At 33.7% G+C, this 144,179-nt stretch overlaps 2 protein-coding genes and 3 non-coding genes across 5 annotated transcripts; 1 reads left to right on the top strand and 4 right to left on the bottom strand.

The window, feature by feature from the left end:
* Positions 1-6,436: 6,436 nt before the first annotated feature.
* Positions 6,437-12,878, bottom strand: LOC107941868 (succinate dehydrogenase [ubiquinone] iron-sulfur subunit 3, mitochondrial). Its single transcript, XM_041107982.1, has 5 exons — positions 12,818-12,878; positions 7,584-7,900; positions 7,250-7,488; positions 6,951-7,160; positions 6,437-6,852 (listed from the first exon to the last, which is right to left on the bottom strand). The coding sequence occupies exons 1-5, from the start codon at positions 12,876-12,878 to the stop codon at positions 6,666-6,668; spliced, it is 1,014 nt and encodes a 337-aa protein (XP_040963916.1). The 3' UTR covers positions 6,437-6,665.
* A 16,298-nt stretch (positions 12,879-29,176) lies between these two features.
* On the bottom strand, positions 29,177-29,283 carry LOC121224728 (small nucleolar RNA R71). The gene has a single exon (XR_005922473.1). It is a non-coding gene; the product is annotated as a small nucleolar RNA R71 (small nucleolar RNA).
* A 48,263-nt stretch (positions 29,284-77,546) lies between these two features.
* Positions 77,547-81,871, bottom strand: LOC107947464 (type I inositol polyphosphate 5-phosphatase 5). The gene is made up of 10 exons (XM_016882111.2): positions 81,537-81,871; positions 81,341-81,437; positions 81,176-81,250; positions 80,703-80,799; positions 80,473-80,577; positions 79,825-80,380; positions 79,539-79,732; positions 79,026-79,134; positions 77,930-78,078; positions 77,547-77,859 (listed from the first exon to the last, which is right to left on the bottom strand). Exons 1-10 carry the CDS (start codon positions 81,648-81,650, stop codon positions 77,637-77,639), a joined length of 1,719 nt encoding a protein of 572 aa, XP_016737600.1. The 5' UTR covers positions 81,651-81,871; the 3' UTR covers positions 77,547-77,636.
* Positions 81,872-107,725: 25,854 nt separating this feature from the next.
* On the bottom strand, positions 107,726-107,831 carry LOC121224798 (small nucleolar RNA R71). Its single transcript, XR_005922542.1, has one exon. It is a non-coding gene; the product is annotated as a small nucleolar RNA R71 (small nucleolar RNA).
* A 12,194-nt stretch (positions 107,832-120,025) lies between these two features.
* Positions 120,026-120,132, top strand: LOC121224877 (small nucleolar RNA R71). Its single transcript, XR_005922619.1, has one exon. It is a non-coding gene; the product is annotated as a small nucleolar RNA R71 (small nucleolar RNA).
* Positions 120,133-144,179: the final 24,047 nt, after the last annotated feature.

Below are 144,179 nucleotides of genomic sequence, written 5' to 3'. Positions count from 1 at the left end.
GTATTCTAGATTTTCTTAGAAGAGTAATCATGTAATCTATCTAATACTCTACCATGCAGATTTGGTGGAATCAGGTGCCAACTCCAAAGTTTAATCCCCTGAGAGGCGTTCGACAGGGTTGCCCATTATCCCTATACTTGTTTGCGCTTTGTATGGAATGGTTAAGACATAAGATTCAGTCGGCAATTTCTAGTAGCAAGTGGAATCTTATCAGATTATCTCGACCGTGGCCTGATTTATCTCACTTGTTCTTTGTAGATGACTTGGTTATCTTCTCTGAGGCAAACTTGAAGCATGTTGAGGTCCTTAAGGTAATACTTGATAATTGTTGCACTATTTCAGGTCATCGGGTTAATGTTTGGAAAACTATTATGTTTTTCTCTAGAGGAGTGGAAGATGATCATAGAGATAATTTGAGTATGTTTCTTGGCTATCAGAAGGTCACCCCTATCCATATTGTCCTTCTTTCTATCCCAAATTATTTTATGCACTCTATGCTAATTCCTAAAGGTCTCTATGATGAAATTGAGTGTTTGGCAATACAATTCATTTGGGGTTCTTCTAATGGGACAAGGAAGATATTCTTTGTTGATTGGGGGTTCTATTTGTCAACCTCGCTCTCATAGAGGTCTCAGATTTTGTCATTTAGAGGATCGAACTTCTACTTTCTTGCTGAAGTTAAAGTTTTATCTTGTTTCTAAAAATGACATCTTTTGAGTTCATGTTCTACGAACAAAGTATAGGATGAAGGATAAAATACCCGAAAGCATAACATGAGGAAATTGTTAAGCTGTTTGGAGAGCCCTTGCTAAGGTATGGCCTCTTCTGCGCAAAACTGATGTTGGTCTGTGGGAATAGGAAATTCCATTCGATGTTGGAAGGATCCTTAGATTCCTAATGTAGGTTATTTGATGAATTAATTTACCTTTTCATAGCTTTGCGTCAGAAAGTTTTTTGTGTGACATGATTTCCAATTAAGGGGCTTAGAATTTTGACTTGTTTAGAGTCTGGTTATCGGAAGATATTATTAAAAGAATTGTTAGCATCCCTCCTCCAAATCCTTCTGTAGGGAATGACAGAATTAATTGGATTGACACCTTTACTAAATCATTTTCTGTGAAAAGTGCTTATAAGTCACTTCGTGAAAGTTCTTGGCACTCTAAAGATAGATGGTGGAACGTTACTTCAAACTTTCTAGGACCTCAATAAGTTTGGTTATTCTTGTGGCTTGTTTTCAAGCAACGCCTCCGAATGAATATGGAACGGGTCAGACGGGGTAGTGGCTAAAATGATTCGTGTTCTCTATGTGGGCATCAATATGATGGTTTAATTCATGCCCTTAGGGATTGTTCGACAGCTAGAGAAGTTTAGTTATGTGTTACTCCTTCGAAACTTCAAAGTAGATTTTTCTCCAATTATTTGTTCAAGTGGATGGATATATATTTTCTCTTGTATATAGATGCTTAATGTGCAAAGCCTTTAGTCAAGCCTCTTTGGTTTAATTATTTAGCGCTTATGGAAGAACATGAACCTTCCTATTTTCCAAGGAATATCTTAGAGCTTTATTGAAACTATTAAGTCTTCTATGTGTTGGGCAAAACAATATTTTTCTACTCATAAGAGGGACCTGTCTAATCACATTGAAGCGGTTCATGATTCTTCTATGATAGGTAATTGGATCCATTTGTTCATTGATGGAGTTGTTAAGTTGGATGCAGGATTTGGAACTTTTGGAGAGATAGCATGTAAGCAAGAAGGGGAATGGATCATTGGATTCAATCACTATTTGAGATTATGCTCAGTCTTCGATGCTAAACTTTGGGGTGTTCTACATGGTTTTACCCTCACCCATGAAAGGGGATGTCAAAAAGTTGTGATTCATATGGATAATTTGGAAGTAGTCAAAGCTATTCAAATTGCTCATTTGGCAGATTCATTTTCAGCATTGTTACGAAGAATCCACATGAGTCTACAAGCTATACAACATTGGAAGATAAAGCACGTTCCAAGAGAGTGGAATGAATTCGTTGATCGTATTGTAAAGTTAGCTACAGTAAGGAGTACAAATATGCAGATCTTTGAAGACATTCGTGAAGAGCTAATACTTATTTTTGAGATTAATAGAATAACAAACTCTCGATTATGTTAGTTTAATTTAGATAGATGTTTACTTTACAAAAAATAGGTTTTATGTTTTAATCGTGTGGGAAAAGAATTTGTGAAAAATTAAATAATAATTAAAAATACCGTAGATGACTAAAATTTTTAAAATTGGAAGTTTTTGTTATGAATATCTTATTAAGTGGATGTCCATCAAGATCAAGATAAGTTTTGATGTACTTTAAATTCTAATAGTGATTAGAAGTAGATCTCTACTTCATTTATACTTCTTATGCATATAAATAGAGACTTTGGAGAAGCTTTGTAAATATTTCGATTGATCAATAAAATACGTTCTCTCTTTGATCTCTCATTCTCTTTGTTCTTTACTTTCTATGTTTTTATTTTATAACACATTATCAGCATGGTTCTCTTTTATTTTATAATACGGTCACTCCAAATCTGCTGCTCAAGTTGTTGTCGATTTTCTTCTAGAGCTATTGCAATTTCAGACTTCAATTGAGGCCTGCGCATTATGGGTAATCATTAAACCCTTTAACCACTCAGATCTTCAGGTATATTTTACTATTATTTATTTATTTCATCATGTTTATTATAATTGGAGACTAATCATGACAACATGAATAGATAGATTTTTATTTGAAATCTACGCATGTTTGCGATGGTGATTATGAAAGAAAGAATTTTTTGGGATGTTTATAAGTTTGTCCTAGTAAATCTTTGCATTCCTCGAAGTGAACACAAAAGAAAATATAAACCAATATTATTTAAATATTTGGCAGTACAAAATTAGTCGAAATCTCCAAAAGAGCTAATATATTAATATCTCTTGCTGGTTAATCTATTGGTTTTAAAAGATATTTATAGTGGTCTCATATTGAGATTGTAAATGAGGAAAATATTATATTTCATATGAATCAAAAGAGGATTAGTTTATTAATTTGTATTTATTACTCTTGTTATAAATTGAATTGATCCTGGCTATCTTTGTGATATTCTTTTGTCATCATCCCCATTAAGGGTTTGAAAGAAAAAATATTTGACTGTGAAAGATCTACTTAAATTATGGAATAATTTAAAAGAAAAAAATGTGAGCAATTAAATATGGTAATCCTATCTAAAGCTCGTTATGGTTGGATGCACCTTAAGTTGCAATTTTTTAAAACTATGAGTATAACTCTATAGTATTCAAAATAAGTTCTCAATTAAAATTACGTGGAAAATATTACTGATGAGAATTTGCAAGAGAGAAAACTTTTGTATGAAAAGTCATTGGTTATGTACCTGTTCTACACCTGGAAAATAAGATCCACTCTCAAAGTTTGCTATTAATGGATTTTGATTGGATTCAAAGTCTATTACCGAAGTTTAATTTTCTTACTTCTTGATAAAATCGTCAAGACTCAACGCAGAAAAAAAGATTTTGGCATATTCCCTGAAGCGAATATTGCATATAATTGTTTGGAATTTATATTTATTTTGTTAACTTAGTGACATTATAGGCTTCACATTGATTTAGACATTTTCAGTAGTAAATGTCACAATAATACTTATATGTGGATACAAAGTAAAAGGAATGACAGTAAGATAATGAATTTGTTACAATTTATATTGACATTATTAGTACAATTGAAATGCATGTTAAAGTAACCAAGAAGTTTACTGATGCAAATGCATTTACTACTTGGCCTGACCAGTTAGACCATCCTGGATCATATATGATGCGGAAATTAATTGAGAATTCATATGAACATTCATTAAAGAATTAGAAGATTCTTTAATTTAATGAATTCTCATTTGTTGCTTGTTCCTAATGAAAATTGCTTATTAGAAACTCACTAGCTAAAGTTGAAATTTAATGTGTTACATTTTTGAAATGAATATGAGCGCATTCATCCACCATGTGGATGGTTTTGATATTATATGATTTTGGTAAATGCATCTACAAAATAATTACATATGTGTTATCAACTTGTAACCTGTTGTTTGCAAGATTGCTTGTTTAAATAATTAATTTCAGATTATGCAATTAAGACAATTCATCTTGCTGATGCTGATGAGTTTATATCTCAGTCATTTATTGATTGTTGTATATGAGTTGAACTTTTTTTGTAAAAGCTTGTTATTTATAGGCATAATGATGTAGAGAAATTATTGATTGAACATATCTGATTAATATCTAAAGCATTACTTATGAGAACTAAACTTCCTATTTCAACATGAGTTTAGGTTGATTTACGTGTTATATGCATCAAGCCAATAAGTTATAAATACTCCCCATTACAATTGGTTTTTCGTCAAGAGCTAAATATTTCTCATCTTTGAATTTTTGTATGTGCATATATGTTCCAATTACTCCACCACAACGCACAAAGATGAGTGAATCCTCAAAGAAAGTTGAGAATATATATTAATTACAAGCCTCATTATATTATTAGATGTTTTGAATGTATTGGAGATTCAATTATGACATGATTTGTGATTACTATTTTGATTCGATAGTTTTATCGAGATTAGGGGGAGAGAAATAATAACTTGTAATGAATTAGGAGAGAGTAATTTGAACTAGAAATTCAACAAGGATAACTCATTACAAGTTCCAAATATGAGAATTCACATAAAAGAAAACAATAAATCTAGATGGTCATATAGTGAAGGCGGGTGCTCCAGAAGAGACCCAAGACATAACTAATAAGTAAAACTCCAAAATATCGAAGTACCTGAAACTAAAGATTAAAGTAGTGAAAATAATGAGATCTCGATAAGTTATGTCAATTTGAGAAAACATGGAACCAATAATAAAAGTGATCGACAATGGTTCTGCATGCAATATTATTGTTGAAATGAAAGGAGAATCTTGAATAAATCTATTGCGAAATATAGATATGGAATAGATTGGTCAAAATAGAAAGATGCAGCTCAAATTTGTAGAGTTTTTGGACCAGTAGTCAAAATATCTAAAGGTATAAAGCCAGTGAAGGTGCAAATGAAATAGTTTTGCAAAAGCGGAATAAAAAATATGATGTTTTTCGCTAAGTCCTAACATTTATTATGAAAAGATAATATTTTTGTGGTGGATGTAATAACCTTTAGATATATTATTTTGACAATTCATAAAAGATTTAACTTACGTCTAATGGTTGTTGTTACAACCTTTTATGAATCATTATATAGTAAAGTTTATATTAATATCCTTAAAAGATTTAGAATGCTAGAAGCATATTGAAATTCTCGGGGAATTGTTTATTATATGAATTGAAATAATGTGAACATATATGATAAATTTGACTAAACGAATAGTCATTGAGGGAGGATTTTAAAATGATCCAAAATACCTATTTGTGTTTTTATATAAGAACCATAATTAGAGTTTACTATGATTACTGTTGAAACTCTTGAAGAGATCAAAATATATTTCCCCCAAATTTTTCCTCTCTCATGACTTTCAAATGAATGGTGATATAAATGATTAGCAAATGCATTCAAATAGTCATTTGAAAAACTAGTATTCAAGATTGTACAAAGAATATGAGAAAGTATGTGATGTTTTCATGAGAGGAGTAAATATACACTGTACTCTTTTTCCCTTAATCGAGATTTTATTTGGTAAGGTTTTTAATGAGTCATCATATTATGCGTATTATATGTGTGTTCTCTTTTTCCTTCACTAGGAATTTTTCTTCTCACATGGTTTTTATCTTAATAAGATTTTAACGAGACAAATTATCTACCAATAAACATCTAAAGGAAAGTGTTACGAAAATCTTTGTTCTTTATTTTCTGTCTTTTATTTTATAAAATTTTATAAAATTTTAAAATTAAAAAATTTAAAATAAAATAAACTACACTAATAATCACTCAACTATTAAATTCTCTTCTCTTTACCCAGTTAAAAAAATTATAAAATAACTATTAATTTAGAAATCAATTTACAAATCGATCACCAACAATTTACCAAACGATCACCGACTAATGATAATAGCGTTTAAAATTAACTTAATAACAATAAGTTAAAAAATTATCAACTAAATTTTATTAAAAATAAAAAAATAAATTACAAAAATCTCAAGATAATAATTAAAAATAAATAAATTACACAATTAACATAATCTATAAATATTAAATTCAAAACTAAATTGTCATAATTAAAATTATAATTATGTCAATTTAAAATTAACACCATTAGGAAAAAAAACAAAATCAAATAATTGAATATCTATTTAGTACCTATGAAAAATATAATAAAAAATTACCAATAGTTAAAATAATTAAATTAAAAAAAATTATAAATTGAGTCATTACTAGTTTATTGTCCTTTAAAATGAAAGTATATTTTATTATATTTCTCAATTCAAAGAAGCAGATTATGATTCTAATCTATGGTCTTCAGTTTTCAATGTTTTAAGTGAGATGTCATAACATGTACCAGAAGTAGAAATAACTATGTAACACAAACGTGTGTATACTGTATTATGGAGCAATATCAACTAACCCCATTTCCACTTCTAATTTTATTTTTATATATATATAATATTGTTTGTAAGCTACGTGCTTCCAACCTTCTCCACTAGTTGAGAAATCACATGCTTAATCTTCATCTTATGAATTGCATCAGCTGGGTTCAGGCTTTTGGGGCAGGCTGCTGCGCAATTTTTTATCGTCCTACATCTATACAATCTTTTGTGATCTTCCGTCAAAGCCTGAAGCCTTTCCTGAGTGAAACCATCCCGGCTGACAACAAAATTTAATCCCAGCTCAGTACTTAGCAAACACCAAAACAAAGTCAGCCTATTCGTCAGCATTTTCACCTGCAAATTAAAACCCATTACCTGTCGGAGATCCATCGAAAAGCATGAAGCAATGGCGTCGGGCCAAGAAATTCCTCGGGGTTCCACCAGTAAGATGGGCAGGCTGTGCTACAGCAAGCACAGAGTATGCACTCGTATAACCCATCTAACTTCTTCCTCTCTGCCGGTGATTGCCTGTATTCTCTCCCTTCTTCGGGTGCTCTTTTGGTCTTCAGCCATGGCTCAATTGACCTTTTTCATCACAAATGAAAAAACATATTTGTAATTGAACTCACTAAATTCTCAATCTACTCCTTTTAAATGGTTATGTATCTGATTACCTGTACTGATGGTAGAAATTGGTGAGGTCCACAACCAGATCTTTGATCACAAACATGTGAGGCAAGGGAGTAAGAACAGTGGGCTTTCTTGTGTCCACATCAATGGGCTTGAGGCAGGCCACTGTATTGGTTCCATCAACGTTCATGGCACAAGACCCACATATCCCTTCCCTGCAAGACCTCCTATAGCTCAAGCTTGAATCATCCTCACCTTTTATCTTTTGCAATGCATCCAAAACCTGAAAACAGATACCCAAAGTATGAGAACTAATTGGGTTTTTCTTTTTTTTTTTTGCCAATTAAATGTTGGAGGTTGAAAAAGAAAAATTATTACCATGGGCCCACAGTTGGAAAGATCTACATAGGAAGACTGGAGGAAGGGCTTGTTGTTGGTGGGGTGGTCAGGGTTCCACCTATATATCTTGAACTCCTTGTGAAGCTTCTTCACTCTGTCGTGAATTTCCCCACTTCTTTCAACTGCTATTTCTGCATGTTGCTGAGCAGCTGGGTGGCCTTCAAGCACTGGAAAATTTTGCTTCTGTTTTCGGTCTTTACCTAAAATCCGAGCTACATTATTGTAGCCGTTGCGCAACAAGCTCTTTGACTTCTCTCTTGGTTTTGTTTTTTCCCTTTTTATTTCTGTATAAATTTCTTGAAGCGTAACATTTGCTTATTTAAGGGCTTAGTATTCCTAAAGACACGTAGTTGCATGGCTGAAACGTGTCGAGGCTACATAATTGCGGCACAAACAGCTGTTCAACTAATTAATAAGAATATCAAGAGGTGGGCTATGATTTTTCTCAAGTACAAGAGAATTAAATACAAATAAAAATACACATTTAGAATTAGTAAAATCAAAGGTATATTATAAAAATAATCATCAATTATGCGTGCATTCTTATTTTAGTCACTCAATTTTAAAATTTTTTAATTTAGACATTAATGTTTGAATTTGTTTTTATTTTAATCATTACTTGTTGAATTGATAACGAATAGACTTTTTCTACCTAGTATAATACATTTAATTCTCAATAATTACATTTTCTATCAGTTTGATTCTCAAACTTCCTTAAAGTAGACTAAATAACTATTTTGTAATTTTTTATACCTAAGTAAAAATTTCACACTTGGTTCCTTTTGAGTACGAAAATTAAGAAATAATTAATGGGTTAAATTCAAAGAAGCCATAAGCTAGTGGCCTTTATTGAAAATTTAGGAAACTTAGTGACTGAATTGGACATGGTTAAGATCAAATTCTGATTCGGTTGGATTAAAATCAACTAGTTTTTTAGTAGGAGACAAAATGATTACCAATGGATGGTTTCTATACAGTTGAAAACCATGCGAGAGGGCTATAAATAGTTGAAAAGTGAAATCACAGGTGGATTCCTCTCAATTTTGTTTCATTTTCTCCTCTTCTTCATCTTCCTTAGTTCCTTTAAAGAAGAGAGTGTAACATTTCGAGATAGGGCCTAGAAGCTTGGACTTGGCAAGTAGGGGGTTCGCCAATTGGTTTGGTGAGCCAATTGGTTGGGGGAGCTGGGGTTCGTCAGTTGGTTTGACGAGTTGGGGTTCACCTGTTTGTTTAGCGAACTGGAGTTCGTCGATTAAGACAAGTTACACTTAAATTATGAAGTTGACTTACTTTCCAGTTAAGACATTATCCGTGCATATAACATTTTCCTAAGTCAAGTAGGGTATAGCAAGAGTACTAAAACACCTAGCGCCTATAAATTAAGCCTTTCTCATAGGGAGTTCTGTTAAGTTCAATTTTGAGCTTAACTTACTCCATTAATTACCTTAATTATTGATGCATTCTTGATTAATTAGTTTCTAATTAGCTCAATTTGCATTAAGAATATACTATACTCTGTTAATTTATTTTTGCTTCAAGCCGATGATTTAACAATATTTTAAGCCATGTTGCAAGGTAGGTTCATCGGATAGTTAGAATGAACCCAAATGAAGAAGCTATTGGAGAAGGCTGGGCGAATGCTTATTCTCTAAGTTGACGGGGTCAAAAATTCAAAGAAATTAATTTGGCCACAAAAGACCTTGACAGCAAAGGCGAGGCTCGGTCCACCATAAGGCGCAATAGACCGACATCATGAAACCAGTCGGCAAGGGAATTATTTTTAATTCTCTAATTCTCCTTCTTGCTAGCGGTGGCCGACTCTAATCAAATCAAGGGAAACCAATCAACCCTTGATAAGTTGAGTTTAAGTAAAACTCTAGTAGGCTGGAGCTATTTTTATGCGACGGGTTGAGCTAATATCAAGGGATAAGAACAGATTTTGTTTTAAATTATTGGAGGTTAATTTTATTCTATAAAAGGAGGGGAAGAAGCAATATCAAGGGGAGAGATTTTTCGTAGGCATAATTCGGGTTACTCAGTCCAGGAATTTGTGAACCAGCACGCACCGATCAAGCAGCTGGAAAGCAGTCCAAAAATTTAGCTCGTCGAGAGGAGGAAGGCTCGACACTTAAGAGCAATTTTCCATACGAGATTGGCTCGAAATTCATGTTGTCTTCAATTAATTTCTGTTCTGTTCTCCTTGCTATGAGTGGCTGAATTATTTCCGCTTAGTTAGGCACTCATGAAGCCAAGTACAAGTTGATTCAAAGACATGCTTTGTTCTAATTCCAAGTTTGGTATTCTTTAATTGTTTATTTCTATCGTTCAAAGAAATTTTCTAAATTAATTTGATTGATCACCTATTTAATTTAGGAATTTTCTTATAATCATCTAAGTGCAAATTGAGTAATCAAATTTCTTAATTAAACTTAGAATTGGTGATGATTAATTGGCCTGTAGCTAATTTAAACAACTATGGATTTAATTTTAGAAGCCGTTGGTGGATTTTCTATGGTTAATGCTAGGTGAAGTCTCTAAAATACTAAATGCACCTTTAATAAGTCGACGAAGAGATAATTAAAGGTAGGTTTTTAGTTATGAATGTTCTCTAATTGAATAAAAATTTACTGGGGATAGGAAGTCGCTTCGTAAGTGATTTTTCAGCCTTGCTGTCGAATTAGTCTACTAGGATAATTTAAGGTCGCAAAGGACTTGTGCTTGGCAGATTAAGGAGTCAATAACTAAGCATTCTTTCTCTTTATTTTGATAATTTTTAGCATTCATAATTGAAATTTAAACTTGTTCGTTACTTAGGTTATTTTTAGCAAACATAGAAGCACAATTCCCCCTTTTTCTTTCTTGCATGCGTTTCACATTACCTTAATTTCAATTCTCTTCAAATAGGTTTAATGCGAGCTTCTTCGTGGGATGATTCCCTATTTACTCTATATTACCAGTTAATATTGGTTGAATAGCGGATTTAATTCGGTAGTCAAGTAGGGTATACCAAGAGTACTAAAACACCTAGCTCCTATAAATTAAGCCCTTCTCATAGGGAGTTCTCTCATTGATTATTCTTCTTGTTAAGTCTCTGTTATGAACCAAAGTTCTTAGAAACCAAGGTAAGCATATATTCTACAAGGGTTAATTGTCCAGGAAGCTAGGTTCGCTTGTATGTCTAAATTTTGTGTGTTTTGTTTTGTTACGTAATTTGTGTATGTTTATGTATGTTGCGAACTAGCCAAACCATCTGTTAGTAAGGAAAAAGGATTTTTTTTTTAAAAATTCTTATCTAATCGATGAGTATTTAGAGATCGCCATTTGTGTACGAACCATTGTATTTTCAGGAGCTTAGGGTTTTTCTTTAAAAAAAACTAAGTTCTAATAGTAAGCTTTTCTATAAACTCTGTTTCCAAAATATGTGACTATGTTTTTAAAGATATGTTTTAAAAGCTTGATTTTACAAACTATGTTTTTTACGAGCTTTCTATGCGAGCTCCTCATATGAGCCCTATGTTGGATATATTGGCATGTCAAAAGATTGTGAGTACTCACCTATAAGTTCTATGATTTGGGCGTTGAGGCCCTGTGACATGTGGAGAGATAAGCGACTATCGAGCTATGCTCCATTCAAAGTGGCATGTTAGTGTACAGGTGAGTGTTTGACTTTATGCTACACTTATTGGACATGTTAAGGACTCTGTAAGTCACAAGTGAGGCGTTATAAGGAGATTCACTTATCCAACTATATAGATATGACAAGTATAAGAACATGTTTTATGATCAGTATAAGAACAAAAAAAAGAACAAGCTCAAAGACATGTCAAGTACATGACTATGCTTTATTCTTTCTTACAAAAACAAGCCAAGTTTTTAAGTATGATTTGTAACTAGTACATGTGAAACTAATTTACAAACTTATATGTTTTTTTCTAACAAGCAGGTAATTGCAAACTAGGTCTCTCACCTTCACGGCGAGCACAACTCACAAAACGATTTTCTAACTAAGTTTTGTTTTAACTCTATATTTTAAGCATACTTTGATGTTTCTTGTATATTCACTAAGTTCTCAATGAGCTCACCCAATCTTTTTTTAATTCACAGGTAAGTAGTTCGCGAAAGGCAGTGGCAAGGTGATTAATCCAAGTAAGGCTAATTAGGATGGGTACCAGCGAGCACTGAAAAAAGGCGATGTGGTTATATTGCTTAGAATTAGTGATACTGTGTCTAATGACTTTGCTATTTTGTTAGACCAAAATTTTCCTTAAGTTTATTTATTTTTGTTTTCGTGAACCATGGAGTTAAATACTTGTTTGTTTGATTTTGTTGAATTCCTTCACTATGTATAAAGAACTAAAGATTATTTATCCATCCTTTTGTGCGTGTCATATTGTGTTCTTTAAATTTAGACTAAGTATGACTTAATCATGTTATATGATCCGGAATTGATGTGAGGTATCCATGCATATGACCCCTATGAATTTTACGACCTCAATTTTGTAAGCGAACCCTTATTAGCAAAAATCTTACTTGTTAAAAACCCAGTTAAAGTATGTAAACCCTTGAATGTATGACCTTTTTGTTGCGAAGCCCATATTACATGTGAACCCAATATGCAAACCTATGTTGTTATGCAAACCTATATTATATGAATTATGTGAACCTATGTTGTAGAGTGTGCATTAATATTGAGTTCTAAGTACTTGTGTTCTTTTTTTTCAAATATGTGAACCATGAATATCTTTGTTTATTACTTCATGCGAATCCTAAGCCTTTTCTGTTTGTTGACATGCAAACCCTTCCTCTTACACAGATTTTATGGTCTCGCATATCTTATGTTTCGTGCATGTTATTATGACATTACCGCTACATTGTGATAACTTAACACATTTTCATGTTGTAAATCCGTGGTATGTTTGAGGCAAGGTTGGGAGATAATGGAGAGTCACTCTGGTGGCTAATGTGACATACCAGATTCGAGTTAAACAAACTTGGCGAGTTTAGGGTGTTACATTTGTTAGTATTAGATCTACCCAGGTTTACTAGGCTAATTATTAGGCAGGTAAGTTTGCCAAAATGGCGAGGTATGTATGCCATAATTGGCATAGTAGGCTCGCCAAAGTTGATAAGGTAAACTCACCGAGTTATGAATGGATTTGAAGTCTTATAGAAGTGTGGTTGCTTGACTGGGGTAGGACTGGGTACAACATTGCCTTGGTTCAACTGTAACTTTTGCAGGTCTATGCTTTCGATTATCTCTCTACTACTCGCCATCCCAATAAGTAGTGTTGTTTTGGCGAATTCTGATCGCAAGTAAGTTTATTAAACGCAAACTATGTTTGCAAGATTGTTTGTTATGTTTGGGATACCCAGTTTTGTATGTTTAATATCTTACCTAAACTAGTGTCTTGTGTACGTTTAGAGTTAGTGAGAATGCCTCCTAAGAGAGTTAATGCGAACCGTGTGAATGAAATTGCCAACCCCTCTGAAGGTGAACGGACTTCGAACGGAACATGAACTACCTTATAGGGAAAATGTTTTGGAGGATGGTATGATATAGGATTTTTAGCAAGGTGCTAGTGCCAACACTACTCCCACGAGAAAAGGATTGCCATTGGAGCATCTGTGAACTCTGGGTGGTAAAGAGTTCAGTGATGTTATAGGGTTTGATCTTACAAAGGCAGAGTATTGGCTTGAGGGTGTTGAGAAAATCCTTGAGCTTATGGCCTGTATTGATGAAGAAAATTTGGGATGCACTATGTCCTTACTCACCGATGAAACATACAGCTGATGGAACACTGTGAAACAAGGGACTACTACGAACTATCTAATGTGGGATTTCTTCTTGAGAACCTTTAAAAAGAAATTCATGGGCCACCAAGAGTTTATCAATTTTCTGCAAGGTGAGCTATCTGTGGCTGAGTACAAGACAGAGTTCGTGTGACTGAGCTAGTACATAGTTAAGATGGTTTAGCAGGAAAATGATCCCTGTTAGAGGTTTCACTTTGGGTTGCATCGTGACATACAGATCTATCTGGTAACTCATGATACAATGAGCTTTGACGAGCTGGTGGATAAGGCAAAAGCTGTTAAGGAGATAAAGGGTCATCGAGCTGAAAAAGTAGTAGGAAAGCAAGTGTTTGGGAGAGCATCCAAGTGGGATCGCAACTCGCGAAATACCAGCAGGAATGTCAACTGAAGCTTTAAAACAAATCACTTGCGACAGCGGAACAATACTCAAGATGGAAAAGAAAGTTTGCACAAGTCTACAAGATGGCCACTTTGTGAACACTGTGAGCGAAGACATCCTGGTGAATTTTGTAGGAAGACTGGGAAATGTTTCAGGTGCAGATCCATGGACCATTTGATAAAGCTTGCCCAAAAAGACAAGAGAGATCACAAGTACAGAATGCGACCCCCACCCAAGTGCGAGCTGGTGCTCATGTACGAGGTTGAGGCAGAGGAAGCGATACAGGGTAAGTTGGGCGGCAAACTTTAGCGTACACCATTGCTACCGATGATGAGTCAGGAAGCCTCGCATGAATGTATACTGTAAGGGAACCGTGGGAATAGGCTTCGACCAATGTTATCATAGGTACATTTACTGTATGAATTATACCATTATTTTACTTGATTGCTTCTAGTTCCACGCGCTCATATGTTTTAAACGAACTAGTATGTCAGTTGGGAATTCCACTAGAAACCATAGATAAGGGCGTGGTTGTCACTAGTTTGTTTGGTGAGAGTATATTAGTCAATAGGGTGTACTGTAGGAGTCTGTTAGTGATCCAAGGCCAGGTTTTCTATGCAAACTTGATAGTGTTGGCATTCTATGGATTTGACGTAATCTTGGGGATAGATTGGTTGCCTGAGCATAAAGCCAAGATTGACTTCGAATTGAGAAGAGTCACTTTGCAAAGTAGCGAAGGCATGGAAATATGTTAGGTAAGTGATAACTCTTAAAAAGAGTTATATTTAAGGCCTGTAAATGGAATTAATTGTTTGTAATTAAGTGAAGACATTTACATTTTTAGGATGTTTTTAGAACATTGCATAACAAAGCTTGGATTGCGCTACACTGGTTATTATTTGTTACTTTTGACACTTTGGGAGAAAAGGTGTGGTTTTGTTTGAACACAGGTGTAGGAAGAAGAAGAACATGAAGAAGGAAAATAAGGAAAATGAAACATTTTCGTGGCAAATGGTAAGATTGATTGCCAACAGAATTGCCATGACAATTCCGGAAAGATGACTCAGCACTCTATCTATGTCACTCGCAACTAGCTGTGTACCAGAAATACCAACCTGAAAAGAGGAATGAAAAATGTTTGCTGAGGTGGGATGGATCTACCCAAAAAAAGAAAGATAGAGAAGAAGAAAAAATGAGAGGAGAATTTGTGTGAGATAGAGACTGGTGACAGTAATTCTCTCTCTACACAGAGAAAAAACTCCATTGGAGAATTTCAGAGAAAGAACCGGTAGTAGCTACTGAGAGCAGAATACATACGTGAAAAAGGGAAAATGACATATATCCTGGATTCACGTATGATTAAAAGATCAAAGAGAAGCTGGAGTGTGCCGAGGAATTCTGTAGTTCTGCCTTTAGTTTTCATGATTTATGTGATTCAAACTTATTATAATTATAACACCCCAAACCCGGTCTAAACGTTATGACCGAATTTGGCGATGTCACATTGTAACACCCCTTACCCGTATTCGGCACCGGAATAGGGTACGAGGCATTACTAGAAGACATACATTTGCATACGTATTAAACCGAGTTACAAAATTTCATCCAAATTAAAACTTTCAAAATTTTAACGTGCTTTTGGAAATCTTTACAACATATCCTCGAAATATTATATTCATAACAAATAGGGCTTACGAGGCCCGATATTTACTCATATAATTCAAAGCTTCATTTCGATTTCATTCATTTCACAATTTCTCATGTTCACAATTCAAATCAATTTCTCAATCCAATATATATATTTCAATCATCTAAGAATATAATTCAAGTTACACGAACTTACCAGGCTAAATTGCAGAAATACCAAAATTTAGGGACATTTTGATAATTTTTCATTTTCCTCGAATTTCCACCAAATCTTGATATAAATTAATATTTCATTCAATTTATTAATTTAAATAATAAAACAATTCATTTCATGCAATTTCGTCACTTTTTGACATTTTTACAAAATTACCCTTAAAATTTTACTTTTATTCAATTTAGTCCATGAACCTAAAACATGTAAATTAGCTATTTTAAAATAAACTCATATTAGCTTAATATTCACATATATTTTTGCTCCTCCTCCACTTCATTCCACATCCTTGATATATACATAATACCACATTAACTTGTTTACTCATAACAAGTTGTTCACTTGATTCATAGTCACTAAATTAATTATATATTAAGCCACAGAACCCCGAATTGAGATCCGTGAATTTTTTCTGAAACTAGACTCACATATATTTTGACCATAAAATTTTCAGAATTTTTTGGTTTAGCTAATAAGTACAGTTTATTCTTTAATATTTCCCCTGTTTCACTGTTTGACAGTTCCGACCCCTCTTCACTAAAAATTAATTATCTCTTTGTACAGAATTCAGATGATGTTCCCATTTGTTTCTTTTGAAAATAGACTCATTAAGGATTTTAAAAATATAAATTATAACCCATTATTATTTTTGTACAATGTTTAATGATTTTTCCAAGTCTGAACAAGGGAACCCGAATTCATTCTGACCTTGTCTCACAAAATTTATTATATCTCATGATTTACAATTCCATTACTTACATCGTTTCTTCTATGAGAAACTAGACTCAATAAGATTTATTTCCATATTTTATTCATACTCTAATTCTATTTCCACAATTTATGGAGATTTTTCAAATTTTTTGTATTTACATAACATTTTCGTATTTACACTTTAATCCTCAAATTTTGAGTATTTACTCTTGGGCAACAAAACTTTTCTAACTTTTGGGATTTAATCATTTCTTGAATTAATATGTCATAATCTAATTACCAATGTTGCCATAACTCAAAATTTTCCTTTTTGTCACTTTATTTCCTTATTTTACTAACAAGGATACCTACTTTCTTACTGTAGTAATTTTCGGGGTATTATATTTCTCCCCCTTAAAATAAATTTCGTCCTCGAAATTTCCTTGTTTTGTTTTGATCATGAACTTCATCATTTATATATCCTTTCAATTATCCTTTTTCTATCCATTCTTATCACTAACATTTCTAGTTTTTATATCATTTTGTACCTCTTTTTCAATAATATTCTTCTTTTTACTTAATCGAGCTCTTATTTCCTCTCTTTCCACTTAACCAAAAGTCCTTTCTTCATTTAGTTTTCTTAAAATCATCTCTATAATTCTATAGTTCCCTTCTGCACATATTTACCGAGCTTAAAATCATCATTTATTTTTAATTCAATATTTCAAACATGAATCAGAGGTAAACCTTTACCTTGTAGCGAAAATTATTTATCTTTTTTTTAGCGGATTAGATAGAACACTTAGGATATACGAAACTGATACGGAAGTGCATTATTATGCATTATTAAACAGAAAGCACTAAAGTGTTATATAGAGAACATAAATGTGCTAATAATCGGAGAGCACTAGCGTGCTATTAATCAGAGAGTGTGCTAGGGTCCTTTAATGATATACCACTAATATCCTAGTATTTCTAATCTCATCTACTTGGGCAAATTATATCATGCATGCATATCACTTTTACACTTTTCACATAATGCTTTTACATCATTTACAATTTAATCCTTGTACCAATAATCTGTATATTTATATCTTCTCTATCTTTAATATATGTATTATATTTCAAAATTCATTATTCATCCGTAATTTACTAATAATCCATATCATGTACTTCACATATCACGTTTACATGTTTTGCAATTTAGTCATCAGCACAATATTTCTTTTAGCAAAACAATACACTTTCTAAGTATGCATGCAAAACAGAACAATAACCAGTCAAAACCCGATCAGACCAACAGGGCTTTCATCTAACATTATAATTAGCTAACATTCTCAAAACATAAGAACTCTATCAGAACTGAACAATTACACATACATAACTCTGAGGATAAAAGAATATATATAATATCCAGAAAAGAGCATCATGTTCATTCGACTGTAACCTTCACACACAGACATCTTTACCACTTAATTATCATTTCTCTGACTAATTCTGTTATCACGAACCTCACTTTATTCCACTCAGTAAAAAAAAACTTCCAGTTAATACATACATTCTTTTAGGTATCATACCTGAATATTTTGTCTCATCAAATTTAACTTCTTCTTTATTTACTCTCTTACTTGTTTACTTACTTGCTTGCATAAACAACTCATGATTATAACTTACTCCTTCCTTGTTCAAATTATTTTGTCAACTGATAACTGAATTATTCTTAATCCTTATACTTACCTGAATCTGTTTATTATACTTTTACCTGAACATTCATGTAACATAATTTCTTTACTAGCCCGTTGAATCACTTGGAATACTAAGGATACTTCCTGTCTGATAATAACATGCCAAAGCTATGTCCTAGACATAGTCTTACATGGGATGTTTTCTGTACTGCCATTGCCATATCCCAGATATAGTCTTACTGGGAGTTCTCATATCGGTGCCCATGCCATGTCCCAGACATGCTCTTACGGGGGACCTCTCATCTTGGTGCCAACGCCATGTCCCAAAAATTGTCTTACATGGGACCTCCTATCACATATATATATACACTTTCACATTCATCACATCGGCCATTAGGCCCTATCACATATATATATACACTTTCACATTCATCACATCGGCCATTAGGCCTTATCACATATATACACTTTCACATTCATCACATCGGCCATTAGGCCTTATCACATATATACACTTTCACATTCATCACATCGGCCATTAGGCATTATCACATATATACACTTTCACATTCATCACATCGGCCATTAGGCCTTATCACATATATACACTTTCACATTCATCACATCGGCCATTAGGCATTATCACATATATACACTTTCACATTCATCACATCGGCCATTAGGCCTTATCACATATATACACTTTCACATTCATCACATCGGCCATTAGGCCATACTATCATTTCATATTCGAATACTCATAAACTTACAATATCATGATTTAGAATTCAAGTATGGGTTTAATCAATAGCTTGTTAGCAACTAAAACAAGTTTATCAAGGTTCACAACATAATCTCAAATTCAGCACAAGCTGTTTTTCCTGAGCAATAGTCACTAAATTATTTATGACTAGAGCTACAAAACTCCAAATCACTTTCCGTTAATTTTTCCTGAATATAGACTTGTATATCTTCCATCCATAAAATTTCCAGAATTTTAGGTTTGGCCAATAAATACCAGATTTTTCTTAAAGTTTCCCCTGTTTCACGGTTTGACTAATCTGACCACTCTTCACTACGAATCAAATTTCTCATTTTACTGAATTCAAAATGTGTTGTATTTGATTTCATTTAAAACTAGACTCATTAAGGAGTCTAAGCATATAAATTTTATCTTATAAACATTTTTGTACAATTTATAATGATTTTCTAAAAACAGAACAGAGGATTACAGTGTCATTCTGCGCTGTCTCACACAACTTTAAGTATCTCATTATCGGAAATTCCTTTGCTTATACGGTTTCTTTTATAAGAAACTAGACTCATTAAGCTTTAATTTCATGTCTCATTCAGCCTCTAATTCAAATCCATAAATTTATGGTGATTTTCTAAAGTCACGTTACTGCTGCTGTCCTAAGCAGACTATTTCAAATTACCCTTGAATTCCCAAGCTCAAACACTTAAGAACTTACCATTTGAGCTTAGAACATATCATGGCCACATCATATCTTATTAAATCAACTCATCATGTCCTATTATAATTGAATTTACTCAACGTTTAATCACTTAAAACTTACCTCGGATATGGTCGAACAATTTCGGCGGCTATTCGATCACTTTTTCCTTTCCCTTGTTGGACGCCTCTCCTTTAGATTCTTGAGCTTAAACAAATAAATTAACTCATTTAACTGCTTTGCTACATATATTGGTGTCCACATTTTAATGATTTTATGACATACGAAACGACATGGTAAAATTTTCATCTTGCTACTTTATGTTCTTAGCTATTCGGCTAATAACCTCATGCAATTACCATACTATCAATAATCTAATCACACATGCATATGCATACTTGGACATTCGGTAATCACCTTTGCTAATTTTAAACTCAACATCACATAAGCTCCCAAGTGATGGCCGAATGCTTCATTTGTTACCCAACTAACCATTCAACAACCTCAACCTCATTACCACCCTTTTATGGCTAATTATCTAAGTCAAGATAAGATCATCAACATGCCTAACTATAGCCGAATGTGCAACATTAATCTATCATTTCTATCTCATTTAACACTTAACATTTACCACATATCGATTCACCAAACTCTCCATCTATTCATGCTCTCATATTCGGTGACCCATACCCATACTAACCATATAACTAATTAATCCTAGGGTTAAACACAAGTGCAATATTGAAGCACCATGGCCGAACCTTCATGAAGTTGCTAAGACCCCTCATTTCTACTCCTCACACACTCTCACATCCAAACCTTTTTATTAAACACTCAAGCTCAATCATCTTCATGCCTCATCACCACAACATCAAAACACCAACCAAGAAAGACAACACCCATGGCCGAATATCATCTCCATCACATAGCAAGATTTAGACCATGGGCTAGGTAGAACTCAAACTAACAACTAAAACATGCATGCATCTCATGGAACATCATCAAACATACCTTAGTCTAGTTACATGCATGGCCGAATCTCTTCAACCTTTCTTCTTCCTTCCTCCTTCAAATTTTCGGCCAAGGTGTTAAAGGATGAACACCCTTTCTCTTTTTTTTTCTTTTCTTTGTCTAGTTACGGCAAATGGAGGGGGGGATGGATGAGACAACTTTGTTTTCATCACCCCTCCCTTTTCATTACTTAATTACTAACCCTTTATTTATTCTTTCTAACATAACACACTAGGCCAACATGTTCCCAACATGTTTCCACCCATAGCATGGCCGGCCACTAGCTCAAATTTTGGGTAATTTGACATGCAGACCCATCATTTTCATAACATGCATTAATAGGCCACTTCACATTTGCCTAGCACATTTCTAATTTTTCTCACATAAGTCCTATTTAATAAAATTCACTTACAATTAACAAAATTCAAACATGAAATTTTCACACATGCATATATACATATAATAGACATAAAATATTATATTCAATTATTTCTGCAACTCGGTTTAGCAGTCCCGAAACCACTTCCCGACTAGGGTCAAATTAGGGGTATCACAACTCTTCCCCCCTTTAGGGATTTTCGTCCTCGAAAATTTCTACCGATGCATAGTTTAGGATAACGTCCTCTTATTGAATTATATCCATATAAACATTAGCTCATCGATAGCAATTGTAATTCATTACTGATTTCGCATCGATCCATAAAATCATTTTCTTATCTTAAAACAAATACATAAACATTTCTACAAGTATGCACATATATCTCATTTTCTTGATTTCATAAGCAATAATCACTTAACTTAATTCACAAATGCATTTCAAACACATATTGAGCACATATTAACATGTATAATTCACATCATCAACCCACATATTTGTAACCCACATTTTCATTCATGAATAAGCTGTAACCTAACCGAAAGTACACATATACTCAAACATCCCAATAAATATCCTTTATAACTTTATCACATCTCAATATTCAACTAAACTCATTTCCAAAAGAAAAGTCAACTTCCACGTACCTGAACATTTAGTTCATTTAGCACATTCAATCATAGTTAGCGTTACCCGTATACAGTAGAATAGGCATAAAGCCTAATATAATACATTGGCATGAGATTTATTCTAGCGCATAACTCGTATATCCAAAATTATCAACATTCATCAAAAATTCTTTCAAACTTTCGAATGTCGAAACTTAATCAAAATAATTTCTTGAACAAGATTAACAAAATAGTGTCCATTCAGCAATAGCACATATAGCTCTTACAATGCCATATCCTAGATATGGTCTTACATATTCTCACATATCGAGCCGATGCCATGTCCCAGACATGGTCTTACACACTATCTCAAATCAATGCCTTCGTCCCAAACGAGGTCTTACATGAACTCCACTTCACACACTTAGTGCCCACTGACCGATCTCGCACTCATAGTGCTCGGTTAAAGGAATTCGCACACACACAGTGCCTCTAATCATTCACATACATAGTGCTCTTATTCATTCGTTAATACACATTGAAATGACTTAACCAAGTCTATAAACATCATGTATGTACACTTTTAAACATATCATCTCATTTAAATTTGAATTCGTATAGTAATGAGCACTTAAACTTTGCTCAAATTACCGGCACGAAGCCTACTAGGCACGAAGGCCCGAATACACGTCACCAGCATGATTACTCTTCGGGACCTAGCCCGGATATAACACCAGCACGAATGCTCTTTGGGGTTTAGCACGGATATATCACTAGCACGAATGCTCTTCGGAACTTAGCCCGGATACATCACTAGCACGAATGCTCCTCGGGACTTAGCCCGGATATATCACTAGCATGAATGCTCTTCGGAACTTAGCCCGGATACATCACTAGCATGAATGCTCTTCGGGACTTAACCCGGATTTAGTAACTCGCACCAATGCCTTCGGATCTTAGTCTGGATATGGTCACTTAGCCACAAAGCCTTCGGGACTTAGCCCGGACATCATTCGAATAACCATGCACATTTAAAAATAAATCATGACACATTCGTATTTCATTTTCATTAGCAAAACTCAAACACAAGACACTTATCATTCCTGCAATTTCGGCTCAATAGCCACACACAAAGAGCATGATTTTGATTTGCTTAAAGCATGATCTAATCAAATCATAATTTAAGCTCTATTACTCAAGAACTTACCCCTTTCCGCTGTCCGAAATCGACTTGGTAAGGTCGCACCCTTAATATAAATAATTGATAGAAAATATATATATAGTGGGTTCACACACATAGTGCTTAATAATCAACCACGCACACTTAGTGCCATGTACTTTAAACTCGCACACTTAGTGCCATGCATTTCAAGCCCGCACACTTAGTGCCAATCTCACAACCGTGAACACTTATTGCCCGCACACTTAGTGCCAATCTTACAACCGTGAACACTTCTTGCCCGCACACTTAGTGCTGAAAACCAACCACTCTATACACTTCACTGCCTTTTTACATTCGACAATTTCGTCTCTACATACATATACACATATAGCAATACACATTAGTATATCATTTACATTACTTGAATACAAACACAACATGCTTATCGACCATTCAACTTCCAGTTCCATAGCCACATACAAAAATCACATTTATAGTCATAACACTCCTTCAAAATTGCATCACTTATACCCTTATAATTCAATCCAAATCAAAATTCAAATACGAGTACATGATACGTACCTGATCAACTTAATAATTTAGGCATATCTAAACGAAGTTATATCGCAAATTCTCATAGTCAGAAGCTTGCTACAGCTCGATCGGGATCAAGATTCATTACAATACAGCAAACACATTTTAATAGCCAAAAATCATCACACTATCATTTTATCACTTTATGGCATGTATAAATAGACTCACGCGTGCTACGTTAGTCCTAGAATCGACTAAACCGTAGCTCTGATACCAATCAAATGTAACACCCCGAACCCGAGGCCGTCGTCGGAGTCGAACACGAGGTGTTAACAGATAATAATCAAATTATAACATAGTTGTTCGTATTTTTATTTCCCTCTTCCTTCGGGCATACCATCCCTTTATCGAATATGCACATCTCATCGTATACAATAGGCAGATAAACTTTCACATAATAGTGAGCTCATGTGACATAGATATATCGTATGATTTCACATAACCTCTCACTCTGATCCGATGTCACATAATCATAGGAATAGTCTCATAGATTGCTCTCGTATGCGTCACATAACTACCTTATGATTTAGTGCAAATCAAGCTCACATATAAACTTAGAGTACATACCTGTTTAACCTTTCGCATTGAATATATTTATAAGCAATTCTTATTACGAAGTCTTACCCGGACATAATCTCCACACGAAGTTATCGGGTCTTACCCGGACAAAATCCCCACACGTAGTCATCGGGTCTTTAGAGCTCGGATATAGTACGAGCACGAAGCTTACAGACATTAATCAGTGATAATATTCTCGCATAAAGCCTACGGGGTTTTAACCCGGATATAGTACTGACACAAATGCCCTTCGGGACTTATCACATTCATCACATCGGCCATTAGGCCCTATCACATATATATACACTTTCACATTCATAACATCGGCCATTAGGCCCTATCACATATATATACACTTTCACATTCATCACATCGGCCATTAGGCCTTATCACATATATACACTTTCACATCCATCACATCGGCCATTAGGCATTATCACATTTATACACTTTCACATTCATCACATCGGCCATTAGGCATTATCACATATATACACTTTCACATTCATCACATCGGCCATTAGGCCTTATCACATATATACACTTTCACATTCATCACATCGGCCATTAGGCCATACTATCATTTCATATTCGAATACTCATAAACTTACAATATCACGATTTAGAATTCAAGTATGGGTTTAATCAATAGCTTGTGAGCAACTAAAACAAGTTTATCAAGGTTCACAACATAATCTCAAATTCAGCACAAGTTGTTTTTCCTAAGCAATAGTCACTAAATTATTTATGACTGGAGCTACAAAACTCCAAATCACTTTCCGTTAATTTTTCCTGAATATAGACTCGTACATCTTCCATCCATAAATTTCCAGAATTTTAGGTTTGGCCAATAAATACCATATTTTTCTTAAAGTTTCCCCTGTTTCACTGTTTGACTAATCTGACCACTCTTCACTACGAATCAAATTTCTCATTTTACTGAATTCAAAATGTGTTGTATTTGATTTCATTTGAAACTAGACTCATTAAGGAGTCTAAGCATATAAATTTTATCTTATAACCATTTTTGTACAATTTATAATGATTTTCTAAAAACAGAACAGAGGATTACAGTGTCATTCTGCGCTGTCTCACACAACTTTAAGTATCTCATTATCGGAAATTCCTTTGCTTACACGGTTTCTTTTATAAGAAACTAGACTCATTAAGCTTTAATTTCATGTCTCATTCAGCCTCTAATTCAAATCCATAAATTTATGGTGATTTTCTAAAGTCACGTTACTGCTGCTGTCCTAAGCAGACTATTTCAAATTACTCTTGAATTCCCAAGCTCAAACACTTAAGAACTTACCATTTGAGCTTAGAACATATCATGGCCACATCATATCTTATTAAATCAACTCATCATGTCCTATTATAATTGAATTTACTCAACGTTTAGTCACTTAAAACTTACCTCGGATGTGGTCGAACAATTTCGGCGGCTATTCGATCACTTTTTCCTTTCCCTTGTTGGACACCTCTCCTTTAGAGTCTTGAGCTTAAACAAATAAATTAACTCATTTAACCGCTTTGCTACATATATTGGTATCCACATTTTAATGATTTTATGACATACGAAACGACATGGTAAAATTTTCATCTTGCTACTTTATGTTCTTAGCTATTCGGCTAATAACCTCATGCAATTACCATACTATCAATAATCTAATCACACATGCATATGCATACTTGGACATTCGGTAATCACCTTTGCTAATTTTAAACTCAACATCACATAAGCTCCCAAGTGATGGCTGAATGCTTCATTTGTTACCCAACTAACCATTCAACAACCTCAACCTCATTACCACCCTTTTATGGCTAATTATCTAAGTCAAGATAGGATCATCAACATGCCTAACTATAGCCGAATGTGCAACATTAATCTATCATTTCTATCTCATTTAACACTTAACATTTACCACATATCGATTCACCAAACTCTCCATCTATTCATGCTCTCATATTCGGTGACCCATACCCATACTAACCATATAACTAATTAATCCTAGGGTTAAACACAAGTGCAATATTGAAGCACCATGGCCGAACCTTCATGAAGTTGCTAAGACCCCTCGTTTCTACGCCTCACACACTCTTACATCCAAACCTTTTTATTAAACACTCAAGCTCAATCATCTTCATGCCTTATCACCACAACATCAAAACACCAACCAAGAAAGACAACACCCATGGCCGAATATCATCTCCATCACATAGCAAGATTTAGACCATGGGCTAGGTAGAACTCAAACTAACAACTAAAACATGCATGCATCTCATGGAACATCATCAAACATACCTTAGTCTAGTTACATGCATGGCCGAGTCTCTTCAACCTTTCTTCTTCCTTCCTCCTTCAAATTTTCGGCCAAGGTGTTAAAGGATAAACACCCTTTCTCTTTTTTTTTTCTTTTCTTTGTCTAGTTACGGCAAATGGAGGGGGGGATGGATGAGACAACTTTGTTTTCATCACCCCTCCCTTTTCATTACTTAATTACTAACCCTTTATTTATTCTTTCTAACATACCACACTAGGCCAACATGTTCCCAACATGTTTCCACCCATAGCATGGCCGGCCTCTAGCTCAAATTTTGGGTAATTTGACATGCAAACCCATAATTTTCATAACATGCAATAATAGGCCACTTCACATTTGCCTAGCACATTTCTAATTTTTCTCACATAAGTCCTATTTAATAAAATTCACTTACAATTAACAAAATTCAAACATGAAATTTATTATATCTAATGATTTACTATTCCATTACTTACACCGTTTCTTATATGAGAAACTAGACTCAATAATATTTATTTCCATATTTTATTCATACTATAGTTATATTTCCAAAATTGATGGTGATTTTTCAAAGTTAACCTACTGCTGCTGTCCAAAACTATTTTAGTGAAAATGTTGATTACTAGGTGTATAACTCCCTTATTCCCTTTCTCTATAATATTTCCCATCACTTTCACTTATTTCTTCACTAAAATATCAAGAACATAAGACCTTATATAAGAAAACTCTACTATAACATTATTTCCATACTTTTTCAATAATATCAAACTTAAAAATATATTGAAATGTTGATGTTCTTACCTTGTGCTATTGATTTCAATCGTTAACTTGATTTTTTCTCTCCTCTAGCTTCTATTTCTTGAATCTAACTTGATATTCTAGCTCCCCATTGTCTCCTTGTTATTCTTCTCTCTTGGAAGCTATGGAAATTCTTTTGATTTCTAGGTGAAAATATTAAATTTTTTGTGGAAGGACTAAATTGTAAAGAAAGCAAAACTTTCTTTCTTCTCCTCTCTTCTCACATTAGTTGCATGGAAATATGGTGGAATGAATGATTCTTCATCTTCCTTTCTTATATATACTAAATAAAATACTAATAAAATAATAAAATATCATTTAAAAATCAAATTAAAATATTACAAACTAATATTTATTTAATTAATATAAAATATCTCCAACATCATCATTATCTTCTAGATTTCTTTCTCTTCTAATTGACCATTTGCCCTTTATAATCTTTAAAAGTTTCATCCTTGAGTCATCACTTAATTTGGTAAAATTATGATTTAGTCCCTCAAAATTCTTTACCTTTTCAATTTGGTCATAATTCATCCATTTTCCTTAGTTTCTAGATTATTCCACCCTTAAAATATTTACACTATTGGTCCTTCAAATTTCTTGTATTTACATTTTAATCCATCAAATTTTGAGTATTTACTCTTGGGCAACAAAACTTTTCTCACTTTTGCGATTTAATCATTTCTAGAATTAATATGTCATAATATAATTCCCAATGTTGCCATAACTCAAAATTTCCCTTTTTGTCACTTTATTTCCTTATTTTACTCTCAAGGATACCTACTTTCTTACTGTAGTAATTTTTGGGGTATTACATAAATGTTGATGAATGATTTAAATTTGGTGTTTACTTTTTCACCCATGAACTAAATCTTTTCAAAATTAGAGTTATTTGGGTGAATTTTCTATCATCTTTAATGTTCACGACTTGAGATTGTCTATGCCACTGTTTCATTTGATTTTTTCTTATTCTAAACACATGCATGCAAGCTCTAGACATAGTTAATTGTGTGTTGTGTTCTTTGATATATATTTAATTTTTTAAAGATTAAATAAACTGGATCTAGAATTGTTTGAGGCAATCGAACATTTGAAAAAATATTTGTAGCACTCTAAACATAGATGTTGGGAGTTGTGTAGAGAAGAACGTTTATTGCAGTTATTAATCCGAAGTTCTGTAGACGTACAATAACATAGATTTTTAGCTTAAAATCTAGCTATCGAAAGAGGCAGGTTACAGTAGTGACTCTCTGAGCTGTTGATTAGACAATATTTTTCCATGACATTATTTTGATATGAGCATTTTAGCTAAATAATTCCAGCCCTATTCATTCAGTTACAGAATTACTCTTGATTTTCTCTGTAATTTGCCACTACATTTTATTTGCCATATTAACTTTTTATTTTTAGCATTAAATTTCATTAATTCATTATACCAACATCTCATTCAATTTAAGAATATTTTCTATTATTTAGTATAGTTAATAGGATTAAAATAAGTTAATAAATCTCTTACCAATTTTTTATCCCTATTGAGACGATACTTACTTATCACTTTATTACTTGAATGACGTGTACACTTGCACAATTGCTTTAGTTATTTACTCGCAACAAGTTTTTGGCTCTGTTGTCGGGGATCGACAGCATTGGTGAAAAGTTTATTTGTTATTATTCTTGTTATTTTTGTTAGAACGATTAATTAGTATTTGATTTGATTTTTTAGGTTTGGACTAGTTCATAAGAAGAAGTATTCAAGTGGATACAAAATACTATTTTGATCTTGAGATTGAAAGGACATTAAGGCGAAGAAGGAAAGCATTAAGAGAAATGGAAAGGGTTACAAATGAGGCAATCAAGGGAGATCAGGTGCTCCGGAATAAAAGTAATGTTGATATTCCTCAAATCTTAGATGACAGAGATAGACCCATTAGAGAACGTGTAGTGCCTACTTTGGGTTATCTAAGTCCAGGAATTGTTACGCCACATATTCAAGCTCAACATTTTGAATTAAAATCAGTAATGTTTCAAATATTGCAGATGATAAGGCAGTTTAGTGGTTTACTAACTGAAGATCCCAGATTGCACTTGAGACTTTTTCTTGAAGTCTGTGACTTATGAGGCAGCAGGGTGTTCCTGAAGATGCCCTTAGATTAAAATTTTTTTCTTATTCATTGCGAGATCGTGTCAGATCATAGTTGAATGCATTACCATCAGGTACAGTGGCATCATGGAATAAATTGTGTTAGAGATTTCTGCTTAGGTACAATCCTCCCAACATGAATGCCAAGCTGAGTTATCACATTACATCGTTCAAACAGTCTGAAGATAAGACATTATATGAAGCATGAGAGTGTTTTAAAGAATTAATTAGAAAATGTCCGATGCATGGTTTTCAGCATTGGACAAAAATGGAAATGTTCTACAATGTTTTAAATGCTCATACGCGAATAGTGGTGGATGCATCTGCTAATGGGACGTTGCTTGACAATTTCAATAATGAAGCATATGAAATTCTAAAAAGAATAGCAAATAATGATTATCAGTACCCCACTACCAGAGTTAGTACTGGTAGAAGAGTTGCTAGAGCAATGGAACTTGATGCATTTACATCGTTAACAGCTCAAGTATCATCCTTATCAAATATGATTAAAACTCTGGAAAGCCCTCTACAATGCAAGAGATGAAGGTTGCAGAACTAGCATGGATATACTGTGGAGAATATCATGTTTTTGATGAATGCCCATCCAATCCAGCCTCTGCGTATTACATGGGAAACTTTAATCGTAGCAATAACAATCCCTACTCCAACACTTACAATCTAGGGTGAAAGCAACATCCAAATTTCAACTAGAGTAATCAGGGGATGGGAAATGCCAGCAATTTGAATAGACAGAATGTGGCTGGTGTACCATCTTGATACAATCAACCAATGCCACGAAAAAATCTACAACAAAGTTCGTCATCTTCAACATCAACTATGGAAGCTTTATTAAAGGAGTATATGCTAAGAATGATGCGATTATTCAGAGCCAGACAGCTTCCTTAAGAGCTCTGGAGAATCAAGTGGGACAAATTGCCACTACATTAAGTTCCAGATAACAAGGAGCATTGCCGAGTGACACTGAGAGTTCTCGATCTCAAGGGAAGGAACAGTGCAAAGCCATTATACTTCAAAGTGGTACTCAACTATCAATAGTTGCAAATGACGCCATTATTGAAGAAAAAATTTTAACTTCTACAAATGAAACAAATTTAGAATCAGTAAGGGAGCAAGGTACAAAGAAAAAGAGCAACCAGAAAAATGTTGACGCAGGTGAAACTTGTATTTCTAATAAAGATACCACGGTAGAAGAGGACGACTCAAGAATCAATCATGAAAAGATCTCAAAACCAACTAAAAAGCATACAACACCTAAAAATGGTCAGTAGAAAAATGTTGTGGTAGAATCAGATCATGTTGTCAACACAAATGTCACGAAAAAAAGTATCAACAGTCAGAAAGACGACCACCTCCACCATTTCCTCAACTAATTGATGTCTAGAAATGCAAACTGACTATAAGGGTGAATGATTAGTAGGTTACATTAAACATATTCGATGCCCTGAAATGTGTTGATGAGAGTTAATGATTGCCAGACCATTGGTTTGCTAAAAATGGAAGTGAAAGAAAAGTTTGCAAGATGTTTGCCTTAGAAAAATCTTCTATATCCAATTATCTGTTTGAGCAGCAAATGCTCAACTCACTCGGCCAGTTGCAGAAGTAACTCAATCTCTTTGAGACTTAGCAACTCTAAATTGCTACAAAATTGGAAAAAAGCGTAAAAAAATAAAATATTTTCTATCTTTCTATTCTTTAATTTCTTCACTTTAATTTCATTCTTATTATTCTTATTACTTAACTTTATTTTCATTTCTGATTTATCACCTTATTAATGAGATGACAAAGTTTGATAAAGAAAGGGAGGGTTTGCACCCAATGAAAAGAAGTTACTATCGGATGAAAATGAAGGGGACGAGGATGAAGCTGAAGCTGATGAGCCTAGACCTACCACACACATTGCCACTTAGGAGAAGGAACAAACAAGACTAGAGGGTGATGAAGAGAAGATAGAATCGGTAAACATTGAATATGATCAGGAAAGAGAAGAAGTGAACCATATTCCTACACCAACTGAACCTGCTATTGCACCCATATCGAAGCAAGATCGTGAGATTAATTAACTAATTGATCTTACAAAATTAGATGATAATGATGAATAAGAGGTGCCAATCAATATGCTGAAAAGGAAGCAACAATACAAGCGCGTTGCTTAGAAAAACAACTGGCCCGAATTAAAGTAACACCAAAATTTTCATTTGCATATTTTTCATTATATACCATGTGTTTTTCATGCATTCATGATTTTTTTCATTGCATTATATATATATGGTTGTTTTTTCATTTCGGAATTTTAAATTGTTCATGCATTGAGGACAATGTATTCCTTTGGTTTGGGGGTGTGTTGTGTTGTGCATATAGTCTGCATTAGATATGTGTTTTAATATTTGTTCATTTTTTCATGACATAAAAATTCCAAATAACTGTCAAACCATGACAAGTATAGTGTTATCTATGATGTTCGATGAGGATAATAACTCTTCGATAAATTTAGAAAATTGTGATAGTTGATTAGGTATGTTTAGCTTACAATAGTTGTTTGAAAATTGATCTCTAAAAGTAGAATGCCCTAATTATAATTGAAATTAGTCTATAGTAGGTTTCTTTTAATACACTTAGAAATTCTTGAGCCTAAGATTAATAAATTAGCATTGTGTAATAATAAATACTACGACAAAACTGAGGGTAAATAAGTAAGAAAATTAAAAAGATGTTATGAAGCACTCCAATGTTTGAAATTGTTGAGTAGGTTAGTAATGCTTTGTTTGTTCCATTGTATTATTGATAAAAAAATCAAGATCAAATAAGAGTAAGTAAAAAAAGGAAAAGAAAAAAAAGGAGATATTAGTTTAGGGGCACTCTATTGTAGTAGTAGGCTGAGTAGCTAAGGGGCTAGTTGTTTGCTCCATCTATCTTTTCAGTCAAAAGCCTTAGCTTCATGAGTGATAGCTTCATGAGTGAATTACATTCAAATTGTCGCGTGATGTAATATATGGAAATCTAGTGTATGCTCCATTGAGATTGTCAAGTAAAGAAATCATGTGACAAAATGAATTCCCTAGAAAAAAATATAATTAAAGTATGCAATGACATAATAATTATGAGAAAAGACACTAAATTTTAGTGGAAAGATAAACTAAGTACATTAGGGAGTGCTCGTTATAGCCAGACTTGCATGAATATTTAGGAAATTTTATTTTTAGGTAATATTTTATGCAATTCGTATGTTAAACAAACCTATAAAATTTGAACCAATTTTCTGAGATAAAAGGCTATTGAGAATGGAGGTATAAAATATACTTTAGATGATTTATGAATATAATTGGTGACTGATTATTTTGGCAATTCCATACATTCATGCATATTCATACATCATTTACTTGAGGACAAGTAATAATTCAGGTTTGGAAGTGTGATAACTCTTGAAAAGAGTTAAATTTAAGGCCTCTAAATCGAATTAATTGTTTCTAATTAAGTGAATACATTTACATTTTAAGGATTTTTTTAGCACATTGCATAACAAAGCTTAGATTGCGCTACACTGGTCATTATTTGTTACTTTTATCACATGGGAGGAAAGGTGTGGTTTTGTGTGAACACAGGTGTATGAAGAAGAAGATGATGAAGAAGGAAAATAAGGAAAATGAAACATTGTCGTGGAAAATGGTAAGATTGATTGCCAACAGAATTGCCATGACAATTCTAGGAATATGAGTCAACACTTTATCCATGTCACTCTCAACAAGCTATGCATGTACTAGAAAAACCAACCTAAAAAGAGGAATGAAAAATGTGTGCTACGGTGGGGCAGATCTACCCAATAAAATAATGAGAGAAAAGAAGAAAAAAGGAGAGGAGAATTCATGTGAGAGAGAGACTGGTGACAACAACCCTCTCTTTGCACAAAGAAAAACCTCCATTGGAGAATTTCAGAGGAAGAAAGGGTAGCAACTATTGAGAGCAGAATACAAACGTTAAGAAGTGGAAGAGACATTTATCCTGGATTCATGTACGATAGAAAGATAAAAGAGAAGCTAGAGTGTAGCGAGAAATCCTGTAGTTCTACCTTTATTTTTCCTGATTTCTGTGATTCAAATTTCTTTAAATGTTGATGAATGATATAAATTTGGTGTTTACTTTTCCACCAATGAACTAAATTTTTTCTAGGTTGGAGTTATTTTGGTGAATTTTCTATCATCTTTAATGTTCATGACTTGAGATTGTCTATGCCACTATTTCATTCAATTTTTGCTTATTCTAAATACACGCATGCAAGCTTTAGACATAGTTGATTGTGTGTTGTGTTCTTTGATGTATTTCTAGTTCTGAAAAGGTTAAATATACTGGATCTAGAATCATTTGAGGCAAGAAAATATTCAACAAAATTTTGTAGCACTCTAGAGATAAATGTTGAGAGTTGTGTAGAGAAGAACGCTCATTGCAATTATTAATCCAGAGTTCTGTAGACGTACAATAACTTAAATTTTTACCTTAAAATATAGCTATTGAAAGAGGAAAGTTATAGTGGTGACTCTTTTGAGTAGTTGATTAGACAATATTTTGCCATGACATTATTTTTATATGAGCATTTAATTTGAATAATTCTAGCCCTATTCATTTAGCAACAAAATTACTCTTGCTTTTCTCTGTAATTTGCAACTACATTTTATTTGGCATATCAATTTTATGTTTTTAACATTAAATTACATTAATTCATTATACCAACATCTCATTCAATTTAATAATATTTCCTGTTATTTAGTAGTATAGTTAATAGGATTAAAATAACTTAATCAATCTCTTACCAATTTTCGATCCCTATGGAGACAATACTTACTTATCACTGTATTACTTGAATGGCGTGTACACTTGCACTATTGAATTAGTTATTTACATGCAACAGTAAGGTCTGCAAAGCCCATCTTGCATTTCTGATGGGTTCACAAGATACGTACTATGAGGGACTTGATGTGTTTCCAAACAAGCTACCTAGTTTACCTCTAGATCACAAAGTGGAGTTCACCATTGAGTTGTACGTGATAGTTCACTAGTGTTTATTACACCATATTGCATGACACCAAAAGAGTTGAAGGAACTAAATATACAACTTCAATAGTTGTTTGACAGAGGTTTCATTCTACTAAGCATATGGTCATGGGGATCGCCAGTTCTATTTGTGAAGAGGAAATATAGAAGCCTAATACTGTGCATTGACTATAGGTAGATGAACAAATTGACTATCAAAAATATATACCATTTGCCAAGAATTGATGACCTATTTGACTAGTTGCAAGTTGCCACAGTATTTTCAAAGATAGATCTGTGATCTGGTTACTACCAACTTAAAGTAAATGAGTTAGATGTGTTGAAGACAACATTTAGAATGAGGTATGGGCACGATGAGTTTTTGGTTAGCCTGTTGGGTTGAAAAATGCACCTGATGAATTCGTGGACTTGATGAATCAAGTGTTCCATGAATACTTGGATCGGTGTGTGGTGGTTTCTACAGACGATATTGGAATGATGAAAATGTGTAAGTGTACATAATCACAACAAGTAATAAAGTGACAATTAAATGTCGAGTTATCATATCCATAGGGATTGTGAAAGAAAAATATTTATGAAATGTAAATCAAACACTTTGGTGATGGGAAAAGTATGTTGTTTTGAAGAGGCGATTTAAAAAAAATAATTAAGTAATAAAAAATAAAAAGTACAAATTCCGATGCATGATTTCAAAAAAGATGAGTTTTAATGAATATGACATAATTGTGTTAGATCAATTACATTCCTTAACTTAGAATTACTAAACCCATGTTCATGTTGTTACAAATATTTTCACGGCAACTTGGTAATTTGTTAACTACTGCACATACATACTTACTAAATTAACCAATCTCTTGAACATTTCTCAATGCCAATTCAAAAAATTAATCAATCTTCATAAGCACAAGTAAGATTAAGTGAGGTAACAATATATTTCTATACTGTAACAATTTTATCACATTAATCTTGTAAGTTATGCAAGGCTAATGTATCATTTAATATCGTCGCTAATTTAACCTTCAACTACCTTAGAAGATTAAACGTGCACCAATTAAATAATTTGTCAATTAATTACAATTTAAATACGCTTAATAATTAATTAATTTGTTACCTTACATTTTATAATACAAGTATAAATAAGTATGGTTTTATTTAATTGAACAACTTACGAAGGCCTATAACAACAGACACATGATTTAATAATTTAATAGGATAGAATGCAATCAATCTAACATGAATTAAATTTAGGCCATTTTAATTAGAATAATAAAAACAACACAACAATTATTCATATTCATAACCACAACCTAAACAAGAAAATTAAAGAGAATGGAACTAGGAAGCAAATCTAGGATTTCTCTGAAGCTTGACTAGTGCGCTCCTCTTCTTCTCTACTCGTTCTATTGAGCCGAGGCCTCTATGAACAGTTGAATGCTACTATTCTAAGGTGGAAGAAGGATCTTTTTTAAGAGGGAAATCGACAAGGGAAATGGGGAAACAAGAAAGGGAATAGAAGAGAGAAAGTGAGTGAAAGAGAGAGAGATGTGTGGGAATGAATGGTGTGTTGAATGAGGAAACAAAGGGGGTATTTATAGGTGGGAGTGGCTTCTAAAAATAGCAAATAGTTAGCAGCCATACACTCCTCCTTGGCCAGCCACAAAAGGAGCAAGTTTGAATAATTCAAACTTTGCTATTAGCTTGGGAAAATATTCAAAGGCACGAAAAGTGGAGGGGTTTGAATGGAGTTTAAATAAAATTTGAGGTTTGTTTTGCAATTAATAAAATCAGCTAAAACCTAATTAGGTCAACTTATTGGACGATTTTGGGCTACCATTTCTCTTCTTGGGTCAATCTTATTTTATTAGCACAATTGGGCCTCCTTTTTTTAATTCATGTTATAATTAATAATTTTAACCCAACATGAAGTGAATAAAAATTAATTATAACATGTCTTATGCTCATTATTGGATAGTCTATTTTTCAAAAAATTAATTAGCCTCTTTCTTGTCCATTTGATGAAAAGAATCACCCCAATGGTTTAAGCCTTCCAAAGTGTTTACCGAGCCAATTTTTATCTTTTGTGCAAAACTGTAAAAAAGAAGCAAAATTTTTGTAAATTTATTATAAAAATAATTACAATTCAATAAGTTAATAAATTAAGTGAAAATTAATTATTTTATAATTAAAGTATGAATTTCGATAAAATTTACTACAAAATTGAATGAATTAGAGATCAAAAGGTGTTGAAAAAGTCTATATATTTTAGTGTTTCCGAATATCTTGTTGTATTTGCGAACTGAAGGAGAGCATGATGCTCATGTGAAATGTGTTGCAAATTCTGTGAGAAAAAAGACAAGTGTTTGCGAAGTTTAAGAAGTGCAAATTTTGGCTCAAGGAAATTGCCTTTTTGGAGCATGTCGTTTTAGGAGAAGGGGTTTGCGTAGGCCCAAAAAAGATCGAAACAATTGTGGAGTAGAGATCCTCAAAGAGTGTTACTGAAGTACGAAGCTTTTTGGGCCTCGTAGGGTACTATCACAGGTTTGTTGAGGGGTTCCCACCATAGAATCACCTTAACAAACTTACTCTAGAAAAATGAAGAGTTTAAATGGACAGAAGAAATGTAGCAAAGCTTCAACAAACTTACGGTGATACTCACCAAAACACTTGTGTTAATTCAACCAGAATTAGGAAAGTTTTTGTGGTCTACAGTGATGCCTCACACATATGGCTAGGATGCGTCCTGATGCAGGAAAGGAAGGTGGTAGCTTATGCTTCCATGCAATTAATGATCCATAAGCAAAACTATCCAACCTACGATACGGAGTTAGCAACTACGGTGTTTGCACTCAAGATTTGACGACACTAATTGTACGTCAAGAGATGTAATATTCATACAGATCATAAAAGACTCAAGTATTTGCTCATGCAAAAGGAACTAAATTTGCGATAGAGAAGGTGGATAGAGTTTTTGAAGGACTACGACTCTGTGATAGAGTATTAGCCTAGTAAGGTGAACGTGGTAGCTGATACACTAAGTAGGAAGTCAGTATGCAAGTTGCGAGCTCTGTTTGCGCAACTGAGTGTAATGAGTGATGGAGAATTAACACCCCTTACTCGTATTCGATGCTGGAATAAGGTACGAGGCATTACTAGAACACATACACTTGTAACGTATTATATCAATTGTAAAATTTCATCCAAATTAAAACTTTCAAATTATTATCTTTGAGTTGCTAAAAAGGGCTTACGAGGTCCAATACATAATCATTCAACCAAGTCTTATAGCTTTCACTATTTTTTCATTTCATAGTCATTTCAATAATCATCATGTTCTTGTTTTTCAGATAACTGTATACATATAATCATACATAAACGTGCAATTCACTACTTCTTCCTGTCAATCATAGTTTCAAATGACAGATTCATGTAAATGAACTCAATTTCATAGTTTAATATGTTTTATCACATAAAATTCGTTTAACCTTTACCAAAATTTTTTAGATTAGAGAACGTCATACGGAATTGAGTACTTCGTTTTCTCGATGCCATAGTCCAATTATGGTCTTACACGTAATCACATAACACATAGCAATGACATAGTCCAGCTATGGTCTTACACGGAATCACGTATCACTTACTGATGCCGTAGCCCAGCTATGGTCTTACACGCAATCACACTGATGCCATATCCCAGATATGGTTTTACACAGTAGCACATATCACACCAATGCCATATCCCAGATATGGTTTTATACGGAACTCATAATCACATCACACCGATGCCATAGCCCAGCTATGGTCTTATACGGAAATCACATATCACATGTTGCCATGGTCTAACCATGGTCTTTCCCGTTAATTCGTTGTGGCCTCTGAACGAAAGTACTCAAATCCATTATTCCGACTACTTTGTATTTTTTTAAGCATTATTTTACAATAATCAAAATTTTATAACATTCATTTACAATAATATACCATAATATTCGAGAAATTTTCATAACAAAATAATGAATTTATTCATATGAACTTATAATCTTTCACTTTCTCGTCATATGAATTTATCAATTATCACTTACTATTTACTAATCAAGTTTTCGAATCAAGCTATCATACACCAATAATACATTACATGTGCTTCATAAATTCAATGTTCAAACCTTATTACCATCAAATCCATGTCATTCAAATACTTAGAACTTATTCAAGCGTATATTATTACACTTCATATACCGAGCATATGTCAAAATTACGAATGCGCAACCAATTCATTTCTCATTTATTTGACTAGTAAATTAGCCTCAAAATTCATACCATTCCATCACATAAAATATGCCATGAAACATACCTTTAACATAAACTAGCATCCTGGCCGAATTTGCATTATGCTATTTATTACCCTTTTTTCCGAATCACATAACAAAACATCACAAATATTTATTTTTGTATACTATAACTAAGTATCAACTTGCCAACATGAATTAATTCATAAGCCATTCATGACATTACTTCATGCCAAATCATATACCAAACATACCACACACACATATGCTATGAAACTTTATTTCCCCACATGAGCTTAAACCATAACCAATAATGTACAAATATAAACATCATTTCTATTTCAACTTTTGTCGATTATAATCAAACATATGATCAATTATACACAATTCATTCATATATTTTTTCTCCTCCTCCTCTCCATTCCACATCATTATTGCATATAACACGCTCAATTGCCATTATCCAAAATTTCACTATTTGCTTATATGTAAATTCAAAGCTATCTATCTAAGTCAAAGTCACTAAATTATTTATATCTCGAGCTACGAAACTCCAAATTAAGATTTGTTAATTTTCCACAAAACTAGACTCACATATCTTATCACCATAAAATTTTAGAATTTTTGGTTTAGCCAAATAGTACAGTTTATTCATTAATGTATCCCATGTTTCACTATTCAACAATTCTAACCACTCTTTACTAAAAATTAATTATCTCATTGTAAAGAATTTGTATAATGTTATCGTTTGTTTCTTTTCAAAATAGACTCATTAAGGATTCTAAACATATAAATTTTAGCCCAAAGTTATTTTTTGAAATTTTTAACAATTTTCCAAAGTTAGGACAAGAGATTCCAAAATCATTCTAACCCTGTCTCACTAAAATTTAAATATCTCATAATATAAAAATCATTTGCTTGCTCTGTCTTTTTTATGTGAAAATAGACTCAATAATATTTAATTTCATATATTATTCAACCACTAATTAAATTTCCACAATTTTTTTATGATTTTTCAAAATCACACAACTGTTGCTATCTAAAATTGTTTTGTTGCTAAATTTACTCTTTCATAATTTCACATAGTCAGTTTCCGCTTGAACTCATCGAAATATTACTGGATAAATCGAAAGTTTGCACATAAGTGTCACACTTGTAGCCAAAGCTACTTCACATCACTTTTCACATAGAGGCTCGTTCTCGAGCTATTAACTTTCACGGGTCTGCTAACAAAAGATGTCAGTCATTTGTTACAACTCAGTGCTACTCACACAAGCTGTTAGGTATTCGTAACACATGCCAGTATGCCCAGCCACTGGTAGAACGTAACAGTAGCACCTAGATTGTAACACCCCAAACCCGGTCTAAACGTTATGACCGAATCTGGCAATGTCACATTGTAACAACCCTTACCCGTATTCAACGCCGGAATAGGGTACAAGGCATTACTAGAAGACATACATTTGCATACGTATTAAACCGAGTTACAAAATTTCATCTAAATTAAAAATTTTAAATTATTAACGTTCTTTTATAATTCTTTACAACATATCCTCAAAATATTGTATTCATAACAAATAGGGCCTACGACACCTGATATTTACACATGTAATTCAAAGCTTCATTTCCATTTCATTCAATTCACAATTTCTCATGTTCACAATTCAAATTAATGTCTCAATCCAATATATATATTTCAATCATCTAAGAATAAAATTCAACTCACACGAACTTACCAGGCTAAATTGTAGAAATACCAAAATTCAGGGACATTTTTGTAATTTTCTATTTTCCTCGAATTTCTACTCAATCTTGATATAAATTAATATTTCATTCAATTTATTAATTTAAATAATAAAAAAATTTCATTTCATCCAATTTGGTCACTTTTTGACATTTTTACAAATTTGCCCTTAAAATATTTCTTTTATTCAATTTAGTCCCTAAACCTAAAACATGCAAATTAGTCATTTTTAATGAAAACTCATGCTAGTTGAATAATCATATATTTCCTTCCTCCTCCTCTCCATTCCATATCCTAAATGTATATAACATGCTTATATGTAACTTTATTTATAATTTCACTATTTATTTATTTGTTCATTCAAAGCTATCCACTTGCGTCATTGTCACAAAATTATTTATATCACGAGCTACAGAACTCAGAATTAATATCCGAAAATTTTCTCTAAAACTAGACTCAGATATATTCTTATCATAAAATTTTTAGAGTTTTTGGTTTAGCCAATAAGTACAGTTTATTCTTTAAATTCATCTCTATTCTGCTGTCTGACAGTTTTGACCCTTCTTCACTAAAAATTAATTATCTCCTCGTACAAGATTTGGACAATGTTCCCGTCTATTTATAATGAAAATATAATCATTAAATATTTTAAACATATAAATTTAAGCCCCGAATCATTTTTCTAAATTTTTTTTATGATTTTTCAAAGTCAGAACAGGGGAACCCGAAATCATTCTAACCTTATCTCACAAAATTTATTATAACTCATGATTTACAAGTCCATTGCTTACACCGTTTCTTCTATGAGAAACTAGACTCAATAAGATTTAATTCCATATTTTTTTCATTCTCTAATTAAATTTTCATGATTTATGGTGATTTTTCAAAGTTAGACTACTGCTGCTGTCCAAAACTGTTTTAGCGCAAAATGTTGATTACTAGGTGTATAACTCCCTTATTCCCTTTCTCTATAATATTTCCCATCACTTTCACTTATTTTTATTCACTAATATATCAAGAACATAAGACCTTATATAAGAAAACTCTACTATAACATTATTTCCATGCTTTTTCAATAATATAAAACTTAAAAGTATATTGAAATCTTGATGTTCTTACCTTGTGCTATTGATTTCAATCTTTAACTTGATTTTCTCTCTCCTCCAGCTTCTATTTCTTGAATCTAACTTGATATTCAAGCTCCCTATTGCCTCCTTGTTATTTTTATCTCTTGGAAGCTATGGAAATTCTTTTGATTTCTAAGTGAAAATGGTAAATTTTTGGTGGAAGGACCAAATTGTAAAGAAAGCAAAACTTTCTTTCTGTTCCTCTCTTCTCACATTGGTTGCATGGAAGAAGATGAAGATTCTTCATCTTTCCTTCCATATATATACTAAATAGAATAATAATAAAATAATAAAATATCATTTAAAAATCAAATTAAAATATTAATAAACTAATATTTATTTAATTTATTAATCTAAAATATCACCAACATATCTTTGCCTTCTAGATCTCTCTCTTCTAATTGACCATTTTTCCCTTCATAATCTTTAAAAATTCCATCCTTGAGTTATCACTTAATTTGGTAAAATTGTGATTTAGTCCTTCAAAATTCTTCACCTTTTCAATTTGGTCCTAATTTATCCATTTTTCGTAGTTTCTAGATTATTCCACCCTTAAAATATTTACACTATTGGTCCTTCAAATTTTTTATTTACACTTTAACCCCTCAAATTTTGAGTATTTACTCTTGGGTAACAAAACTTTTCTCACTTTTGTGATTTAATCCTTTCTTGAATTAATATGTCATAATATAATTCCTAATGTTGCCATAACTCAAAATTCCCTTTTTGTCACTTTATTTCCTTATTTTACTATCAAGGATACCTACTTTCTTACTGTAGTAATTTTCGGGGTATTACAGTAGTAATTTTTGGGATATTACATTTCTCTCCCCCTTAAAATAAATTTCGTCCTCGAAATTTCGTTGTTTTGTTTTGATCATGAATTTCATCATTTCTATTTTCTTTCAATTATCCTTTCCTATCCATTCTTATCACTAACATTTCTAGTTTTTATATAATTTTGTACTTCCTTTTCGATAATATTCTTCTTTTTACTTAATCAAGCTCTTATTTCTTCTCTTTCCACTTAACCAGAAGTCCTTTGTTCATTTAGTTTTCTTAAAATCATCTCTATAATTCTATAGTTCCCTTCTGCACATATTTACCTAGCTTAGTATTTGTATTCATTCTCTATCCTTTCATTCCACAATTTATTTTTAATTCAATATTTCAAACATGAATCAGAGGTAAACCTTTACCTTGTAGCGAAAATTATTTATCTTTTTTTAGCAGAGGCCCAGTAGATTAGACAGAACACTTAGGATATACGAAACTGATACGAATGTGCATTATTATTTTGCATTATCAAATAGAAAGCACTAAAGTGTTATATAAAGATCATAAATGTGCTAATAATCAAATAGCACTAGCGTGCTATTAATCAGAGAGTGTGCTAGGGCCTTTTAATGACATACCACTAATATCCTAGTAGTTCTAATCTCATCTACTTGGGCAAATTATATCATGCATGCATATCACTTTTATACTTTTCGCATAATGCTTTCACATCCTTTACAATTTAATCCTTGTACCAATAATCCGTATATTTATATATACAAATTATTATCCGTATAGTATTTCGCATAATGCTTTTACATTCTTTTACATGTATTATATTTCAAAATTCATTATTCATCTGTAATTTACTAATATCCATATCATTTACTTCACATATCACATTTACATGTTTTGCAATTTAGTCATCAACACAATATTTCTTTTAGCAAAACAATACACTTTCTAAATATGCATGCAAAATAGAACAATAACCAGTCATAAACTGACCAGACCAACAGGGCTTTCGTCTAACATTATAATTAGCTAACATTCTCACAACATAAGAACTCTATCAAAACTGAACAATTACACATACATATTTCTGAGGATAAAAGAATATATATAATATCCAGAAAAGATCATCATGTTCATTTTGACTGTTACCTTCACACACATACATCTTTACCACTTAATTATCATTTCTCTGACTAATTTTGTTATCAGAAACTTCACTTTACTCCACTCAGTAAAAAAAATTCCAGTTAATACATACATTCTTTTAGGTATCATACCTGAATATTTTGTCTCGTCAAATTTAACTTCTTCTTTATTTACTCTCTTAGTTGTTTACTTACTTGCTTGCTTAAACAACTCATGATTATAACTTACTCCTTCCTTGTTGAAATTATTTTCTCAACTGATAACTGAAATATTCTTAATCCTTATACTTACCTGGATCTATTTATTGTACTTTTACCTGAACATTCATGTAACATAATTTCTTTACTAGCCTGTTGAATCACTTGGAATACTAAGGATACTCGGGTCTCCTGTCTGATAATAACAAGCCAAAGCCATATCCCAGACATGGTCTTACATGAGATGTTTCCTGTACTACCAATGCCATATCCCAGATATGGTCTTACATGGGAGATCTTATATCGGTGCCCATGTCATGTCCCAGACATGGTCTTACAGGGGACCTATCATCCCGGTGCCAACGCCATGTCCTAGACATGGTTTTACGTGGTACCTCTCATCTTGGTGCCAACGCAATGTCCCAGAGATGGTCTTACATGAGACCTCTCATCTCGGTGCCAATGCCATGTCCCAAGCATGGTCTTACATGGGACTTCTCATCTCTGTGGCAACGCCATGTCCCAGACATGGTCTTGCACTGGCTCACATATCGATGTCGATGCCATGTCCCAGACATGGTCTTATATGAGATCGCACGCCGATGCCATATCTCAGATATGGTCTTATACGGAAATCATATATTACATGTTGTCATGGTCCAACCATGGTCTTTTCTATCAATTCATCACATATCACTGAACGAAAGTACTCATTCCTGTGTTCTACTCAATTTGATATTTCAATTCAATTTTCATACTATTATAATATACATGGTTCAATAGCAAAGACATAAAACAAACATCATATTATTTCTAATTTAACAATTAAACATCAGATTCTATCATATAAAGATATTGTACACTTATTCAAGCAAGTCTACATAAACATACATTCCAACTATTTGTGTATATTTACTTACCACATTTACTTAATCAAATATGTTCAGCACATAACATCATATGCGCGCCAAGCAAAACGCGGATGAGCATATCACCATATAAACTTTCATTTTATTCTACGTTTCTATATTTCTCAACTTATGGTTGTCTTACTTCATATGTTAACACATACTTATCATGAATTTTCTATTCATACCTTTCTAAATTTCGTTTCATCATAAACACATTTCAATCACTTCAACATAACTTTTTTTAGCATTATTGGAAACAACTCGGTTAGAAGTCATCTGTCTTACAAAACAATTTCATTGGAGTCGGAAGATATTACATTATCACGAGTAATAATATGGCATGTATAGCTAACTCACATACGCTATGTTAGTCCGAGAATCGACTAAACCATAGCTCTGATACCACTAAATGTAACACCCCAAACCCGGTCTAAATGTTATGATCAAATCTGGCGATGTCACATTGTAACACCCCTTACCCGTATTCGACACTGGAATAGGGTATAAGGCATTACTAGAAGACATACATTTTCATACGTATTAAACCAAGTTACAAAATTTCATCTGAATTAAAACTTTTAAATTATTAACATTCTTTTATAATTTTTTACAACATATCCTCAAAATATTATATTCATAACAAATAGGGCCTACGAGACCCGATATTTACACATGTAATTCAAAGATTCATTTCCATTTCATTCAATTCACAATTTCTAATACACACAATTCAAATCAATTTCTCAATCCAATATATATATTTCAATCATCTAAGAATATAATTCAAGTTACACGAACTTACTAGGCTAAATTACAGAAATACCAAAATTCAGTGACATTTTAGTAATTTTCTATTTTCCTCGAATTTCCACTCAATCTTGATAGAAATTAATATTTCATTCAATTTATTGATTTAAATAATAAAACAATTCATTTCATGCAATTTGGTCACTTTTTGGCATTTTTACCAATTTACCCTTAAAATATTACTTTTATTTAATTTAGTCCCTGAACCTAAAACATGCAAATTAGCCAATTTTATTGAAAACTCATGACTAGTTAAATAATCATATATTTTCCTCCTCCTCTCCATTCCACATTCTTAATGTATATAACATGCTTATATGTAACATTATCTATAATTTCACTATTTATTTATTTGTTCATTCAAAGCTGTCCACTTGAGTCTTTGTCACAAAATTATTTATATCATGCGCTACAGAACTCCGAATTAATATCCGAAAAGTTTCTCTGAAACTAGACTCAGATATATTCTTACCATAAAATTTTCAGAATTTTTGGTTTAGCCAATAAGTACAGTTTATTCTTTAAATTCATCCCTATTCTGTTGTCTGACACTTTTGACCCTTCTTCACTAAAAATTAATTATCTCCTCGTACAAGATTCGGATAATGTTCCTGTCTATTTCTATTGAAAATATACTCATTCAATATTTTAAACATATAAATTTAAGCCCCGAATCATTTTTCTAAATTTTTTATGATTTTTCAAGGTCAGAACAAGGGAACCCGAAATCATTCTGACCTTATCTCACAAAATTCATTATAACTCATGATTTACAAGTCCATTGCTAACACCTTTTCTTTTATGAGAAACTAGACTCAATAAGATTTAATTCCATATTTTTTTCACCCTCTAATTCAATTTTCACGATTTATGGCGATTTTTCAAAGTTAGACTACTCCTGTTATCCAAAACTGTTTTAGTGCAAAATGTTGATTACCAAAACTTAATTTGGTAAAATTATGATTTAGTCCCTCAAAATTCTTCACCTTTTCAATTTGGTCCTAATTCATCCATTTTCCTTAGTTTCTAGATTATTCCACCCTTAAAATATTTACACTATTGGTCCTTCAAATTTTTTGTATTTACACTTTAACCCCTCAAATTTTGAGTATTTACTCTTGGGCAACAAAACTTTTCTTACTTTTGCGATTTAATCCTTTCTTGAATTAATATGTCATAATATAATTCCCAATGTTGCCACAACTCAAAATTTCCCTTTTTGTCACTTTATTTCCTTATTTTACTATAAAGGATACCTACTTTTTTACTGTAGTAATTTTTGGGGTATTACAGTAGTAATTTTCGAGATATTACATAGATTTATTTTGTTTCAATTTCACATGGGTCCCTACTGACATGTCAGTTGTATCCTATTTTATTCCTAAGGTTCAACCGGGAAATTTCTCACTTTTTCTCACTTTTGTTTTTCACTGATCAAGGTCAATTTCTCGTCTTTCTTAATTTATAATAACATATTTAACTTAGTCAATGCTCACATTATTCAATTTCGTCCAAAATCACACTATGGAAAAAACTACAATTTTGCCCCTAAAGTTTCATGAAGTTATGATTTTGCCCCTAGGCTCATAAAATAATTTTTTATTCAATTTACTTGCATTTTAGACTTAGCCGAACCACTTTAATACCTATAGCAGTCCACAATTCTCACTTAATCACATATTTACACACACTTTTACAACTTTTACAAACTAGTCCTTTTTTAACAATTTCGTTGAAAATCACTTAGTAAAAGTAGTTTATTATACTCCGAACATTCATATTCTACCATTAGACATCAAAACACAAACATTTCACCTATGGGTAAATTTTTAAATCTCAACCCTAGCTCAAAATAATGGTAGAAATAGAGAAATCGTGTTACAGGAATTTCAAAAATGTAAAAATATAAAAAATGGGGTTAGAACGGACTTACAATCGAGCTTGGAAGCTTGAAAAACCCTAGTCATGGTTTCCCCTTGTGAAATTCAGCCATAGCTTGAAGATGGATAAGAATTTAGCTTGTTTTGTCTTTTTAATTCATTTTAGTTACCAAATTACCAAAAAGCCCTTCATTTAAAAAATCCTATTTCACTTATCTCATGTCCATTTTTGTCCAGCAATTGAACCAATGGTCTAATTACCATTTAAGGACCTCCAATTTAAAAATTCATAGCAATTTGACACCTCTAGCTTCTGGAACTCAAGTTTTGCACTTTTTACAATTTAGTTCTTTTGACTAAATTGAGTGCCCAAACGTCGAAATTTTTGAACAAAATTTTCACGAAATCATTCCATGAAATTGTAGACCATAAAAATATAATAAAAATAAAATTTTCCTAGTCAAATTCATGGTCCTGAAACCATTATTCCAACTACGCCCAAAATTAGGCTGTTACAGAATTGCTCACAGAACTACAAGTAAGGCCAACCTTGTCACAACTAATCAAATAGAAACAACCTATAGACAAGGAATTGGCGAAGAGCGTTCACTAAGTGGAACAAGGAGTGCGAGGGGACTTCGCACTAAATAATGAAGGAGTATTCTATTTTCGTGGAAGATTTTGTATACCAAATGACAAGGAGCTTCAACATATGATCCTTAGTGAGGCTCACAATAGTCCCTATGCAATGCACCCTGGAAGTTACAAGATGTATCGAGACTAGTGCAAGTTGTATTGGTGGCTTAGATTGAAGTGAGTTGTTACAAAATTTGTGGTGAAGTGCTTAATTTGTCAAAAAGCGAAACCAGAGCGTCAGTATCCATCAGGACTACTACAACAACTAAAAATTGAAGAGCAGAAGTCGGAGAGGATCACCATGGATTTTGTGTCAAGATTGCCACTAACTTCGACAAAGAAAGATGTTATTTGGGTGATTGTGGATCGCCTTACCAAGAGTGCACATTTCTTAGCTATTCGCACAAGCTACACTTTGCAAAGGCTCGTAGAGATATACATCACTGAGATAGTGAGACTTCACGATGTACCAATTTCCATTATTTCGATCAAGATCCTCGATTCACCTTGAGATTTTGGAAGAGTTTACAAGAAGCTTTAGGATCAAAGTTTAAATTCAGTACTGCGTATCATCTTCAAACAGATGGCCAATTCAAGAGAGTGATACATGTGTTAGAAGATATTTTTGAAAGCTATGTGTTAGAGTTTGCAGAGACCTGGGAACCTTACTTGCCTTTGGCAGAATTCCTGTACAAATATAGTTATCAAGCAAGCATTCAAATGGCACCCTTCGAAGCTCTGTATGGAAGTCAAACACCTTTGTATAGGGCCGAGATGGGTGAGAAGTGAATGATTGGACCTAAGTTGGTTCGCGGGACATAGGACAAGGTGAAGATGATATGTTAAAAGTTGAAGGTTGCATCAGACATACAAAAGTCTTATACTAATTTGAAACGGTGAGATGTTGAGTACCAAGCAGGTGAACATGTGTTTCTTAAGGTCTCACTATGGACAAAAGTCCTAAATTTTGGGCATAAAGGAAAGCTAAGTCTGAGGTTCATTGGTCCTTTCGAAGTGGCTAAAAGGATTAGTCTAGTAGCTTATTTTCTTAAGTTTCCCCGCGAACTTGATCAAATTCACGACGTATTGCATGTGTCTATATTAATAAAGTATCATGTAGATCCATCCCATATTGTTTCAGTAGTTGAAATTGAGGTGTGACTTGATCTAACATATGATGAGGAGCCAATAAAGGTTGTGGCTCACAAGGAAAAAGTTCTGTGAAACAAAAAGATTCCTTTGGTTAATGTTTTGTGGTGAAACCACAAGACTAGTGAAGCTACATGGGAAATAGAAGAAGCAACAAATAGCAGTATCTTTATTGTTTAGCAGGAAACATTTCCAAGATGAAATGCCTTAAGTAGAGGAAAGTTGTAACATCTCAAGATAGAGCCTGGAAGTTTTGACTTCACGAGCAAGGGGTTCGCAAGTTCGTTTTGTGAGTTGGGGTTCGCCAGTTAGTTTAGAGAACTAGGGTTCACCAGTTAAGATGAGTTATACTTAACTTAAAAAGTTGACTTGTTTTCCAGTTAAGACACTATCGATGCACATAAGCTTTTCCTAAGTCAAGTAGGGTACACAAAGAGTACTAAAACATTTAGCTTCAACAAATTAAGCCCTTATCATAAAGAATTCTCTCATCGATTATTCTTTTTGTTAAGTCTCTATTCTGAACCAAAATTCAGAGAAGCGAAGGTAATCCTTTGTTCTGCTAGGGTTAAGTATAGGAAACTAGGTTCGCTCGTATGTTTGAATTTTGTGTGTTTTGTTTGTTAAGTAATTTGTGTATGTTTATGTATGTTGCAAACCAGTCGAACCATCTGTCAGTAAGGATAAAGGAAAAGCAAAACTTGTTTAAATTCTCAGCTAATCGATGAGTATTTAGGGATCATCATTGTGAACGAACCATTGTGTGTTTATGAGCTTAGGCTTTTTTTTTAAAAAAAACTAAGTTCCAAGAGTAAGCTTTTTTATAAACTCTATTTCCAAAACATATGGCTATGTTTTTAAAGATATGTTTTATGTGTGTTTCTACGTGAGCTTATCTTTTAAATATTTTAAAGATATGTTTTAAAAGCTTGATTTTACAAACTGTGTTTTTACGAGCTCCTTGGCTGAGCCCTACATTGGATATATTGGTATGCCAAAAGATTGTGAGTACTCACCTATAAGTTTTGTGATTTGGGCGTTAAGGCCATAGGAATGTCGAGCTATGGTCCATTCAAAGGGACATGTTGGTGTACATGAGAGTGTTTGACTTTATGCTACATTCAAATAAATATGACTTGTAAATCCTTTACAAAATTGAAGATAAATAAGGTTATACATTTCCAAGGAACGTGAAAAACATAAAAGCTCCACTAAAGACTTAAAACCATATTTGGCGGAAACCTATATTTAACTATAGTGTTGTATACAAATACATATAATTAGACAAATATTAATCATTCAAGATAAATAATTCGATACTTTGCAAGAAAAAACATAATCATTTTACTGAGGTATCATTGAATTAACGATTTTAAAAGAATAACTTTAAATTACAAAATTCATTCTTCGAAATGACACTATCAAGACATCACCCCCATGCCATGCATAATACAAAATACTTAGAAATCTCATGGAATAGATGTCCATTGGCGTTGTCTTTGAAAAGTCCTTTACTTCATCAGCTATCCTGAGAAGGAAAGGTAACTAAATAAGTTCAAAGAATTTAGTGAGTTCCAGAGCAAACATCTCAATAGCTATCTATAATACCAATAAACCTTTCCAACTCAACAAGTCATACAATTCGCTCGTTGGCAAATACCATGCACAAATAGACTTTACTACAGACACTAATCCTTGAACGCATGCACTAGGCCCATGCAACCATCCAGACAAACTTCTTCGTGCTAACCACACCCAAGTCCATGATCAAACCTTAGCATTCATTTCATTCATTTCATCATGATTTGCCAATCTGGTTTGCAATAACTCTTGCCCTGCCAGAGGCTACATAATTCCTTTTCATGTATTGGGATCTGCCAGTTGAATGCTCATTTTATTGAAGGCATTCCCATGATTTCGTTTTCATAAATCAGTTCATATTGTTCATTCCAGAAACAATGGGTGATGACTTAAGCACGAAGAAAACCCCTTACTCCATTTACATAGACAAGTAACTCAAACTTATAACCACGAACCTTTATTACTCATACACAAACATATCATATTATAGGATAAAAGTGCTTACCTTAATCAAACATAAATGAGAACATTATACACATACATGGAAGCAAGAGGAAACTCAATAGAACATGCATGAATGTTCAAATAGAAGGGACCTTTGCCCTTTTCACGAGAGCCCTTAGGAGTATATTGAGCTATAGTATAAATAGTTAAAGTTATCAATTCATTGCACTAGAAAACTAAACAAGTACACAAAAAACATGAATTAGAAAACCCGAAATCTGAATATTTCCTCCCTTACTCCTTAAACTGACACTTAAGCATGAAACCTTAAGGCACTATAAGTAACTATGAAAATACTTGATTTTCATCAATATTTACTAGGTACTAAGATACAATGGAGTTGGCTGAGTACAGCGAACCCAAAATCTTCAATAATGTCTTAGGTCTATGATTTTTTAAGACAAAATTTTAGAGAAAGTTTGGGAAGAAAATATGATTGCCAAAAAAAGCATAAAATTTGCTTAGAAAGCCAAAGCTTGTTTTATACAAATATACACAAAAGGAAAAACTTAGTGAATAAATCTAATTTCCCTCCAAACCTTTTATTCCTTATAATTAAGCATTTTTCTCTCTTCACAAATGCGAGTACGACAAGTTACAAAACCTTAGTTTCTATACTAACCGAATTCTTATTCGTCTAATTAGATTGTTAAACCAAGATAATAAAATAATAATAAATCATACGGTTCTTTTCAAATTAAGGTCTTAACACTAAAGGCTTAATGTTTCGTCTAATAGCTAGGGTGGTGTATACTCTCTAAAAGAGTTCGCCAAACCACCAAGCTCACCTAATACAAACTTCGCCTGAAGGTACAACCATAGACTCATATACTTAGTCAAATTCCATACATACTTTCTCATAACTTACTATATATGCCTTAATTCTATGAACAATATTTGAACACTAGAGCTTCATCGGGCGAGATGCTACAAGTATAAGAACAAGAATAATAACAAGCTCAAGGACATTACAAGTACATGAATATGTTTTATGCTTTCTTACAAAAACAAGCCAAGTTTTCAAGTATAATTTCTAATTAGTACATGTAAAATTGTTTTGCAAACTTATATGTTTTTCTGACAAGTAGGTAACTGCGAACTAGGTCTTACACATTCACGGCAAGCCCAGCTCACGAAAAAATTTTTAGACTAAGTTTTGTTTTAACTCTGTATTTTAAGCATACTTTGATGTTTACTATATATTCACTGAGATCTCAATGATCTCATCCACTCCTCTCTTACTTCAGAGGTAAGTAGTTTGCGAAAGGCAATTGCGAGGTGATTGATTCAAGCAAGGCTAATCAGGATGGGTACCAACAAACCCTAGAAAAAGACAATGTGGTTATTTTTCTTTGGATTAGTGATATTTTGTCCAATGACTTTGCTATTTTTGTTAGACCCAAATTTTTCGTAAGTTTATTTATTTTTTATTTTCATTTTCATGAACCATAGAGTTAAAAACTTGTTTGTTTGATTTTTTCAAATTCCTTCAGTATGAATAAAGAGCTAAAGTTTTTTATCCTTCCCTTTATTCAGGCCCTGTTGTGTTCTTTAAATTCAGACTAAGTATGAATTGACACCATTATGCGAGCCAAAATTTATGCAAAATATTTATGCATGTGACCCTTATGAGTTTGCGACCTCGATTTTCATGTGAACCCTTATTATTGAAAACCTTACTTGTTAGCGAACCCAACTAAAGTATGCGAATGCTTGAATGTATGACCTTTATTATTGCAAAGCCCATATTACATGCAAACCTATGCTATATGAAGTATGTGAACCTATGTTTTTGAGTGTGCCTTAATATTGAGTTATAAGTACTTGTGTATTTTTGTTCGAATATGTGAACCCTAAAAATATGTACTCATTACTTCATTCGAACCTTGAAGCCTTTGTCGTTTGTTGACATGTGAACTCTTTCTCTTTGCACAGATTTTATATGCTCACATGTCTTATGTTTCGTGCATGTTATTATGACATTGGCACTACATTGTGATAACTTAGCACATTTTCATTATGTAAATCTGTGGTGCGTTAAAGGTTAGGTTGGGAGTAAATGGAGAGTCACTCTGGTGGCTAATGTGACATGTCAAATTCAGGTTGAACCAACTCTGTTGATTTGGGGTATTAAAGATATAACTATGGAAGCTCTGTATGAGGTGATGATTAAGAGGTTTAAGTTGAAAAAGTGGAAAATCCCGTATGGTAAGGTACTTAGTCCTTCTGTATATATAAAATTGAGAGAATGAAGTTAAGGATTTCTAGAAACCACTATAGGGGTTTTTCATGTTTCAAGAAAAATAAGTTTTAAGTTGAAAATACAAAAGTTTAACTCATGAGAAGGGAAACTTTGGCATTCGAAAATGCTAAGCTGAAAAAGGAAAGAAGCATCAGATGAGTTTTTATACTCCATAACTACAATGTCGTATGATTGGCATGAATCTAATTTGAATCCAGAATTAGTTTTTTGATGATGCATGATCTTTGTTATTTGTGAGTGATATGTTTGCACATGGTCAAGTAGGTAATTGAGTATCCGTAAGCATGGCGGTATGCATAGAATGGTTGTGGTCACACATATTTAAGTCTAGGGTACTCCATGTTATTAAGTCTTTCTGCTCATATGCATGTGCTTATAAATTGTGGCGTACGAAGGGAAAATATTGACGGGATAGATGAAGCTAGGATTTGGAAAGTGAATTTCTATTAGATACCGCCAAACAATATTGCTGTGTGCAAACCATGATGTGCGAAGCTCCAGGCCCTGCGGAGGGGACACTATAGTGTTTGATCATCAAGGTTACAAATGGTGAAACAAAGGAATGGGCAGCGGAATAGGGAAAAAGGAATTCCTTATAGATACCGCCATACAGTGTTGCTAAATGCAAATTGTGATGTACAAAGCTCCGGGCCTTGTGCGGGGGGAGAGGGAGGGGCTTAAGTGATTACGCATCAAGGTATCTATGTGATGAATCGATATTGATGGTTATAAGGTTCCATAGAGGAACACCGCGATGGTGGTTAATAAGCTCTATGGGGCAACACCACAATAGCGATAAAGTCTTATGGGGCAACACCTCAAAATAGGTGTAACATGTAAGACCATAGCTCGAATATGACCACCTATATAATCTACTAGGGTAGTAAACACAGGGTGGTCCATTGATAGAGTAAATACGAGGTAGTCTACCGAGACAATAAACGTGGGGTAGTCCGCCAGGATAGTAAAAATGGGATAGTTCACTAGGATGGTAATTGGGGGTAATCACATGGATAAAGGAAAAAGGGAAGTGAAAGAAAAGTGTAAGTGTTAACAAAATGATGGTTAGCTAGCGGATTAGTGATGAATCTACCGAACAAGGAAAAATAAATAGGAAAGGAAGTAGTCCGCCAAAACAGTAATCATGAAAGATAGTAAGGCATATGGGTGGTAATCTTGCAAGACTCGGTCATGGGAAATGGTGTGCCCATGGTTCCTAGTTTTTAGACAAACAAAAGAAGGTTTATCCTAGAATTTCAGATAGGGATCTACCATTAAGAAATGCTAGAGGGCACTCAAAGAAACCTTATAGGCTAAAGAATTATCATAAGTACACTGGATAGTTTATAAAGAAAAGAGGGGTTAGTTAGAACAATTAAGAGAGAGAGAGTTATGAAAAGGGATACATCGAGTGATAGATATGTCTGTTAAGATTATTCCTTTTTAAGGGGAAACTATTGAAGAGGTACTAGCCAAATGGCTAGTTCCGTAGGGAACCAACATACAAGAGAAATCGTGAACACATATGACAAATTGTTGGGTATTGTAGGTCAAAGTGTTCCACAACTCACGGGCATGTTACAGTTGAAGGCAAGGTATCGTAAACAAGGCGGGTTACAAGGATGTAATCCAACCACTAGTCAAACCAAGTACGATTTAGTCCACCAGAGTGTCGAGGGTCTCATTAAATAACCAGCAGATGGAATATCAGCAAGTCCTCCAGGAGTACGGTAAGAAAAGAAGTCCACCAAGGACTAATCAGCCATGGAATTTTTGCCAAGGTGGTCAAAACTGAAGCGGTCATTAGGAGGGTAGGCCTGAGGACTACCTAGTGAGTAAGTGGTGGAAAGAAGAATCCACACCTGGAATAAATGAAAGAACGAATATATGTCAAGTAAGGATAGAGTCAAAAGATATGATGAGACACCTAAGAAATGACACAAGCTAGTCAAATGCTGCTACGATTGATCGGGGGAAGATCGCTTAATGATCTATTCACCCATAGATAAGTTTGAGGAAAGAATTAAAGACCTCCACTTCGTGATTTTCCTGAAATGATTAGGGAGTTAATTATATTTCGTTTATTTTCGTTTACCACCCCAACAAATTGGGACTATTTTTGGAGTAGTTTAGTGAAGAAACGCACTAAGTTCTCTTAAACTTATAGAACTTTGGCTTGTACTTGCAAGACTCGCGAGTGATTAAGGAACTTGAGGAGGGACCAAGCCAGATCGTGTTGGGTTGAAAATCAAAGTTAATATGGTTTCATGCACATAAGAAAGGGGTACCTTTAGAGACTTTGCCTAGGGCTCGAATGTATTGTAACTAATTAGTTCCCTTAGAATCCGAAGTTGAGACAGTGAACTTTCATTTTAAATTATTGTCTCTGTTGCGAAAGTTTTTAAGTAAATAGGTAATACCATCTAATTTAAAAATAGTGAGTTCTAAACTTGTACACCAACCCAATTCAGTTTTGGCACTCTATACCCGAATCTGATGATTAGGTCAGGTTAGGGTGTTAAAAACTTAGTGGTATTAGAGCACGATTTAGTCGATCCTATGGATGTAGAAATTGGAAGGAGTACCCTTTATGTGCATGATGTTGATCTGGCTAAGTCCCTCAAGTCCTTATTTTTAATTAAGTTATTATGTGCTAGGTGTAGATATATTCGCCTAAATGGGCAGGTAGAAACAAGAATAAACGAAACCAAATAGGGAAAAAGATATATAAGGAAGGATAAGTAGATGCATTGATTGAAAGTACAAGTGCTAGAGAAAAAAAAATATTAAAGAAGAGATAAAACAAAAGTAAAGTATTGCATTCACTGAGTGAGTTGCTTCCTTAAAGGTGTCTATGCCTTCTTTTGGTTAGTCTTTCAAAAGGAATAGAAATGACCCCGCTTGATTCTTGAAAGTGTGGAACTCTAGGATGGCATTATTAAGTCTACAAATGGAGATCGAGGTTTGCATCGGAAGAACCCACAGCAGTGGTTATACTATGCCGCAAGTCCAAAGTGTGCGAGGAAGGCTTTTGTGTCTGTCATAAGTAAAGATTAACTGAGAAAGGTGAGGAGGAAAGTACACTTGGATGCTAGATTTGGTATTAGTTGCATATGCTATGCAAATTGTGCAAGTATACACGTCGAATCAAGTAATAAAGTGATAAGTGACATCGTCTCCACATGGATTGGATTAGGTATAGAAGTGATCAAGTTATGATAATGATTAATGTTATGACAAAGTCGAGTTAAGTACGCAGTGGTAAATTAAAATAATAAAGATGAGTGTGAAATATATACCGACTAACATTAGAAAATGTTAAGGCAAAGCAAGATTAAAAATGCAATGGCAATTACAAGACCATTTACGTGAATAAAACGCGAGTGAATAAATAAATAACTAAGACTGTTATGGCAAAGATGCTGCGACAATGGACTAAGACTGCTATGACAAAGATGTTGTGGCAAAGGTTTGAAGGTCAACAATGTTGATTTGGCAAGTTGGGATTACTAAGAATCTACCTTTACTTTCAGTAATGCCTCACCATAATCGTACTCAATCTACTGCTCAGAAGAGACCTAAAGTGACCTGCTTCTTTCGAGAGCTAGACCTTAAGTTACCTAGTGGAACGATCGAAATGTGCAAGTGTACACAATCACAACAAGTAATAAAGAGAGAAGTAAATGTCGAGTTATCGTACTTAGAGGGACTGTGAAAGAAAATATTTATGAAATGCATTTAAAAATAGTTTCGTCAAGAAAAATCTATTGTTCTGAAAAAAGGTTTTATAAAACTAGATTTAAACTAAGAAAATAAAAAAGCTAAAAGTTCCAAAGCACGATTTTTGAAATAGTTTAATCAAATGACATAATTGTGTTAGACCAATTACATTTCTTAACTTAATATCACTAAAGCAATGTTCATGTTGTTACGAATAAATTCACAACAACTTGGTAATTTGTTAACTATAGCACATACAGACTTACAAAATTAACTAATCTCTTGAACATATTACTATTCCAATTCCAATAGTTACTCAATTTTAATAAGCAAGTAAGAGATTAAGTGAAGTAACAATATATTCTTACATTGAAGCAGTTTAATCACAATAATCTTGCAAGTTATGCAAGGCTGATGTACCATTTAATATCGTCGCTAATTTAACCCTCAGCTACCTTAGAAGATTAAACAAGCATTGATTAAGTATTGTGTCAATTAATTACAATTTCAATACGATTAATAATTAATTCGTTAGTTACCTTACAGTTGCAATGCAAGAATAACATAATCATGGTTTTACTTAATCAAACAATTTACCAAGACTTATAACAACATAAACATAATTTTATTAACTTAAGTGGATCAAATGCAATCAACCTAACACCAATTAAATTTAAGCCATGTTAATTAAATATAGAATAAAAACATTACAAATATTAATAGACATGTTCATAACAACAACAAGAAAAGTTAAAAGATAGGGAACTAGAATTAAATCCTGTGTTTCTCCGGAGCTTGATTAGCTTGCTCCACTCCTCCTTTTCCATTGGTTCTTTTTGAATCGAGGCTTCTACAAGCACTTGAATGCTGCTACCCAAGGTGGTTGAAGGGCTCTTTTCCAAGAGGGAAATTGGCAAGGAAGGGAGAAGAAAGAAAAATGGAAAACAAAAGAGAATAGTGAGTGAAAGTGAGAGAGAAGTTAGGAATGAAGGTGTGTTGAAATGAATAGGTGAAGGGGGTATTTATAGGTGGGATTGGCTACTAAAAAAAGAAAAAGATCAGCAACCATATACCCCCCTTGGCCAGCCACACATGTGGCAAGTTTGAATGTTTCAAACTTGCTAAATTTAACTTGGGGTTAATCTTTAAAAGCAAAAAAATAGAGAGCTTTGAATGCAATTTCAAGGAAACTTCAAGGGCTGATTTGCAAGTCAAATAATCAGCTAATTTGAGCTAATTGGGTCAGTATGTTGGACGGCTTTAGGCAGCCCATTTCCTCAGTTAGATCAGGCTTTCAGTTTTAGCACAACTGGGCCTCGTTTCATAATATAATTAATAATAATGTTTTACCCAAAATAAATTGGATATAATTAAAATTAATTATATTATAATATTCATCATTTGGACCATCTTAGGCTGATGAATTAATTTGCCTCAATGCTTCAGAAATCATTTCACGGTTTTGTGCTTCTAGCATCATCTACCGAGCCTATTTTCACCCTTTGTGCAAATCTATCGAAAACAAATCAAAATTTATGAAAATATATTATAAAATTAATTAAAATTAAATATGTTAATAATTTTAGTGCAATTTAATTATTTTATAATTATTATATATTTTTCGACAAGAATTACTACGAAACTACATGAATTTGAGTTTAAAAGGGCATGAAAAAGTCTATATATTTTTGTTTTCCCACCTGACATGTGTCTATAGGCCTTAGCACGGTACCATGCAATATTTTGTCTTCATTCTATACAAAATTTTCTTTATGTCTAGAGTTTGCTGCAAATATTCGATTGAATACTCACTTGCATCATTCAATTTTGATCCAACAGCAAACCTTTTTAGAATTAGATTCAGTTTAGGGGCATACTGCACACTCATTCATGTCTGAGGAATGTATGCATCCAATTGGGAAATAAAAAAAATTGAATGAAACAGTAGATTAAATCAAATATATGTTTCAATGATTAAAGAGAATAAAAGTATTCATCGTATAATCCAAACCCCATGAGATTTTGCTCATGGCTTGGTGATTCAAATTCAAGTTCAAAATAACATCCAACATCGTTTCAATCAATTCAATTTATGGGAGAACATATTAAGAAATAATGGAAGAACTTAGGAAGATGGTTGTTGCCAAACCAATCCGTAATCCAGCAGCACAGTGTCCTGTGGTGGTTGAAAGGGAGTGCCTTCGGTCTCCTCTTTCTGTCTCTACTCAGCCGCTACCCTCTATTGTTGCCTCCGGATCTCCACACCCAGGGCTTCCTCCTTTGGCTTTCTATAAGCATTTATGTCAACATATGAAGGCATAAATTACTAAGTCAATTCTAGAGACTTAAACTTTCATGCATGCCTAGCTTTCCTAAGGAGCTAAAAATTTTATGGTATGATTTACTTACTTCATTAAGAGCACATTTATGTCATAATTTAGCTAACATACAACTATTGAAATAATATAACTTTATTCATACTGAAGTTTAGCATACTTAATAAAATTTCAAATTCTCGAACAAACTATAGCCTAATCATAATTAAAAGAAAAAATTATTCTGAGAGGAGATAATTTCAATTTTTCGGTCCTCTACTTAAGATGAACAATGTCCTCATTGTTAGAAGTGAGTAGATACTATACACTAAGTAGGATTCTAGAAAAGAGGAGGTGAGTCAATTTGACTACTTAAGTACCCAGCTCTCTCTAGATCCAATCCTGGACATGTATATATCTATTCCCACACTTCATACTTTGCAACTTGTTCATTTTTATTTATGATTTCAACCTCTTTCTTTATTGTGCGAGAAAAAAAACTAATAGAACCTAATCGTAAAACATTAAATAACCTAAGAAAGAAAATAAAGTAAAGTAAAGATCCTACCTTTTTATTTATTTGCAAATCCCTCAGAATCTGACTCATCTTTTGCTCCATCTTCTTTATTTTTTTGCATGAATCGCTTCGGTCCCTCTTCGATATTGAACTCCATGGTTCAAATATAAAATCTAGAAAGTAAGGCACAAAAATAAATGGTTCATTGGATATTTTTGGAAGAGCACTTCTCATTGAGTCATCCCATATTTTTTAATATCTCCAGTAAGCTTGTTGCTGCCACTGCATATGTTGCATTATGTCCATCAACTTTGACAGCTCATCTCGAAGATCTAGGTGAGGTAGTTGAGTTGAGGTTGCCATGTCAGGTTCGATTATTGGTTCCATTGGTTCTGTTTTATCAGGAATTTCAACTAACTGCATTGGTTTGATCTCTATGGGATCTTCTTCTTTTTCTTCGGGATCGTCACTCTCTTCTACCCTTTGCTGCAGAACAGAATCTCCAGCTATTCGGTAGATGTCCCAATTTTCTTTTATGCTCTGGCTATAACATGTCTTCTGTACATTTGCAGGAATTTTAGCTTTCAAGCACAAAATTGTTATCATAAAGGGTAAGTAAGTTGGACCAGAACATCTAGCAGCATAGTTTCGCATTTCTCTCAGAATGATTTTTCCCACATCAATGGTCTTTGCAGTTAAGATCGAGTATAAAATGACCATTCGCTCTGACGAAATTGTAGTCTTATGTGAAATAGGCATAAGGCTGAATCGAATGAAATAGAACCATACCTTCGCTAGTGGTGTCAAATATTCTCTGCGACAAGTGCGAGTTCCATATTTTGACATAGCCCAGTTAGAACCCAGAATTGCAATTTCCTCGAGAATTTCTTATAGATTTTCAGCCTCAATATATCTCATCAAGGAAGAATATTCGTTGTCTTCAAAATTAGGTAATTCAAAGAATTCATTAATAGCGTTTGAGCTTATTGGTACCTTGATTCCTCGGACAGAAACTTTCGTCAATTCACTTGAGGTCAAATTTGCATAAATTTCATGAACTAATTCCTCATCTACACTAGGTATTTTCTCACAAAACAACTCCCAATTGAGAGCTTCAGCAATTTGTCAAATGTGCGCCATGAAATCGGTATAGTTGTTTTCTTTCCTTGTAAAGCCTTTTTCAGGGTGCATTTGTTAATTCTTGAAAATGCTATCGTATCTCGCTTTAGCTTCTTCACAGTGAAATTTGTTTTGTGATTCGTCAATTTGGACAGTGCCACGAGTTCTCTTACGAGGCATGATTAACCTAAACATAAGATGGAAACAAAGTTTTCTCAAAAATTCAATTTGCATAAAATATTAATAATTTAATAAATTGAAAATTAAATAATCATATAAAATTGAAATTTAAGATAAAATTAGAAGCAAAATATTTTAATTGAGGGTTGGTTGGAAGGGTGAGCGGGTGGTGGCTAAATGTAATAGAAGTGTGGTGCACAAGTGATAAGGGCGTGCGGCTTGTGCAAGAGTGCACACAGGCTTGAAGCAAAGAACAGTAGCAGTGCACGGCCTTGGTGTGAGTAGTTGCGTCAACTGAGCAGCAAACAGTAGTAGCATGGTGCGATGGAGCCAGGTGCGTGTGTGAGCAGCTTTGGAGCTAGGTGTACGAGCAAGTGCAGCAAGAGGAAGCAGTTGCTAGGATGGTGCGCAGGTAAGGCCAGCAACTGATAGCTTGGTGTGCATGATGGTAGCTGTTGGGTGATAAAGCTGCTGAGGGTTCCTTCAACAGTTGCAAATGGGAGTTGCGGCACTAGATAGGTTGGAGGTTGGAAGGTTTTAAGACGATGTGAATGGTGGACAAGGTTGGTAGAATTTATAGTGAAGGGAGGAAGGAATTTTAATTAGAAATCTTAGAACAATTTAATAGTCTATGTCCTAATTCCACATAAAGTTAATAACAATTAACAATTAATATGATGTATATTAAAATATTATTTATTATTACTTTATTTATTAAAATAAATTTTACTAAGATATGATAAAGTTTAAACTAATCTTAATTCTATACAAAGTTGATAATAATTAATGTATGTTATAATAAATATAATTGTATATTAATTATTATCACCTTATTTATTAAAAACTAAATTAAAAACTTTTATTTTAGATGCCTTTGAAAATATTTACAAAAAGAGACATCTAATTTTTAATATTTACAAAAAGAACAACCAAATTTTGCAAATAATTCAATTAAGTACCTAAACGTAAAGAAAATTCAAAAATTGTGCTGCAATAAAAATTTGGATCAAAATTGACCTTTCAGGGAATAATTTCTCTGAAGATTATGTTAAAATCAATTCCCAATAAAGATTAGAGGGGTCACAAGCGGTCTTGCTTAAGTTCCAATCTCTTAGATAGAATTTATTTGAACATACTAATCCTAAAAATATACCCTAAATCATTTTTTAAAAGAAAGCAAGAAAAATTAAATATCTGATAAAATGAATGACACTTTATCCCGCTCAATTTTATCCCCCCAGTAATGTTTTAAGCGCTGAGCATTGACTCAAAAATTACCTCCCTTAGCTTGATGTTCGACAACTCCATATGAAAAACTTGGTGAATCGTAAATGGACTGGACTAACGTGATTTTAACTTACCTGGAAGAACCTTAATCTGGAATTAAATATCAAGACTTGCTGACCTGCTTCAAATTCTCAAACTCGCATGTGCTTGTCATGCCATCTTTTAAGTCTTTCCTTGAATAGTTCTGCATCCTCGTATGAGAACATTCAGAACCCTTCTAACTCATTGAGTGGAACCATCCGTTTCTCTTTAGCAAGCTTAAGATCCAAGTTCAATTGTTGGAGAACCCAGAAAGCTTTATGTTCTAACTCTAAGGATAGATGACATGTTTTCCCAAAGACCAACCTATAGGGTGACATCCCTAAAGGTGTCTTGTATGTTGTCTTGTAGGCCCATAAAGCATTGCCTAGTCTTTTGGACCAGTCTCATCGGTTCGGACAGACTACCTTCACGAGTATGCCTTTTATTTCTTTGTTCACCAGTTCAACTTGCCCATTCGTCTGCGAATGGTAAGCTATGGCAACTTTATGCTGCACTCTATGTTTGTCGAGTAACCATTTCAACCATTTGTTCATAAAATGGGACCCCTCATCACTAATGATGGCCCTAGTAGTACCAACCTTGTGAACACATGTTTCTGCAAAAACTTCATCACAACCTTGGCATCGTTCGTCGAATATGCCTCGGCCTCAACCTACTTAGATGCGTAGTCTACTGCTACCAATATATACTTGTGACCAAAAAATGGAGGGAAAGGACCGAGAAAGTCAATTCCCCAAACATCGAATAATTCTACCTCAATGATGTTTGTCCGGGCCATCTCATTTCTATTGGTAATGTTTCCAACCCTCTGGCATCGATCACAGCCCTTTACGTAGGCATATGCATCTTTGAATAGTGTTGGCCAAAAGAATCCAGCTTGCAATACTTTGGCTATAGTGTACCTCCAAAGTGTCCCCCACTCGGAGTTGTGTGGTAATGATATAAAATCTCATGTACTTCATCTTCTGCCATACATGTAACACCCCTAACCCGTATCCGTCACCAAAATAGGGTTATAGAGTATTACCATATAAACTTAACTTAAAAAAAATTCAATTCCAAACATTATAATAACCACAGCATAATCCATTCATACACATGCATATTGTCCCTTAATCGAGCCCTCGAGGCCATAGAAACACTTTAAAAATAGTTCGGGACTAAATCAGAAACAATTGGAATATTGAGGAAAAAGTTAGAAAAATTTAAACTGCTGGGGTCACACGGCTGTGTGACTCACACGGCTGAGACACATGCCCGTGTCTCAAGCCATGTAACATTCAAAATAGAGACACACGGCCATGTCTTAGCCCGTGTCTGTGCCCGTGTATCTCTCTAACTTGGGTCACACGACCAAGCCACACACTTGTGTGCCAGGCCGTGTGCTAGTCCATGTAACTATCTGACTTGTAACCTTTAAAACCTAAAGGGGACACATGGCCGTGTCGCATGGCCGTGTGTCACACACGGTTGAGATAGACGCTCGTGTCTTAGGCTGTGTGGACAAGAAGTAGGTCAAAATCAAGCCATTTCTTTCACTCATTCAAGCATGAATCTACAAGAAACTTGCACATATAATCAAGACCTTAAAACATGCCCAAATCATGCATAATAAGACCAATTCAATAAGCCATTTAACCATGCAACCAATATGCCATATAGGCACCTCAAACACAAATTTTCAAATATACCTAATCATAAGCATAATTGAACATATTCATACCAATACATATAGCTCATAACCATCTCAAAACATAACCAAACTTAGCCACATTATAAGCATACTATCACATACCAAATTGGTCATCCCATCATGCATCAACTTAACCATTATAACACCAACCACCAAGGTATCAAAATGCCAAAAGCATATCAACCATAATACCATTTATACATACCAAAACAACAACTAGATCATTTATACACAAGTCCACCTATACATGCCATTATAACCAAGACCAAAACATCAAAATCTACCGATATAATCGCTGGATAGTGTGATAAATCTTTGACGAGCTTCCAAATCAATCCAGCTTCAGATAATCTATAAAACATAGGAAAGAAACACAATGAAAGCATATAATACATAGTAAGTTCGTAAAACATGAACATAGCTTACCATTCCAATGCAAAATCTTATAAAATAGACATGAATCAATCCAACATAGCTTGGCACAAGCCTAAGCATCATCAACAACAGAAGTTAGTGCTTAAACACATAACTTAACCAAAATCATCATATGGTAAGATAGATTTCATGAGTATAACACATTTGAATTCATACTTTCTATAACATTGTTATACATACTTTGATCAACATCAATTCTTACCTTTCCATAGGTTCACAATATAGTGGATTGGAACACTTATCGTTCCTTCCCTTGACATGCTTGTGGAACCACTTAGAATAATATCGGATACGCGGAAACCTCACACAAAGCGTGCTAATATATGGTCGAAACCATTCCTTTTCCTTTTCCTTTTCCTTTTCCTTTTCCTTTACATCATCACTCGAGCCATAAATGGGTCTACTCACACAAGTTGATGGTCGGAATGTAGCTACACGATGCCACTCACATAAGCTGATGAGTATCCATAGAAAATGTCGAAACTTAGCCATCAGTAAAACATTCAAGACCAGTACCCGAAACATGGTAACCCTAATGACATGTCATTTGTATCCTATATATTCCTAACGTTCAAACGGGACTGGATGTCGTCACAACGTCGTTGGATTTTTGTCATAACATGATATGATAAATAGCATAATAGCATATAAATCAAATAACATTAAAATGTTATTTAAACATACGAACTTACCTCGAACACAAAGACGTCGAAATAGGATCACTAATCCGAGACTTTATCTTTTCCTCGATCTAGATCCATACGAGGCTTAACTTGATCTAAATAAGCAAATTCAATCTATTTAATAAACATACTATTCAATTTAATCCAAAATACACAATTCTTCAAAATTACAATTTCCCCTATTACTTTAACTTCTTTACAATTTAGTTCTTAAGCTCGTAAATTAACATTCATGCAATTTCATTCACATACCACGCTAACCAATTTACATAGGGACTTATATCAACCCAAAAAAATCATTAATTTACAATTTCACCATGACATTTTAATACTTTTACAAATAAGTCCATAAATGATTATTTCATCAAAAATCACTTTATAAAAGTTGTTTATTTTTAAAAAATGACTCATAATCTTACATCAAAATTCATAAATAAAAAAAACATTCATGGTAAAACCATAATTGTTTAACAGTTTTGGAATTTAATCCCTGGGCTAGCTAGATTGGCTACAATAACTTCAAAAACATAGAAATCATTAAAAAAGGGATGAAATTACACTTACATGAAATGATAGATAATGGCCGAATGAAATAACCCTAAAATGGCTTCTCCTTCTATTAAGTTTTGGTGAAGAAAAACTTTAAAGAAGATGGACACTTATTTTTCTTTTAATTGATTTATGTTGAATTTATTCATTTACTTAATTAACCTTTGTTTTTAACTTCAAAAATCACTTAAGTTATGCCCATATATTTCCATAACTCTATGAATGGTCTAATTACCATTTAAGTCACTCATATTAAAAATTCACATAATTTAACATCTTTAACTAATAGAATTCCACTTTTACACCTTTTACAATTTAGTTCTTTTTGTTTAATTAGCATGGAAACATCAAAATTTCTTAACAAAAATTTTATACGACGCTACTAACATATCGTAGACATTTAAATAATAAAATAATTATTTACTCATCAAATTTGTGGTCCCAAAACCACTGTTCCAATTTCACTGAAAACGAGTTGTTACAACTCTCCCCCTAAAGGAATTTTCGTCCCCAAAAATCTTACCAGAAAAGAGGTTCAAGTATTGTACTTTCATAGCTTCTTTCGATTCTTAGGTAGCTTCTTCTATGCAAGCCTAGTGATTTTTTCTTAGTTAATATGACCAAGTCTCAAATGACAAAGTTATGACTTATTAGTGAGAATTTTTAAGTTTTTATTCGAAATTTCAGTCTCAAGCAATGTGTACATCTTTGGTTTGATAAAGTAGAGATTATTTGACATTCATCCATTACAAGTAAGTTTGCGATTTCTAAATATTGCAATATTATTATTAAAAGTCACGGTCAAGTCGTCTTTATATAAACATGCAACAGAAATCAAGTTTCTTTTGAAACTTGGTACATAGAACACGTATTTTATAATAATATTCTTAAAATTATCAAAATAAATTGTGTACATATCCCACTACTTTCGCTACCAAAATAGTCCCATTTTTGGCCGACAACGATAGACTCTTGTCTCTAAGATATTTCTTCTCCTCAAAGCCCTATAGAGAAACACACACATGATTTTTGACCAAACTTAATGACCCAATGGTCTATTGAATCTTCCACTAAACAAGTTTCTATCATAAAGAATGTCATACATTTGCCTTTAGTGGCAAGGTATTCCTTCCACTCTTTGTAGTTTGCCTTGAAGGTCGTTTCTTGCTACAAAAGAAACACTTAGACTTAGATAAGTCTTTAGGTTTCTTGCTTCTCTTCCTTTCCACTTAATGTAACACCCGCACTCAACCCGATCGTTGAATCCGAGTATGGAGTGCCACAAATGGGCCGATTTAAACTAAATATCAAATTGTAATCTTGATAATTTTAGGACAATATTTATTAAATAATAACTACTTCCTATAATAGAAACCTTAAAATCTAAAATAAAAGTTTACTATTCCTAAACTTCAACTATAAGTAACCCTTTTACCTTCAACATGTTCAACCCTGAGGCAAAGCCTCTAAAGGTACCCCCTTCCTATGTGCATGACACTTTACTAACAATGATCATTCATCCAACATGGTCTAACTTGGTCCCTCCTTGAGTTCCTTATCCCGTAGATCGTACAACTATAGGTCAAAACCCTTGTAAGTTCGAATGAACTTAGTGAGTTTCTTTACCGCATCACATGAAAATAGGGCCCATATTGTAGGGGGTTTCGAATAGGAAGAAACCAAACACACTAGTCCTTGTTTCATTTAGACGATCTCAGTTTGCCTGGGGTGTTCGACATCTATTCAAAGTTTGTCTATCTTTAATGACAGAATGACCGTTGAGTGAACTTTACCTAGTCGACTTATGACCTTTTGACTACCTATGGTGGGTTCTAGTCGATTTATCATCCTTGCGGATTCCCACCCTTCTTTTCATAATTCTCCTTCTGTATTCTTTCTCCTCCCAAATTCTTAGATGCACATCCTTTTTGAATCCATCCATGCACGCTAACACACCATAATTCTGGCAGAGGTATTGACATCCTACTCATATGGCCTTCTAGAAAAAGAACATCCTACACACAAGTAGTTTTATCTTTGTCTCATTCCTTCTACGCTTACCCTAAACTCAGGTTGAAATGTTGTTTGGATTACTTGTAATCTACCCTATATACGAGTCTTACTTTTGAATATGTGAAGGATCCAATAGCAGATCCTTAATTTGATCCACACGTAACCCTCCTTTCATTTACCTATGCACCAAGAACTACTAGCTTATCAGTTCCCATGACTGATTTCTGTTGAGTTACCACCCTTATGCCTTACTGGCTTCCATGATTACTAGTTTGGCTGACCGTTTCATTTATATTTCTTTGTTCGATGGATTCATCACTAATCCGCTGGCTAACTATCATTTTGCTAAGACTTACACTTTTCTTTCAACCTCTATTTCTAAGATTTTGTAACTCTTCCATGATTTCTATCTTTACTATCCACCTCGTGTTTTCTGTCTCAACGGGCTACCATACTCTTCCATAGAGTTGCAATCCTTTGCGATGTAACCCCATATTTAACGTCCTGGTAAACTACCACATATTTAATGTCCCAATAGACTACCTCGTGTTTACTGTCTTAGCGAACTACCCCATGTTTACTGTATCAGTGAATTACCCCGCGTTTATTGTATCGATGAGCTACCCCATGTTTACTGTCCTAGTGGACTACCCCACATTTACTGTCCCAATGGATTGTATTGGTTTCCATAGCTAAGCTATGGTCTTACACGTTAGACCTCTTTTGAGGTGTTGCTCGGTAGAACCTTACCGCTATTGCGGTGTCTCCCCATAAAGTCTACTAACCGCCGTCGTGGTGTTGCTTTATGGAACATTATAATTGTCAACATCAATTCATTTCATATCTACTTTGAAGCTCGAACATAGAAGTATCCCCCCACAAGGCCTAGAGTTTTGCACATCACGGTTTGCATTTAGCAACACCGTATTACAGTATCTAACAAGAATTCCATTTTCCCTATTCATTCGTCCGTTCCCCCATTTCGTCATTCCTAACCTTGATGATTGAACACTGTAGTGTCCCCTCCGCAAGGCTCGGAGGCTCACACATCATAGTTTGCACACAGTAATATTGTATGACGATATCTAACAAAATTACCCTTATTCTCATCTTAATGTCATCTATCTCATTGGTAATTTCCCTTTTATATTCCATAATAAATAAATAGACATTACATAAAATTCATAAAAATCTTTTCATAATAACACACTAGTGAACACTCATAAACCTATTCAGCCTCATGCAAGCAAGCATTCTCAAGCAAAAGAGATTATGCATCATCATGGAACTCATTCAAGAATTTAGCACATAATCATGCCAACACACAACATCATAAAGATGGAGTATAGAAACTCAACTAATGACTCTTGCCTCCCAAGCATATCTTTTCCAAATTCCAAAGCTTCCATTTTTCCTGGAAGCTAAGCATTATAACCAAAATTATGAGTTAAGCTCAAAATTTCTAGCTTAAAACTCAATTTTCCAGAAACCTACAAAACCTCTAAAATGGTTTCTGGAAATTCTTATCTTTATTTTCTTAACCTTACGTATACAGAAGGGTTAATAACCTTACCAACTTGTTGGGTTCTCTACCTTTTCTACTCAAACCTCTTCATCATCGCTCCATGCAGATTTTTCCATAACTATCTCCATCTCGAAGCAACTGGAAACTCAAAAATATAGTCTTTTTCAGCACTTTCTGACTGGCAATTCTTACAAATTTCGAGTTGTTTTTAGCATATTTTTGTAATTTTATTACAAAAATATCTAAGTTGGACAAATAAAATGAAAATTTCTATTTTCAACTACTTCTATGCTAAACTTGCAAATTTCTATCAATTTTAAGCAGCTTTACGCAATTGAAGAAAAAATCAGTCATGGAGTCACCTTGGGAAGATTAAATTGCTGAAGCAACTTTCAGAGCATTTTTCATACAAGAGATAGCTGATTATTAAACAATTATGGACACCTAAATTAACATTCTTGGTCTCTCTAAAAATTCATTTGATCAAATTAAAACTTGGGTTGATGAAATTGGATAGCCTAATGCAAAAGAAGAGGCCTAAAGTGTCTAATTGAGAAGGAAAGGATCATAAGCCCAGGAGCAGCCCAAACCATTCATTCCCTTTCCCAAATCAACATCCAATGTTGATTAAAAATATTTATAAAACAACTCATAAACTTCTTTACAAAACCATTCTAGCCCCTACACTTTTCAAGCCTTCCATTTTCAAGCACCTAGCTAAATTTAACAAATCATTCAACCCCTTATACATTTATTAAAGGTCAACCATGTAACACCCCTAACCCGTATCCATCTCCATAATAGGGTTATAGAGCATTACCAGAGTTTACAAATTAATTTACAAAAATTTCATTTCATCAAGCATTCATATTTAAAATAAATCAAAATCAAAATATTAATGAGCTAACGTTGGCCAATTTAACTCATACATGTCATTATAACCAGAATCAAAACATCCAAAATTACCGATAGAATTAATGGATAGTGTGATAAACATTCATACATCCATTCAATGCATTATTCCCCTTTTTATCAAATATATTAATGTTTCATCAATTTTCATACAATGAACATTCAAATCATATTCACATCAATAACATACATTTCAAGCATTTAAGAATATAATTCAAGTTACACGAACTTACCAGACTAAATTACAGAAATACAAAAAATTTAGGGACATTTTGGTAATTTTCTATTTTCCTCGAATTTCCACCCAATCATGATATAAATTAATATTTTATTCAATTTATTAATTTAAAAATAAAACAATTCATTTCATACAATTTGGTCACTTTTTGACATTTTTACCAATTTATCCTTAAAATTTACTTTTATTCAATTTAGTCCTTAAACCTAAGACATGCAAATTGACCATTTTTAATGAAAACTCATGCTAGTTGAATAATAATTTATTTTCCTCCTCCTCCTCTCCATTCCACATCCTTAATGTATAATATGCTTATATGTAACATTATCTATAATTCCATCATTTATTTATATATTAATTCAAAGCTGTCCACTTGAGTCATAGTCACTAAATTATTTATATCTTGAGCTATGGAACTCAGAATTAAGATCCGATAAATTCATATGAAACTAGACTCACAAATATTTTTACCATAAAATTTTCAGAATTTTAGGTTTAGCCAATAAGTACAGTTTATTCTTTAAATGTTCCCCTGTTTCACTATTTTACAGTTCTGACCCCTCTTCACTAAAAATTAATTATCTCTTTATACAAAATTTAAATGATGTTTCCGTTTATTTCTATTGAAAATAGACTCATTTATTATTTTAAACATATGAATTTAAGCCTCTAATTATTTTTATTCAAGTTTTAATGATTTTCCAAAGTCAGAATAGGGGAACCCGAATTCATTCTGACCTTGTCTCACAAAATCTATTATATCTCATGATTTACAATTCCATTGCTTACACCGTTTCTTCTACAAGAAACTAGACTTAATAGATTTAATTCCATATTCTTGTCATCCTCTAATTCAATTTCTACAATTTATGGTGATTTTTCAAAGTTAACCTACTGTTGCTGTCCAAAACTATTTTTGTGCAAGATGTTGATTACTAAATTTATAACTCTGTTATTCCCTTTCTCTATAATATTTCCCATCATTTTCACTTATTTCCCTTCACTAATATATCAAGAACATAAGAATTTATTTAAGAAAACTCTACTATAACATCATTTCCATACTTTTTCAACAATAACAAACTTAAAAATATATTGAAATCTTGATGTTCTTACCTTATGCTATTGATTTCAATCTTTAACTTGATTTTCTTTCTCCTCCAGCTTCTATTTCTTAAATCTAACTTGACATTCTAGCTCCTCATTGTCTCCTTATTATTTTTCTCTCTTTGAAGCTATGGAAATTCTTTTGATTTCTAGGTGAAAATAGTAAATTTTTGGTGAAAGGACCAAATTGTAAAGAAAGTAAAACTTTCTTTCTTCTCTTCTCTTCTAACGTTGGTTGCTTAATCATTTAATAATAAAATAATACTAAAAATCTTAATAAAATCTTAATTAAATAACATTTATCTAATTAATTAATTAAAAATATCACAAACATCATTATTACCTTCTAGAATTCTCTCTCTATTTGACCATTTTGCCTTTTATAATCTTTTGAAATTTCATCCTTGAGTCATCACTTAATTTGGTAAAATTATAATTTAGTCCCTCAAAATTCTTCACCTTTTCAATTTGGTCCTAATTCATCCATTTTCCTTAGTTTCTAGATTATTCCACCCTTAAATATTTACACTAATGGTCCTTCAACTTTTTCGTATTTACATTTTAACCCCTCAAATTTTGAGTATTTACTCTTGGGAAACAGAACTTTTCTCACTTTTACAATTTAATCCTTTCTTGAATTAATATGTCATAATATACTTCCCAATGTTGACATAACTCAATATTACCTTTTTTTATCACTTTATTTCCTTATTTTACTATATCAAGGATATTATCTTACTTTCTTACTGTAGTAATTTTCGGGGTATTACAAACCATTTGAGGGTGAAAGTTAAGGATCTCCCATGCTATTTTTAGTCATCCTATACTAGTGTAAATAGGACCCCAATTTGCCTTTCAAAATCATTCCATTAATTCTTCATTCTTTCTTCTGCATTTGCTCTTTATTTTCTCTTTTTTCCATTCCCTATTTCTTCCTCTTGAAAAAGATCTTTGCAAATCCTTGAGAGCAACCCTATTTGGCTACATTTAGAACATCTTAGCTTAATTGTAACAACAAGAAAGAAGAACAAAAGAAGGAGCAAGCAGTTTATGCCTCAGGGATCTTCTAGAATTGGCTAGAGTTTCTTATTCCATTTTGATCTTTTGTTTTTGTTCAATTCATAAACATGATTTCAACTGATTTTTTTATTTTCAATCTAACCATGATTGCTTAAATTTGTTGGTGTTAAAATGATCTTATTTCCATAGCTTGCTTTATTCAATTCTGTTAAAAGATGTTTTGTGCTTTTGATCTATTTATTCATGCAAATAAAATCATGATTAAGTTTCTTGTGCATGTTTAATGTGAAGAAATGCATGAATTAATTAATTAATCTAAACAAAGTTTTAATCAATTAACACAATACTTGCATGGTATATGTTTAATCATGTAGGATTAAATCTATAATAATACCAAAACTATTATTACCTTACATAACCTTGTAATATGTTTTACTTCTGAAATTTTAAGTCTATTAAACATTGAAATATGTGAGGTAAGTTTAGTAATTAAATAAGTTTAATATTTTTACTCAATTTGAATAGGGCTAGTAAATGATCCATTTTCCACGGAATCTCCATAACATCTTTTAACAGTGTGAATAATTCTAAGCTAGGAAGAATGATTATTCTAACACAAGCATGCTATTGTGATAACTCATAAGACTTGCATAACTTTTCGTGTTCATTTTAATTTACATACTTAGGCAATTAGTAGTTAATTAAATTAGTAATCCACTCTTATTTGTTTGCACCACATTTTTAAATCATATTATTTTTCCATCACCAAGTTGTTTAAGTTTTAATTTTTTAGAAATAATTGCTTAACAGTTTCTGTGGAGACGACATTCGATACTTATCACTTTATTACTTGTCAACGACTGTATACACTATAACATTTTCGTCGTTCCAACAACCAAGGAAGAAGATGAAGAAGCGAAGAAAATGAAACATATTTAACAAGAAATCTCCCCGGGAAGTCATTTCCCGGGTATTTATAGCCCTTCATGCTCAGTTATTGATCGTTGCTGGACGTGCAAACGTCTGGACTGGAAATACTGTAGAAAAATAAATAAATAATTAAATAGTAGTGTCCACAAATATACGGGTCAAATTGTAATATAGAAGAATGTTACAACGAAACACTTCCGGAAGTATTCCAAATATCGTACCCAAGGGAGGTTGAATTAAACCGAAATTAATTCTCTACACTAATAAGTCTAAATAGTACCGATTTAAAATTATATTACGAAAAATTAAATAAACATCAATTCATCTAATTAACCTAAAAATTAATTAAACTAAAAATCAACCAATTTAACAATTGAAAATAATCCAATAAAACAAGCTAGAGTTTAACTCACTTTGGTGATCCTAATTAACTTCAGAACTTAGGTTTTATCGAGTTAGCTATTAATTAGTTAATTATTACCTCTAAGCCTCTAACTAATTAACTAATCGACTAATACATGCTTACTCTTAACCTCACTTTCTAGATTGGAATAAATTATGAGGTGTTTTGTAAACTTATATCTCGATCACATTTATCCGAAATTACTTCCTACGGGTGTCACTCCCTAGGGTTTAATTGCACATAATTTAAACCAACTAACCCAGATTTCAACCCCCATTCATTCGTTAATAATTCACATATTCGTTCATTAAACTCCCTATAGAAATTAGCTACTCATGGATCGAAATACAATAATTCCTAAACTCATATTTAGCATGCAAAATACCAAATTAAATAAAATTAAGGAGCGTAGAAAGAAATTTTTTTCGATATCGATTGAAGCTCAAAAGCAAAATCTCCTGTAACATTTGCGAAGCTCACCTTGATTGCGATTGGAATCAACAACAAAATAATGAAAAACTAATATATTGAAGCCTTGGATCAAAATCAAATCCAAGTTAAAATTGTAAAAAAAGTATAAAAATGACTAAACTAAAAAGAAAATAAAACTAAACTAAACTAAAAACCTAAATATACTAAAACAGCTCATTCGGCCAAGCCTCCTCAAATGAGACTTAACATGCCTATTTATAGATTTTATGCTCAAACTTAATTAAGGTTGCTAAACAGCCAAAAATTATGATTAAGATACATTTTGAGGAAAAAAATACCCCTAATTAATTTTTCCTGTTCGTCACTCGGTGTCGCGACACCACAAGATCGATGTCGCGAAACTACCTTCATTTCCTAGGATTTTGGCTTCGAAGTCTAATGTTGCAACATTGAAAACTCTCAAAAAGAGTTATATTTCATTACTTTAGACCCAGCTAATTGCTTGTACTTGGGTATATTTAGTGGCATATTAGGACATTTTATTAGTATTTATCATTTTCATTAGGAGCTTGGATGGTGTTTACATGTTAGATACTTTTAATTGTGTGTGGAAGGGTTGTGTTTGGTGGGTTGGCAGGTGCAAGCTGTGGAGAAAGAAATAAAGGAGTGAAAGTTTTTAGAGGCAAAAGGTTGGATAGTTTTCCATCTTGTATGTCATGGCAATTTAGAAAGATGACCAAGTCAACATCCAGCGCATACCAGTCTCAACCCAACTCTACTTGTACCAAAAAAATATGCTTAAAAAAGAGAAGATATCATGGGCTGTTGGAGTTACCCAAGGATGAAAAGCTTATAAAAAGCCAAAGGCGGAAGCCCTAAGTGTGGAGATCCGGAGGCAACAATAGAAGGTGGCGACTGAGTAGAGACGAAAAGAGGAGATCGAAGGCAGTCCCTCTCAGCCACCACAGGACATTGTGCTATTGGATTACGAATTGGTTTGGCGATAGCCATCTTCCTAAATTCTTCCATTATTTCTTAATCTGTTCTCCCTTGAATTGAATTAATTGAAACAATATTGGATGTTATTTTGAACTTGAATTTTAATCACCAACCCATGAGTTAAATCTCATAAGGTTGGGATTACAATATGAAAACTTTTATTCTCTTTAATGATTGAAGCATATATTTTATTTAATCTACTATTTCATTCAATTGTTTTTATTTCTCAATTGTATGCATACATTCCCTAGAGATAGATGAGTGTTCAGTATAGCCCTAAACTAAATTTAATTCTAAAAAGGTTAAATTAGTTGGACCGAAATTGAATGATGCAAGTGAGTATTTGATCGAATACTTGCAGCAAACTCTAGACATAAAGCATCATTTGTATAGAATGAAGACAAAATATTGCAAGGTACCATGCTAAAGCCTATAGACACAGGCCAGGTAACTTGAGATGTAGCTCTCGAAAGAAACAGGTCACTTTAGGTCTCTTTTGAGAAGTAGATTAAGTACGATTATGCTAAGGCATTACTAAAAGTAAGGGCAGATTCTTAGTAATCTCAACTTGCCAAATCAACATCGTAGACCTTCAAACCATTGCCGCAACATCTTTTCAATAGCATTCTTAGTTATTTATTTATTCACTCGCGTTTTATTCACTTAAATATTCTCGTAATTGCCATTGCATTTTTACTCTTGCTTTGCCTTAGCATTTTCCAATATTAGTCAGTATATATTTCACACTCATCTTTATTATTTTAATTTACCACTGCGTAGTTAACTCATCTTTGCCATAACATTAATCATTATCATCACCTAACCATTTCTATACCTAACCTGATCCCTGTACAGACGATCTCACTTATCACTTTATTACTTGGTTCGACGTGTATACTTGCACAATTCGTATATCATATTCACATGCGACAGACACCACTCCTCGGTGCCCCGATGTTGAAGTTGTTCATCACCTTCTAAGCCTTAAAACAGTGTCCTATACACTACTAGATAGAGCCCTTAGATTATTCGTAGGCCCATAGTGGCCCATTAGGTCGTCACATAACTCAAAATTGCATAGAAACACCTATATTGCATTAATTAAACACAAAGTAATAAAAACTAAAAAACAAGATAATAACACATAAAACCGTTATAAAAAAAGCTTGTTAAGTGTCGGAAATACTTTAATTTTCCACAAAAAATTGTGGTAGATCAAATCCCCTACACTTAATTCATTGCTTGTCCTCAAGCAACAAGATAAAAAGAAATAAAATAAAACATTCATAAAATCAAATAGTGCTTGAGCATGTCATGTACAAGGACTAGATTGGAACTATGTGCATAGGACAATGTGAACGAATATGTAACTCTAACAGGATATACAATTGACTCTGAACCTTCAATATCACACACATTAGTTCATAAAATTACAAAACAAACAAATTCAAGAGTGTTAAGTATATTCATCCATCAGAACATGTACACAAAAAATACATTTATGCTAGAAAAAAACAAGTATTTAGAAACGTCAAAATTTAGTCAATTTTCATCCATAAATCGTATCACTTAGGTCACATAGGTCTTTTGACTTGTAATGTTATACGGCTTAGGTTGGTTCAAAATCAAGAAATCGACACACAAAACTGTTAAAGCACGAAAATAGTTGGCACATTATATTGACCCCAATACTTCCCCGATTTAACCCTTAAGCTTACCACCTTATATCCCCTTCTCCCACCTAGCTTTTATCTCCAGTTCTTAACGTATAGTAAAGTATTAGTGAATATAATCATCTAGCAAGACTAATGAGCAAGAATGATGAATGTTTATTTTTTAGATTTATAATATTTATACTTATTAAGAATATACTTTATTCCAAAATTTTAATATGTATAAAATGTTATTTAGGAATTGAACTTTGTTTAAAATAATATTAAATGTTTAAAATGTAAGAAAACAAATGTAAAATAAAAACTTTCATAATTTAAAATTTAAACTTCTCAGACAGTTTAATTATATTCGGTGCTTAATTTTAAGTAACATACCAAATAGATTTTATAATTCAAATTCAACATTTAATTTTTTAGCACTTAATTTTCAGTTTATCAAGTAATACTTAAGTTAATATATTTTATTTATGTTCTACAATTCAAATAATAAATATTACTTTATATTAATACAATAATTAAAAATTCATTATTTAAAATATAATTAAAAATTAAACGCGAAAAGTCATGCCTAATATATGTAAGTTTTTTCCTTGTTGCCAACATAGTTAGTATAAATACCTCAGATTTATTAAGCCCGTAAAGAGAAACTAAAATAAAATAATTTCAAAGGAAAATAAATACAGGTGAAATAAACTTGATAATGACCTAAACGAAATAAACTGAAGCTTTTAGTTACAAATCATAAAAACTATGTCGTTTTGGTATCGAATCTTCATATTTCGACATCTTTAACGCACATGAATAGCCCTTCCTGAATTTATTATCAGACTTTCTCGCTACTTCCACCTCCACCAAAAACATCGACAACACAGGTCGGTGATCAGAAAATCGTGACTCACCACGATCGTAACATAATTGTTCAATGCCAGAACCATGCCAGAGTATCCGATCGCACCTGAAATGTTTTCGATGTGAAAATATATTTGAACTCAATGTCAATGGAGTTAAAAAGAGAGAAAGTGTACCATGCAGGGGTTCGACGTTTCTTCTTAGATTTAACAGTTTCACCAGCGTATGTATCTGAATTGTCAGAGTACTTGTATGTAGGAGCAAAGTGTATTTGTCCCTCTTTGAAACCACTGAACACTCTTCCCGCATCTCTCTCAATGTTTAACTGCACCAGTATATTAGAAAACAATATATATGTAAAGTCACAAAAACATCTTTAAAATAACACAATTTATTTTGTAAATCTTTTCTCATTTAAATTTGTATCTGAGTAACTGTGATACCAACTTAATCAAAGACTTTATAATAAATATAGATATAATTTGTCATTTTTTATGCTGATAATATTATTAACAAAATTCAATACTCGTTTCCACTCCTATATTTTTGCTATTATAAAATAGTTGATTGGATAAAAGAAAAGTTTATTACAATAAAGAATAATATTTAAATTTTATTAAGTGTTTTTTTAAATGATTTGTATGAAAATAGTTAATTTCATTATTTAAAACAAGTGTAGCATATTTTATTTTATTATTTCATTATGCAAAATGTCGAACTCAAAATTAATAATTACGATCGTTTACATAATTTGAGTATAAAGTTATAATGTTGCCCATTCATTGAGGTCATGAATTATGAGTATAGCACAAAGAGTGCAAAGCTTATCCATGCAATCATATTATATGGAAAGAGTGAAACAAGATTAAAATTTTTTGGTTAGTGGGATTCAAATGTGTCAATCCCATATTATTAAGATATTAATATTTTAGAAAAATAATATTGGAGGGGAATTTAAAAACCTTTTTGGTATAATTAAACTATATATTTTTATAATAAAAAATAATTTTATTATTTTAATAATTTATATTTTTATAATTTTTAAAAAATTAAATCAAATTTTTATAAAAGAAAAAAAGTTTTATTTTAGCGGCGTGCTAATCTTTCCCACTGCTTTTCCTTGATTCTAAAAATATTTTATATATTCGTTCATAAGAAAAGAATAAAAGTATATAATATATTAATGAATGGACAGTTAAGTGATAGTTGAAGAGAATTATTACCCTTTTACAATCTAACAATGTTTTTTTATTTAATTGTGAGGAGTTTTACCTGATCTTTCTCGAGGAGGATGTCCCAATTATTATCCTCCAAAAGAGTCCTGGTTTTTTCATAGCTCAAGGCTACCCGATAGTTCAAATCTCCAAGCCACAATACTCGGCTGCAATATTTATAATAAGAATAATAGTAAAATACAAATCATGGCTAAAAGTATTATGAAGGTAAACTAGTTTCTGTATATATTAAATTAAAAAATAAATTTATCATTTTTATTAAAAATTGTATTCATTGGTATTGTTAAAAATCAACTTAATTGATAAAATAACCAGATAATAATATGTACTTATCATGTGTATCTCATGCTGATGTATAAAAGTCAAATTTTTACCACAAAAATAAATTTTAACACTAAAATTAAATTATTCTTTAATTTAATATATAAAAATTAATTAATTTATTTTTTAAATAGAGCAGATAAAAAGCAATGTAATACGTAATACATAATTTCTACCGTACTTTTACCCAACAAAATGTTGAAAAATGGTTATATGAAAGCAAACATACTCGTGCTCAATAATTTTGTCTGGGGCTCGAGGATTTGAAGCTTTGCAAATCTTAGGGAACTGTGTGCTTTTGAGTATCTCATTAACATCAGCATTCCGCTTCAGCTCATCGCCTTCCTTCTCGCCTGAAGCTAAGTGACTGCAAACGAAGCAGAAGCTGGTCTGGTGCAATGTCATGCTTACTGCTATACATCCCTGCAGTGGCATGACTAACATTTCAATGCATGGGATGCCTCATTGTTTTATGAATGAAAGTCACCCTGTTCAAGGAACATTCATTTACTAACCTTGTTACCAAGGCGTCCCAATATTCCTGTTCCTATGCAGGAAACTCGTAGATGAGCAATGTATGGCACTAACTCAGTTCGAGCCCATATTGAGAGGAAAATCCCAACCATCTGCTTACTAGCTACGAGCCGGTAACCCATCTGGCCACTTGAAAAATTGGGGGGCATACCAGAAAGGTCAACCAACTCATCAACTGCACCATCACGACGCGCAGGAAGGGGACCAAGGTCTAGTTTGCTTGCTAAATCCCTAAGCTTTTTTTGGCCTCGCTTCTCCCCATGTGTGGATTCAACGGGACAGTTGCAGGTCTTGAGAAGGCTGCTTTCAGCCCTGAAATTCCTACTCAGGACTTTGAGTGACGGTTTATAGAAGAAGTGATCCTTCAATAGCGTATTGAAATGTTTCGAACTTTGGCTAGCGTCGGGAGATGGGTGCGTTAAATCGTAATCTGGCTTGTTAAGTGCGTGGTTTATAAGGGCTAGCCATTTTGCAGCAGGTTCATTGTCTTCAATTACTAGAACATTCCCGGCATTGAGTGGCACAATTTCCTGAAACCTGGGGAAACAATATCCTATGTAAAAACAAGTTCCAACATCTTCTCATTGCAGAATCAAATAAATGAAAACTGAAGGCTGAGTGAATCATACCCACACACATAAATATCTGCAGAGTCTTCCATTATTAAGAAATCTTCCAGGTTCATGTCAAGATTGGGTGCCTTCCCTCCCACATTCCAAGTGGCAACAAATATCCTGCAAATCCCAACAATCCCATATTTTACTGCTATAACATATAACCATATAGGCCTGAAAGAAACTAAAACGTAAAATTCACTGAACTCATAAAATCATATCAAAGTGTATGTATAAATGGATACCGAAAATCCCGAATTTCCGTCTTTGCTGATGCCATGGAACACCCAAAATCGGAGAGATTCAGCCCCTCGATTAACCCTCCACTACTTTCCTCTCTTTCTGGGATCAAATAACAAATTAGCATCATGGTGTACATTTCTTTTTTATTTTTTTTTATTTTTTGGCTCTATCATTTCTTGATTCTAATACCAACAAATTTGTCAATGATAAAAGCCAAGGGCTTCCCCTTCAATCATAAATAACTACATTGTAAATTTAACTATTTTCTTGTTAGGTTAGCTACCAAAGCTCTATGGCAGATGAGAAGAAATTAATTAGTCTCCCTGCGAACGGGATACGTGGCGGTAACCTTTATACATAAAATTAAATCACGATGGCGGGCCTGTTTGTTCATATTTATATAAGATAACTATATATAATATAAAAAGGAAAGGAAATTATGGCTCATTGCACCTATTACACTCATCATATATACCTGAAAAACATTTTTTCATGAAAGGAGCGGCTTCCATGAATTCTTTGGTGTTTGATGTAATCTTCTTCTCCAACTCTACCAAACATATCACGTATAGGACTTGAATATTTAAAATAAATAAATAAGATGTGATTCAAATAGCATGAGAGAGAGGATACGTAATACCAGAAGAAACTCCTTCACAATCTGGTGATCCAAAATCCTCGTCTGATGAGCCACCTCTAGCTCGTCTCTTGTAAGAAAAAATCTTTGGGATAAAGGACTTGACCCCCCCCCCAACAGCAATCCAATAAACCAATCAAATATATATATATAACTACAACAAATTGTCTATAAAATCAAGAAATATACTATTATATACCTTCTTTTTCTTGTCATTCTTGACAGAGTTTTCAGGAGAGGTAGCAGTGGGGGTAGGGCTGGAGGGGCGGTTGATGTATTGGCCTTCATCGTCCCCGAGTTGGCTTTCATTCATTAGGTTACTTAGAAAAAAGTATTGCAAGAAAATTACGTGTCCAATTTTCCAATAGTCTAGGGTATCAATCAACAAAGATTTTTAACCAAACAATGCTTCTTAGGGGAAAAAAATTCTGGGTCTTTTGAGTTTATGAATTATAAAGGTATTTTTCTACTAATTCTGTTATTCACTTCATTATTTTGTTAGGGTAAAAAATAATAAAAATGAATATTTTATGTGATCTGTTTGATAGGATGAGATATTGACGCCAATTCTTTCGGGGAGTTTAAGATTGAATCATAATATTATAAAAAGGCAAGGAAAGAAACCGTTGAGACACAGTTCATAAATACAATAACAACAAATTTTGATTATGGCTGCTTCTCTGTCTGTCTAAGAACATTGCAACACCTCATCCTCATTTTTATCCATCCGATTCTTTGTTCTGTTCTTCTACAGATCTCCATTTTTATATATAGAGCAGACCAAAAACAATTCTATTTTATATTATTAGAAACTTGAAAATTAATTAAATCTGGGGTTGATCAACGAAATATATATAAAAAATATTTTTTATGGCATTACTATTATATTTTTTTTAAGTTGGATTTACATTTAGGGTCCATTTGTTTGACCGAAAATGGTTTTTGAAAAATGATTTTTGGAAAATTGTTTCTTTTTCTAGAAAATCTAATATTTTTTGGTGTTTGAATGAATCTGTGTAAAATATTTTCTAGTATTTGACAGATTTTCTGAAAATATTTTATAAAAATTGTTTTAAATGAAACAAACATACATTTAAGAATTTATTGTCTTTTAATTATTTAACTGAGTTTATTTTATATCTATTAAATTTATATTTTATATGGTTTTTGCATGTATTATAATGATTTATTTATAAATGAATACATCAAATTAAATATTAAGAACCAGTGCCAAAGAAAATATTCAAAGAGAAAAAAATAAATTACAAAAAGAAATTCCCCTGATCTAAGAAAGTAGATTACACAAGAATATGTATATCAGGTTTTAATGGATCCTTTTGCATCAGTTGAAATAACCATGTTGGCTGTCAACCATAGTTTTGACCTCAACATGATTGAATAGCCAATGAATGATCATGGCACAAATATAAACACTAGGACTGCCATTGTTATGCCAGTTGCAACTTCTTGCAAGGACTAACCAACCGTTTACGAGATTTATACGAGCTTACAAAAGCTCCAAGAATAAATTTGAGGTTGAATAGGGATCAAACATCCATCATATGATATCAAATTCAACAGGAGCATTCACCTAAAAACAAACCAAACTAGACTCAACTAGGTACATGTCAACTTAAAATAAAAATATAATATAAAAACGTTGATGAGTTCGGGATTATTAACTGGATGCTGAAGTCGTAGTTTAAATATATTGTATTATGCCTAACCTGTGCACGAAAAACAAACCTTATGTTGAGCAAGTGGAAAACCAATTCATTTAGCATTGCAATAGAAGTGATTGTTTCCAGTTATATGCCAACACCTATCGTAAAGCCATTTTAAAATCCAATACTAATCACGAATCAAACATTTATATCCTTAACATTATAACCATCAATTCCATGTTCATTCCACAACAATAAACTATTAAAGTCTCTTTCTGAAGTCAATTGACTCATTCATATTCATTTCAGCCTCCCCCAATACTCATTTCCAATTTATTCACACAGAAGTTCACGTATTTCCTTTATCATGATCCACACACATATATATATGGACAATTGATGCAATAACATTATACTATTTCATTTCGATATGTTTTATCAAGTCGTAAACTCATACCAATTTCGCATAACTCATTTCATTACATTTTCTTATTGTCAATCTATTACATTTCATTTTCAAGTTTCCATTTCCAATTATAATATCACGCCCGATAGAACCATTCATTTTTCACATATCATATCCTGTAATTATTTTCAATTACATATCACACCCTGAATTTGGCCATATTTGCATACTCATATCCTATACACTGTTCTTATTGCATGACAATGATTTCATTATAATTTAATCCAATATATATTCACATTCAATTTCAGAATCACAATTCAATTCATCATTAACACACAATATCTCATGATAAAGTGTCTTATGAATCATCTTAAAGATGAACAAATAACTAGTTAGGAATTTATCATATTAACATGCCATTTCCCAAATTGAACCGTTGAATTCGTCACAATTTTATACCAACCTTCCAGACTTATAAATCCAGTTTACAAATTTCTTTCACATTAACAATTCTTTTCATTATCATTATAGATTTTTACATATTAAATCTTTATTAACTTGACTCGGACATGAACAGATACACAAATCCAATCAATACCCCAATTTGGCACCCAGTGCCTCATCAGACAATTTTTGAAGAAAATAGATTGTGCCCAGCGTAAAAATTGTGCCCAACACTCATCGACACGTAGTCGAAGTAACCATTTATCACCCAATGCCTCACCGGGACGTCTGAAGTAATTAGTTTGTGCCCAGCACTCATCAACATATAGTCAAAATAGCTTCGTCTGAGCAGTTAATAGTATAATCATTTATCCAATTCCATTATAAGTTCAATTCTCATTCTATCAATCTCAACATCATCAATTCATCACTCATAATATCATTTCATACATAACATAGCATATCGTCTCAATCCCAAACCAATTTCACCATTTCATTTAGTTTTAATAATTTCACTTTTATTCAATTTAATCCTCTATCTCAATAATCAATTAAATTCACACCAATATGATTCGATCAACCATAGTCAACTATTGATTCATTTATAATTCATTTATTATTTTTCCTCCTCCTCCTCCTCCTCTCCATTCCACTTCTTTTATTTACAAGTATTTATACAAGAATCTTTAGCCTTAGTATGACATGTTTTTATATAACAGGAAATATCCTTTCATTATTTATACATGTATTGTTAACAAAGTTGTCTTCTTGAGTAGTATTCACTAAATTATTCATATCCGGACCTACAGAATTCAAAATTAAGATCCGCTTTTTGTTTTTGAAACTAGACTCAATGAATTTTTTTACCATAAAATTTCAGAATTTATTTCAAAGTAGATTAATACCATTTTTTTTAAAACCTCCCCTGTTCTGCTTCTAGGTAGCTTCAAATCTTCTTCACTAAAAATTAAATATCTTTTAGTACAAGTCTCATATTATGTTTTCGTTTGTTTCCTTTGAAAGTAGACTCATTGGTATTTTAGGAATATAAATATCATCTCCTAAAATTTTTTGTACAATTTATAATGATTTTTCAAAGTTGGAACAAGTGGACCCGAAATCATTCTGATATTATCTCATAAAAAGTATTATATCTCATAATCTAAAATTCCATTACTTTCATCGATGATTTTATGCGAAACTAGACTCAATAATATTTAATTTCATATTTATTCAACCTCTAACTCAATTTCTACAATTTGTGGTGAATTTTCAAAGTCATACTACCACTGTTGTCCATAAAGTGTTTAGTGAAACATTTTGCTCTTCCATGATTTGATTAAGTAATTTTTTCTCATTTCATTATATAACATACTACATTCCAACCAAATTCAATGTCAAAATATATAACCGCTAAGTTACACAAATTCTTATTTTTGTTCAAATTAGTCCTCTAGTTCGATCATCAACCTCAAACATAGCATTTTAAACTCAAATAATCATTTTCAATTTACCTCGGTGTCATGCTTTGCAAAACAAAATAAATATGTAACAAATATAATGATTCAATTTATAGAAATACAAACACAACATGAATTAACTTAGTTACATGTGAACTTACCTCGCAAAACAACAACCAAAAGAGCTTTTAAGGACTATTTGACAACTTTTGCTTTTTCACGACTAGCCTGGATTTGGTTCAATTATTGATCTTGGAAGTAGCCGAACCTTTGAATCTTAACAATGGCTACCTCAGTTTCTTTTGTTTGAAAACGTGAAGAAGAATATTAAAATGGATGACAACATCCTTTCTCTTATTTATTAATTCTCATTCCATAATTTATTATTATTTTTGTAACACCTCAAACCTGGCCCAACCGTTATGGCCGAATCTAGCGTGTCACATCAAAGCGTCGATCAAAAATTGAGTTTGTCGTTAAAGGTTCATTCCTATGTTGAAATCCTTTTGCTCGAGTTTAGCAAATCATCTCGTCAAAAAGGTTTACTTAATGTCTGGCATTGATACTTTAGGTTATTCCAATCGCGTAAGCTACTAAAGTCTGAAATGTAAATACATCTGTTTTTAAGTGTTTTTGGAAAATAGTTGTTAATTTTGAAAATTGGTGTTTAGCAGTTTTAAATAAGGAAATCTAAAGCCCTTTTTAAAAAAATTAATCCTTCAAAGGCCTAATAAAAGAATTAAAACCCAGAATATAAAATTCAAATGAAAAGTCTACAGTAGAGCGTCAGCGGTCGTGTGGCCACCTCCAAGTCTCTTGCGGCTCCAAATCGCCTAAGGCTGGGGGTTACCTGCACAGTTAGACAGAAGGGTGAGTTTGAGAAAACTAAGTGTGTAATCCCTTATAATACAAACAGTCAGAAATACGATATGCAAAAACAGACTAGGCCTGAGCCCACCACAGGCATTGTATCAGGAGAGCCTTAGCCCATTAATAGAACCAGGTGGACCTAAGCCCATTACAGAATCAATATCATATGTAGATATGTAGACGGAAATCCAGCCCAATCAAACCAATACACCACCCATACCAACCAACACACCATGTGGGGATAAAATTGACCCACCCAGCTAACACAGCCATAAGTATTGCAGCAACCCTACTAGATAACAGAACGGCTAAAAGCCATAAGCAAAAAGGCAGTAAGCCTTGAATAGAACGACTACAAGTCATACAGTTCCTCCGTCAATATTAACCCAACCCCATGCAGGATTGACATGCTATAGTAACATACGTGAATGCAGGATGTCATGCTTAGAATCAGTCATATCATTCACAGTTAAGTCAATTAAACCATAGAGCAAATTAGTCATTTACCCTCGAGGGGAAAAATAGTCATTTACCCTCTAGGGGCGTTACGGTCATTTTACCTTACTGGGGTATTACGAACATTTTACCCTACAATGGCATTACGATCATTTACCCTACAGGGGTATTTCAGTCATTTTACCTTATGGGGGTATTACTGTCATTTAACAACCTTTCCGAAGGTCTACAGTCGCCTCGAGCGACATAGATAACTTAAATGGTCATAACGGTGTAAATGGGCCCAAGACCCATATTCAGCCCAAGTGGGCCCACGCACTCGTGTGGCCTATTTAGCCCAAATTCAGACACGACTATGCGAACTACATAGCCCAGTCCAGTATTTGTCACTTAACGAAAATTTTATCCGTATGGGGCCCACGAGCCCATTGGGCCCACACGACCCATTTCAGCCAAACGAGGCTCATAACGGCCCAAGAGCATGAGAATGCTCGTGGTGACCTCAACAGTCTGTCGCCCATTATTGTGGGCTCGATTTACCACACGAGTGTTCGTACGCTCATGTGGCCGCAACAACCGTATTTCCGGCTTTTTAGCTTTTGCTGTGTTACAGTTAGATCAGGGTGTGTACACACATATTTCGGCTTACGACAGTAATGATTTACGGTGTACAGATACACACACTTTTTCAGAATAGTGCAGAAACCCCCAAATGTCAAACCTGAGCCTTGCTTGATCGAATACCCCTAGCCTTCTTAGGCTACTAACAAAATCGATCACCCGCTTAACCGTGTACATGTCTGTCCACGGATAAAAGATTGAAAACATGAAAAGATTTAGGAACCCAACACTAGAATAATCGGCTAGCATCTTACAATATTAGCCCAAATGATTACCTTAGATTGCGAGATAAGAAAAGGATTGACTACCACTGCAATCCTTGAGATACCCCTTCACCCCTTGTAATGATCTAAAAACCGAAAGTGCCACCACCATCATCGGGGAAAAAAAAGAATTCGGCCACATGTGAACAACCTAAGGAAACATTTATTAAAGAAAGAGAAAGCGCTTAGCATCCAACAACACAAGAAAGAATAAGAGCTTACTGAAAGTCTAGGTGACCTCCAAACCGCGACCGACCACCGCAAAAGAAGAACAAGTTGCTATCTAGTTCAAGGCTATGAGTCGAAGGGAAATAGAAAGAGAAACAACGATTCGGCTTAGTATCAAAATAATATGGAAAAAGATGAACTATTCAGCCCTAAAGAAATCGAGAAGAAAAACAACAACATAAGAGTGGAAAGGGGTTGAATTGGGTTGAGAGAAAATAGAAGTAGAGAGATGTTAAGTTCGACCAAAGAAGAATGAGAGAAAAAGACTTTAAAAAGAAATAATTAGAATTAGGCATTTGATGTCTAATGTTTCCAGCAGAGTGACGAAAAGCCAAACAAGAAATAATGTTGAAAGAAAAGAGGACCCGAATGGTAAAAAATATGCCAAGATAAGAAAACAAAACCCGAAAATACCAGAAGAAATCAACACCTACTCACTCTCACATTGCCAAAATGCACCAAATGGGTCCCCCTAGTCGAATTTGCACATAGAAGTTGCGCAATTCGGCTACAACACTTCTCTCCTCCAAATCCTTTGAAAATCTCCTCAAATCTCTCCCCTTAATAACCTCTAAGACCCATTCAAACTCTCACCCAACAGAGTTTAAAACCACCTCAAACTCCTACTACCTCATGCTAGCAATATAAATATCATTTTTGCTTGCAATGGGATTTGAACCCAAGCCCCCCTCAATAACTCAACACGCCATTTAACTCCTTATCACAAGCTCTTTTGTGTCACATTTTGTCTTCAATTAACTTAAAGGTCTAAAGGCCAAAGTCCAGGTTCCTTTTAAAAGAAAAAACCAAAATAAAATGTAAGAGCCAAGACTTGAACCCAGACTCCCTTGCAACCTTAATGACGCCACAACCACTAGACTACATGCTTCCTTATGTCATTTTTTTAACATAATAATTGAAAAGGCCTACATCCAAGCATCCAGGGCTTTATCCATTTAAAACCAAATTTTTGCTAAAGCTCAGGTTTGAACCTAGGACTTTTCCAACTCCTTTCAGGACCCTTAACCACTAAAGCAGACATACTTTTATGCACAGTTTCCTAACCGCTCCCTTGCTCAAGGCCCAATACTTCTAGGCCCAAATTTAGGGCGTTACAATTTTAATTATAAAAGTAATATAGTTTATAAACAAAACTCTTACCTAATCGTCCACTACAATTCCAAAATGGTCTAATTGCCATTTTAACCTTGGTTTAATAACTATTTAATTCTTTTAGAAACTAAAATCAATAGGAATTAATTCTTTTACCACTTTTATTATTTAATCCTTGTACCTTGATTAGTCACTAATTTCGTAAAATTACGTATCCAAAATTCAATTCATCTATACAATAACATCGTAAATATTTAATAAAAATTTTACGGGCTCAGTTTACAAAAAGGGTTCAATTTCATTTGTATCAAAATATTCTCTATGATTGTAGTAGTTAATAAAAGTTATACGGTGGACACTTGAAATGAACATAACAATGATCGAAGTCGATGGCAACTCACCATCGTTTGCAGCGATTCAAAAGTTTGAATAGAACTGTTAATCATGGTACCACATACTGCAACTTGATCCATACACCTCCCATCCTCCCTTATTTCTAGTTGTGGTTCTAAATATCATTAGCTAAGTATCCAAACAATTGTTGTAGTTAGTTCTACTTATATCCTTAGTGCATTGAGCCATGCCATACCTCTTTCCAAATTGTCCTGCATCCAACATTACTGCATGAAATATCGACCTAAATTATAATAAGAATGATAACAAACCATTCAACTAAAGAAAATCATAAAATGGTAAAAAGAATTAAGGAACAGAAGTAACAACTTAGGAGCAACTGACATCTAACAAAGATATGTTTATCCCATTATTACAACAAGCGAATTGATAGCACCAGAAGATGTTAAAACTGCAAATCAAGTTCAACTATGAAAGATTATATTCAACACTTCAAAGCAGAATATCCAATGATCAAGCACAAGATATAGAGAGATTGTTTTAACTACCAAAATGATTAGTATATTTTCCTTGAAATACCAGCATAAGTCTTGCAAACCAAATATTAAGTTTCATTTCAAAAACATAGAAAATTAACATTACTAAATTGATAATGATAGTTTAAAATCATCTCGATTTTCATGCATAAACCACCATTCAGGAAAATTGTGCAACCAAATTAACAATAGCAATGTAACTTCTTAAGCACTTTTAAACATTGTTGATATGATGGGACACAGTAACAACAACCCAAATTGTGCAATTTTATATCATGATCCTTAAAGCAAATAAAAGCATAAATTTTTCATTATGCGGGGGACCGATTTGGTTAAAAGGAATTAAAAAGAAACAAAATGTCACAAGGAATTAAAATGAGATATCATTACTATTCAGAAACATGCACAGACACACATTAATGGATTAATAATGTAATACTACCAGATAAACTCTACATGCGTCAAAAGTCCTAGCAGGTTCCTAAAACTCAAATCAAGTCAATACAGATGCAATAACCAATTTACATACTAATGCTTTGCCTGTGCAGCAAAACAAAAATGAACCACCAATGTAAAAGTGATGTTGATGACAAAGTTGACTAGACACTTGAATGTGCAATAAAAGAATCAAAATTTATCTTTGATAAATCTAATCTAAGAAGTGTACATCTTATATAATAAGGAAATACATCAATCCATAAGATTAATAAAGCTTAAAAAATCACAATACTAGTAAAACTTAGGAAAGCACGAATGAGTAAATGATAATGTCTCTTTTAAAGGCCTTATTATATTAATATATAATTCTAGGACACCTAAGCTTCCTTAATCTATTTTTAAAGGTAGAAGAGATCTTTACTGATAAAAAAAGAGGCTCAAATACTACATAAGCAACAACAAGAACCATAATACCACTACTAGTGAACTCAATAATGGCATTACTTAGAATAGCCATGTAGCTAAAAAGAAAAAACCATCTCAACAAATCACAAATGCAAACACAGAGGGAGAAATACAAAAGTTACAACACCCAAAACATTAATTCCTTTTTCAAAATTAAAATAATAAAAATAACAAAGCAATGTTCATGTCCAAAATACCTTAAGAGAAGACTAACCACAGGGTTGCTTCTACACTTTCAATAAAGTAATCCTTACCATTACATCACCTAATTATCACAAAAAAATTAGTAATAATTAAAATTAAAAACAAATAGAAAAAAATTAAATAGAATCATGCAACCAAATCATATAATTCCAAAATGGTTCTCAATTTCTCATTAATTCCCATAGTTAATTGCCTCAACGTCCATTTTGACAATTGAGTTTCGAACTTGAATCGGATGATTTCGCTTGAAGTGGCAAGTCACTAAAGGGAAATAAAAGAAGAAATTGAATACAAAAAATCACCCAATTTTTGAGAGTTCCAATTCTCAAAAGACTAGAAATGGCTAGGGCTTTTTTTTGTCAACAAAACTACTGGTTGTTTTCGGTACAGAGATGAATCTTGGGTCGAGGTCGCAAGAAAGGGGAAAATGGAAGGAGAAGAGCGTTTGGCAAGTGCTAGGATGCTGGGATGTGAAGAGGAAATTGATTGGAAAATATCTTACTGAAAAATAGGGTAGGACATTTTCTTAAAAACAGGAATAATTTTCTCATGTTTTGGAGAAGGTTTTACAGTCAGAATTCATTTTCCACCAAACAAATATTGGAAAAGACTGAAATTATTTTTCGTAAAAGCTTTTACAAGTAAACAAATGGTCCTTTAGTTTAAAAATTGGTATAATAATAAATTTAGCCCAAGTTTTAGTAAACAAAGGTGATAGTTTTTTCTATTTACATCAGGAATCTTCCTCCAAGAATGCATTAGATATGGCTCAAACAACTTTTTGGGTATCATGGATGATTTCATTCCTAGGAAAAGGATTTTTAAGGGTAAAAGGTTTGGTTTTGTTCGATTTGCCAAAAGAGAGGATGCAGTCCCAGTAGTTGAGAGATTGAACGGTTTTATAATGATGTATTAATGGTTGAGTGTTAATCTGGTGAGATTTAATGAAAGATCATCTATTCGGAGGGAAAAACTTTTGGATGATAGGAAACAAGGAGGCATTTCAGAAGGTGAAGCGTCCAAAAAAGGTAAGAATACACATATATTTCAAGCAAATAGGAATGAAGTTGAAGAGGCTTTGGTTTCGAGATATGTGTTGATAAACAAAAGGTGGTTGCCGTTGGAATGGTGGATGATGTAAAGTTAGGTTTTCTTAAGAGTAGTAAAGTCGGGTGGTGTAAAAGTTGCATTAGGCTTGGAGAACCTACGATGCGTATGGAAGAAGATGGTCTTGGTGGTTTTACTATCATTAGAATTTCTGGGTCTATACTTCTATTAGTTTTTTATACTAAAGAACTGTTTGATTTTGGCAAGTTGAATAAGTGGAAGGCCTTTGATAAATGGTTTGTTAAGAAACAAGTTTGTTTTTAATCGATTAATCTTGAGAATCTTAGAATCTAGATTTCTTGCTCAGTTTTCCCTATTCATGTTTGGACTGAATAAACCTTTAGGAATATTGCTGAAAATTGGAGGAAGTTGGTGTATGTTGATGAAGAGACAATCAAACCTTGACCATTTGATAGAGGTTTTGTCCAGATTATTACACTACATCTCAATTGTATCAATGAAATTATTAGCTTAAGAGTTGGTGATGACCTTTTTTTATTTTTTTCAGGTCTTTGAAGTTAATTCTAAGGTGATGAAACAGTGTTGTAGTTGTGATTTCGATTCAAGTGGGTCAAGCTTGAGTACTTGTAATGCCCTGAATAATTTAAGTCTATTTTTGTAAAATTTGATATAAATATGTATCTGTTTCAGTGGTTAAGTGTTCAAGGTGTGTGTATGAGGTTTTGGGTTCAAGTCTCCCTTTTCAAAAATTTTGTTATTTTAGATCTAAGTCTTATCCTTGTTAAGTGGGCTTATATAAAATTTTCTGCTAATCCATATTAGAATGTGCCTACGTGTTCGAGTGGTAAGGAGTCCGTGCGTTGGAGGTTCTGTGGTTGAATCCCTGCGTGAGTGTGGGCGATAATATTTGCTTCGGTTGTCTGTTAGAGGTTCGATGGAGTTGGAAGTTTGAAGTAGTTGGATGTGGTTAGTGGGGAGGATTTTATGGGATGTGACTATTGTGGGGAGTTGGGATATTTTTATCTCTCATTTTCCTAAAAATTTCTAACGGTATACTATTCTTTCCCCACCAAAAACTTTTTTTTCTTTTCCCTTATTCCTGTTAAAATTTCCCTTTCAAAATTTCGATGATACGAACCTTTAATTGCATTACGCGTTTAGGTAAGTGAAAATGGCGAGTTTCTTCTTAGATTAGGGCATTGGTTAAATTTTATTTCAATTGATTTTACTTTTCGTTAGTTTGATTTTTGGATTTGGTAGTAGTGAATCGCGAGGAACGTGGTTCTCCTCTTACAAAATTGTAGTCGAAATCATTTATGAAAAGCGGGTAAGTGATGACCACTTGTATTTCGCCTATTTTTGGTTTGTGAGTTCTGTAGTTGGGGTTTTAGACAGATTTTTAGGAGTTTGTGTTATCGATTTTTAGGTTCTAGTGGTCTCAGGAGTGTTTTCGAATAAAAAATGAACCAGGTGTGTACCCTAAACACAAAAAATTAAGGTTCGGCAAAAGCCGAAAAAGGGCACTGTCGATGCCACACGGGTGTGTCCTTGGCCATATGGTTGGCCGTGTGCGAGACACGACTGTGTGTTTGACGAAGGCATGGCCAAGTGTAGGACACGACCATGTGATGGTGCTAATGTGGTCATGTAGGCCACACGGGCTAGGATAGATTGGGCGTGTGGGTTTGGGCCAGGCCGTGTGGGCTACACGAGCAAGGCCAATTTAGGTGTGTGGGCCACACGGGCATGTAGGCCTATAATTTTTAAAATTTTCCCTAGGGTCACACGGGTCGTTCCGATCGACTGTGGGCCTACCGTAGGGTCGGTAAGGGCTAACCAAACCCTATTCTGTGTGATATGATATTATGATAGACTGATCTGAGTAGGATAGTAAATGTATGTCTAACTGTACTGTCTAAGTATGTATGTTATATGTATACAAGCATGTTAAGCATTTTAAATCTATTATTTCTGTATTTGTATTTTGTAACTGTGTTTGTGGTGGGACTTGTATATGTGGAGGAAGTGATTTGTATGACGACATTTTGCCTATATTCTGGCAGCTTGACTGCATATTATCTGTGATGTGTTGCATCAACACTATATGATGTGTAGGGATGGGTGGGTGTTTTTAACTCCATATGGTGTAATGGGATGGTTGGAGATGGTGTGTAGAGGATGGGGGTAGGACTTACTATATTTGTTCTGTTTATCTGATTCTAATAACTGTATCTATTAAGGACTTAGGTCTGAATCTGTATCTGATTGATCATGAAACTCTGTGTATGATGCATGTCTATTTTTGTTGGATTACACACTGAGTTTACAAAAACTCACATCTGTTTGTCTGTTTTTTTCAGGTAGTCCTTAGGCACACGAGTTCCTGAAGTATTTTAAATAATGGTTTATTTGATTTAAAGATTATTTTTTGAGAGTTTTGTGATTATTGGACTCACCGGACCGTTTGATTTTTATTTTGGTTTTGGATGCATTTTAACTCTTATTGCGGCATTTGACGAAAATCAAGGTTTTACGAAAATAAAGGTTTTTCCAAAAATGTGAACTGGATTTCCAAAATATAACGGTTTCTTTAACTTTCACCATAATTTATGTTTTGGGAAATGAATTAATTAAATAATGCTTTTAGTAATAGTTATATAAAACTTGGATGATTTATCGATCGACTATACAAAGCTTTATTGAAATAATATTGTTTTCAAAACTCTTCCTCTTAACACTCCCGAATTTGGCAATAATGTCTAGGCCGAGTTTGGGTGTTGCATTTAGTGGTATCAGAGCCAGGTTGCAAAACTCAGACTGTGAATTTTGGGTTCCAAAATTGTGTTTCAAAAAGGACTGGTTTTGAAATAATTTTGATAATTTTAAGTATGTGGTACACCGAGTCTCTGATGCTGATCCCGTAAGTATTTCTGAACTTAGATCGAACTTCTTGAAAACACTATAGTTAGGCACTTTCTGACACTATACTGAGGTAGTTAGGGACTAAAACCTCTGAAATACTTCTAAACTTCTAATAAATTAAGCATAAAATATTTGCTAGTAAACACTGGAACTGATGCATAAAATTTTATAATGTAGATAAATTTTGAAATATATGATGAGCGCTCATGGAATTCACAGTCGTGGTATGTGTGGGTGCTGCGAGGGGCGTAGGGGGCTCGAGCTGAGTTTTTCTTTAGGGAAGTATGACAAATTTAGACACGAGTGAGACACTGGTCTCTCCTGCTACTAAGACTGGGGCTCAAAGCCGCTTGGCTGGGAATGACACACTGTCCCAAGTCATGTTGAGTGTGTTGGAGAGTGTCACTGGACCCCATTCTGGATTTGGGGGTCATGGGTTGGTAACTGAACGACTTCGGTCCAATGGAACTGAGCTGTTTAGGGGTGTCGCTGGAGTCGCCCCTACTGTGGCTGAGTATTGGTTTGAGGCCACTGAAAGGATTATGAACGACATCGACTGTACTCCTAAACAGAAATTAAACGGTATAGTCTATTTGCTTCGCGATGAGTCATATCAGTGGTGGTTGTCGGTGGAGGAGGGTAGTCAACCGGATCATCTAAAATGGGATTATTTTAAGACTGCCTTCCAGGGGAAGTATATGGGCGCGAGCTATGTTGATGCTCGTAGATGTGAGTTCATGAATCTCACGTAAGGTGATAGATCTTTGGCCGAGTATAAGGCCGAGTTTCTGAGGTTGAGCCACTACGCTCGGGGCATGGTTACATATGAGTATGAGAAATGTGTTCATTTTGAGGATGGTTTGAGGGACAGTCTGAGGGTTTTGATTGCTCCACCGAAGGAGCAAGAGTTTGCAGTTCTTGTGGATAAGGCAAAGATCGTCAAAGAGGTTAAGCGCGTGGAGCGCCAAAATAGAGACCGAGAGAGAGGCAAGAATAAGAGGGATTCAGAGCCCTCTAGTACTGTTTAGAGGCCTAAGGAATGGGCCAAACCTGATGGCCCTGTTAGAGTGGGGGTTCCTATCACTTCGACTGGGATTCAGCCTTGTGGTGACTGTGGTAAGCGCCATCTGGCTGAGTGTTGTAGGAAATTAGGGGCTTGCCTACAGTGTGGGTATTTGGAGCATTGGATTAGAGAGCATCCAAATCGTGCTGATCAGATGCAAGCTTCAAGATCGAGTTCTGTTCAGCCTTAGAGGGTTGTATAGCAGCCACTTAAGGGCCTTGGACCGGCTAGGGGTGGTAATAGTTTGGGTTGAATACAGAGAGCACCGGGTAGAGGTGCTAGTCAGACTGAGGTGGGGCAGCCTGCACTTGTTTATGTTTCTCGATGCCAAGAGGACAGAGACGCCCTTGATGTGATCACGGGTACGTTCTTTATTTTTGATGTTCCATATACTACTCTGATAGGCAAAGCTTCTACTCATTCCTATGTAGCTAGTACTGTTTCCAAGAACTTGGGGATTTCTGTTGACTGTAATTCTAGTGAGATTACTGTACTGAGCCCGTTGGGGCAATCTGTTCGAGTAAGTAGACTTTATAAGATATATCATTGGAATTACAAGGGACTGTGTTTTTGGAAAATCTGGTGGAGATACCATTTGGGGAGTTCGACTTGATCCTAGGTATGGACTGGTTAGATGAACACCGAGTTAGTCTGGACTGTGCGACTAAGAGGGTTGTTCTGCGAACCGTGGGTGATAAGGAAATAGTAGTGATCAGTGAGCATCGAGATTATATGTCTAATTTGATCTCCGCTTTAGTGGCTGAGACATTGGTGCGAAAAGGGTGTAAGGCGTTTGTGGCTTACGTAAGTGTTTCGGTTTCTCGGGACTCTTCTGTCAGGGATATCAGAACCGTGAGGGAATTTTCGAATGGTTTTCTTGAAGAGTTACCGAGTTTGCCTCTAAATCGGGAAGTTTGGTTTGGCACTGAGCTTCTACTGGGTACACCTCTAGTGTCCATCGCCCCATACCGTATGGTTGGAAACACGAAAATATACACACCTTTTCATGCCTTTTTTAACTCAAATTAATGTAGTTTCGGTAAAATTCTTGTCGAAAAGTATATAATAATTATAAAATAATTAAATTACACTCAAATTATGAAAATCTTGAATATTTATTAATTTTATATCAAATTTTGATTATTTTTGACAGATTTTGCACAAAGGGAAAAAAATGACTCGACAGACACTACTAGAACCACAAAATCGAGAAGCAATTTTGAAGCATCAAGATGAAACAATTTTTTAGAATAAGACAGTCCAAATTATGTGTATTAAGTCATAATATTATTAATTTTAATTTTAATCCAATTTAATTTGGGTTAAATAAATTATTATTAATTAATTATGAAAACAGGGCCCAGTTGAGCTGAACCGAGAAAATCGAACCAATCGAGATTGGGCAACCCAAAACCATCCCACATGCTAAGCTAATCAGTTTGCTTGGCTAATTATTTGGCTTGCAAAATGGCCCTTGAAAACTCCTTCAAATTGCATTCAAAACCCTCTACTATTTGTGCCTTTCTAGATTTGCCCCTACCTTAAAATATCAAGTTTGAAACCTTCAAACTTGCCACATGTGTGGCTGGCCATGGGGGGACTCTATGGCTGCTGATTTTTGCTAATTTTGGCAGCCATCTCAACCTATAAATACCCCCTTGGCTGCTCACTTCAAACACATCTCAACTCTTCTCATCTCTTCATTTCTCTCCCATTTTTCCCTCTTCATGTCCTTTATCGATACCACCTCTTATGTAACACCCCTAACCGGAGAAGGGTTACGAAGCATTACCAGACTTTACGAATTAAACGTGAACATTTCATAACATTTAACATACATATCAAAAATCGATCATAAACACTCATATTGTCCCTTATATGGGCCTTCGAGGCCCAAAATAAGTGTTAGAAATTAATCTGGACCAAACCGAAAACTCAAAGAATTTTTCCCAAAATTCTAAAAATTTTCCTAAGAGCAAGGGACACAAGCCCGTGTGGCTCACACGGCCTGGAGGCATGCCTGTGTCTTAAGCCGTTTGGGCATTTGATGTGGGGCACACGGCTGTGTCCCAACCCATGTCAATACATGTTTAACTCTCTAACTTGAATCACACAGCCAACAACATGCCCGTGTGCTAGGCCATGTATATGGTGCAAGGGTCACACGACCAAGTCACACGACCATGTGCTAGGCCATGTGCAAAAACCTGGGCATTCTGTTTCAAAATTTTAAGGTGCAGGGGACACACGGCCAGACCACACGCCCATGTGTCACGCCGTGTGTCACACACACCCGTGCCTCTGCCCGTGTGGATGAAAATAGGCCATTTTATGGCCTCTTTTCTCACCCATTCTTGACTTCAACCTACACATTTCAAATTTCATATATATAGGCCATAACAAGATCTCTAAAACCACCAATTTCTATCATTATTATGGTCATATTATTACATATACTCTAACAATCTAAACTAGAACATAAATTATTTCACACATGCAACTACTATTTTAACATGCTTTACCAATTCATTCATTACCCATACCAACACTTATATCAAACACGAGAAACCATAAATATATAAGTTAATATGAAAGATAACCAAAATGTAATTTCTAATATTTACACAACCATTTCAATCCCTATACATGACATATAAGACATACTGTGTTTACCAAAATCTATCGATAAGTTGGATAGTGTGATTCGATGTGTTGATCCGATCTCTCGACTTCTCGTAAATCTACAAATAACATTAAACAGTACAAGTAAGCTTAATGAAGCTTAGTAAGTTCGTTAGCTTTAAACATAAATCTTACTGAACATACTAAAACAATTCGTTTAAATAAATCGTTCAAAATACATTTCTTGCCAATCACAACTTCAATTGATGAATTCGCTTCTTTCATCTCAAAATCAATAAAATCATTAAGTCTTCAAATATTATTCCATATGTCACTTACCAAACTTTGTCAAATCGAAGAACGTCTTACGGAAATGAGTACATCATATACGAAAGCCCAAAGGCTGCACAGAAGCACATAAGTGCTAAACGAAAACCCGTAAGGGTTAAACGGAAGCTCATAAGTGCTAAATGGAAACCCATAAAGGTTAAACTAAAGCTCAAAAGAGCTGAACTGAAACCCAAAAGGGTTAAACTGAAACTCATATGAGTTAAGTGAAGATTATGTGAGCTAAACGGAAAGCAAACATGAAATTTCACAACAAATGCTAAACCTCAATTTACTTGGGTAATTTGCTGTCAATTCCTTCTTTACACTGAATGATTATACTCAATCCTGCGTTTCGTTCACTTCGAACATTCACTTTAATTTCATAATTTTAACAATAACTTTATTTTCACAAATGATATAAATAAATATATATTACCATTCATAAAATTAACATATAGCATTAAAGTTTAACCATACGAACTTTCCTGAGTTAAATTGTAAGTTTCTCGTAGATCAAGGACTATTCTGTTAATTTCCCTTTCTCTCGTTGATCTACGAGCTCTTGATCTAAGATATAAAATTATTCATGCATTAGCATATATTTCAGTTTCAATTCACTTAACAATTAGTAGCCTTCAAATATTGAAATTACACAATTACCGTAACTTTTACAATTTTTGCAATTTAGTCCCTTACTAATTAGTCTACCGAATGAACTAATTTTTCTCAATTGACAATTTATCTAAGTACTCTAGGCTATCTTCCAGCCCTTGATACATAAAAACTTAACAGCAAACCCTAATTCTTAAATTCTTTACAATTTAGTCCTAAAATCAATATCTATCAAATTTACTTTATAAAATCATCATATAACAAAATTAAAGCCCTAAATCCATATTAATTCATCATAAACAACAAGCACTCATCAATTATAACTTTCAAAATCACTCATAAAATCAAAAATTAATGAAGTAAACAATTGGACCTAATTGTAAAAGTCTTAAAAACACAAAAATTACAAGAAATAAGTAAAATTGAACTCACTTGTAGCAAAATAAAAGAAAAACCAGCTTTAGATGCTTTCTCCCATGCCTTTTTTGCCAAAATTTCAAAGAGATTGTCTAGAAATCTCTTTCAATTTCTATTTATTTGTTTAAATTTTGTTTAATTTACAATTTTGCCCTTCATTTGTTTTATTTTAATGTTTTTCATTAACATGGCGTCCAACCATGTCAAATTAGGCATATTTTTCCTTTAAGTCCTCCATTATTTATTATTTAAATCATTTACTCACTTATTTTTTTTAATTAACAAGTTTTGCACCTTTTTTAATCTAGTCCTTTCTATTTAATTAACTATCAAAACATTTATATTTTTTAATGAAATTTTAATACTAACTCAATGACACTCCGTAAATATTTATAAAAATATTTACGGTTAGGTTTATGAAATTGAGGTCTCAATACCTCGTTTTCGAAACCGCTTAACCTAACACTTTCTTCTAATACACAAATCACTATTTCAAAAGTATTCCTAAATTCATATTTAACTCATAAATACTAAATAATAAAATTTTTGAGCTCACTTGTCAAATTTAGTGGTCTTGAACCGCTGTTTCTGACACCACTGAAAATTAGGCTACTACAATTCTCCCCCCTTTAGGAAATTTCGTCCTCGAAATTTGTTACGTAAGAATAAGTTTGGATATTGTGATCTCATCGTTTCTTTCGTTTCCCAAGTAGCCTCCTCCAAACCATGATGATGCCACAATACTTTAACCAATGGTACTCGTTTATTCCGTAATTCCTTAACCTCTCGAGCCAAATTTCTTATCGGTTCTTCTGAATATGTCATATCTAGTAGCAGCTCAATTTCATTGTGAGGAATCACGTGTGAAGGATTAGATCTGTACCACCTTAGCATCGATACGTGAAACACGTTATGAATTTTCTCAAGTTCTAGGGGTAGAGCTAATCTATAAGCTACTGGGCCGATTCTTTCAATAATTTCATACGGTCTAATAAATCTTGGACTCAGTTTTTTTTCTACCAAATCGCAACACTTTCTTCCACGGTGATAGTTTTAAGAATACCTAATCACCCACATTGTATTCTATATCTCTTCTTTTCAATTTTACATATGATTTCTGACGGTTAGAAGCAACTTTCAAACTGTCTCGAATGATTCGAACTTTTTCTTCAGTTTCTCGAATCAAATCAACCCCTACTAGCTTGGATTCACTCAATTCAGACAAATACAATGGTGTCTTACACTTCCTCCCATAAAGAGCTTCAAAGGTGCCATTTTTATGTTGGATTGATAACTATTGTTATACGTAAATTCGGCCAATGGTAAATACTTTTCCCAGTTGCCACCAAACTCGAGTATACAACATCTCAACATATCTTCCAAAATATGTATTACTCGTTTTGATTGCCTGTCAGTTTGAGGATGAAACGCTGTGCTGAAATTCAACTTTGCACCCAGGGCCTCCTGTAGTTTACTCCAAAATCTCGATGTAAATCTTGGATCCCGATCTGAAATAATGGATATTGGCACCCCATGTAACCTCACAATCTCAGATATATAAAATTTTGCTAACTTCTCAAGAAAAAAATCTATTCTGACCAGAATAAAATGTGCCGACTTAGTCAATCTATCAAAAATCACCTAGATTGAATATTTCTTTTTCAAAGTCATAGGTAATTCAGATACAAAATCCATCGTGGCATGCTCCCATTTCCACTCAGGAATCATGACAGGTTGTAATAAACCCATTGGTACTTGATGATCTGCTTTCACTTGCTGACAAATTAAGCACTTAGCTACAAACTCATAAATTTCTCATTTTATACTCGGCCACCAATACATCCGTTTTAAATCACAATACATCTTCGTACTACCCGGATGAATGGAGTACATACTACTGTGAGCTTCAGAAAGAATATTATTTTTCAAATCTGAATTATTTGGAACACAAATTCTATTGTGATATCGCAACATACTGTTATCATTAATGCTATACTCTGAACTCAAATTGCCCCGAACCATCTGTCTTTTCGACACTAATTTCGAATCCTCATCTTGCAATTCTCGAATCCGTTAAAGGAGCAAAGGTTTTGTTCTCAATTCTACTAATACAGAACCATCTTCATTAAGAGACAAATGAGCATTTATCACTCGAAGTGCAAATAATGACTTCTTTCGACTAAGTGCATCTGCAACTACATTAGCTTCCCCTGGGTGACAGTCAATAACGAGATCAAATTTTTTCAACAGTTCTGACCATCGTCTCTATCCCAAATTTAACTCTTTCTGAGTCATCAAATGTCTTAATCTTTTATGTTCCGTAAAAACGTAACATTTCTCACTGTATAAATAATGTCTCTAAATTTTCAAAGCAAATACAATTGCAACCAACTCGATATCATGTGTAGGATAATTTTTCTCATACGGTTTAACTATCTAGAAGCATAAGCCACTACTTTTCTTGACTACATCAATACACAACCTAATCCATTTAAAGATGCAACACTGTACAAACTACGGTATACCCGATTCTGGCTGAGTCAAGACTAGTGCCTCTGTTAACATTTTCTTCAACTGATCAAAACTCTACTGACACTCATTTGACCAACAAATTCTACATTTTTTTTGTAGTAATCGAGTTATCGGTGGGGCAATCATCAAAAGGTTCTTGACAAAACGTCAGTAATAACTTGCTAAACCCAAAAAACTTTGCACTTTTGTAATATTCTTTGGAGTTTTCCAATTCACCACTCCAAATACTTTGCTAGGATCCACTCGAATCCCATTGGTTGATACAATGTGACCCAGAAATCGAACCTCGTAAAGCCATAATTCACATTTTCTAAACTTTGCATACAACTACTTTTCTCTCAAAATTTGTAGCACAATTCTCAAGTGTTGAGCATGTGTAGACATTGTCTATGAATAGATTAGTATATCATTGATAAACACAACCACAAATCTATCCAAATAAGGTTGAAAAATCCAATTCATTAAATCCATGAAAGCAACAAGAGCATTAATCAAACCAAATGGCATTACTAAAAACTTATAATGACCATACCGAGTTCTAAAAGCAGTCTTCGGTACATCACACTCTTTAACCTTCAACTGATAATACCCGGATTTGAGGTCTATCTTTGAAAACACTGCGGCACCTTTCAGTTCATCAAATAAATCATCTATATGAGGCAAAGGATATTTATTTTTAACTGTTACCTTGTTCAACTGCCTGTAGTCTATACACAGTCTCAAAGAACCATCTTTCTTTTTCACAAATAGAACAGGTGCACCCCAAGGAGACATATTTGGTCTGATGAACCCTTTGTATAGTAACTCTTACAACTGTATCTTTAATTCTTTTAATTTAGCTGATGTCATTCGGGATTGTGTTACTGATATTGGAGTTGTTCCTGAAATCACATCAATTACAAACTCAACTTCACGATCAAGTGGTAAACCCAACAACTCCTCAGGAAACACATCAATAAATTCATTCACAACTGGTAACTATTCTAACTTCAATTCAGAAACCCAAGTATCAAGAATGTAGGCTAAAAATGCTTCATTACCTTTACACAACAATCTCTGAGCAGAAAAAGCTGAAATAATTCTAACAATTTCTTTCAAATTCTTAGACTCAATAATAATCACCTCTCTTGTCTGACATTTCAGATCAATCCGTTTTTCTCTAAAGTTTCCTATGGCATTATGCTTTGTCAACCAATCCATTCCCAAAGTAACATCAAATTCCCGAAAATGTAGTAACATCAAATCAGCAGGGAATTCACAGCCTTTTATTTTTAGTAGATAGTCAAGACACACTAGTTTAACTATTACACTTTGGCCTAATGGATTAGTGACTTGAACATCATAATTAGTAGGTTCAACAGACAATTTCTTTTCTGGTGCTATGCAAACATAAGAGTGTGTAGACCCAGGGTCAACCAATGCATATATAGTAACATCAAAAAGATAAAATGTACCAGCTATTACGTGCAGGTGCCCTAGCCTCTGATCGACCAGTAGAATCTTTCATACTCGAACGAGCAGTCCCAATAGCACCGTTTTGGCCCAAACATCTACTTCGTTGAGAACTGACCAACTATTTCTCTTTTTGCTCTTCTTCCTCTCTTGGAAATTGAGGACAGTTTCGGATAAAATGATAGGTGGCTCCACATTTGTAACATGCCCCCGCTTTACCTTTACATTCACTGGGATGGTATTTTCCACAATATTTGCATTTGGGCCTAAGAACATTCTGTATGCTGCTCACACTAGCCACAGGTGTAAAGGTTACCTCGTAATCTTGTTGAGTTGCCTTATTCTTATTTGATCGTTTCGGCATTGGGGTAGCTCGATTGAGATCATCTCGACACTTTTTCACAGGTATAGCTGAAAATGACTTATATGAACTTCTTTTGTAAGACTCTTTATTCCTTCTATCCCTCTACATCTTTCTGTTATATACCTCTTCCATTTTCTGTGCACGATCTAAAAGAACGATAAATTTTCGTATTTCTATGCCCCCAATCATCATTCTAATTTCATCATTCAGCCCCTTCTTCAAACCGAATACACATTTCTTCTTCGGTTGGTACAATTTCTCGAGCATATCTATTAAGGTATACGAATTCCCTTTTGTACTCGGCTACGGATTGGTTACCTTGTCACAATACCTCTTACAGTCAAAAGTTGAACCTCGATTTACTTGGGTAATTTGCTGTCAGTTCCTCCTTTACACTAAACGACTGTACTTAATCCTGCGTTCCGTTCACTTTGAACATTCACTTTAATTTTATAATTTTATTTTCACAAATGATATAAATAAATATATATTAGGATTCATAAAATTAACATATAACATTAATGTTTAACCATACAGACTTACCTGGGTTAAATTGTATGTTTGTAGTAGATCAAGGATTATTCTGTTAATTTTCCTTTTTCTCGTTGATCTACGGGCTCTTTATCTAAGATATAAAATTATTCATGCATTGGCATATATTTCAGTTTGAATTCACTTTACAATCAGTACCTTTCAAATTTTGAAATTACACAATTACCGCAACTTTTACAATTTTTGCAATTTAGTCCTTACTAATTAGTCTACCAAATGAACTAATTTTTCACAATTTACAATTTATCTAAGTATTCTAGGCTATCTTATAGCCTTTGATACATAAAAAATTTAATAGCAATCCCTAATTCTTATATTCTTCACCATTTAGTCCTAAAATCAATATATATCCAATTCACTTTATAAAACCATCATATAACAAAATTAAATCCCTAAATCCATATTAATTCATCACAAATAACCAGCACTCATCAATGGCAACATTCAAGATCACTCATAAATCGAAAACTAATGAAGTAGATAATTGGACCTAAATGTAAAAGTCTTAAAAATACAAAAATTACAAGTAATAACTAAATTGAACTCACTTGTAGCAAAATAAAAGAAAAACCAGCTTTAGAAAATTTCTTCCATACCGTTTTTGCCAAAATTTCAAAGAGATTGTCTAGAAATCTCTTTCAATTTCTATTTATTTGTTTAATTTTTGTTTAATTTACAGTTTTGCCCTTCATTTGTTTTATTTTAATGTTTTTCTTTAACATGTCATCCAGCCATGTCAAATTAGGCATATTTGTCCATTAAATCCTCCATTAGTTATTATTTAAATCATTTACTCACTTATTTTCTTTAATTAACAAGTTTTGTACCTTTTTCAATCTAGTCCTTTTTATTTAATTAACTATCAAAACATTGATATTTTCTAACGAAATTTTAATACTAACTCAATAACACTCCGTAAATATTTATAAAAATATTTATGGCATAATTTATGAAATCGAGGTCTCCATAACTCTTTTTTGAAATCGCTTAACCAAACACTTTCTTCTAAAACACAAATCACTATTTCAAAAGTCTTCCTAAAATCATATTTAACTTATAAATACTAAATAATAAAATTTTTGAACTCACTTGTCGAATTTAGTGGTCTCAAACCACTGTTTCTGACACCACTGGAAAGTAGGCTGTTACATCATGAAAAAGTGTCATTCATTCACCATTTGGAGCAGTATTCAAGTGCTCATGGAAGCCTTGTTTCAATAGGAACAAGCGGAGAAGGAGGAGAAGAGCAAACTAGTCAAGCTTCGAAGAAACACGGGTTCGGTTCTTGTTCCCTATCCTTTTAATTTTGTTGTCGTTATGATGAACATGTCTGTGAATATTTCTGATGTTAATATGTTCAATTTAATTATGATGGCTTAAATTCAATTCGTGTTAGATTGATTTCATTTCGTCTATTTAATTTATTAAAATTGTATTTGTGTTGTTATAGGCCTTGGTAAGATGTTTGATTTAGTAAAAACATGACTAAGTTATTCTTGCATTACAATTGTAAGGTAACTAATGAATTAATTATTTAAACGGAATGAAATTGTAATTAATTGACACAGTACTTAATCAGTGCATGTTTAATCATCTAAGGTAGCTGAGGGTTAAATTAGCAACGGTATCTAATGATACATTAGTCTTGCATAACTTTCAAGATTATTGTGATTAAACTGTTTCAAGGTAGAAATACATTGTTAACTCACGTAATCTTTTATGTACTGATGAGATTGAATTAATTGTTTGAATTGGCATAGAGATATGTTCAAGAGATTATTTTAATTTCATAAGTATGTATATGCATTACCACAATTGCTTATTAAAATTTTTTAATTAGTTGAATTGACATAGAGATATGGTCAAAAGATAAATGGATTTTTGGTAAGTAAGTATGTTCATAAGTTAGCAAATTACCGAGTTGCCATGAATTTATTCGTAACAACATACACATGAGTTTAATAATTCTAAGTTAAGAAATGTAATTAGTCTAGCACAATTATGTCATCTTGGTTAAAATCATCTTTTGGAATCGTGCATTGGAAATTTTATTTTATTTTTATTTATTTTACTTAGTTAAATTCCTAGTTTTTAATCACCTCCTCAAATCAAAATATTTTTCTTCACCAAAGTGTTTGAAAAACTGCATTCATAAATAATTCTTTTCACAATCCTTGTGGGTACGATAACTCGACATTTACTTGTCATTTTCTTACTTGTTGCGATTGTGTACACTTGTAGATTTCTGTCGTACCAAGTTTTTGGCCTGTTGCCGAGGACTGTTTTAAAAAGTCATTATTTTTGAATTTGAGAATTTTGCATTTTGGTTTTTTTTCTATTCAATTTTAACTTAATTAATTTTTCTATGTTTATTTTTGGTGTTTATGAGTATTGACCGAATTATCGATTTACTCCCTGTAGACCCTGAGATTGAAAGAACTTTTTGACAACGAAGAAGACAAGTAAGTCAGAGAAGGACCGAAGAGATGAACTTTGAAAATTTGAATCAAGGAAACGAAGTAAACCCTACTCAAAATCCTATTCTTATTGCTGATAATAGAGATAGATCTCTAATACAGTATGTCGTGCCAGTGTTTCATGATCTTAATCTGAGTATTAAAAGACCCAAAATTGATACACAATAGTTTGAGTTGAATCCAATCATGTTCCAGATGCTTTTGACAGTGGGCCAATTCAATGGAATGCCTACTGAAGATCCTCATCTTCACTTAAGACTGTTTGTGGAGGTGAGCGATTCTTTCAAGTTAGCCGGAATACCTAAAATGCACTACGATTGAAGTTGTTCCCATATTCACTAAGGGACAGAGCTTGAGCCTAGTTGAACTCATTGCCACCAAATTCAAATTCCACATGGCAAGAGTTAGCAGAAAGATTCTTGATGAAGTATTTCCCGCCTAGCAAGAATGCTAAGTTGAGAAACGAGATCACTACTTTCCAACAAATGGATGATGAGTCCTTGTATGGGCATGAGAAAGGTACAAAGAATTATTACGAAAGTTCCCTCATCACGGAATCCCACATTATATCCAACTTGTGATGTTTTATAATGGTCTCAATGCTCACACGAGGATAGTAGTGGACGCTTCTGCTAATGGTGCTCTCCTTTCTCAGTCTTACAATGAGGCTTATGAAATCATTAAGAGAATTGCCAGTAACAATTATCAGTGGCCAATCAATCGACCAGCGTCAGGAAGACGAGTCGCTGGAATACATGAAGTAGACGCTCTCACTTCACTCGCATCTCAGGTATCCTAATCCTTAATAATTTTACCACTAATAGGTTTAATAGTTTTATAGCACAGCCACCGAATTAATTTGAAAATGTAGCCTATATCTATTGTAGGGAATGACATATGTTCGAAGAATGTCCATCAAACCCAAAATCCATCTATTACATAGGTAACCAGAACCAAAATCGAGGAAGGCAAGGACTACAATCCAATTCCTACAACCCATCGTGGCAAAACCACCCTAATTCTCCTGGAGTAACAAAAGGGTTGCACCTAGTAACACATATGCCCAACATAAACCGACCCAACCACCTATTTTTACCCAAAAAGCTCAGAAACATCCTCAAGCTGAACCATCCAATGGCTTAGAAAACTTGTTGAAGGCATACATAGCCAAGAATGATGCCTTAATCCAAACCTAAGAAGCTACATTGAAAAACCTGGAAAACCAAATGGGCCAGCTTGCAACGGAACTCAGAAACCAACCACAAGGTGCTTTACATAGTGATACAGAGAATTTGAGGAATCCTGGGAAAGAGCATTGTAAAGCGTTGACATTGAGGAATGGAAAGACATTAGAGCCCAACACCATCGAAGTTGAAAAGGAGCCAGCCGATGCTCAAGACTCAAAAGAATTTCAACAGAGTGTTGAAATTCCAGTTTCACTAGAACATGAATCTGTAAAACCCGATAAGGTAACTTCTGAAACAACTAATTTTGATAAACTAACAACTTCGTTAGATACAGAATTGCCACAGGAGATGAATCAACAAGTTCTAGTAAATAAGCCTCCACCACCCTACCCTCAAAGACTTAAGAAGCAGAAGCAGGAAGTTCAATTCAAGAAGTTCCTAGACATACTTAAGCAACTTCATATCAACATCCCGTTGGTTGAAGCACTTGAACAAATGCCGAACTATGTCAAATTCATGAAGGATATCTTGTCAAAAAAATGAAGACTTGGAGAATTTGAGACAGTAGCCCTGACAAAGGAATGCAGTGCATATCTCCAAAACTAACTACCCCCAAAGTTGAAGGATCCTGGATGTTTTACCATACCTTGCAACATTGGAGCAACATATTGTGGTAAGGTATTATGTGATTTGGGTGCGAGTATCAACTTGATGCCCATGTCAATATTTACGAAGTTGGGGATAGGTGAAGTTAGACCTACTACGATTACACTTCAATTAGCAGATCGATCCTTAGCACATTTAGAAGGAAAAATTGAGGATGTATTTGTACATGTAGATAAATTTATTTTTCCTGTTGACTTTTTTATTCTAGACTTTGAAGCAGACAAAGAAATGCCAATCATCCTTGGAAGGTCTTTCCTAGCAACTAGAAGGACCCTTATTGATATACAGAAGGCCGAGCTTACTATGCGTGTTTAGGAAGATCAGGTAACATTTAATGTTTTTAAGTCTATGCGATTCCTTGACACAATTGATGATTGTTCTGTAGTGTCTAATTTAGAGGAATTAATCATGGAAAAGGAACTCAATTATGTTGAGGACCCATTGGAACAAATTTTGACATCAAACCCTCCAAGTGAGGAAGAGGAGGGTGAATACTTAGCTTTGCTCGAAGCTAATCAAAGAGGATTTAATTTGCAAACCCGTTTTGAATCTTTGGAGTTAGAGAATAGAGATTATGTCCAACCAAAAGCGTTAATCGAGGAGCCACCTAAATTAGAACTGAAGGTACTTCCCTCACATTTAAAATATGTTTATTTAAGTAACACTTCTACTTTGTCTGTGATTGTTTCAGTGGAATTAATCGTTGAGCAAGAAGAGAAACTCATCCTAGTATTGAAACAATTCAAGAAGGCTATCGGATGGACCATAAACGATATTCACGGCATTAGTCCGTCTATATGCATGCATAAGATTATCCTGGAATATGGCGAGAAAGGGACGATTGATGTGGTCAAGAAAGAAATCATCAAGTGGTTAGATACGGGTATAATTTACCCCATCTCAGACAGTTCATGGGTAAGTCCAGTCCAGTGCGTTGTAATGCGTAGGTTTGTGCAAGTGTATACAGTCATTATCAAGTAATAAGTAAGTATCGAGTTAGCGTCTCCACAGGAATTGTTTTTGTGTTAAGTCACTTAATTTGTAAAATTATATTAACAATTTGGTAAATAAAAACACAATATAATTGAGAAGTGTTGATTAAAATATATTAAACTAAATGCAATGATCCCTAATGCAAATTATCCTAAGTATGCAAACTATATGAATGAAATAGATTTTAGTAGAATTAAACACAATTTACAACAATTATAACATAAGTAAACTAGGAAAATTACTTTAATTAAACTCAATTTATTATCAACATGCTTAATAACATTTGGAAAAACAATCCATGGCAACTCGATCTTTCATGAGTTTGGAAATCACATTAGGTCCTTTCAGAATCCTTTACTTAGTAAATACTCATTTTATTGATCCTTATTTACTAAGGGTTTCTTAGCATTCGTGTGAGGTAACAGGGACGTGTCAGGTTTGAAACAATTTAATCACACAAATCTAAAAACTATGTAGATAACAGAGCTTGGTCAGAGTTGTTATGCAACCTACAATTTAATCGGGTCAGGATCTAAATTGAGCATGAACATTTCAATTATGTGTCCATTAGCTGTCGCGTGGTCAAGATCGGTCAGCTAATTTAGGTGCATTTTAATCACGTATGACCGAAATACAGACTTGATTTTAATTGAAAGTATAATCGATTGAGGCACAAACATTATAAGCATGAATCAAATAAATATTATTTAATCAAAGCAATCATCCTAGCTTAAATAAAATTAAGCTAACAGTTTTGTAAACAAGAAAAAAGAACACATAGCAAACATATTTATATTAAATTAAAGCAAAGAAAGATTAAACCCAATTCAGAGTGGCTGTCACCCAAAACTCTGATTGACGAGGCTACTTCGTTCCTTTGCTTTGCTCCTTTGCTGATGGCTCTCCAAGGTAACCGACCAAGGGTTCTTTAAGAGGCTTAATTGCTAAAATCTCCATGAAAAGATGATGCTAGGCATGGGAATGAAAAAAAAAACTAAGAGAATGATGAATGATGAGAATGAGTGAGCAATGATTGAGGGATGATGAATGAAGGAATAAGAGGATCTTATTTATAGGTGAGGAGAGGGGGATAGTTTGCTAAATATAGTGGATGTTAACCTCTCCAAATCTTTTCAAATTGTGGCTCGCCATGCTTAGTGGCTTTTGACTTGATTTTTTGCTTGATTTTTCAGCAATTTTTGATGCTACACAACTCACGACTGAGACTCGGTCAATTGTAAATCTTTGGGCAAATCTCTAATTTCTTCAACACTGCAAGGACCTTGTATTATTAAACCAAAGAATGGTTTAAATGGACAGCCATGTGTAGCCGAATATTGGGTTGACTTGGTCTCCAATTTGGACCGTTTTGTAATCCAGCAAAGCTATTAGACCTATCCAGAATAAATGAACAGGTTAGAGGACCAAAGAATTAATTAAAACCCAAATTATTAATGAAATATTTTAAAATTAATTATTAAATATAATTTTATATTTTATTATTTAATTTAATCATGCATGGCACACTTTATGTATTAAAAAATATAATATATTCAAATTAATATAAAATAAGTCATTTATTGCATGAAAACTATATAATAAAGCATCAAATCACAATTTAATAATTTCTATGTCCTAATTTCATATTTTCACATATTTTATTAATTTATTAAAAAATTACTTATTTTTAACAACAAATTTAAGTAAAAAGGTGATAAATTACATAAGAAAAATCCTATATATTTTTCCGTTTACATACCACCAAACTTAAATCATTGCTCGTCCCAAGCAATGTTTATGCACAGCAAAAGGTCTTGCGAAGGCAAAATTGCTAATTGTGTAAGCAACATCAATCTTTGTCCCATAATCATGCACTAATAACTTCATGCTTATCGATCTTTATTAACAAGTAATTCATATGAAAACATTCCTTAAGATTATACTAAGCTTCAAAATATGCCAACATGAATCATAGTTTGCATATTTGTCACAGCCATAGATAACATTCTTTATTCAACATAATTTCCTATCAATTAAGCAAACAACCAAAAGGCTTATTTATGATCTTCATATGTTGAACTTATGACTTCCTCTCCACTAATGTAGGTGACATAATCATCAAATCAATAGGTCTTTTATAAGGTTGTAATGGGGCTCAGTTAAAGGTAAGGATTTTAAGAGATGGGACATTTCAGTTTTAAAAATCTTAACCTTTAACTTTGTTTTGGTTTTCTAATAATATAATCTTTTTCTTTAAGTGAACCTTTGGAACACCCTCAAACTTCTTTTGAACTTAAGCTCATACATTTTTAATTTTTAGAGACTGAGCGAACTTTTTTGCGCTTTTATTTAAGCATGAGCACATACATCTTTATGAAAATTTCCTCAAATATTGATTCCTAAGACAACTTTAGTTAAGATAGGTGTACAAAATTAGGATAATTTTAAAAATATGGTAACTGGCTTATAATGTAGGTTCATTGCAAAAATAGGCCTTTAAGCTCAACATTACAGTTTCAAGGGTCTAATATCATAGGTTTGGCTTGAAAAGGCTCAAGCAGTCCAAAGAAATAGTGCCTATATCATTTTAGATTTTTATGTCCCTTAGGATTTCGCCTCAAGAAAGTTACTATGTAAATTTTAAAGATATAAACCTTCATGCATGTCTAATCTCAAAAGAAACTAAGTTTTCATGGCAAACATTACTAAGGCTAAGATCATACAAGCATTCCATTCTTCATGATAACATACTTTCCCTTAGATAAAATCATCATTCATACTTGCATACAAACTATCTCGGTAACAAAAAATATCTCTAAACATTCATTTATTAAAACATACTTATGAAATAAGTAATTGAAGCATACTTGAAAAAAATTTAAAAGTTTGAGCAATTTATTTGTCTTACCCCCTTTAAAAAGAAACAATGTCCTCATTGCATGAACAAAGTAATGAATGAAAATTGAACACCAGGTAGAGTTGTAAAGAAAGAGAAGTGAGTCATTAAGACTGCTTAAATACCAAGTCTTCCCTAATAACCCAATCCTAGACATGTTTGTTCCCATTACCACATCACTTAGTCTTATTCTTTCTAAAGAAGTGTTAAGTTTGTTCATGCTTGCTATGTTTTATTCTGCAGAAATTAAATCCTAATTACAAAAGAAATAAATTCCTATAGACCTAAAAATAATTAAATAAATATCAGAACAAGAATCCCCCCTTTTATTTTTCTAACTCATTCCCCTTGTCTTCTTTAGCTCCACTCTTCTTGCATCGTCAGTATCTTCCGTCCATGTCTCAAAGATAGCATTTGGGAAATCAAGAATAAAAGTATTAGAGGTATTCTTAAAATCATTTCGAATTGAGTCATCTTTAATTTTTGCATATTCCAGAAAGTTAGTTGTTGATTGTGCATGAACTTGCACATATCCATCAAAATTGACAACTCCGATTTCCTTGAAGTACTTGCAGAAGTTGGCATGGGAGTTGTATATTTAGGTTCAACACTTAGCTTGACTGATTCTTCTTCTGGCTCAACCCTTGGTTCAAGAATGTTCAGTTCCTTATCAGATTCTTCCTCTTCAGTGTTTTTGACTGAATTAGCTTCAGTTTTAGTTCCATCTGTTGACTCCTCTGTATCCGTCTTAGTTGGCTCTTCTTGGTCGCCTTGATTCAGTTCATGCATGCTCTCTACTAATCTTTCAAGATCATAATTTCTAATGCATCCTTGAACATATCACCTCTTCAGATTTGCTTGTTTTTAACACAAGCCTTTAATCAAAATGAAGTGATTAATGATGGGAAATAAGCACTTTCTACCTTTTTTCAGCACAATCATGAATCTCCTTGAGGATAATTTTCCCAACATTAATGGACTTTTTTGTCAAAATTGCATAGCATCCGTTCCATCGAGATGGTGGAACTATGTGAGATAGGCATAAAACTATAGCGAACGTAATAAAACCATACCTTTGTTACTCGTTTTAAATATTCTCTTCGACAAGAATGGCTCCCTTACTTTCTTATAATCCATTGGGGTCCCGAATTTGTCACAACATCAAGCATTTGTTGAAGAAAATCCCAATTGATATTGTTCATCATAGGGTAGTACTCATCTTCTTCAACATCAGGTAAATTAAACAAATCATTGATGGACATAGAAGTAAGACGTACCTTTTTCTTTCAAACGATAACTTTAGTAGCATCTTGCGTGGTCAAACTAGCATAGAATTCTCGAACTAGTTCATCATCGGGAAGTGAACGAGCATCACAAAATCATTCTCACCTTAGAGCATTTATTTTCTTTCTAATCGGTATAGGAACAACCATCAAATCATTACTCTTCAAGTCAAAAACTTTTTCCGACATCATAGGCTGATGCTTGAAGATTGAATCAAATCTCTCTTTCATTTCTTCATCGATCAAAATCAGCTTTTCAGGAGTAGTCTTTGAAGATCTGGTTCTTTTGCAAGATATGGTATATTTTCTCGAAAATTCGGCAAAGTTTCTGCACAAAAGAGAAAAGAGAAATTGGCAAAGTGGGTAGAACTTGCTACGGTAAAAATCTTGTGACATCAATAGGGAATTTCAGCAAAAAGGGAAGAGAACTAGGGTTTCTTTTGAGATTTGAGGTTGACGGCACAAAAGGGAGATTTAGGGATTTTTAGGGTGTAAGTAAATTGCTTTGAAGGATATGAAGATTAGTAGAATGGAGAGGGGTTTATAAGGGAAAAATTAGGGCAACATGTAGTAAAAAATTAGCTGCATTAGGGTTATTGGGCGGCAAGCAATGAGTGTGAAGGCAAGGCATTGATTTTTCCTTCCTTTTTGTTATCTTGGGCCTCAAACTCAGATTGTATCTTACTAAAAAAATTGATTAGTACTTCGGCCAAATTTGACCCCCTTTATTAACATAAAAATTTAAAATTTAAACAGAACAAATGAAATTAAAAAAAATTCAATTCTTAATTAGAAATTTTTTTCTTAACAAATTACATTAAATTAATTCCCAGGAAAGGTTGGAGGGGTCACAGTGGTCCTGCTTAAGTTCCAATATCCTTAGACAGAATTAGTTAAATGTAATAAGTTAAGAAAATAAGTTCTAATTATTTATTTATTTACACAATGAGTTCAGGAAAAATAAAAGGTTTGTTAATTTGAGCAAGGATTCAACTCGCTCAACTTCACCATCCTAGTAGTGTTTGAGACGTTGACCATTAACTTTAAACGTACCTCTGTAATTGTTGTATAATTTAATAGCTCCATAAGGATAAACTCAGTAGATGGTATAAGGTCCTTTCTATTGAGATTTAAGCTTCCCAGGAAATAACTTCAACCTTGAATTAAACAACAAAACCTTTTGACCTTCTTTAAACTCAAACTCGCGAGGTTGTATATGACTATCATGCCATCTCTTTGATCTTTCTTTACACATTTTGACATTCTCATAGAAAAACAACCTCAGTTGATCCAACTCATCAAGTTGTAACATCCTTCTCTTGCCGGCTTGCTTAAGATCAAAGTTCAACTACTTCAAAGCCCGATGAGCTTTATTATCCAACTCTAATGGCAAATGACATGCCTTTCCAAAGACTAACCGATAAGGAGTCATTCCTAATGGAGTCTGAAATGTTGTTCGATAGGCCTATAATGCATCATCGAGCCTTCGAGACCAATCTTTTCTGCTAGGGTGTACTACCTTTTCAAGGATACCTTTGATTTCGCAATTCACTCTTTCAACTTGCCCATTAGACTAGGGGTGATAGGCAATAAGAATCTTGTGCTTCACATCATATTTTTCAAGCAACCACTTAAGCCATTTGTTCACAAAGTGAGAACCTTCATCACTAATAATAGCTCTTGGTGTCCCAAATCGTGTAAACACATGCTTATGTAGGAATCGCATGACTACCTTAGCATCATTTGTAGGGTATGCTTCAGCTTCAACCCACTTGGATACATAATCCACAACAACTAAGATGTATTTGTTCCCATACGAAGAAGGAAATGGGCCTAAGAAGTCAATGCCCCATACGTCGAACAATTCAATCTCTAAAATGTTTGTCAAGGGCATCTCATTCCTCCTTGATATATTTCTAGTCCTTTGGCATTTATCGTAGTTCTTCACAAAAGCATAAGTATCTTTAAATAGTGTAGGCCAAAAGAAACTTGCTTGTAAAATCTTTGCTACTGTACGTGAACCACCAAAGTGTCCCCCACTTGGAGATGAATGACAATGATAGAAGATTTCAGCAATCTCGCTTTCAGCTACACACTTTCAGATTATACTGTTTGCACATTATTTAAACAAAAGGGGATCCTCCCAAAGATAATACTAACTATCATGAAGGAATTTTTTCCTTTGATGGTATGTCATTTCTCGAGGAATTATTCCACATGCAAGATAATTGGAAAAATCAGCAAACCAAGGTATTTCATGAATTCAATTTACCTCAAATAAGTGTTCATCTAGGAAATTCTCGTTGATAGGCACATATGACTGAGTTACCTCATCTTGCTCCAACCTCGACAGATGATCAGCTATTTGATTTTTATCACCTTTTCTATCTTGGATCTCAAGGTCAAATTCTTGGAGTAAAAGTATCCAATGAATTAGCCTTGGTTTTGCTTCTTTCTTCATGAGCAAGTATTAAATGACTGCATGGTAGTAAATACTGTAACTTTGGTACCTATAAGATGAGCGAAATTTGTCAAAAGTAAAAACTATAGCGAAGAGTTCCTTTTCGGTTACCGTGTAATTGAATCGGGTTCCCATCAAAGTTCTACTTGAATAATAAATAGGGTAAAAGACTTTATTTCTTCTTTGACCCATCACAACTCCAATGACATAGTCACTTGCATCACACATCAACTCAAACGGTGAGTTCCAATCAGGTGTAATGATTATTGGGGCTGAGATTAACCGCTTCTTTAGCTTTTCAAAAGCTTCCAAACATGCTTTGTTGAAATCAAACACTGTATCTTTCTCTATCAACAAACACAACGGTTTAGAAATTTTTGAGAAATCTTTGATAAACCTTAAATAAAAATTGGCATGGCCTAAGAAACTTCTGACTCCTTTCACATTTCTTGGGGCCGGTAATCTTTCAATTATGTCCACCTTTTCTTTATCGACTTCAATTTATTTTTTTGAGATCTTATGACCTAAGACAATCCCTTCGTTAACCATAAAATGACATTTTTCCCAATTACGGACAGGATTTGTCTCTTCGCATCTCTTCAGTACATTAGCCAAATTACTCAAACAAATATCATAAGTGTTACCAAAAAAAAAATCATCCATGCAAACCTCAACAAAATCTTCAACCATATTAATAAATATTACCATCATGCATCGTTGAAAAGTTACAGGTGCATTGTATAAACCAAAAGGCATTCACCTAAAAGCAAACGTACCATATGGACAAGTAAATGTTATTTTATGTTGGTCCTCCGGGGCTATAACTATTTGGTTATATCCTGAATAGTCATCTAAAGAACAATAGAATTCATTACCTGCCAGTCGATCTAACATCTGATCCATAAAAGTTAACAAAAAATGGTCCTTCTGAGTAGCTTTGTTCAAATTTTTGTAATCAATACAAATTCTCCAACCGGTAACAGTTCTTGTTGGAATTAACTCGTTACGCTCATTTTCAACAATTTTGATTCCACCTTTCTTCGGTACACACTGCATCGAAATTACCCATGAACTATCTAAAATAGGATAGATGATTTATGCATATAACCATTTGATCACTTCTTTTCTCACAACTTCTTTCATAATAGGATTGAGCCTCCTTTGCCCATCAATTCGAGCTCTTTCACCTTCTTCTAAAATGATTTTATGCATGTAAAAATAAGGTCCTATACCTCGAATATCAGCTATGGTTCAACCAATTAGTTTCTTAAATTTCTTTAGAACAACAATTAGTTGCTCCTTTTTCATCAGTTCCACTGAAATAATCACAGGCAAAGTAGAACAATCACCTAAATAAACGTATTTCAAATGGAAAGGAAGTACCTTTAGTTCGAGTTTAGGTAGTTCTTCAATTGATAACTTGGGTTGCACAAACTCTCTGACTTCCAACTCCAACAGTTCAAACTGTGTGATTGAATAAAATTTCCCAGATTGGCTTCCATCAAAGCCATGTTTTCTTCAACTTATTCATCCTCCAAAGGGTCAATACCTAAGGCTTTCTCTAATGGATCTTCTTAAAAATTTCTTTCCATAGAAACCAAGGTTTCTATCTCTTCCATAACTGAACACTCATTTGCCAGATCGAAAAATTTCCTTGCTTTAAGAATGTTAAAGGTTGTCTGATCGTTTTGAACTCACCTGGTGAGTTCTCCTTTCTACACATCACTTAACGTTCTTTCCGTGGCTAAGAAAGGTCCCTCAAGGATGATCGACACTTCCTTGTCTGCTTCAAGATCTAAGACAATGAAATCAGCAGGAAAAATAAATTTATAGGGTATAGTAAAGATTGATCCGTTAGCTGAACTGTCACAATTGTAGGTCTTACTTCACCTATCCCTAACATCTTAAAAATAGACTTAGGCATCAAGTTGATACTCACTCCTGAGTCACACAAAGCTTTACAACAGTAAGATTCACCAATGTTATAGGGTATAGTAAAGCTTCCTACGTCTTTCAATTCCGGTGGTAATTTGTTCTGCAGGAACGTACTGCACTTCTTTGTCAAGGCAACAGTCTCATACTCACTTAGTCATTTCTTCTCGGACAGTATATCCTTCATAAAATTCACATAATTTAGCATTTGTTCTAAAGCCTCCACCAACAGAATATTGATGTGTAACTGCTTCAGAACATCAAAAAACTTCTTGAATTACACATCCTATTTCTACTTGTTTTGCTGCAATCTTTGTGGATATAGAGGTGATGGAACTTTCGGTTGAACCGGACAACTTTTCTGAGTAGGTAAATCTACATCCAAAGAAGATGTTAAAATATCTGAATTCACTAAGTCAAGGTTTACCTTGTCAGACTTTGCAGATTCTGATTACTTTAGTGTAGGAACTTCAACAGCTGGTTGATTCTACTCAACGGGCTTATCTTCAACATCAATCAATCGGGGTTCTAGAATTTTACCACTTCGCAATACCACTGCCTTGATATGTTCTTTACCCATATTTCTTGAATTCTCAGTATCACTCGGCAAGGTTCCTTACAGTCTATTACGTAGCTCCGTAGCTAACTGACCCATTTGGTTTTCCAAATTTTTCAGTGTTGCTGCTTGGCTTTGGATCAAAGCGTCATTCTTTGCCATTAACGCTTTCAACAAGTTCTCCAAACTGTTTGATGCCTCAACTTAAGGTGGCTTTGGAGCTTGCTTATTAAACCCTTGAGATTAGTTGGGTCTTTCCTGTATTAAGTTGTTGTTCGGTCCATTTCCCTAGTAGCTCCAAGGAAAGTTAGGATGATTACACCATGAAGGATTGTAGAAGTTGGATCGGGGTCCTTGTCCACTCCTATTTTGATATTGGCTCCCCACATAGTACACTAACTCGAGATTTGATGGAAAATTCTCAAAAGAATGACCTTCCCTATAGTACACACATGAAACTACTTCAAACGGACTTGGTGGCTAAGTTGCAGAATTATTAGTACTATTAGTGGTTAACTATTTTATCATAGAGGAAATAGAAGATACCTGAACTAATAACGAAGTAAGGGCGTCAACTTCATGAACTCTGGCTGCACGTCTTCCTGAAACTATTCGATATGTTGGCCATTGATAATTATTACTAGTGATCCTCGTGATGATCTCATAAGCTTTATTATAAGACTTAGACAAAATTGCATCATTCGCGGAAGCATCTACCATCAATCTTGTATTTGCATTGAGACCATTATAGAATGTCTCCAACTGGATACAATGAGGAATCCCATGATGAGGACACTTATGAAGTAACTCCTTGAATCGCTCCCAAGCCTCATACAAAGACTCGTCATCCAATTGTTGGAAAGTTGTGATCTCGTTCCTTAACTTAGCATTTTTACTAGGTGGGAAATACTTAATCAAAACTCTCTCTGCTAATTCTTTCCATGTAGATATGGAAATTGGTGGCAATGAATTGACCCATGCTCATGCTCAATCTCGCAATGAGTACAGAAGCAACTTCAACATTAGTACATCTTCAGTCACACCGGCTATCTTGAATGAATTACTCAATTCCATAAACAATCGAAGGTGGAGATGTGGATATTTTGTGGGCATACCACTAAATTGGCCCACCGTTTGTAGCATTTGAAACATCACTAGTTTCAATTCAAACTAGGTTCCCTCAATATCTGGCCTACTAATTCCTAGGTTTAACTCACTGAAAAGTGGCACAGCATATTGTCTGATGCATTGATCCCTATCATCGGCAACGAGGATAGGATTTTGTACATGATCAGCTTTATTACCCTGGTCTTACTTCTGATTTCCAAGGTCCATCTCGACTTGTATTTGAGCTGTTCGTTCACGTCTTCTTTGTCTGAAAGTTCATTCAATTTCAGGGTCTACAGGGAGTAAATTGATAATTCAATCTATGCTCATAAACACATGAAAAGAAAATCACAAAAGTTAAAAAGAATAAGTTAGTAATGATAGAAATAAATCAAATTGAAAATAAATAATTTCACGAAAAAATGACTATGGCGACAATTGACATTCCCCGACAATGACGCCAAAAACATGTAACACATAGGTTTGTGCAAGCGTACACAATCGTTATCAAGTAATAAGTAAGTATAGAGTTATAGTCTTCACAAGGATTGTTTTTGTGCTTAGTCACTTAATTTTTAAAATTATATTAACAATTTGGTAAATAAAAACACAATATAGTTGAGAAGTGGTGATTAAAATATATTAAACTAAATGCAATGATCCCTAATGAAAATTATCATAAGTATGCAAACTATATGAATGAAATAGATTTTAGTAAAATTAAACACAATTTGCAACAATTATAACATAAATAAACTAATACAGTTACTTTAATTAAACTCAATTTATTATCAACATGCTTAATAACATTTGGAAAAACATTCCATGGCAACTTGATCTTTCATGAGTTTGGACACCACATTAGGTCCTTTCGAAATCATTTACTTAGTAAATACGCATTTTACTGATCCTTATTTAATAAAGGTTTCTTAGCATTCATGTGAGGCAACAGGGATGTGTCAAGTTTGAAACAATTTAATAACACAAATGTAAAAACTATGCAGATAACAGAGCTTGGTCAGAGTTGTTAAACAACTACAATTTCATCGGGTTAGGATCTAAATTGAGCATGCACATTTCAATTATGTGTCCCTTAGCCGTCGCTTGGTCAAGATCGCTCAGCTAATTCAGGTGCATTTCAATCACGTATAAATGAAATACAGACTGGATTTTAATTGAAAACATGATCGATTGAGGCACAAACATTATAAGTATGAATCAAATAAATATTATTTAATCAAAGCAATCATCCTAGCTTAAATAAAATTAAGCTAACATTGTTGTAAACAAGAACAAAGAACACATAGCAAACATCTTTATATTAAATTAAAGAAAAAAAAGATTAAACCCAATTTAGAGTGGCTGTCACCCAAAACTCTGATTGATGAGGCTTCTTCGTTCTTTTGCTTTGCTCCTTTGCTGATGGTTTTCCAAGGTGGCCGACCAAAGGTTCTTTAAGAGGCTTAATTGCTAAAATCTCTATGAAGAGATGATGCTAGGCATGGGAATGAAAAAAAAACTAAGAGAATTTGGAGAAAAGAGAGAATGATGAATGATGAGAATGAATGAGGAATGATTGAGGGATGCTTGAGGGATGCTTGGGGGATGATGAATGAAGGAATGAGAGGGTCTTATTTATAGGTGCGGAAAGGGGGATGGTTTGCTAAAAATAGTAGATGTTAACCTCTTCAAATCTCCTCAAATTGTGGTCGGCCATGCTTAATGGATTTTGACTTGATTTTTGCTTGATTTTTAAGCAATTTTGGATGCCACACAACTCAGGACTGAGACTCGGTCAATTGTAAATCTTCGGGCAAATCTCTAATTTCTTCAACACTACAAGGACCTTGTATAATTAAACCAAAGAATGGTTTAAATGGACAGCCATGTGTAGCCGAATATTGGGTTGACTTGGTCTCCAATTTGGACGGTTTTGTAATCCAGCAAAACTATCAGACCTATCAAGAATAAATCAACAAGTTAGAGGACCAAAGGATTAATTAAAACCCAAATCATCAGTGAAATATTTTAAAACAAATTATTAAACGTAATTTTATATTTTATTATTTAATTTAATCATGCATGACCCACTTTATGTCTTAAAAAATATAATATATTCAAATTAATATAAAATAAGCCATTTATTGCATGAAAACTATATAATAAAGCATAAAATCACATTTTAATAATTTTTATGTCCTAATTTCATATTTTCACGTATTTCATTAATTAATTAAAAAATTACTTAGTTTTAACAACGGATTTAAGTAAAAAGGTGATAAATTACATAGGAAAAATCCTATATATTTTTCATTTTACACACCTCCAAACAAAGGAGATATTACGGTCATTGAAATTGAGAATAATGAGTTGATATCAACTAGAACGGTTACGAGATGGAGAATTTTCATCGATTACTAGAAGCTGAACAAGGCGACTAGGAAAAATCACATTCCTTTGTGGATATTGGACCAGATGTTGGATAGGCTCGCGGGGTGAGACTATTACTATTTTCTTGTTATATACTCGGGGTATAATCAGATTATAGTAGCACCAGAAGATCAATATAAGATAAAATTCACCTGCCTGTATGGTACATTCGCATTTAGACGCATGCCATTTGGTTTATGTAATGCACCAGCTACATTTCAGATATGTATGATGTCCATTTTTACTGATATGGTTGAGAAATACTTGGAAGTTTTTATGAATGATTTTTCAGTATTTGGAGATACATATGATGATTGCCTAGCTAATCTAGCCAAGGTACTAAGGCGATACGAAGAAACAAACATTGTACTCAACTGGGAAAAGTGTCACTTCATGGTACGAGAAGGTATTGTTCTAGGGCATCAAATAACAAGACATGGAATCGATGTAGATAAAGCAAAGGTAGACGTTATTGTGAAACTTCCACCTCTAACATCTGTAAAGAGTGTTAGGAAATTTTGGGGCCATGCCGGTTTCTAACGAAGATTTATCAAGGACTTCTCCAAAATTGCTAAAACCTTATGCAAATTATTGGAGAAGGACACAACGTACAAATTTGATGATGAGTGCCTAAGAGATTTCAAAGATTTGAAGAGTCGATTATTTTCGGCACCCGTAATCGTCACACCAGGCTGGGATTTTCCATTTGAATTGATGTGTGACGCAAGTGACTTCGTGATAGAAGCTGTCATGGGCCAACGAAGGAACAAAGTTTTTCATCCCATCTACTAGGCAAGTCGGACTCTGACAGGAGCTCAACTGAATTATACGGTAACAGAGAAAGAGTTACTTGCTATTGTATTTGCTTTTGACAAGTTTTGATCCTATGTTGTAGGTACCAAAGTGACTGTCTATACGGACCATTCGACAATTAAGTATTTACTTGCCAAGAAAGATGCTAAGCTGAGATTGATCTAATGGGTACTTCTACTTCAAGAGTTCGATCTAGAAATTCAAGATCGAAAGGGAGTAGAAAACCAAGTAGCATACCACTTGTTCAAATTGGAGCCGCAAGAAAGGAATTCTCCACTTATACCCATTCAGGAGACATTTCCGGATGAATACATGTTGAAGTTAAATCATGTCCATAATACCCCTCGGTTTGCTGATATTGCTAACTATTTAGCTTGTGGTTTGATGTCGATTGATAAGGCGTATCATCAAAAGAAAAAAGTTTCTTCACGATGTGAAGTATTATGTCTGGAAAGAGTCATTCTTGTTTAAAAAGTGTGTAGATCAAAAGATTAGGAGATGTGTGGCAGAAGATGAAGTAAATAAGATTCTATATCATTGCCACTCAGCTCCGAGTGGGGGACACTTCAGAGGTACACGTACTGCGGCAAAAGTATTGCAAGCCAGATTCTTTTGGCCAACACTATTCAAAGACGCATATGCTTAAGGAAAAAGTTGTGATTGATGTAGAATTATTCGATGTTTGGGGTATTGACTTTCTCGGTCCTTTCCCTCAATCGTTTGGTCACAAGTACATATTGGTAGTAGTAGACTACGTGTCTAAATGGGTTGAGGTTGAGGCATATCCAACAAACGATGTTAAATTTGTGATGAAAATTTTGTAGAAGCATATGTTTACAAGGTTTAGAACCCCGAGAGCTATAATTAGTGATGAAGGGTCCCATTTTTTGAACAAATGGTTGAAATGGTTACTCGACAAACATGGAGTAAAGCACAAGGTTGCCATAGCTTATCATCCACTAACGAATGGGCAAGCTAAACTGGCAAAAAAGAGATCAAAGGCTTACTAGAGAAGGTAGTTTGCCTAAACCTATGAGATTGCCAAAAGATTAGGCGATGCTTTCTGGGCTTACAGGACAGCATACAAAACACCTTTAGGGATGTCACCCTATAGGTTGGTGTAACAACCCGATTTTAGCTAAATCAGAACAGTGGTTTTAGAACCACAAATTTGAAGTCGTAAAATTATTTTAATATTATTTTTGGGGTTTATAGTATGTGAATTAATATGTGTGAAAGTTTTGTATGAAAATTTTATCATTTGTGTGCTCAATTTGCTAAAAGGACTTAATCATGTAAAATGCAAAAGAGACTTGCGAATTGTTAAAGTGCTATATTGTTATGGCTTTTATTATGTAGGGCCCTTATGTTGTAATTTAGCCATTGAATATTAGCATGGATGGTAATGAAGTTAAATTATATGATTTTTATGTTTATTTATAAAGGTTAAAAAGGTAAAATGGCTTTTATAATATATTAACTAAAATAAAACATTAAAGAAACACATGCATATTCATCTTTATTTGCCGAAACTTGAAGAACAAAGAAGCCATTTTTTTTGTTTTAGGTTCGGGACTTTAAATCTTTAAATTAGGTATGTTCTTTGCTCGATTTTTGATCATTTTTACGTTTTTAAGATCGTTGCTTTGAATACTAGCTAGCCTATGCTTGAATTTTTCAATTGGTTGTGGATTTTGTGATTTGTCGTTGATGAGAGCTTGTTGTTTTTGTTGTTTGATGATGAAAAACAAAAATATGTTGTTAGATTGTTATGTTTAATTAAGTGATTTTTTTTTGTAAAAATGTGTATTAAGGATTAAATTATGAATTTTGTAAATTGAGGTGTCAAAATATGAAATAAATAAAAGATATGGGCTTCTATAGACCTTAGTGAAATTCGACTATGCTTGGGTGGTGAAATTTTGAATTTTTTATGTTTTGTGAAATAGGGACTAAATTGCGAAAACTATGAAATGTTAGGGGCTAAAGTGCAATTTGGTCATTTATGTGTTTTTGAACGAAATTGAATGAATTTATGACTAAACAAGTCAAATTTCTATTAATTTAGATCAAGAAAAGAGGAATCGGATTTCGATCGGCGTAAATCAAAAGTTGTCGAATAGTCGTTCCGGTCTGTTCGTCTCGGTACGAGGTAAGTTTATAAGTAAATAAATGTTGTAAATTTTGAATGTATATGTTTTAAATATACTGAATTGGTATGTATATATTTGACATATTTCCGAATTGTTATAAGCATGGTGTGACTTGTATCGAGCTCGAATCGATCGAATTACGACATCCGAAAGCCCCGTACGAACCATAGGAATAGTTAGGATACATATGTCATGACATAGGATTTCGATATGAAATTTCGTGTAAGCCCACGCTAGGACTTTGGCATCGATTTGAGACTTACGTGTAGGACTATGTTTGGGACATTGGCATCATATATGATTTCGTGTAAGACCCTGTCTCGGACAATGGCATCGATATTTGATTACAAGTAAGACTACGTCTGGGACGTTGGCTTTGTACGAGCTTTATGAGCTATCCGAGTATCCTTATTGATTCTGAACGATTCAACAGGCAAAAATACGACAAAGAAAAAAATTGCGAGTTCGAATTAAACGATTCAGGTATGTTTGAGTTTATATGAAGTTTGGAAGTAAAGGTAAGTGTTGTTGTATAAATTGATAATGTGAACTAATTTTTTAAATGTGATTATTCATATATGTGTTTGAGATTGGGAGTATTTAGCCTACTTGTATGAATCATATATGTTCTTTGATAAATTATTTGCTTATGACTTACTAAGCTATTTAAGCTTACCCTGTGTTTGTTCATTCGTTGTTTTATAGATTTTGGAAGCTAGTTACGAGCTCAGGGATCGTCAAGGAAATCAGTCACACTATTGAATGCTATTTTGGTATTTTAAAAGCTTGAACTATGAACATATGGCATGTATAGTCTAGCATTTGTTTTGGTTGGTTTTGAAGTGTATATATGTATAAGCTAGTCTTAATATGTTTGAGCTTGAATTTGTATGTATATCAATAGCCATGCGAAAATGGCTTGATTATAATATTATGGCTTGTGTGTATTCGGTCATGGACTAAGATTATTTTGGAAGTGTGTTTTATGCTATAAACTATGTGGTGGATGGATATTTGTTTCGGCAATGTGAAGTATTATGTATGATTTTATAATGTGGATTGGCATGAGTTGATATGATGAGTATGTATTGAATGTGAATTGGCTATATAGGTTTGGTTGTTAAATGACATTCGAGGAAACTGTTTCATGTTAATTTTGCTAGCCGAATTGATAAGAAGCAAGTTGGTTATGATTGAATGGCATAATTTGTACTATATATGTGGTTAACCTTGATAGCCGAATAAGCAATGAATGAATTTGCTAAGTGTGCATAAATTTTGACATGATTATTAGCCTATAATGTTATTATGGATAATTCTGCATTGGAGTTTATTATAGCTATGGTTTTTTTATGATGACTTGCGCATATTTCCATAAAACTAAATGTACATAGACTTATGTTGTAATGTTAGTTAAGGTTTTATAAGCTAATGATTATATAACCATGTGATATGGATTGGTATGGCTATTTATGTGCTTAGCTTATAAAATGAAACATATATAGTTTTAATTTAAGTGTTCGAATATCATGGGTTTAATGGCCATATTGTTTTTAAAAAAATGTTTGCTTGATTCATTGTTTGGATTGGTTCATGTTTTAGGTATACAATATTTGTGATTCATGATTAGTATTGAATTATTGATACGGTAAATATATTTAGATATGGTTTTGGCATTACGAAATTCACGCATGGTATAATGGTAATTAAAGCATGTTTGGTCATGTTTTTATATCACCAATGCCGCATAAATGAATGAAAAATTTAGTAGTGAAATATGGTTCGTTTGATGTTTAATTTGTACATGTGGAAAAGCTTTATAATAATTGGTTTGATATTCAACTAATGAAATAGTTGTTTTGTTATATGTTCTGTATATGATATGTTTTGATATATGCTAGAATATGTTTTAATTATGCAATCTTATGATTGTTATGATTTCAAGACTCGATATTTGATTAAGTTACGAGCATTGATGTGATTGAATTTCAAGTTGTGAAATGTAATGATTATCTGTATGAACTGTAATATGATCGGTAATGCCTCGTAACCCTAATTCAGCGACAGATACGGGTTAGGGGTGTTACATTTAATTAGTATCAGAGCTACGATTTATTCGGTTCTAGGATTAACGTAGTTCGTGTGAGTCTAGCTATACATGCCATATTGATATACTGCGATAGTGTGATGATTCCTGACAATTAAAAAGTGTTTTTGTATAGTAAATGGATCCTGATCGAGCCGTAGCAGATGACTTGGAAAGGAATACACTCGCTCCCGGTCAAGGGGCAGTGCAATCTGATTCTAGACCTATTACGAGTAGCCACGAGGGAGAGGCTAAACAAGCCTTCTTCCAGATGATGAACGATTGGTTCACACAATATATCCGTACAAATCCGGCTGTTCAACAACCCAATCCCCGCCTAATCTTTCTCAGACATTTGTGATACCTCAAGTTATTGATCCGATGAGATTAAATAAGCCATCAGTTGATAGAATTAGAAAATACGGGGCCGAAGAGTTCAGAGCTACTGTTGATGATGATGCTGAGAGAGCTGAATCCGGGCTTAATAATATGATCCGTGTGTTCGACGAATTATCTTGTACCCCTGATGAGTATAAAATTTGTTATATCATTGCTACGAGACATCGCATATCAATGGTGGAATACACTAGTATCGGTGGTTCCAAAAGAATGGGTTACCTGGGAGTTCTTTCAGACTGAATTCCAGAAGAAATATATCAGTCAACGGTTTATTGATAAAAAATGCAAAGAATTCCTCGAGTTAAACTAGGGTCGCATGACCATTACAGAATATGAACGGGAATTTGTGAGATTCAGCAGATATGCTCGGGGATGTGTATCAATCGAAGCAATAATGTGTAAAAGATTCGAAGACGGGTTGAATGAAGATATTAAGTTGTTAGTCAGGATTCTTGAAAAAAAAGAGTTCGTGGTACTAGTTGAGTGAGCATGCAAAGCTGAAGAGCTCAGGAAAGAGGAAAGAAAGGTTGACTTTGAAGCTAAGATTCACAAAAAATATCATCGAGTAAGCCATTTCAGTCGGCATCAAAGAAATTTTGAGATGACTTTAGCCGTTCAAAGGCTACTGCGAGCTATTCTAGACGTGATCGAGACAGACCACCTGTGAGCTCGAGAGCTACCTGAGTAGCTAGTTTTAGTAACATCCAACCGAACCAACCTGAGTGCAAACATTACGGTAAATGACATCCTATAAATTGTAGATTGAATGATCAGGCTTGTATTAAATGTGGATCGATGGATTACTTCATTTTTGAATGCCCTAAGTTAGCTGAGTAAAACATAATGCAGAGTATGAGACCGAGTAACATGTCAGCTCGAGGTAGACCACCTAGAAACATGGGTAATCTGAGTGACAACCAGAGGGGAACTGAAAACACGGTTGTTAGATCTGGGGCTCACGCACCTGTCAGAGCTTATGCTATTCGCGCTCGTGAAGAAGCTTCATCTCCAGATGTGATTACCGGTATTTTCATTCTCTATGATACTAGTGTTATTGCATTGATAGATCCTGGATCGACTCATTCTTATGTATGTGAGACTTTAGTATCTAGTAAGACTTTGCCTGTAGAGTCTACTGAATTTGTGATTAGAGTATCGAACCCCTTAGGCCGGTGTGTCTTGGTTGATAAAGTATGTAAGGATTGCCCATTGATGATTCGAGATTCATGTTTTCTGGCTGATTTGATGCTGTTGCCATTCGATGAATTTGATTTAATTCTGGGGATGGATTGGTTAACGTTGCATGACGTTATTGTGAACTACAAATGGAAGATTATTGATTTGTGATGCGAGAATGATGAAATAATTCGGATTGAGTCTAATGATCTGAATGGTTTACCGGCACTGATTTCTTCGATGTTAGCTCAGAAATATGTGAGAAAGGGTTGTAAAGCTTACTTTGCCTATGTACTCGATTCTAAAGTGAAAAAATAAGAAGATTGAATTAGTACCAGTCGTGTGTGAGTATCCGTATGTGTTTCCTGAAGAATTACCAGGTTTACCACCGATCTGAGAGGTAGAGTTTGGCATTGAGTTAGTGCTGGAGACAACTCCGATTTTGATACCTCCATACAGAATGGCACCGACCTACTTAAAAGAGTTGAAAGCCCAGTTGCAAGAATTGACAGATAGAGGTTTCGCACGACTGGGTTTTTCTCCCTAGGGTGCACCGATTTTGTTTGTGAAAGAGAAAGATGAACTATGAGAATGTGCATCGATTACCGACAAATAACTAAAGTGACCATAAAGAATAAATATCTTCTGCCATGTATTGACGATCTGTTTGATCAGTTGAAAGGGGCTACAGTGTTTTCAAAGATAGATTTGAGATCAAGTTACTATCAGTTGCGAGTTAAAGACTCCGATGTGTCGAAAACTACTTTCTGAACGAGGTACGGACATTCTAAGGTTTTAGTTATGCCTTTTGGACTAACAAATGGATCTGCTGCTTTTATGGATTTAATGTATCGGATCTTCAGACAGTATTTGGATCGATTTGTGGTTGTGTTTATAGATGACATCTTGATATATTCTCACAATGAATCCGAGCATGCCGAACATCTGAGAATAGTGCTTCAGACTTTGCGTGATAAGCAATTGTATGCGAAGTTCAATACATGTGAGTTCTGGTTACGACAAGTCAGTTTTCTGGACATGTTGTATCAGCATCGGGTATTAGAGTTGATCCGAGCAAAATTTCTGCAATTCTAGGTTGGAAGCCTCCGAGAAATGTATCCGATGTCTGAAGCTTTCTGGGACTCGCCGATTATTATAGATGATTCGTAAAAGGCTTCTCAATGATTGCAACCCCGATGACGAGACTACTTCAGAAAGATGTTAAGTTTGAGTTGTTAGAAAAGTGCCAGAAAAGTTTTGATCAGTTGAAATCTTTGTTGATAGAAGCTCCAGTACTAGTTTAGCCAGAGTCGGGAAAGGAATTTGTAATCTATAGTGATGTATCGTTGAATGGACTGGGATGTGTTTTGATGCAGAAGGCAAAGTCATAGCTTATGCCTCGAGACAGTTAAAGTCGCACGAAAAGAATTATCCGACGCACGATCTGGAATTGGTAGCTATTGTGTTTGCGTTGAAAATTTGGCGCCACTATCTGTTCGGTGAGAAATGTCACATCTATTCTGATCACAAAAGCATAAAATATTTGATGAATCAGAAATATCTAAATCTACGACAGTGAATATGGTTAGAGTTATTAAAAGATTACGAGTTAGTGATTGACTACCATCGGGGGAAATCCAATGTTGTTGCTGATGCTTTGAGTCAGAAGTCTTTATTTGCCCTACGTGCGATGAATACTCAATTGGTCCTATCCGATGATGGTTCACTTGTAGTTGAGTTTAAAGCGAGACCGTTATTTATACAGTAGATTTGCGAGGCTCAGAAAGTTGATAATGAATTGATAGCAAAACGAGCACAATGTGGTTCGAACCTTGATTTAGAATTTCAGATTGATGCTGATGATTGTTTAAGATTCAGAGGCCGAATATGTGTTCCGAGAAACTCAGAGTTGCTTCGGATGATTTTGAATTAAGCACATAGCAGTCGATTATTAGTTCATCTGGGAAGCACAAAAATGTAGAATGATATGAAACTGCTTTCTGGTGGCCTGGTATGAAGCGTGGTATCTCTGAATTTGTTTCAAAATGTTTAATCTGTCAGCAAGTCAAAGTCGAAGAACAGGTACCGTCTGGGTTAATATAACCGATTATGATTCCCAAGTGGAAATGGGACAGAATCACGATAGATTTTGTTTTGAGTTTGCCTCTTCCCCGAGTAAGAAAGATGTGGTCTGGGTAGTGGTTGATAGACTGACTAAATTGGCTCATTTCATTCCGGTACACGCAGATTATTCGCTTGATAAGCTTGCTGAGTTGTATATCTCCGAGGTTGTGAGATTGCACGGAGTACCTATTTCTATTGTTTCTGATAGAGATTCGAGGTTCACATCGCGGTTTTGGAAGAAACTACAATATACATTAGGTACGAAACTACATTTCAGTACTACTTTTCATCCGCAGTCGGATGGTCAATCCGAGTGTCTTATTCAGATACTCAAGGATATGTTGAGATGTTTCATTCTTGAGTTTGAAGGTACGTGGGAACGATACCTGCCACTGATTGAATTTGCGTATAATAACAATTTTCAATCGAGTATAAAAATGGTACCTTACGAAGATTTGTATGGTCGCAAATATTGGACACCTTTGTATTGGACTGAGCTCAATGAGAATAAGATGCATGGGGTCGATTTAATCAAAGAGACTAAACAAAAAGTAAAAGTGATTGGTGAAAGCCTGAAAGCAGCGTCAGATTATCAGAAATCGTACGCAGACTTGAAATGGAAAGATACCAAGTTTTAGATCATGGATAAAGTGTTTTTGAAAGTATCTCTATGGAAGAAAATACTCCGATTCGATCGTAAAGGCAAATTGAGTCCGAGGTTTACTTGACCGTATGAGATTATTGAGCGTATCGGGTCGGTTGCTTACAGATTGTCGTTGCCACCTGAATTAGAAAAGATTAATAATTTATAACGTATTAATGCTTAGGTGATATCGATCCAATCCCTCGCACATGATTTCCCCGTCTGAGATTGAGATTCAATCCGATATGACATACGAAGAAAAACCGATTCGAGTTTTAGATCGCGAGGTCAAAGAATCGAGAAATAAGAAAAATTCATTAGTAAAAGTCTTATGGCATTGACACAGGGTGAAAAAAGTTATGTGGGAGCCCGAGGATGCTATGAGAGAACAATACTCGGACCTTTTCACTGGTATTATTTTTGGGGACAAAAATCCCTAAGGGGGGAGAGTTGTAACAGTCCAGTTTTAGCTAAATCAGAATAGTGATTTTGGATTCACAAATCCAAAGTGGTAAAATTATTTTAATAATATTTTTGGTGTTTATAGTATGTGAATTAATATGTGTGAAAGTTTTGTATGAAAATTTTATCGTTTGTGTGCTCAATTTGCTCAAAGGACTTAATCGCGTTAAATGCAAAAGTGACTTCCTAATTGTTAAAGTGCTATGTTGCTATAACTTTAATTATGTGGGGCCCTTATGTTTTAATTTAGCCATTGAACATTAGCATGGACGGTAATGGACATAAATTATATGATTTTTATGTTTATTTATAAAGGTTAAAAAGGTAAAATGGCTTTTATAATATATTAACTAAAATAAAACATTAAAGAAACACATGCATATTCATCTTTATTTGTCGAAACTTGAAGAAAAAAGAAGCCATTTTTGTTGTTTTAGGTTTCACACTTTGAAGCTTTAAATTCGGTATGTTCTTTGCTCGGTTTTTGATAATTTTTACGTTTTTGAGATCGTTGCTTTGAATACTAGCTAACCCATGTTTGAACTTTTGAATTGGTTGTGGATTTTATGATTTTTCATTGATGAGAACTTGTTGTTTTTGTTGTTCGATGATGAAAATTAAAAATATATTGTTAGATTGTTATGATTAATTAAGTGATTTTTTTTTGTAAAAATGTGTATTAAAGATTAAATTGTGAATTTTGTAAATTGAGGGGTAAAAATGTGAAAGAAATGGGCTTCTAGGGACCTTAGTGAAATTCGGCTATGCTTGGGTGTGGTGAAATTTTGAATATTTTGTGTTTTGTGAAATAGAGACTAAATTGTGAAAAATGTGAAATGTTAGGGGCTAAAGAGCAATTTTCCCATTTATATGTTTTTGAACGAAATTCAATGAATTTATGATTAAACAAGTCAAATTTGTATTAATTTAGATCAAGAAAAGAGGAAATCATATTTGGATTGAGGAAAATCAAAAGTTGTCGAATAGTTGTTCCGGTCCGTTCGTCTCAATACAAGGTAAGTTCATAACTAAATAAATGTTGTAAATTTGGAATGCATATGTTTTAAATATGTCGAATTGGTATGTATATATATTTGACATATTGTCAAATTGTTATAGGCATGGTGTGACTTGTATCGAGCTCGAATCGATCAAATTACGATGTTTGAAAGCCCCGTAAGAACCATAGGAATAGTTAGGATACATGTGTCATGAAATAGGATTCCAATATGAAATTTTGTGTAAGACCACATCTGGGACGTTGGCATCAATTTGAGACTTACGTGTAAGACCATGTCTGGGACATTGGCATCGTATATGATTTCATGTAAGACCCTGTCTGGGACAGTGACATCGATATTTGTTTCCAAGTAAGACCACGTCTGGGACGTTGGCCTTGTACGAGCTTTATGAGCTATCCGAGTATCCTTATTGATTCTGAACGGTTCAATGGGAAAAGATACGGCAAAGAAAAAAAACCGAATGTGAGTTTGAATTAAACAATTTTGGTATGTTTGAGTTTCTATGAAGTTTGGAAGTAAAGGTAAGTGTCGTTGTATAAATTGCTAATGTGAACTAATTGTTTAAACGTGATTATTCATATATGTGTTTGAGATTGGAAGTATTCGGCCTACTTGTATGACTCATATATGTTCTTTGATAAATTATTTGCTTAGGACTTACTAAGCTATTTAAGCTTACTGTGTGTTTGTTCGTTCGTTGTTTTATAGATTTTGGAAGCTAGTTACGAGCTCAGGGATCATCATGGAAATTAGTCACACTATTAAATGCTATTTTGGTATTTTAAAAGCTTGAACTATGAACACATGGCATGTATAGTCTAGTATTTTTTTTGGTTGGTTTTGAAGTGTATATATGTATAAGCTAGTCGTAATATGTTTGAGCTTGAATTTGTATGTATATCAATAACCATGTGAAAATGACTTGATTATATTATTATGGCTTGTGTGTATTCGATCATGTTCTAAGATTATTTTGGAAGTTTGTTTTATGCTATAAACTGTGTGGTGGATGGATATTTGTTTCGGCAATGTGAAGTATTATGTATGATTTTATAATGTAGATTGGCATGAGTTGATATGATGAGTATGTATTGAATGTGAATTGGCTATATAGGTTTGGTTGTTAAATAACATACGAGGAAAGTGTTTCAGGTTAATTTTGCTAGTCAAATTTATAGAAGCAAGTTGGTCTTGTGTGATATTTTGGTACAATGCATAATATGTGTAATAAACATGATTTGATTCGGCATTTATGCTTATGAATTAGGATGAATTGGCTTGATTTCATGATTATATTATAAACATGTTGTATTGGTTATATGATTAGTTAATAAATGAATTAAATGCATGTTTATATTGGGCTAGTAATTGGTTTAATTAATAATTTATGCCTATGAAGTCATTGGTTGTGAAATGATCAACTTTGTTATGATTAGGAAATGACATATTTTAGCTTATGGTTGAATGGCCATATTGTTTTAAAAAAAATGTTTGCTTCATTCATTGTTTGGATTGGTTCATGTTTTAGGTATACAATATTTGTGATTCATGATTAGTATTGAATTATTGATTCGGTAAATATATTTAGATATGGCTTTGGCATTACGAAATTCGCGCATGGTATAACGGTAATTAAAGCATGTTTCGTCATGTTTTTATATCACCAATGCTGCATAAATGAATGAAAAATTTAGTAGTGAAATATGGTTGGTTTGATGTTTAATTTGTACATGTACAAAAGCTTTATAGTAGTAGGTTTGATATTCAACTAATGGAATAGTTGTTTTGTTATATGTTCTGTATATGATATGTTTTGATATATGCTAGAATATGTTTTAATTATGCAATGTTATGATTGTTATGATTTCAAGACTCGATATTTGATTAAGTTACAAGCATTGATGTGATTGAATTTCGAGTTGTGAAATGTAATGATTATCTGTATGAACTGTGATATGATCGGTCATGCCTCGTAACCCTAATCTGGCAACGGATACGAGTTAGGGGTGTTACAGTTGGTCTTTGGGAAAGCCTATCATCTGCCCTTGGAGTTAGAGCACAAAGCTTACAGGGCTCTCCAACAACTCAACTTGGATCTTAAGCTTGCTAAAGAGAAACAGATGCTCCAACTCAACGAGTTAGAAGAATTCAGAATGTTCTCATACGAGATAGCCAAATTACTCAAGGAAAGACTTAAGAGAAGGCATGATAAGTGCATTCGAGTTCGAGAATTTGAAGCAGGTCAGCAAGTCTTGTTATTCAATTCCCGATTAAGGTTCCTTTCAGGTAAGTTGAAATCACGTTGGTCCGATCCATTTACGATTCACTGAGTTTATCCATTTGGAGTTGTCGAACTTCAAAGTAAGGGAGGTAATTTTCGAGTCAATGCTCAGCGTTTAAAACATTACTGAGGGATAAAATTGAACGGGATCAAATCTCGTTCGTTTTATTAGATATTTAATTTTTCTTCTTTTCCTTTTTTAATAAATGATTTAGGGTATACTTTCGAGATTAGTATGTTTAAATAAATTCTGTTTAGGAGATTGGAACTTAAACGGGACCACTTGTGACCCCTCCAATCTTTTATGGGAATTGATTTTAACATAATCTTTCGAGAAATTATTCCCTAGATGACAAAATAAATTTTTAGTTCTCAAATAAAAGGGTTAATTTTAAATTGCAACTCAATTTTAAATTTTCATTAAGTCTAGTTTATTTAATTGAATTGTTTTCAAATTTTGGTTGCTCGTTTTGTAAATATTAAAAATTAGATGACTCTTTTTGTAAATATTTTCAAGAGGCATCTAGAATAAATGTTTTTAATTTAATAAATAAGATAATAATCATTATTATATAATTATATCCATTATAATATATATTAATTATTATCAATTTTGCATAGAAAAAGATTAGTTTAAATTTGATCATATTTTATTTAATAAGTTTATATTTTAATAAATTAATTTAATATACATTGTTGTTAACTTTATGTAGAATTAGAACTTAGAATATTTTAATTATTAATTTTTTCTAAGAATTCTAATTAAACTCCTACTCCTTTCACTATAAATTTCACCCACCTTTTCCATTTTTTTTCACTCATCCCTCAATTAAATCCTAGCATCCACAACCCACCAAGCATCAAATCACCTAGTGCCGAACTCTCTAACAGCAACACCGCTCAGCTCCACTCAGCACCCTCACCCATTCGGCCAGTAGCCCCCACGCACAACATTCGCGCCAGCAACCGCTCTGTGTCGTTGCACCTGCCACCCGTCCAGCTCCAGCAGCTCGCCAAGCCTGCTCGATGCACTTGCTTGCTGCCCACTTTTCTACATCCGCGCAGCACACGCATGCCCTGCTGCTCCTTTGCGTGCCACTGACGCCTTGCTACTCACACCACACCATCAAGACACCCTACAACCATCCCTAAACCAACCTCTTTTGCTTTAGATTTATTTTCTTTGAGTTCTTATTTTTTATAAAAAGGAGGTAAGACAAATTTTTCTCCTAAATTTTAAAATTTATTTAAATATTTAATTTTTCAAATTACTGAATTATTAAAATTTCGAGAAAATATTTGTTCTATCTTATGATCAGGTTAATCATACCTCTACCCGAATTGACGAATCATAAAACAAATTCAACTGTGAAGAAGCTAAAGTGAGATACAAAAGCATTTTCAAGAATCAACAGATGCACCCAGAAAAAGGCTTTATGCTGAAAGAAAGCAACTATATTGATTTCATGGAACACATTCGTCAAGTTGCTGAAGCTCTCAATTGGGAGTTTTTTTGTGAGAAAAGACCTAGTGTGGATGAGGAGTTAGTTCATGAATTTTATGCGAATTTAATCTCAAGCAAATTGATGGAAGTTTCTGTTCGCGAAACCAAGGTACCAGTAACCTCAAACGCTATTAATGAATTCTTTAAATTACCTGATTTTGAAAGCGAAAAATATTCTTCCTTGATAAGCAATATTGAGTCTGAAAATCTGCAATAATTTTTCAAGGAACTTACAGTTCCAGGTTCTAAGTGGACTATGTCAAAGCAAGGAATTCACATATTTCATTCGATTTAGCCTTATGCTTATTTCACATGGGACTACAATTTCATTAGAGCGAATGGTCTTATTATACTCGATTTTAACTGGAAAGACCATTGATGTGGGAAAAATCATCATGGGAGAAATGTGGAATTGTGCCACTAGACGTTCTGGCCTAACTTACTTCACCTTTACGATAACAATTTTGTGCTTGAAAGCTAAAATTCTTGCAAACGTAAAGAAGACTGGTTATAGCCAGGGCACAATCACAGATTGGGACCTCTACCGGATAGCCAGAGACTTTGTTATACAACAACGAGTTGAAGAGAGCGAGGATCTCGAAGAAGAAGAAGAAGAAGATCCCATAGAGGTTGAACCAATGTGGTTAGCTGAGGTCCCTGACAAGGCAGAAGCAATGGAACTAGTAATTGAACCTGATGTCGCAACTTCAATGTTCATAACTCAATCGCCTTGCCCAGGTCTTCGAGATGAGCTGTCAAAGTTGATGAACATAATGCAACATATGCAGTGGCAGCAACAAGCTTACTGGAAATATTCAAAAATACAGGATGACTCAATGAGAAGCACTCTTACGAAAAAATACAATGACCCGTTTATTTTTGTGCTTGAGTTTCTAGATTTCATATTTGAACCATGGAGTCCACTAACGAAGAGGGAGTGAAGCGATTCATGCAAAAAAAAAGATGATGGAGCAAAAGATGAGTCGAATTTGGAAAGATTTGCAAATAAATAAAAAATAGGGGATCTTGGCTTTATTTTATTTCTATTCTTAGGTTATTTAAGATGAGTCGAATTTGGAAAGATCTGCAAATAAATAAAAATAGGGGATCTTGACTTTATTTTATTTTTATTCTTAGGTTATTTAATATTTTAGGATTATGTTTTATTAGGAATTTTTTATTTTCGCATAATAAAACAAGAGGTGGAAATCATAAATAAAAATGAACAAGTTACAAAGTGTAGCAATAAATATATACATGTCTAGAATTGGATCTAGAGAGAGCCTTGTACTTAAGCAGTCAAATTGACTCACCTCCTCCTTTATAGAATCCTACCTGGTGTATAGTATCTATTCACTTTTAACAACGAGGACATTGTTCATCTTAAGTAGGGGGGACCGAAAAATTGAAATTATTTCCACTCAGAATAAAATTTTCTTTTAATTATGATTAGGTTATAGTTTGTTCAAAAATTTGAAAATTTGTTAAGTATGCTAAACTTCAGTATTAATAAAGTTTGATTATTTCAATAATTTTTATGTTAGCTGAATTATGATATAAATGTATTTTTAATAAAACATGCAAATCATACCATAAAATTTTTAGTTACTTAGGGAAGTTAGGCATGCATGAAAGTTTAAGTTTCTAGAATTGACTTAGTAGTCTCTTGAGGTGAAATCCTAGGAAGTATGGAATATTGAAAATGATTTAGGCAACTTTTGTTTGGACCGTTTAAGCCTTTCAAGCCAACCTTGATGAAATTTTATCCTTTGAAACCCAACTTTGAGACTATATGGCCTAATTTTATTTGAACACTTGCAATATTTAGCCATCACTTTTCTTTTAATTATCTTTAAATTGTCCCAAACACTAGACTCAGTACTATTCAGAATGTTCTTTGAAAATAAGTTTGGGGGAGTTGAAAAGAAGTATCAAATGCTCAAAAATTTTGTAATACATAACCAAAATGCTCGTAAAAAAAGAAAAGAAAAGAGAGCATACATACTTGAAAGAAAATAGATGTACAAAAGAGCATGTGAAAGCAGAGTTAATTAGTGTATTATTCCGAAGGTCCAATTGAAGTTGAGTCTAGAGTTTTTAGCCTCAATTTATCTATCTTTTACCTACCCCTAGCCTAGCCACGTTACAAACTTTTTAAAGACCTACTGATTCAAGTTTCTATGCTACCTACATTAGGGGAGAGAAATTGCTTTGTTCAACATATGAAGGCATAAGTTAAACTTAATGATTGCAGCTTAATCTTGAATAAGGGAATAAAATCAAATTGGTAGGGATTAACATTAGGAAGCATTTAGTCTATTTTTTCTATCATAAGAATGATTATGATTAATTTGAATGATATGTATACATAATTAGCATAGTTATCAAATTTCTTGTTTTGGAGCATAAGTATACTAAAATCATAATTTTGGGAAAAATGTAGTTCTAGAGGAATTTTTCAAAGGTATTTTCGAGAAATTCTTTTCAAATTTGTGCATTACTCGGGATGAGCAAAGAATTAAGTTTGGGGGTGTGGAAACATGAAAATATACACACTTTTTCATGCCTTTTTTAACTCAAATTCATGTAGTTTCGGTAAACCTCTTGTCGAATAATATATAATAATTATAAAATAATTAAATTGCACTCAAATTGTGAACATGTTGAATTTTTATTAGTTTTATATCAATTTTTATTAATTTTGATTTTTTTGACAGATTTGCAAAAAAGGGCGAAAAACGGCTCGATAGACACTACTGAAGCACAAAATCGAGAAGCAATTTTGAAGCATCAAGGTGAAATAATTTTTCAGCATAAGATAGTCCAAATTATGTCTATTAATTCATAATATAATTAATTTTAATTTTAATCCAATTTAATTTGGGTTAAATAAATTATTATTAATTAATTATGAAAAGGGTCCCAGTTGAGCTGAACCAAGGAAACCGAACCAACCAAGCACTGGGCAACCCAAAATCGTCCCACATGTTGACCCAATAAGTTTGCTTGGCTGATTATTTGGCTTTCAAAATGGCCCTTGAAGACTCCTTCAAATTGCAGTCAAAACCCTCCACTATTTGTGTCTTTCTAGATTTGCCCCTACCTTAAAATAGGAAGTTTCAAACCTTAAAACTTGCCACATGTATGGCCGACCATGGGGGGACTATATGGCTGCTAATTTTTTCTAATTTTGGCAGCCATATCAACCTATAAATACCCCCCTTGGCTTCTCACTTCAAACACATGTCAACTCTTCTCATCTCTTCACTTCTCTCTCATTTTTCTCTCTTCATTTCCTTGTCGATTTCACCTCCTGAAAAAAAATTCATTTATCCACCATTTGGAGCAGCATTCAACTTTTCGTGGAAGTCTCGGTTCAATAGGAACAAGCGGAGAAGGAGGAGCGGAGCAAACTAGTCAAGCCTCGGAGAAACACTGGATTTGATTCTTATTCCCTATCCTTTTAATTTTGTTGTTATTATGATGAACACATCTATGAATATTTGTGATGTTGATATGTTTAATTTAATTAATATGGCTTAAATTTAGTTCATGTTAGGTTGATTTCATTTCGTCTACTTAATTTATTAAAAAAGTGTTTGTGTTGTTATAGGCCTCAGTAAGATGTTTGATTAAGTAAAACCATGAATAAGTTATTTTTGCATTACAATTGTAAGGTAACTAATGAATTAATTGTTTAAACGGATTGAAATTGTAATTAATTGACACAGTACTTAATCAATGCATGTTTAATCATCTAAGGTAGCTGGGGGTTAAATTAGCAACGGTATCTAACGATACGTTAGTCTTGCATAACTTTCAAAATTATTGTGATTAAACTGTTTTAAGGTAGAAATACGTTGTTACCTCACATAATCTTTAATGTGCTTATGAGATTGAATGAATTCTTTGAATTGACATAAAGATATGTACAAGAGATTATTTTAATTTCATAAGTATGTATGTGCATTAACACATTTGCTTATTAAAATTTGTTTAATCGGTTGAATTGACATTGAGATATAGTCAAGAGATAAATGGATTTTTGGTAAGTAAGTATGTTCATAGGTTAGGAAATTACCGAGTTGCCTTGAATTTATTCGTAACAACATAAACATGAGTTCAATAATTCTAAGTTAAGAAATATAATTAATCTCGCACAATTATGTTATCTTGACTAAAATCATCTTTTAAAATCGTGTATTGGAACTTTTATTTTATTTTTATTTATTTTACTTAGTTAAATTCCTAGTTTTTAATCACCTCCTCAAATCAAAATATTTTTCTTCACCAAAATGTTTTTAAAATTGCATTCATAAATAATTCATTTCACAAACCCTATGGGTATGATAACTCGACATTTACTTGTCACATTATAAGTTGTTGCGATTCTGTACACTTGTACATTTCAGTCGTTCTAATGGCACCGAAGGAGCTTACAGAGCTTAAGGTTCAAATTTAAGAGCTTTTGGATCATGGTTTCCTCTGTCCTAGTGTGTCTCCGTGGGGGGCACCGGTTCTGTTTGTAAAGAAAAAGGATGGTACCATGAGGATGTGCATTGACTACTGGTAGTTGAATAAACTGAATGTGAAGAATAAGTATCCACTTCCGAGGATCGACGATTTGTTTGATCATTTCTGAGGGGATTTAGTGTTCTCAAAGATAGATATTCGATCTGGATATCATCAGCTTAGAGTTAAGGAGGTTGACATTCATAAGACGATATTTAGGAATCGTTATGGGCACTACGAGTTCCTAGTTATGCCCTTTGGTTTGGAAAATGCTCTAGTTGCATTCATGGATTTGATGAACCGATTTTTTCAATCGTATCTGGATCAATTCGTCGTGGTCTTCATCGACGATATCCTGGTTTACTCTAAGGTTGAGGATGAGCATGATGGGCATCTTAGAGTACTGTTTAAGATACTCCGAGAGAAACAACTCTACGCTAAGTTGAGCAAGTGTGAGTTCTGGTTGAGAGAGGTAACTTTTTGGGGCACGTGGTTTCTGCCGAGGGGATCCAAGTTGATCCTAGAAAGATTTAGGCTGTGCTTGATTGAAACAATCTAAGAACGTATCTGAGATCTGCAGTTTTCTAGGTCTTGCAGGTTATTATAGGTGTTTTATTGAGGAGTTCTCTCTCATTGTAGCTTCTTTGACTAAGCTTCTATGCAAGGGTGTTCCTTTTTTCTAGACTAAGTGCAACAATCAAGCTTCGAGAAGCTCGAACCTGTTCTAACTCAGGCTCCTATTCTGATACAGCCTGAATCTGGTAGGGAGTTTGTAGTGTATAATGATGCATCACAGGTCGGTTTGCTATTAGTTGAGTTCACCTACAATAACAGTTTCCAGTCTAGCATCCAGATGGCACCTTACTAGGCTTTGTATGGTCATAAGTTTCGTACTCCGCTATGTTGGACTGAGTTAGGAGATCGAAGGATTTTGGGTCCAGAGTTAGTTTCTGAGACTAAAGATAAGATTAGACTAATTCAAGATCATCTGAAGGCAGCTTCTGACAGACAGAAGTCTTATGTAGACTTGAAAAGAAGAGATGCCAAGTACGTTATGAGTGACTTCGTATTCCTTAAGGTGTCTCCGTGGAATAAAGTTCTGAGGTTCGATCGTAAGGGCAAGTTGAGCCCTAAGTTTATTGGGCCGTATCGAATTCTGATGCGTGTGGGACCGGTCACTTATCAGTTAGAGCTACCTCCGAAGTTGGACCGCATCTATCATGTGTTTCATGCCTCGATGTTGTGGGGGTACCGGTCTGATCCATCTCATTTTGTCTTTGTTAAGGAGATCGAGGTTAGACCAGATTTGACTTTTGAGGAAGAGTCGGTTAAGATTTTGAAGCAAGATATTAAGGTTCTAAGGATGAAGTCTATTCCTTTTGTTCAGGTTCTATGGTAGAATCATGGCACGGAGGGAGTCATGTGGGAACATGAGGACTCGATGCGTTAGCAGTATCTTCATCTGTTTGGACCAGGTAAATTTCGAGGCCAAAATTTCTTTTAGAGGGTAGAGTTGTAACGACCTGAATAATTTAAGTCTATTTTTGTGAAATTTGATACAAATATGTATCTATTTCAATGGTTAAGTGTTTTGGGTGTGTGTATGAGGTCTTGGGTTCAAGTCTCCCTTTTGGAAAATTTTGTTATTTTAGATCTAAGCCTTATCCTTATTGAGTGGGCTTATATAAAATTGTCTGCTAATCCATATCAAAATGAGCTTGCTTGTTCGAGTGGTAAGGAGTCAATGTGTTGGAGGTCCTGTGTTCGAATCCCTGCGTGAGCGTGGGTGATAATTTTTGCTCCAGTTGTCTGTTAGAGGTTTGGTGGAGCTGGGAGTTTGAAGTAGTTGGATGTGGTTAGTGGGGAGGATTTTATGGGATGTGACTATTGTGGGGAGTTGGGATATATTTTTCTCTCTTATTTTCCCAAGAATTTCTAACGTTATACTATTCTTTCCCCACCAAAAATATTTCTTTTCTTTTCCTTTGCTCCTGTCAAAATTTCCCTTTCAAAATTTCGATAATACGAACCTCTGATCGCGTTGCACATTTAGGTAAGTGAAAGTGGTGATTTTCTTCTTAGATTGGGGCATTGGTTAAAGTTTATTTCAGTCGGTTTTGCTTTTCATTAGTTTGATTTTTTGATTTAGTAGCAGTGAATCGTGAGGAACTTGGTTCTTCTCTTGCGGAATTGCAATCAAAATCGTTTGTGGAAAGCGGG

Source organism: Gossypium hirsutum, chromosome D12 (genome assembly GCF_007990345.1).
Source record: "Gossypium hirsutum isolate 1008001.06 chromosome D12, Gossypium_hirsutum_v2.1, whole genome shotgun sequence".
Classification (NCBI taxonomy): Eukaryota; Viridiplantae; Streptophyta; class Magnoliopsida; order Malvales; family Malvaceae; genus Gossypium; species Gossypium hirsutum.
This window is presented reverse-complemented; position numbering and strand designations above follow the sequence as displayed.

Excerpts from the sequence above, each read along its gene's own strand:
- LOC107941868 (XM_041107982.1), bottom strand. The coding sequence starts at position 12,878 with ATGGCGAGTAGTAGAGAGATAATCGAAAGCATAGACCTGCAAAAGTTA. Across the intron at positions 7,489-7,583 it reads TTTCCAACTGTGGGCCCATG|GTTTTGGATGCATTGCAAAA; the intron begins GTAATAATTTTT and ends ATCTGTTTTCAG. Across the intron at positions 7,161-7,249 it reads AATTTCTACCATCAGTACAG|GTCAATTGAGCCATGGCTGA; the intron begins GTAATCAGATAC and ends GTGATGAAAAAG.
- LOC107947464 (XM_016882111.2), bottom strand. The coding sequence starts at position 81,650 with ATGAATGAAAGCCAACTCGGGGACGATGAAGGCCAATACATCAACCGC. Across the intron at positions 81,438-81,536 it reads AGAATGACAAGAAAAAGAAG|TCCTTTATCCCAAAGATTTT; the intron begins GTATATAATAGT and ends GGGGGGGTCAAG. Across the intron at positions 81,251-81,340 it reads TTGTGAAGGAGTTTCTTCTG|AGTTGGAGAAGAAGATTACA; the intron begins GTATTACGTATC and ends TATGTTTGGTAG.